We start from the raw sequence: 144,179 nt of genomic DNA, 5'->3' as shown, positions 1-144,179 counted from the left end.
GAGACATGGGGACACTGAGACACCAAGGACACTGGCTGGGAGACATGGGGACACTGAGACACTTGATTGTGTCCCTAGTGTTTTAGTGTCCACATGTCTCCCACTGTCCCCATGTCTCAGTGTCCCCAGGTCTCCCAGCGTCCCCTAGTGCCTGTGTCCCCAAGTGTCTCAGCGTCCCCAGAGGTCTCCCTGTGTCCCCATGTCTCACAGTGTCCTGTAGTGTCTCAGTGTCCTCTTGTCTCCCTGTAGCCTTTACCCCATTCCTCACTTCCCTGAACTGTAGGCTGTCTCTGCAGGCTGGGAGATGCTGTCTGGACGCTCTGTGGTGTGTAGCTGCTCGCCCGCGGATCAGTGAGTAGAGAGATGCAGGTATATGCTGTAACTTCCTATCCCTGCCTCTCTCCACACACACAGCAACCCCTACTGGCCGCTGCTGATATTGCAGAGTAATCTCTGTTTATACTGAGAAAATTATCGGCATTTGTATTGCCGGTATTACTGCAATATCGGGCACTGGCAAGGCAGCCTCAAATAAATACCAGCCAGGTGGCAACCCTAAGAGTAGTGTGTAAAAATAAATCAATGGGCCTATTCCATGGACCTGGGCCTGGAGCTGCAGCTCCATCAGCCCCTATGTTAATCCGGCCCTGGCCAAGCCATAAGACTTGCTTTTCCCACAGAAATCTCACGTTAACAGTGCTCTCACTACTGCAAGGGATTCTGGGTAGGCATTAGCAAGTGAGCTCAACAAAGAACCACATTTTTGCTTCATAATTCCACTTTATATAAAAAAGAAAATATAGGCGTACTCTTCAACACTCAGACCTTTCCACAGAAGCACTGTTACACAGTCAGTCACTTAGGTACTTATAACACTTACAAATATTCATACATACATTTAGATACTTACAAACACTCTGACACATAAGGACACTTTTATAAAGATTCTCAGGTATGCTACGACTCATATGAATCCTTCCGGGTGTTGGGCAGTGATGCGAGGTTAGACTCCTCCACGCCCATGGCCTAGGTAAGCGAATGCAGGGCAACAGGTCTGACCGTCGGGTGTGGAGATGTGAGTGTCCAGGAATGTGACTGACTGTTGGAGCTTAGTCATGGTGGTAGATATATGGACAGGGGCAATCTAACACCAGCATTAGTGAGTCAACAGACAGGCCAGCATTAACATCAGAATGCCAGGTAAGCGTTTGCCTTTCTCATTAATGAAGCCTCAGATTCCCCAGTGGGGACCAGGATATCCCCCACCAGTCCAATGGGAGGGGAGGGAAGGATCAGCTGCATCAAAGAACTGGCGTGTGGTATCTGGTGGATAAAGTGGGGGGCACTTCACCTCTCTTCAGAGTAGGGCTCAGACTCCAAAGTTTCACATCGCCCATATGGGCTCTAAAATCTCTGCTATAGTACCCACAGCCGTGTGTCAACTTCAGTCGAGTTTCTTGGCTTAGAGTGTCCCGCTGAAGTCCTAACAGCTTCTTCTAGGTCCCTGGAACTGCTGGAGGGTAGGATGGGGAAGAGCACGTTCGGTGTATTCCAGCCGCTAGTTACTGTGAGATAAAGTAACCACTGAAGTTCCAACATGCACAGCATGATGTCAGAGCGCTGGAACTTTAGTGGGAAATGAGTCCCAGATCAATCACCCACTCCTGACTCCCCTGACCTCTCTGGCTCAACTCCCTTGTCACTGGGCCACTGTGATTGAAAAATGCCTGGGCCAAAATTTTTTTCCCAGTCTGGCCCTATTTGGTAGTTATTATAACGACTGGTAATTATACTACTTTCGATTTCATTTTGATTATAGTTTCATTTTGATTATAGTCCTCTCAGACTGCCAACCATGAATGCTGACAGGACACATATTTTGGCTGGCTGTTTCTGGAATGTCTCCAGTAATGGCTGAATAATGCCAAGTCCAGTATGGGCAGTCATCTGCCAATCATAGCAAAGAACACAATGATCCCATGCTATATAGTTACCATTTTAATCTATTACTGAATGGCCTCAATAGTGAAGCTTCCAGTCATAATGAAGTACAAGATGATTGTGGTGTTAACTGTCACTGTTATTGTTAAATTGTATAGTAAAATTATTTTTTTACCTTTTTGTAGTAATACAGTAATCACCTGCACCTAAACTAGTTTGTATTCATTTAAGAATATGATCAACTGCACTACTTCAAAAAAGCCACAAGAGGTCATATGAACTAAACTTATCGTGTATAATTGTACTCAACGTAATAATCAGGCAATTGGAATTTAGGAAAAAAGAAAAGTATATGTCTTGCAATTAAATACTGCATTTGGAAATAAAGTAATCTCTGTGACTACAAAATCTATTCAAATAAAACATGTATGGTGAGAATATAAAATTTTAATTTAATTAAATAAGCCTAATAATTAACACTTCTCAACCAGACTATGGTTGACTATGGGGTCTATTTTATGTTGACCACGGTAAAATCTGAATATGGCACTACACTGTACTGTGTAACAATAGAGTGTAAAGGTTTCATGGAATAAGTAGCATAAAACAGGTTTATTCAGATCACCAAGAATAAAATGGATAACAATGTTTTGGCCAACAGGCTTAATCATGATTACCCTTGGAGAGCTAAATAAACTTCTCCTAAGCTGCTTATTCCATGAAGCCTAAATACTCTATTGATGCACTGTTGATTGAGGCTAGCAGTCTCTTTATATGGGGCGACACCAATTGTTGTGTTGTACAGCTCTGTGGACTCATCTGCCTCTTCAGAGCTTTCCTCTCGTACCTTACAGCGAAAGGTCGGTCTTGTCCATGCAGATTTGTGACACACTCCTTTCTCACCACTTTGTGGACCAGTGTCCCACCCAAGAGAAATTGATTATACCTGCCACACTGCAGCACACAACTTCTCCTCGAGAATTGATAGACTCCTTGTCCCTGCCACCATGTTATCTAAAATAGAAAACACACACATATCCTGGTCGAACCATGCTCTTATCATTTTAACTCCAACCGAGGTCAGAGCTCTTGGAAACCCAATGAGTTCCTTTTTACTGATCCCTCCATTGCCTCATACATCTCCCTTGACTTGCAACACTAATTTCTAGACAACAAGGTCCCAGACTCACCTATTGATCAAATCTGGTTGGTGCATAAAGCATTTTTACGTGGCAGTTTTATTAAACATGCAAGCTACGCCTAGAAACAAAGACAAGCTAAATACACTTCTCTTATTGAGAAGTTTATATTCTAATAAACATGACCCTAAACCCACCACACATACCAAACTACTTGAACTGCAAGCTCAACTTTGGAATATAGAGTTGTGCAAAACAACATTTTGGTTTAGAAAATCCAAACACAACTTGCCTATGGGAAGTTGCCAAACTAGCATCACAGCTCAAGCAAAAGTCTGTCGCCTCCAGTATTGCATTCCTAGAAAATGTTAAAGTTTAAAAAACCCTACATTCGCAACCCATTGTTAATGAATTCGCTACTTATCAAAGCAAACTGTATAACTTGAGAGACAATCCACAGACGACCCTCCCTACACAATCCAGCATTGAAAGCTTCCTGGCAGACCTTGACTTACCCCAACTTTCGACCAATGATTTTGATCTTTCAAACTCCCTTGATAAACTCACAGCGATAATTTCCCAACTACCGGCTCACAAAATGCCAGATCCAGATGGCCTATCCAAGAAATACTACCAGACATTTTCTATCATCCTCTCACTGTCTCTACTATCTATTTTCAATCACTGCGCACGTAAAGGGGAGATGCTTATAGCCCACACATCTACCCTCCCCAAACTTGGCAAACTATCAACCCAATCAAAGAATTTTCGACTGATTTCCTTGCTTAACAGTAATGCAAAGATATATGCCAAACTCTTTAGTAACAGACTTGCAATGTTATTACATAAAGTCATACACAACAACCAATCTGAGTGCATTTCCATTTGTCCCTATCCATCAACATGAAGACGTTATTACTCTCTATTTCTTTTTTTTTTTTTTTGGTTCTTTATAGGATTACTGTATCTCCCTGGTTCTTAGTTGTTGTTTTTTTCAATATTGTAAATATGCTTTTAACCAAAAATCAAATGCTGAACATTCAACAGGCATGTTCTATGCACTAATGTTCAACTTATTACTGACCCGCAGCTAAGAGTTTTACCAGGGAACTGCCACCACCCATTGATGGTGAATTTGGCTCCTTCCATTACTGGCCTCTAGCTCACCTGCTGCTAATTTGCTGCATGGGCAAGAGTAATATTTAGCCAAATTCCCCACAATCCAGTGGATTTCTTTATTGTATTTATGCATCTATCTTTTTATTGATAAGAAGGCTAATACAAGATAATTTGCATTAATATTTGACATATTTTAACCCCTTAAGGACACATGACATGTGTGACATGTCATGATTCCCTTTTATTCCAGAAGTTTGGTCCTTAAGGGGTTAAAAGGACACTGTAGGCACCCAGACCACTTCAGCTCATTGAATTTGTCTGGGTGCTGTGTCCCTTTTGCACTGAGTGCTGCAATGTAAAACATTGCAATTCCAGAGAACTGAAATGTTTACATTGCAGCACTAAGTCTGCTCTCAGTGTCTGTCTCCCAGACAGCCACTGGGGAGGCTTCCGGAATCGTAACGGACTTTTGGTCCATTATCTGATGCTGGTCATCCTGACGCTCTGCATGAGGACCTCCAGCGTCAGATTTTTCCCCAATAGGAAAGCATTGATTCAATGCTTTCCTATGGGGAGGTCTAATGCACGTGCATGGGGCGGATCTTCGACCCAGCATCGAGGGACATCGGCGCTGGGATAAGGTAACTAAAAAAATAAATGGTTTTTTAACCCTTTATTTACCGGGGAGGCGTGAGGAAGGGGGGGAGGCAGAGAGATCGGTAGTGCCAAGAATACAGCTTTGTATTCCTGGCACTACAGTATCCCTTTAAGGTTTCATTATATTTTGTTGTTTACAAAGTAACATTGGTTATAATAGTGTATATCTATAGGCATAGTAATAGTGGGTTTACTATGTATAATGCTTCTTTTTAAAGTGAGAATGGTATGCCATTAAATTTTCAGCGTATACAATTGAATAAATGAAAAATAAGGTAAAGTTAATATATTTATATATTTAGGAAGATCAACAGGTAAGAAGTATATTTAAAATCTAATATCTATCTGGCTAGATTGGTCTCTACCTACGTATCCTTCTTTGCAATGTATGTTATCCATGGTTGCCAAATATTTGTGTGTTTGTGTTGTGTTCTATTAAGGATTCCTGCAAAGCTTCTGCAGATTGAATACTTTCGACTCCATCTAACCGTCGCTGTAACGTCGGAATCCTTTTTTGTTTCCATAAGGTAGGCACTAGAGATTTGACTGCATTGATAAGGTATTTGATTTTTAACCCTTCACTCACTGTCTATAATTGAAGGATGCAATTTAACTTGGTTGTGGGGAGAAGGATGCGCTGCCCACCCATTAGGATTATTTACCCCACACTTGCCTCTTAATGGGTGCTGCGGCGGCCGCCAGAGATGTTCTTTCCCCCTATTCAGAGTTATGCTACAATAAACCCAATCACGATAATCCAAGTCGCAGAATAGCTGGTATAACTGTTCCCTACAAACATAAGATGAGACTCTATGTTGAGGGTAAGCAGGAACTGATTTATTCGCAGCCACAACTGGCCTTATATGCAAGTCCCCATGCAAGGGGTTTTCCATAACATATTCCAGGGGCATTCCCCACTGGACCTGAGGTGGGACTATAATTTTTAATTTAATTATATTTAATTATATTATTTAATTATATTATTTTAATTTAATTATATTATTTCTCAGGTCCAGGACACGTACAATAATTACACCTCAAAATGCATATTATAATAACAGGTACCCCCTCAAGTCCTATAGTTTAGACTGGCCACACACGAGGCGTCTGCCCAGACTAGTTCCACAGAATTGGGCTGTGTGGCCGGTCTCCTTCGGGGGTTTGGAACACACTGAAGGTATGAATGAAACTGTTCATACATGCTCTCAACTTGTGTCCCTCGTTTGGGAGCTTGTTTCTATCAAACGCCGCTTTTCTCATACGAACCCAACCGAAGATACGTATAGATGGAAGTCCCCGCGGTGTTCTCACCGTCAAGTGCACGATTTGAGTTTCATGCACTCGACGACGAAACACCACAGTATGCGTTCGCGGCTAAAGATGGCCGCTGCCACGTGTTCGCATATACAAACAAAGGCCACCCAGCCGACCATTCAGAACATTGGGTTAATTGCGGTTACTGAGGTGAGAACAAGGGTCAACAGGGTCAATGAGCAGCACACACCTCCACTGGGTGGTCTGGCTGTTTGTTCGGTATACGAACCAAATGGGTCTCAGATGTTAGGTGAATCCCATATACCGAACCACCCAGTGTAGTAAATAAACAGAAATTAAAAGGATTACAATCCAGGGATAAGGGGATCTGTCACAGGTGTGCACAGATCTTTCTTCGTGGCATTATGCATTTTTTTTCTTTTCATTCAGTTCAGGCTTTGAACTGAGCCTCAATTCTTGATTTCATAATTTAATAATCAATTGGTGAAAATTCAAGTGAATTTGTATTCGTCCAAATAAGAATGCCAAAGTCCACTCACTGACTACTTTGTTGTCCTTTTCTATGTCTGCACCGTTACCATAACTGTGACGGGTTTCTGGTAATAATATTACTATTGCATTGTATTTTAGGCATGCTCAGTAGTGACCCTCGCATTTCAAATCTTATATATGTTGGACCAGTTCATTGGAAGATGCAAACGGGTGTGACAGACATATTCATACATTTTCTCCTGTGAATACACTGTATGCAATCAGGCAACATTCAAAACCCTACAATCCTTCCATGATGCTGTTATTCATACAATTTCACATGCACCATCAATGAACACAATTTGTTTTGAATAACCATATGAGATGGAAAAGGAGGAATCCTTAGCAACAAATAAAGGTTAGTTTTGTTTTGCTTGCTTTTTCTAATTCTTTATTAAAAAAAGGATATTATACATCAGATGGCACTACGATACAATATAATGTAGCAGAATGAAGAAAATACCTAATGAAGGTAGGATCCCACCTGTAAAGGAGGAGGCCCAACCTCAATGAAGTTATCTCCAATTAAAGATCATTCTTTAAATAATTTGAATTTTTTTGTAATAATGGCAAGGAACCAAAACACATATACAGAAATCAAATACACAGAAAAATAATGTGCAACCTAGTGTAAAGTGAAATAATTAATCAAAATTTTCATCATTAATTATATAATTAAAAATAATACGGAAATATAGGTTATGTATAGAGGCATAAGACTCAATCAAGGTTGAAATTGCATTTCAATTATGCTCAATTATACTCTTAAAGATGTAATTGCTGTTATATCTAAATCGCTGTATTGTAACAATGTAGTAGTAGCCTTCTATATTACAGTTAAACAAAGAGATACAAGTAACAAGGTTAGAAAAAGAGATTAGATGTAGTATATATATATTTATAGGTGTAGAGCTAATGTAAAAGAACACAAAAAAAATCACCAACAATAAAAATAGAAGAAAATAATAAATAAAGCAAAGGTGAAAGGTGTACAGAAACTTATTTAACAAACTTATTTAACAAAATTATTACACAAATTATATATGTGAAAGGTTGGTTGTCACGCAGGACCCTCTTGTATTCCATGACCGAATACATTAAATACATGAATAGTGTATCAAAAACGGAGGAAATTAGTAGTAGAATGGGAGAGTAACCCTATCCAACTATCTAGGAATTGCTAAATGTTAGTTATGGTAGTGCTAGTATACCTAATATTACTCATTCAAGGTGTGTAACTTCTCGTCACAGTTATTATAGTTATTCGTTAGTTAAACCATATGAATATGACTGATAGCACATAACACACACAGATAAACCATGAACGTCATACTCTGCTCCCAAAGCTTATCTGCTGTCAACCTTGAACTATTGTGCTGAAGAGCTGTGACTTAAACAATCACAATATACAAAGAAGAAAAGATCACAGGCACTCCAAATTTTAAGCCGTATGCAGCTTTAATGTAACAAAATGCAACGCAACGTTTCGACCAACAAAGGTCTTTTTCCAGCTTGAAAAAGACCTTTGTTGGTCGAAACATTGCGTTGCATTTTGTTACATTAAAGCTGCATACGGCTTAAAATTTGGAGTGCCTGTGCTCTTTTCTTCTTTGTATATTGTCCTCGGATTGCTGGTCCTGATCTGGAGCACCCTTGGCCGCTTGGATTGAGTGCGGTTCCCACTATCTACTCTGCTTAACCCCTTAAGGACCAAACTTCTGGAATAAAAGGGAATCATGACGTGTCAGACATGTCATGTGTCCTTAAGGGGTTAAACAATCACAATGTGACACTTGTTTCCACTTTTACATAGTTTCCACTTTGTAATATCAACGTCTTAATCTACCGTAACATCAACCATTAGATCATCACCCTGTAGTAATGAGACATAGACATTGTAAAACAAACCTAAATTGCCTACATTTCTCAATAAGTCAGTTGCCTTGAAAGGTATGGCAGGAAAAAACAAAATGAGTAAGTCCCAAAACCAACACTCATCACACCAGGTGTTTAACTCCTTAAGGACACATGACATGTGTGACATGTCATGATTCCCTTTTATTCCAGAAGTTTGGTCCTTAAGGGGTTAAAACCTAACAATAATAAACCCAAATACATAAAACATTTCAGGATACCAAAAAAAAGTTTTTGAAAAAAACAGACCATATTTTTTTAATTCTTCATCCATTGGATTTTTTGTTTCATTGGCAGTGCTGAAGTCCACATACTCTATGAGGTAGGTGTTTTCCTTATTTTTTGCTGCTTTTGTCAACTTGAGTCCTAGAATATCTACATGAGTTTCCTTTGCACCTGTCTTAGTAACCACTTGTCTTTCCTGGTGCTACTAAGCCGCGACTGCATGGGTGTGTACTCACCACTGCAGTACCTTTTAGCAACTAAAAAGACATAATCAGTGAAGCTTGCCACTTATGGTATCGTTTTTGTTTTAGGTGTATGTAAGAAGAATTCCTAAATGTGTAAATTTGGGTCAAATTGACTATTTTCTATATATTTTAAAATTCTATCATAAATTTCAACCAAATAAAAATGCATATGTAACAGGAGTTGCAGCCCAAAACAGCTTGAGGGTGACTGTTGTCCAGTTCTTGAACTAACAGCTATTCAGTAGTCTAAAACATTCAAATCCTATTATTACAGGTCCAGTTACTGCCAGAAGTGACTCAGCATCACCTTAGAAAGCAAAGAAAATCTGGGGGAAACAATATGTTCTCCTTGGGGAGAATACATGACACCGTAATGATTTCTATAGGTAAAATCATACATTATATTATTATTATAACTGGGTAGGTGTCACTGGGCCCACCGGATGTGCTCCTGTCAGAGAGAGGTCTGTGACCCGGTGGCATTCCCACATGGCAACGGGAATGCCGCCGATTACTTACCTCCTCCTGCGGCGCCCACTGGTCTCATTCCGAGCATGGTCTCAGAGCTGACAGGCGCTCCTACCCTCACACAGAGGCTGGGCCTGAGAACATTAGAGACGTCGGCCACTGCAAGTCAGAACCTTTTAAAGTTCTTAGGCTCCTTAACCACTGGGAACGTGCGTGTGATTTTGACCTTGGCTTGTTTATTCACTATTTTGATTTCTGTATCCCTTGGACTTTGACTTCTTTATTCCTTGACCTTTGGCTTGCCTACCATTAACGTATACTCTGTATTCCTGACCTCAGCCTGTCTTGTACTTTTCTTTTTATTCATTAAATCCGGCCGTTGTAAGGCCCTGTAATACGCCTTAGGGTTTTCTTTCTTACGTGATCGGACTGGCGAAACCCAGAAGTGTGACTGAGTGGCGTTTTTACGCTGTATACACATGCTTTTATGTGGGTTGATTTGCTGGCATACCCACTATAACAGTTCACCCGTACTCCGATCAAGTACCTTCCATTGATGGACGCTTCCTAGCTTCCCCCGAGGACCACAGGCACCGCACCGGACACCACAACCACCGCAGACTCCATAACCACCGTAGCTTAACTGGAGTCTTGCTGTCTTTCTTCCACCCTGGATCAGCCTCTCTCCTCCAGGACCGTGTGGGAAATACCTCTCCTCCAGGAGAGCGTATCAGGAACAGCTCTTACAAAGCTCAGGGGAGTATGCAGAGCATAGCAATCCCCAGTGTGAATATAGCTGTCCCCTCCAATCACGAGACAAGACTACGTGTTGATGGTCCAAAAGATCTGTTTAATCAGCACCAAAGGGCTTTCTTTTATGCAGGTTTTTACACAAAGTTACCACCCACATGGTCTTGTGGAACAGCCAATCAAACACATGATAATACAGTCAAACACTCCCATTCATTCCAGTAAAATCCTCCCCTCTGCCTGTGATAGAATTACTGCACACAATGGGCTAATGTAATTATCACAGGCAAGAAAATACAGTTTTTTTTTTACAATTATTATAACTTTAAAAGTATACATGCAATATTAATACAAGTTACATATTCTAAATCAGCATATTCCAAATACAAAAATATCCAAGAATCAGACAATTCCCTGCAGTGGTTTAAAAGCTAGTGGGAAGTCCTCTTTGACCGACTGCAAGTATGGCTTTCCTGCCCAAAACAGTTCCACAGATTTAGGCTGTGCAGCCGGCCCTGGAGATAATTGGCTTACGTGGGTGTGGTAACTTCATTAACTCCAGGTAAAGGGAATAGCTCCATTTACAACAACAGTAAAAATACCTAAAAATACATAATTCCTATTACACTGAACAGCACCCCCACATTCAACCTATCCCCAGATAGCTTGAATCTGAGCACTCAATATATCCAAACAGAATAAAATCGCCATGGGGTTAAAGTTTAGCAAGAGTTGATGAGAGATTGAGGAGGGACAAAGCAGCCAGTTTAAACTGGTCTGGCAGTGTCCCTGGGACAACGCCATGCTGGAGAAACAATAGACAAAGTGTGTTTCAAAATCCAATAAGCCCAAATAATGTTTTTAAAGGGCACAATCTCCCAGGGGCCATAGTCACAAGGCAAGAGGCTGGCAAGCAGGCCTCTCCAAAACCAAGTGGCAAAGGGCACTTCGTCACACCCACCAATCGCAAAAATCATTCATCTGATGACATACCTAGCTGGGGACAAGCTATCTTGATCCTGTCAGCATAGTGTGGGAAGCTTCCCTCTCAATAGGGGCCCTTCAAACCCAGAGCCAGGGGTGATAGGGCTCTGGTTCGTTTGAATTTTTCCTATACCCCCCCCTCCCCCCATTGTGTTTTTTTTTTTTTATTACTTATTTCAGATATTTTCACCAGCTTAAGCGTTCTTTAGTTTTAACCCTGCAGTGTAATACATTGCATTTTTTTCTTATAAACTTCTATGTTTGCATACCAGGGTTAAACTGGTTATAAACAGGTTATAAACTTCTATGTTTGCATACCAGCTGTTATACTGACAGTCACTGGCGGTGCTTTTGAAAGACATGGAAGTCCCCATAAGAAAGAATTGATTCAATATTTTCTTATGACATTTGCTGCACATACACATTGGCTTGGACCATCGCTGAGGAAGCATGCCTCTTTCGTGACATCGCAAGTGGAGATGTAAGCAGCTGGAGAAAGGTAAATAAAAGTTTTATTTTTAATATAAATATTACAAATGGACGGGGGGGACTTGTATTGATTTAGGGACAGGGACACTACAGTGTTAGGAATACAGCACTATAGCACTATAGTTTTCCATTAACCAAAAATAAAAAAAATTGAATTCTTAACTCCACCGTCCCCAAAAGATAGTTTTTCTTCCCTCCAAACAAACTTTTAACAACGGTATATTGGCAAAATATTCTCTGTTGCTGTATGCAACACCAATAAACCAACAAGCAAAGTAGGAGACTAGAAGGACCCCACCTTCACATGTTAACTAAACCAATGCTTCTGTCTGTCCAATGCTCAAAGACTACAGGATCCAAAATGTCAGCGCCATCTACAGTCCTTCATTAAGACTTGTGCATGGTGCGGCTGTTCAGTTCTTCCAAACAAAATGTTCTGAACTGTAAATTTTCTTCAGGATGTCCAATGCTCAGCAATGTGACTGTTCAGTTAGACCAGAATCCAGTTGTGAAAACCAATCCCCTAATCCTCTATTATTGAAAATAGTCTCCCACTAATAGGCAGCAGGTGAGGGCTCTAATTAAATATACATAGCATTGCCCACCCCAATAAATGTCCACCCCCTTGGGAGGCTAAGGGTCCCCTAGACCCCCCTCCAATAAAATAAAGTCTGCCTATCCTCCTCATCCTAATAACACTGAGGGGGCAAATAATCTAATATGTGTACAAAATTTTTTACTTATGATCAGATTTCCTCTTTTTTCTTAAATCTTCTATTTTCAGATGCACAAAAGGTCAAATGAAAATCTATAATAACTGACACGACTATTAAAGGGACACTATAGTACCCTGAGGGTGCCCCCACCCTCAGGGCCCCCCTCCCGCGGCGCTGAAGTGGCTAAAACCCCTTCAGCTACTCACCCTTTTCCCCCTCCAGGCTCCCTATACCTCTCCTCCCACGCCGACGTCAGCATCCTTGTCTGACGTCACCGGCGCCGAATGCGCATGCGCGGCATTGCCGAGCGCGCAAAGTGTCTGTAGGAAAGCATTTTTCAATGCTTTCCTATGGACGCTCTGCATGATAGAGGCATAATATGCCTCAATCATTGCCGATGCACCTCTAGTGGCTGTCCGGAAGACAGCCACTAGAGGCTGGCTTAACCCCAGATGTAAACATAGCAGTTTCTCAGAAACTGCTATGTTTACATCAGGCAGGGTTAACCCTAGAGGGACCTGACACCCAGACCACTTCATTGAGCTGAAGTGGTCTGGGTAACTATAGTGTCCCTTTAAGAATAAAAAAATAGACTCAAAAAAAAAACATATAAGCAAATAAATAAAATAAAAATCACGACTCATAAAAAAATAATCAACTGAAACCCAGAGAGGGCTCCACGTATTTGCAAGCCAAAATGCTATGCTATTTCAGTTTGAGCTCTCTGACTGGTAAGCTTTAAGCTAACCAATCAGAACACTCTTACTGAGCTTGCATAGTATGGGAATGCCTTTAAGTCACTGGAGGGGGCTTCAATTTTAAGAATTGATTAGTTCAAAGAATGGGGAAATGGACAGACACCTGTCCACCCTCTGTTAATTAAATATATAAAATGAGCGGACACAGTGTTCTCATCATGTCCTCATCCATGGCCAATGAGAGGATCTGAAATTAAAATGAATGAGGGGACTTAGTGTCTGCCGGTGAATGCTCTAATTAATAAACTGCAAGACCTAATGTCTCCCAGCCCTCACCATTATCACATTATCAATATAATAACCCCCACCCACTGATAATGTGATAATGGGGGTGTGGCATGACCGCTGCCTGCTAGTGATTTGCTGGATGACTTTTTTCGCCTATATTTTGTGTAGTCTAGTGGTTTACCTACTCCCCGTTTGGGAATCCCCATACGAACGGGTTCTGTTCGCCTCCTGAATGGGGACCACCTCGATACTCCATTTAGAATGTTTGTTTGGAATGTTCACACTTCGTTAGAATGCTCGGACCTAGTCAACGAGGTGTGAAAACCACAAGGGAAGCCTCGACACGTGCCAGCCCTGGGTGGTGGCCCGTTTGTTAAACGAACGCCATTCAAGGGGAGCATTCATGGATTGCTTCCCACCTCATTCGGCTCCCAAACGAAGACCTCCCCAGCACCCTTGGAGTGTTCACACCAATCAATTAGAACATTGGCAACTTGCAACATAAGTGTGAAACCACAAGGGAATTAATTCACCCAGGGTCCCCGCCAACGGAGACGGTTGCCGTTCTGGGGTCCTTGAGATTGGTTGTGACACTCTTTGGGGACAATGGCAGTTTGGCTGGCTTTCTGTGCCTGGGAGCCCAGGAGGCAAAAGTCTTTCCCGCGCAGGGACTCCCAGGTACAGAGGGTCCTGGGAAGAAGATCCCCTGCTACAGGAAGGGGGAAACCCTGTACTTGGGTGGCAGGACCTGGGGACAAAGGGACTGGAGTTCCTATCACACGCACAGGCACCTGGGAGGGGGAGGACCCTGGGAGGGAACGCCGAGTGGCGGGAACAAGGGCCGTGGGGATTAGCGACCGGTTCCCTGGGAGGGGGAGAACCCTGGTAGGGGACATTATCAGTATGAGTGATCCAGTCCTTGCATGGGGAAAGTATAAAGCCAAGTGTGGCCAATAAAGTTGTTGTTGTACCCCTGGAACCTGTGTCCAGTGGTAGCTCTAATTAAATATACTGGGTGTGAACATGCCATCAGAGCCTGCTTTAAAAAAGCTCGCTACATGAGAGGAAATTGCAGGGATTTGCAGCAAACTCAATAAAATTACACGTAAGACTATTTTTTATTTTTAATAGTTTTTTTACACTTTGTATTTGCATTATCTTGATAAGTCGCCTACAATTATCCATATTTTATATCCATCCCAGATAAGCCTTTTAGACTCACTGGTACTTCATTAAGGACTGGACATTGCATAAAGTGAGTCACATCAGCAACTTCTATTTGTCATGCTTAGTTTAGATCATTTTGATTCTGAATGTTTATTTAAATGATATTTTGCATTACATATCTATTAGTCAGATTAGTTGGTGTGCCAATAAACAGAATGATTTGATCATTCTGGCAGGTAACAAGCCGAGCTTGCTCTTATAACTTGGCATGATCCACCACTTTGAGTGCCAGAGACACATGCGATACACTGTGTCACTCACCTCTCTTTTACACTGTTAAAGCTGCTTTTGCTTTGACACATCACCACTGCCCACCTCAAAAGGGTGTTCCCTAAAGCCATAATTACAAGTGCTAAAAGCAGTCATGCCATTTGGTATATGACCATAAACGAGGCCAGCCGTCGTGGTCTTGACCACAATACGGGGTAGTAATAGTCATACCTTGCAATTTGTTTACTCTGAGATAAACTTAGAAACTAGTTGGGTTAAACAAATTACTAACTCATGTATAAATATATTTATATGGAGGATAAAGTATAGTGCATATACAGAACACCAATTATTCCAAAAACAATTTATGTAAACAACTACAAACCATGCGTATATACATAATTATCAAGTGCTTCTGAAGAAAATGCAAACGTGTTATGTGTTGGTCTGTTTTCCATCTTTTAATAGACTAACAGGCTGAATGTGTTTTATATTACTTCATATTAGTATAGTTACAGATTTTGTAAGACAAAGTGTACAGTTTTGTTGTTAATTTAGTTTCTATGTTTTTTTGCATATCTTACTTAATATAGCAATTATACATTTTTAACATGTAGGTTTACTATTTTACCCAAATGTTTTTTCACCAAAAATATGCCTTAATGCTGTCATAATTACATTGGGAGGAATATTTTAGTCAATCTGTGATTCAACTGCCTAAATTTATTAGTGAACATGTTATTTTTATATATCCCACACTACGATGCAATCACTTGTCCATATTATTTCAAGGAGCAGGCAAGGCTTGAGATAAAATGCATTATTGAATAAATATATATAAACCAGTATCTGTAAATCCAGAAAGGAACTTGAGGTTTTTCAAGCTGAAGAGAGCTTTTTTTGTAATTACTGATCCCTAAAACTGTGGATTAATCCAATATATTAACTCAAGGCAGGCCAAAACAGTTGACCTAAAGGTAGCTGATTTATAAAAAGGCAAATATTTTGGGAAAAAATCTTTATCTAAAGTAAAGTGCTGCGGAATAAGCTGGCGCTATATAAATACCAATAATAATAATAATCTCCCCGAAGTTGGAGGCTTTTGTTTGTTTGTTTTTTCATTTGAGCTATTTTAACGTTTCAACGGAATGTTCAGCAAATAAACTGTTTTGACTTTATTTTTTTGGTCATATTGACAGTGCCGGGAAAAAAATGTTACGTAAATAACTGGATAATTTTTTAAAATGTATATTCCTCTAGGAGGATGGAGCAGCAACATTTTTAAAATTAAAGCAATAATAATTCCAGGAGAGGTGAACAGTAATCTTCAATTACTTAGGTTCACTTTAGATATAAGCAGATCTAATAAAATTGGTATATTAAAAGTGGAATTCAGTAGTCCAAGCCAAATAGTCTAATCTGTGAAATAACTTCTGAAAGCGACATCCTTAATCCAAGCCAATAAATCAAACCAAAAAAGTAGTCCAGAAGGAGTCATCCATAAACCAAGCCAAATAATCAAACTGGGAGATCATGCCAAAGAGGGAATTCCGTGATGATAAATTCAATATTCCTTTCAGTATGAGAGAAACAGTCCGAGACAGAAGATAATTAAAGGAATCCCCTAATTAAACCAAAGTCAATATCCATGCAATCAATCAGCAGGTTAGGATGGTTGGGAAGTGGAGGTAGTTGGTTGTAAGGATATAGCAATGGGGCCCGTAGATGAGGTACCTGGAGTAACAAAATAGCGGTTGAAAGCAATGCAGCATTTAGACATATTATTAGCGTAAAAAAGCACTAACAGTGTGCATCTAAATACACTCACACAATGATTTTCAGTGTCTCACTCACAAAAAAAAAACAGTAGGACACCCAGGGATTAAAAAAATCTCACCTCACAGTCACACTACCCACCTCACAACCCCCTACCCACCACACCACACAGACCCCCGATCCACATACAGACCCACTACCCACTCACAGCCCCCTACCCTCTGACAGCCCCTACCTTCTCACAGCCCCTCACTCTCTCACAGCCTTCCTACCCAAACCTTGTCAACGTATAAACCTTGAGCGTATAATGTTTTGGTTGAGTTCCCACACTTTTTCTCCCAGGACTTGACCCCTGCTGTCAGACACACAGTCTCAGGCACATACACAAGTAGACAGTGCATCAATGTGTATATGTGCACATGTATTGCAGCTCTATTTTTTTTTCACTTTGGTCTTAGTGGGCCCTCTTGTCTGAGTTTCGCCTAAGGCCTCATAAAGTCTAGAGCCGCCTATGCTTGTAAATTAGTGAGGATAGGTAGACGTGAGCTAGAGATTTGTAATTGTGAACCAGAAATAATTTAAATTGAGCCCTATGTTTTGTGGGGACAGTGTAAGGACTGACAGAGGGGGTAGGCATGGGAGGTGCAGGAGGACAGGAAGATGAACCTTACAGACTGTAACAAGGCAAGTTTAGGAGATGAGGATTGCAGTAGTCAAGGTGGGAGTCGATAGTGGCATGGGCAAGTTCTGTTTTGCAGACTGAATTTAAGGAAGTGAGCTGCCATCCCATTATAAATAGCAGAGAGGCAGCAGGAGACACAATTTATGACTTTACATCCCAGTTATGTCAAAACCATGTATTTGATGTAGGTCTTTCGCTTGTACAAGTTGTTCTTTTGCCAAAATATTACACAGCTCAGGTCAGTGTACTTCACACCTCCCCTGTGTCTTATTTCCTAGGAACTTTCTATTTGTCTCTGATTTCTCTTCTGGCTTTCTAGCCATGGTCACATGTAGTTACCTTGCTTCTACTGCCCCGACCTATGGACTGCAAATACAGCTCTTTGGGCTATTCACTAAAGTGAGAATTCAAATTTAATTTCATATTTAAGGTCAAAATAGTCAAACTGGAAAAATGCTCTATGTCAGCTATGCTTTCAGTTCAGCTATTTTGCAATCAAGTTTAGAAATGGACTATAGCAAGGTAGGAAAGAGATGTGTATGAAGAGATGTAGAGTACAACGATTGCCAGAAAACAAAAGTGTAAGGGTAGGTGTTGGACACTATTTACGCATAAGTAAAGAGCAGGATATGGTAGATGAAGGAGAATAAAGTAAGAAACAGCCAATAATGGAATAGTAAGAATATGCTTAAAAGATAGTAGAAATGGAAGGGAGTACATTTTACAACATTTAAATGTTTGTACTGCTTACATGTACCTGGAGAGATTCCAGATCCTAATATTAGCCTTATACGGTATGTATAAACAGAGACGTTCTTGTTCCATGACTTGGGAGTTTACCCACAGGAGTGTTGAAACATTCCATTTGTCCTTCCATTTATTTGGAGATTATCCTTATCTGAAGATCACCAGAAGATTTCTCTTCTGGCTAATAGTATAACTGGTATGAGCAGGGAATTGTAATTATTTGCAGCAATTAATCACACTGTTCTCCAATATTTTTTCAAAGTTTAGATTCCATTCTAGCAGAAAACAGTTCCTAAATAAACCTTTTCTGGTTCCATTACATAAACTAGATTTCATATTTAGTATTTACAAGGTATTGTAATCAAAACCAGCTCCACTGCTTTGCACACTTTCAGTATTCAAGAGAGTCAAATACAAAGCAATTTGTAGTGCCATGTGATGTCACATTACTTGCTCACAGCAGCTTGGTATGTCATCAACACCAAAGCAGGATAGTAGCATAGTTGCCTAGTTTGGCAAACCCTGATTTCTTCTTTGAAATTTGAGCATCATTTAAATATCACAACCTACCTTAATATAGGTGCTGACTATGTGAACCTGTTTATAACTGCAATTGGTAGAAGAGTCTGTGAACCTTTGTGCTGAATGCTTAAAGGGACACTATAGGCACCCAGACCACTTCAGCTCTTTGAAATGATCTGGGTGCAATGTCATAACACCCTTAACCCTGCAATGGTAATTATTGCAGTTTCTGAGAAACTATGCATGAGGACATCCAGCGTCAGTCAAATCCCCATAGGAGAGCATTGAAACAATGTTTACCTATAGGGAATCCTAATGCAAGCATGGTAGTTTTCGTGGATGCGCATTAGGTCTCCCCCGCCATACTGACGTTGGCAGGGAAGAAGCGTGGGCAGATCATGACCCAGTGCCGAGGGACATCAGTGCTGGATTCAGGTAAGTGACTTAAGTGGCAGCGCCGCAAGACTAGGGGCGCAAGGGAGAGGGGCAGTGTATGAATCTATACTGCCAGGAAAATGGCTTTGTTTTCCTGGTACTATAGTATCCCTTTAATCACTTGGCCCTGTTAGCCAAAATCATCTTAAATAATGTCCAGTGACCATCAAATACAATATCTCCCAATATTAGTACTGTGTATTCAAAATATCAAATATTTTGCCTTGCTATATCTAAATCGTTAATGTAACTTGTTTTCCATTGAATCACTTTTTCTGATACCCAATTTTAAGAATATTATAATTTTAGCCATCATTTTTACTAACTTTTGATTCTGTGCTGCCAGTTTTTGTTTGATTACATGCATGCCTAGCATAGCCAAAGCTATGAGTTATCTTGCAATTGTTTTAATGGTGAATATACTTCTATGATTTCCATAACAAACTCTGAATCCCACTCAGAGTCCTCTAGTTTTCATGGGAAACTGCTCCCTGGCCTTAGATATTATTTATCACCATTACACGCTTGGAGATAATGCTAAATATAGGCTGGCATGTTCAAAGCTTAAAATACAACTGATCCGTCAGCAAGCTATTTTAGTGCATTTAATGTATTTCTGCCTGTATCAGCTTCACAACTGATGGAATAGCATTAAGATGCTGTAACAATACAGAGATTAAATGTTACTTAAAAGGTTACTCCCAGCACCATGTCCACTTCATTTATTTGAAGTGGTCATGGTGCCTGGAGTCTGTAATGTGCAATGTTTAGTAATGAATACTGCACATATCGAGATTAACCCCTCTGCTGCTGCTGTAAACCCACCTACGGCAGGATCATTGGGGCATCATTAGCTAGCCGGGAATAGGAGTTCCAGGCTTGCTAATACCAATTCTGTGTAAAATTGGTATCTAACGCCAGCATGTGACAGCCAATGGCGGCACACCTCACTCCTCCTTGCTCCCCTTGATGAAGTGTGATTTCAGCAGAGAAAGATCGAGCTGCAGGGAGTCTGTGCACCGGAACACAGTATAGGAAGTATTACTTTCACCAAAAACAGTTTTCTTTAAAAACTAAATAGAGAGAGAGAGGGAGACCAGTGATGCACATTCATCTAAACACACATACTCTTGAAGCTCAAAATCAAGTCCATCACGTTTAATTCTTTAAACCCATTCATTTATGCTCTTGATCCAAGTGAAGGCAATAAACACCAAATATATTATTATTATTATTGCCATTTATATAGCGCCAACAGATTCCGTAGCGCTTTCTTTACAATGTTATGAGAGGGGGATTTAACTATAAATAGGACAATTAAAAAAAACTTACAGGAACGATAGGTTGGAGAGGACCCTGCTCAAACAAGCCTACATTCTATAGGAGGTGGGGTATAAAACACAATAGGACAGGAATTTGCAGTCAAATAAGGTGGGCTGCTCTTTAGGAGAGAGCAAGAGACAGGTATGTGAGGTAGAGGTTAATCTGGGAGGCCATAAGCTTTCCTAAAGAGATGGGTTTTAAGGCACTTCTTAAAGGATGCAAGACTAGGGGAGAGTCTGATGGCGGTAGGCAGGCTATTCCATAGGAAGGGAGCCGCCCGCGAGAAGTCCTGCAAGCGTGAGTTGGCCGTACGGGTGCGGACAACGGACAGGAGGTGGTCACGGGCAGAGCGGAGAGACCGAGAAGGGACATACCTATGGATCTGTTAAGAGATATAAGAGGGGCTAGAGTTGTTCAGTGCTTTATAGGTGTGAATTAGTAGCTTACAGGAAGCCAATGTAAGGCCTGACAGAGGGGTGAGGTGTGAGAGAACCGACTAGAGAGGAAAATCAGTCTGGCAGCAGCGTTCATTATGGAATGTAGCGGTGTAGTATGGCTTTTGGAAAGACCAATCAGGAGAGGGTTACAATAATCCATGCAGGAAATTAATAGCGCTTGGACAAGCTCCTTGGTAGCATCTAGTGCAAGAAAGGGGCAGATGCGGGCTATGTTTTTAAGATGGAATCTACAGGATTTGGCAACATGCTGGATGTGAGGCTCAAAGGTGAGGCCAGAATCAAATATAACGCCAAGACAGCACGCTTGCAAGGATGGACTGATGTGGGTACCACAAACTTGAAGGGAGAGCGAAAGAGGAGGATCAGTATTAGGAGGAGGAAAGACAAGGAGCTCAGTTTTAGAGAGATTGAGTTTCATAAAGCGGGAGGACATCCAGTCAGAGATGGAAGAAAGGCAAGCAGTGACACATTGCAGGACGGCAGGGGAGAGGTCCGGGGAGGAGAGATATATCTGGGTGTCATCAGCGTACAGGTGGTAGTGGAATCCAAAAGAGGTAATACGTTTGCCAAGAGAGGCAGTATAAAGAGAAAATAGAAGGGGACCAAGTACAAAGCCTTGGGGGACTCCAACCGAGACAGTACGAGGGGAGGAGGTATCATTAGAAAAGGAAACAATGAATGAGCGTTGGGAAAGATAAGAGGAAAACCACGAGAGGACAGAGAAGAATTAGTATGGAGTAGTGGCCTTTGGATTTAGCTGCAATTAGGTCGTTAGTAACTTTGATAAGTGCAGTCTCAGTAGAGTGGAGAGGGCGGAAGCCAGATTGAAGAGAGTCAAGGAGAGAGTTGGAATTGAGGAAGTGAGACATACGGGTAAAGACAAGTCTTTCCAGAAGCTTTGAGGAAAAAGAGAGCTGGGATATCGGATGATAGTTAGAGGGGGACGATGGGTCATGAGATTTGTTTTTCAGGATAGGTACTACAGTGGCATGTTTAAGGTCAGCAGGGACAATGCCAGAAGAGAGAGAGCAGTTGATTTTAAAATCAGATCTATCCAGTCTCACTTTTCCTACTCTGGAGTGAAATTCCATCACTGGGGTCCAGTGGTTTGGTACTGGAACCAATCTCTGTACTAATTGCTCAGCTCACTTTTGAGGTTGGGGTGATGTCACATCCTGGTTCCAATTGGGAAATCAATGCATAGAGATTCCAGCAGCTCCTTGACGCCTGTTCCACAGTCAGTGACAAGCCAGTGGCAGAAGGGCACTTGCCACATGCTCTTTGCATCCCCCTGCTGCCTGTCACAAAGGACTGACCACTCCCAACTCCCCCTAAGTACGATTCTGGTGTTTTCACTTATACAGTCATTTTTAAACAACACACCATTGATGTTATCTTCCAAAATTGTTCCACAGCATTAACCTTATCAACCACTTGGTGGCATTTGGCATTACTGAGTGCTTTGCCATATCATACCGTACTTTTTGTAGCTTCTGCTGCATGAAGAAATCTCTGCAGTAGATTAAAGTTGTCATATCAATATTTGTGATTAATCCAGCCCTCTTTCCTTGCTGGTGTTACTCTTAGTGGAGCTCTACACATATAGCATCCTGGACTCCGGGTGGTTGAGTGGTCCTTGCTCCCATTTCTGCACTGACTTCTCAGCTATATTTGCTCTGGATGGAGACGGGATAACAGAACAGGAGGCACTGCTAATGTGTAATTGATAGCAAGACAGACAGGTGTATTTACTACAGTAAGAATTCATTAAATGAACTGAACTGGAAATATTCTCTGAGTCACTTATGCATCAGTTTTGGCCACTCGGGCCTTTTATTTGAATTTCACTTTGAATTCGAACTTTAGTAATTAAACCGGAGAGACTGCTTTATGAAGACATCTGACTAGCAAGGACAAGACTAAGTAAAAGGAACTCACATTAATGTTCACTAATCACTACAGAGAAAAACTTAAAGGGAAACTCCAGTGCCAGAAAAACGATCCGTTTTTCTGGCACTGGAGGGTCCCTCTCCCTCCCACCCCCCAATCCCCGGTTACTGAAGGGGTGAAAACCCCTTCAGTGACTTACCTGGGACAGCGGCGATGTCCCTCGCCGCTGTCTCAGCCTCCGCGACGCTCCTCCTTGTGATTACGTCGGCCGGTGGGCGAGACTAATCTCGCCCACCGACCAAGGAGACCTAATGCGCATGCGCGGAAATGCCGCGCATGCGCATTACGTCTCCCCATAGGAAAGCATTGAAAAATCATTTCAATGCTTTCCTATGGGGTTTTGAGCGACGCTGGAGGTCCTCACACAGTGTGAGGACGTCCAGCGACGCTCTAGCACAGGAAACCTGTGCTAGAAACTAGGAAGTGACCTCTAGTGGCTGTCTAGTAGACAGCCACTAGAGGTGGAGTTAACCCTGCAATGTAATTATTGCAGTTTATGAAAAACTACAATAATTACACTTGCAGGGTTAAGGGTAGTGGGAGTTGGCACCCAGACCACTCCAATGAGCAGAAGTGGTCTGGGTGCCTGGAGTGTCCCAATTGTAGTGGTGGATTTCAAGATGCAAACTTTTTAATGTAATCCATGGGGGAACTACAAATCTATATCTCTCCATGGATATTTTTTCTAGAGTATAGAAATCAAATCTAGCCTTCCTCCTCTCAGATATCACTGCTAAACTCACTCTTAGGTGGCCAAAAGTGATTAAATGGAACAGTATGAGATATATAAATATGTGTATTTTGAGAAAATAATGCCATCTAAGTGCTCTTGAGACATCATAATACAACACAAGTCAATCAGAACCCTGAGATGGCACTATTTTCCCCTAATACATGATTCACATTTATATATCTGTTATTTTACATTGTATTTTTAGGTATGGGTTAGTGTACAGTGTACAGTGTGAAGGTAGTGTAGTGGTTAATAACAAGCGTTGGAGTAACGTAGGGGTTACAGTTTAGTTCTAGAGTAATGTAGGGGGTTAACGTTCAGTCATAGTGCTAGGGTATTTTAGGATTTAATGTTTACTGATAATGTTAAAGGAACACTGTAGCATTAGGAATACGTATTTGTATTTCTAACGCTACAGCCCTGATGCCCCTAATCAATTAGGTGCCCCTAACTTTGTTTTCCTGACACTATAGTTTCCTTTAAGCAAAAAGTGAATTTGTCAAAGTCTTCTTTGCTCATATTTACCAAGACTGCCAATATTAGTGGAGGGCACTGTATATATCAGATACCCAGTGATCCATCCTTCTTTGATTCTTTGTAATATTTCTGTTGTTTCTTATGTTATTCTGTTGAATGGTTACTATATATATATATATATATATATATATATATATATATATATATATATATACACATACATATAGTATCTCACAAAAGTGAGCACACTACTCACATTTTTGTAAATATTTTATTATATCTTTTCATGTGAAGACACTGAAGAAATGACACTCTGCTACAATGTAAAGTAGTAAGTGTACAGCCTGTATATCAGTGTAAATTTAAATTTCAAGTGTAACAGTGTAAATTTGGAAAAGTAAAAAATATTCTGAACAAGCATTGGAAAGTCCTGAAAGGGGATAATATACTAGGTACTATCCTGGACGAGAAACCCAGAGTCATCTACTCACGTGCACCAAACCTCAAAACCATGCTAGCACCAACACTTAAAGAAATAAGACAAAAAAGTGAAAACTTGGAAAATGCAGGCTTCCATAAATGTGGTAAATGTTTGGGCTGTAGAAACAATCCGACTCAAGCATCAATAACTACACAATTTCAAAATATGAAACAGGATGAGAACTTCAAGATCAGAACAGCTTTGAGCTGCAATTCGAGTGGTGTTATATACCTCCTGATATGTCCCTGTGGAAGACACTACGTAGGACGAACTAAGAGAAAGTTTAAAATACGATTGGGGGAACATCTACGAAACATTAAGAAAGGATTAAGTACCCACAACCTCTCAATACATTTCTCTATTTTTCATGCTAATAATCCAGTAGGTCTCAAATTTTTAGTTATTGAAAAAGTTAATACCCATTGGAGAGGAGGTGATCCAGAAAAAGCCCTAGACAGAACTGAGGCTAGATGGATTTTTAAACTCAATAGTCTTGAACCACTGGGTTTGAATATTGATTTTGAACTGAATGCGTTTCTGTAGTACAACCTTTTCCTCCCACTAGAAGAATATACGTGCATATATATATATTTTTGTATCAGTATTCTTTATGATATGATAGAATGATAATGAGAAAAAAAAATGTCTATCTTGCAGAAAACCATCTAAGAAAAACCAGCTATTTTGAGAATAAGATAACCAAGTCCATTTTCTAGATAACATCTTTTTAATTAATCTATTTTTAATGTATTCTATTCTTATAACTATTGGATAATATCTCTTTAAATAATGTCTAATTTTATAATTATTTTCTTCTAAAATATTTTTTAGATATAACTATTTGTATTTGTATTTTTTAAGTAATTAATGATTTTTATTCATAGATCCTTTTCTCATTCTTTGTTTTTATAGATTCATATTGATTTTTAATGTTTTAATTTTCAACCACTATTATCACCCATAATGGGATGTTTAACATAATGTTAATAGCTGATTAATTAACTTTTCTCTAATAAGGAAGTATGGGCTTATTTGCATTTGCCTCATCTAAATGCAAAGTGATGTATTGTATATATCCCTTTGAATATGTAAAGTGACTTATTATATACATTCCGTTTTATATGCAAAATGATTTATGTAGTAGAAATCCATTTAACAAATGATGCACCAGCAAACAAGGGGTTAATCTTTTAATAAAGTAATTAGACCAGAGTGTATTTAACAAAAGAGAGAACCGAGAATGCCATCCTCTGATGAAGTGATCCTACGATCACGAAACGCGTAAGGCGGCATTCTATTCCGATTCCCAGGAGAGTGAGCAGGAGAGTGAGCTGGAACGCAAATCTGAGCCGCAGTGGAACGCACGCGGCTGTCAGCAAGTCTGTCTGCAACACGAAGAGGTCCAGATCTGATTTCATCCGGCCGGTGAGAGAGATTTTTAACATCTTTTGGACACTCAAAACTTTAATTTGACAGAAGCTGCTCTCCAAACTTGGGAACTTTTATTGTCTTTTATATTTGATGTGTTAGTTATTGACAGTGATTTATTGCTAATAAATTTTTTTGAAGCAATCTGTCGGCTGCACATATAATTGACATAGTTTTTCTACTACAGTGGGATAATACATATTTTCCCCAATATTCATTTATTTTACAGTGTACTGGTTAAACATATGTGGTTAAACCTTTACTAGATTAATTTTATTCAGCTATTGTTTCATTTTTCTTGCCCACATATGGGAAGAAAAGATACAAAAAGCTGAGACATTTGTTACACAATATTGCTATTTTGTGAACTCTTATTGCCTTAATAACTATCTCCACAGAGCCCTGCTATTACTATTGATTATTCAATAGACACACTTACTAGTGTAAATTTGCTGTCCCCTCAAAATAACTCCACCCACAGCCATTAATGTCTAAACCGTTGGCAACAAAAGTGAGTACACCCCTAAGTGGAAATGTCCAAATTGGGCCCAACGTGTCAATATTTTGTGTGGCCACCATTATTTTCCAGCACTGCCTTAACCCTCATAGGCATGGAGTTCACCAGAGCTTCACAGGTTGCCACTGGAGTCAAATAAGTTTATCTTGGTCTCATCGGATCACAGGACATGGTTCCAGTAATCCATGTCCTTAGTCTGCTTGTCTGCAGCATACTGTTTGCGGGCTTACTTGTGCATCATCTTTAGAAGAGGCTTCTTTCTGGGACGACAGCCATGCAGACCAATTTGATGCAGTGTGCGGCGTATGGTCTGAGGACTGACAGGCTGACCCCCCCACCCCTTCAACCTCTGCAGCAATGCTCGCAGCACTCATACATCTATTTCCCAAAGACGAACCTGGATATAAGTGGAACCTGTCCTGTAAACCGCTGTATGGTATTGCCCACCATGCTGCAGCTCAGTTTTAAGGTCTTGGCAATCTTCTTATAGCCTAGGCCATCTTTATGTAGAACAACAATTATTTTTTTCAGATCCTCAGAGAGTTCTTTGCCATGAGGTACCATGTTGAACTTCCAGTGACCAGTATGAGAGAGTGTGAGAGCGATAACACCAAATTTAACACACCTGCTCCCCATTCACACCTGAGACCTTGTAACACTAAAGAGTCACATGACACCTGGGAGGGAAAATGGCTAATAAATACAAATTGGCACCGTATTGGCAGAAAATGGCCCAGTGGGCAGGTTTATTTTGCTTTTCCTCCCAGTTTAAGGTTGTCAGATGAGTAAAACATTAAAGATTCAGGTACAATCTAGAATTAGATTTATTTTTACTGTTTGTTTTAACTGAATAAAAGCCCACTGGAAATCACTCAATAAATAACTGGAAATAAAATCACTGGAAATCTGCAGTTGCAGTATCAGTTATGCCTGTAAATTACTATTGCAATGCAGCACATGCATTGGGAAGTGAAAAAAGGTATTGCTTCACTTTAAGTACATTTCCGTTTTACATACATGCTCTGGTCCCGTTGCGTACTTAAAAGTGGGGTATGCCTGTAATTACTCCTCCTCTTGTGGCTGTCTAACTCAACACTAACTCAACACTGCATAATTCATAATACTACTTTGTTCTGCAGTGCGATGACATGTGCATAGGTTAGAGGGTATTGTTTATGGGCAGAACAAAAGAGGAACTACATTAACTATTCCCCACCACCTCCATCCTTTTACTTGGTGACAAATAGGCCACAGTTTTATTATATAATATATATCTTTAACATCAACTTTCATAACATATTAACATAATATAACTTTCTCTGTCAACCATGTCACTGAGTGCCACCTTGCCATCCTAACACAATCACTTTGGTTACTATCCTCCCCCCCTTGTCCCAACCACCATAAAGGCCTTTCTTGGGCCTTCCATTATCGTAATGCTACCCACTAGCCGATCACTGGCTTAGTGGGCACGTCTGTTATCCATACCTGTAACCAAGGTTATAGGAGGGATGAGCCCCAACCATACATCTTTCCATGGACCGCTGGTCCAACCCCCGGTTGGCAAGGGCCATTACCGCCATGCTGGGACAAAACAAACAAGAAACAACCAACAAACAACCACAAGGGAGGGACGACGGGAAGCTGTTACCAATCTAGATAAATAAGATGGCTGCTTAGCCGGCAAAATGCTCTCCTTTTTATAAGTTTAACACCCCTTTACCTTAACCTCCACCCACCATTCTTAAGACCTTCTAACATGTCCCTGCTCTGTCTAGGCCTTGCCTGACTTCTCAGGGTCTGCACCCTTGTTGTGATATGTAAACCTACTTGATCTGGACAAGCTTAAAGGAACACTATAGGGTCAGGAACACAAACATGTATTCCTGATCCTATAGTGTTAACCCCTTCCTGCCCTTGGACGTACCAGATACGTCCACCAAAAAACAGCCGTTATCAACCTTGGACGTACCTGGTACATCCGATAGTAAATCCCCACTTACCTGATCGCTGGCGATCCCCGGCTGGCAAACGCGATCCTGGGGTCTGCATGGGAGCTCAGACAGACCCCCTATGCCCGGGGCCAAGTAATTGAGTGGGCCTCGCTATCACATGGCCAGAATAGTCGACTTGTGCAATGCCTGCAGGGGGCTGTCCCCCTCATGCCTGCACAAATGATTAGAGAGTAAATAAAAGTTAGTAAAAAGTTTAATAAAGTTAATAAAAGTACTTTGATCATATATATATTTATATATATATATATATATATATAATCGAAGTACTTTTATATGCACATGCACATACATAAATCATTATTAAAAGTGTATTTTAATATTAAAATATATATATATATTAAAATACACTTAGAATAATGTTAATAATTTTTATTATATATATATAATAATAATCAATAAATAAATGTTAAAAAATAAATTACAAAATAAATTGAAAAAAATTATATATCAGTTTAAATTTGTGCTAACTGTATTTCGATATTAATATACATATATATTTAAATCAAAATACATTTAGAATGATGTTATAAATGCATATTCCCTTAACAAAAAATAGTCATTAAGGACCGCGGATGTACCTAGTACATCTGCGGCAAATAGGAGCCCTGGATTTAACTGGGGACTGTTTGAGCTGCCAGGCTGTCCCTCAGGCTGCTAAAAAGTAAAAATGTAATTAAAAAAATTAAAATAATAAAATATATATATATATATATATATATTATACAAATATTATATATGTACAATATATTATAAAGTAATTAAAGCATTTTATAATATATAATACATATATAATGCATAAATATGATTTCATTATAAGTGTACTTTGAGATATATACACATATATCTCAACATACACTTATAATGAAATCATATATATTCATTATATATGTATCATATATTATAAAATTCTTTAATTATATTATAAGTGTGTGTGTGTGTATATATATATATATATGTATATATATATATACACACACATATTGTATGTGTGTGTGTATTTTTATATATATATATATATATATATATAAAAGAGCAAGTCGGTTGTGGTGTGCCGGAACCGATGATGAGGTAGGCCTGAGAAAGAAGAGGGCCTACCCAGGAAAAGAAATAGAAAGGAAATAAATGTTAAAATGTGGTGTGGTGGGAGGGTCATTCAACTCTGACCTCGAATGGTAATGAGCAAGGTTAGGGGAGTGCCTTAAGTAGGCTAGAGGTAGCAAACCAGCCCCTCCCACAAATCCAGGCAAATTGCCTTAATACTTGTGTTAGGTGCTTATGATAGTACAGTGTGAAATACCATAGATAAATGTAGGATAATAAAAGAGCAAGTCGGTTGAGGTGTGCCAGAACCGACGATAAGGTAGGCCTGAGAAAGAAGAGGGCAAAATTGAAGTAAACAAATGTATTTACAGACAACCAATACATATACATTTTATCAACCAGACATGTTTTTGAAAGCATCCCTTAATTCTTGTACTGGGTTAGGTATGTACCGTGAGTTAGCGGATGACTTCCAGCGCCTTAGTGTTTTGATAACATGAGTTGGGATGTTTACACTGGAGGTTGTGGATGCGGCTCCTATACGAAAGGAGTGCCCTGAGTAGTTGGCTGCGTTGAGGCCCAGTTGTGTGAGCAAAGACCTGACGTAGGTCATGAAGGTTCTAGTGATGAGTACTGAACCTTGCAGCTGTAGTAATGGTTGTGAGGGTAGTAAGTTATGATGCTGTATGTAGGCATCAAGAACCCTGACTGGACACCATCTGTTGTGCGTGGGATAGTACGGAATGTTTACGGGTATGTGTTGACTGGTTTTGGAGTGAGGTAAAGTCAGGATGTAATGATCCATATGTTTTGTCAAGTGGGAATAGAGGAGGAAAGGAGTAGTTTGGGTCGTGGAGGTTGTAGTGAATTCTCTCGGTCTTAGAAATCCATAGAAAGCTATGTATATTGCCGTTTTGATGATGGAGTTTGTATTGGTGTCAAACGGTTCTAAGTCAAGCAGGTTAGATAATGCTTTAAAGATATGGTTATCTATGGGTAGCCTCTGGGCTGTATGTGTGGGTTCTGATTTCTGACTACCTCTGAGTATGGTCTTAATTTGTTGAGAGGCCATGAAACTGTTGTTATTTGGGTGTGAGATTAGCATGTGGTGTTGAATGCCAGTGAGATAGAGTTTGATGTTGTTATATGACATTTTAAGTTTAAGGTGGCAAAAGGAAGCAAACCCCAAAAAAGATGTCATAACAAATGGTTGCATGATGTTATGTTCCAGAAGGAATCTTTTGAATAGTGCGAAAGCTCTGTTGTATGTTTTGTGTGTATTGTTTGAAAGTGTCAATTGGGACAATGTCCTGCTATACTGCATGATGGTTTCTAGTCCAGTATGAGTTGTTGAAATGTTGGAGTGATGGTGGCTGTGGGCGCCGCTGACGGGAGTGCTTGATGAAACGCCTGAAATTTAAAGCGAGAGAAATTGTCAGCAGCTGTGTTACATACACCTGGAACATGGAAACAACATAGGAAAAAATTATGACAAGCTGCCAACCAAATGAGTTTCCTCAGAAATCTCATGATCGTAAGGGATTTGGAACGACCTTTGTTGATGATGTGACAGGTTGCCTGGTTATCTGAGTAGCAACGAACTGGCATGTTTGCCCATAAATGACCCCATGCTACGGCAGCCGCCACGATGGGATAGATCTCAAAAAGAGCTGAGGTAGTGGAAAAACCTTCCAAATCCTGAACTGCTTAAGGCCAGCTGCCCCAAAGCCATTTGTTCCCAAAAATTGCTGCAAAACCAGTGGTAGATGCCGCATCTGACCAAATGGTGGGAGAGTCAGTCAATTGAGGGAGGAACATACTTTTACCATTCCAAGTGGATAAAAATCTCTTCCACATGTTTAGATCTGCCGTAGCTTGGGTATCTAAGGACAACCTGTGCGTGTCATGTAGGAAAAGTGGAAAAAATGCAATAGTCGTGATATAAAGGAGCGGCCTTGAGGTATGATGCGCATAGCAAAATTTAGTGATCCCAGCAGAGACTGTAGCTCTTTGCGGTTGCAAGTACCGAGCTGAAGGTAGCTGTTTATGTAAGTGAGAATATTCACTATCTTATCGTGTGGTAGGCTCGCTTGCATTGTGGCGGAGTCTAATTGGATACCCAGAAAAGTGATAACCATGTCTGGCCCCTCTGTTTTCTTAGGGGAGATAGGTACACCTAGTTGCTCAAATCGCTTAGTGTTAGCTTTGAGACTAGTAGGAGGGGAAGTGTTCTCCTCGACCAGTAGGAAATCGTCCAGGTAATGTAATACCGTAGGGCATCTGGCTATGTTCAATAGTAACCAGCATAATGCTTCGGCAAATGTGTCAAAAATGTGTCAAAAATAGCTGGGCTACTTTTGGACCCAAAGGTTAACCGGGAGAAAAAATAGTAGTTCCCGGACCACTTGATGCCATGCAGGTGCCACAGTGTGGGGTGGATTGGTAGTAATTTAAAGGCGTTGGTAATGTCGGTCTTACTGAGCCAGGCTCCAACCCCTGCTTGTATGATAGCGGTAATTCCTCAGAGGGGATGAGGGAATTAAGACTGGGGTTGGCCGATGAGTGGGGTGCCGATAAGTCAATGATGAGTCTCTGTTTTTGGGAAGATTTCCCTGTGACAATACCAATGGGGTTAGTGCGCCCTTCTGTGAATGGGGGAGTTTTGAAAGGCCCCAATACGAAGCCTTCAGCCACTTCTTGAGCTATGAGGGTGTCAACCACTGTGGGGTTGTGTTGGGGCGGTAGATTAGGGCATTCCAGAGTTCCGAGTGTAGGATACCTGTATGGAAGGCTTCTGTTAAACCAGAGATAAGAAAGTCTATTAGGTGTCTAGATGGGTGCTGAGACATAAATGCAGTGAATACTGGCATATTAATGGATGTTAGGTAAGGCTTGGAATACATTTGATTTGGACACATGGTCTTTGCATGTGCCCTAAAACATTTTGAACAGACATGCAATAGTCTACATCCACTGTAATTACAAGACCCAACATTAAAATTATAACATATCTGGGACTTGCCCAGAAACTTGATTGGGCGTCCCAGTTTGTCTTGTGACAACTTCTCTGGAACCCCAGAGGAACTAGCTCCTTGCGTGGAGGCATGTTCGTCCGCCGTGTTGGGACAAAAGTTTGTAGTATGGGCTATGGAGGAGCAGTATGCACAAGCGGGTGTTCTTAGACCTGCAAAGTGTCTGCAAGAATGACGGTATCAATCCTTCCCCAGTTGGATCGTGTTCCGTACTGGGAGAAGGCTCCAGACACTTTTGCAGAAAAAGACCTATGGTAGTCATAGAAGGCTGAACCACCATATTTGTTGCCCAGGTCTACCAGCCTGTGCATATAGAGATCAAACTCCTCTCTTCTGTTGGGCTAGACCGCACAGATGACATCCCTGTAAATACCAAAAGCTAGTACAAATTCAGGGATAGTCAGTTTCCTGACGTCTTTACCTTCCAGGATATCCCTTTTTATATGCTCAGGTATCATATGAGCCGGGCTAACTTCCTGGTCATCCAGGGTGATGGCTGGAGCAACTAATGGCAAGTCGGCTGGTGCTTGTGAAGCAGCAGCGGGTGGCCCTGCTAGAGTAAGGGCCGTGGTGACCGACTCAAGTTTCTCCAGCCTGGAGTTGACCTTGTTCATGGACGCCATGAGTGAGGATAACATGGCATGTATATCTCCTGGGTTGGACTGGCTAGGTCCTTCCCCGGCATCCATGTTATTTGTAGATGTGCGTAGCAGTTTGAAAAGTTCTGCTTTCCTTGCTGTAGCGGGGTAGGGGATTTGTCGTCTCCTCAATTCCGTGGTTATACGTGAGATCGTCCAGGATCTAATCGATGCTGTACTGGCTAGCTCTCCTCCTTGTGTGGGAGTGACAGCTCTAGTCGGGGTGCTAGGCAGGGAGAAATCCTCTACCCCTTCCTGACACATACTATAAACAAAAAAATTAATTAGTATAGGAAACCACCAAATTGTACTGGCAGGCTAGCTAGGCCGGATGGCGAAAACATTATACTTGTTTGGTGACAGATGAGGCCCTGCTAATTGCCATGCGGCTTCAGAGGCTCTATCTATGCGTTGGCGCGAGGGGTTATTGAGGCCACTCGTCGTAGTGACAGGAGTTTTAGGCCTCTCGGTGACTGTAAGACAGAAAACAGGGGAAGGGAGTGACAGGTGAGGCCCTCTCTATGCAACATGCGAGGCGGCTAGCTAACGTGTGGCCCGATGGGTGTTTGCCTCTGAAACGTTTGAGGCGGGGTGTTGGCCTAGCGGGACCACTAACTGATGGCGATTGACAAGAAGGGGTAAATACCTATTGGGATGCCTGTGACCCTATTGCCAGCACTCTAACCTAGGGGGATGAAAATGAAATGTATGGTAGAAATACCATATGAGCAGGTGTACGTACCTGGTAGTATAACAAATTCACAGGAAAAACCCGTGTGGAGCAAATATATATAAGCTTGACAGCCTGAAATGGGTAAAAGAAAGTAGTATGATGAGTGTGGATTGTTGGAAAGAAAACAGACTTATAGCCTGTAGCAGCAATGTTTTAAGGTTTGCTTGCGTATGATTGCAAATAAAATGTTGATACTATGCAATAGATATGTGTTACTCAGAAATGTTGGCATGGCTTTAATAAGATATCTGAGGGAGGCCGTGTCCTATGTACCAACAACACATGTGTTATATAATAAAGGTGTGTAAGGGGAACATAAAATGTATATTATATATTTATGTATATTACTGTGCAGGAAACGTATGATTGGTTGGATCAGTACGTGTGATTCAACCCGAGTATGCATGAAAAGGAATTAAATCCTTATGTGTCATGGTTAACAACAAAGAAATGGGGGGCGGAGCCTGGCGTCCGAGGAGAATGGCGGCAAAGTGCTAGAGCTCCGTTGAAGCAGGCAATTTACAGCACACAATAGCGGTCAGACCCACCCGAAATCGACCCCACTAGCTGGAGACAGACCCCAACACACCTGGGCACAAAATGGGAGGCGGCAGAAAGTCCAAACACAACGCGGCGGTGGCCCCGATCTTCCGCAGCCGCGGGGAGCGGGAACAGACACGTGGTGATGGCGTCCCAGACTCTGACACAGAATCTGAAACCAGCAAGCACGGGCACTTACAGGAGCAGGCACCAATTACAAAAGCAGACCTGCAAAGCCTCCTGAGAGAAATCAAGACAAATATGACAGCTGAATTCACCAAACACCTGGCCCCAATCAGAGAAGCAGGGCTCGAGTCCTGCAGGAACGCGTGGGAACGGCGTTCCTGCACTTTTTTCACAGCAGGAACGCCGTTCCCCCTGCAGGCACTCAGGGGGCGGCAAAAAATGCCGCCCCCAAATGCCCTCTGTTCCCCCTGTCATGGGGGGGCCACCTGATTGCCTGCCCCTCCCCCCCCCCCCGGCGGGCTGCTCTCTCCCTGTCACACGCGGCGAGGGAGCTGTGTCCTCTCTGCTCCCTCTCGCAGCGCGCCGTTTTCTGATGCAGGGAGCCAGAATATGACGTCATATTCCGGCTCCCTGCATCGGCAGACAACCCACGCGGCGAGAGGGAGCAGAGAGGACACAGCTCCCTCGCCGCGTGTGACAGGGAGAGAGCAGCCCGCCGGGGGGGGGGGGGGGGGGGCAGGCAGGCAATCAGGTGCCCCCCCCATGACAGGGAGAGAGCAGCCCGCCGGGGGGGGGTAGGCAGGCAATCAGGTGCCCCCCCCATGACAGGGAGAGAGCAGCCCGCCGGGGGGAGGGGGGGCAGGCAGGCAATCAGGTGCCCCCCCCCATGACAGGGAGAGAGCAGCCCGCCTCACTGCAGCCCCACTGGACCCCAGGGACCCATCCATGCGAGCTTTCCTAAAAGGTAGGGAGGCTGGGTGGGTGGGCAATGTTAATTTGTATATATGTATGTCTGTTAGTGTATGTGTATGTATGTGTGTGTGTATGTCTGTTAGTGTATGTGTATGTATGTGTGTGTGTATGTCTGCTAGTGTATGTGTGTGTATGTCTGTTAGTGTATGTGTATGTGTGTGTGTGTGTGTATGTCTGTTAGTCTATGTATGTGTGTGTATGTCTGTTAGTCTATGTATGTGTGTGTATGTCTGTTAGTCTATGTGTGTGTATGTCTGTTAGTGTATGTGTGTATGTCTGTTAGTGTATGTGTATGTGTGTATATCTGTTAGTCTATGTATGTGTGTATGTTCATGTCTGTTGGTGTGTGTATGTTAGTTCATGTCTGTTGGTGTATGTGTATGTTAGTTCATGTCTGTTGGTGTATGTGTGTGTTTGTGTCAGTGTGTGTGTGTGTATGAGTGTATTTACGTCTGTTAGCGCATGTACGTGTGTGTGTATGAGTGTATGTGCTTCTGTTAGTGTATGCATGTTTGCGTGTATGTGCTTCTGTTAGTGTATGCACATGTTTGCGTGTATGTGCTTCTGTTAGTGTATGTTTGTAAGTGTCTGTCAAATCAGTGAGAGTCTGTTTGTCATTTAGTGTGTGTGTGACTATTAGTGTGTGTCTGTCAGTGTGTTTGTGTGTGTCTCTGTCAATGAATGAGTGTGTGTCAGTGAATGTGTGTGTGTGTCAAATCAGTGACGTCTGTGTGTTTGTCACTGAGTGTGTGTGTTACTGTCAGTGTGTATCTGCCAGTGTGGGTGTCTGTCAGAGAGTGTGCTTAGAGGGACACTATAGGCACCCAGACAACGTCAGCTCATTGAAGTGGTCTGGGTGCAGTGTCCCAGTCCCCTTAAACCTGCAAGTGTAATTATTGCGGTTTCTCAGAAACTGCAATAATTACCTTGAGGGGTAACTCCACCTCTAGTGGCTGTCTATCAGACAGCCACTAGAGGGACTTTTGGGTGGTTAGGTGACCAAAAGTCGCCTAACTGATGCTGGACGTCCTCACCCTGTGCATGAGGACATCCAGCATCTGCTAAATACCCATAGGATTTTAACCCCATCAGTGTTGAGTGGGGGAGGGGAGGACATGAGGGAGGGGGGGCACTACAGGGAATTATAGTGCCAGGAAAACAGCTTTGTTTTCCTGGCACTATAGTATTTCTTTAAAAGGAGCAGGAAAAGGTGAAGTCTAAAGAGGAAGGGGTGGGTTCTTAATCAGGAAGCGGTGCGCCCTTGACAGGAAGGGGTGGTAAATTTAGATTAGGGGGTTCTCAGGTATAGTCATGCCTAGGGCAGCACAAAATTAAAATACACCACTGTGTGAGTGTCTGAGTATGTGTGTGCGTCTGTGAGTGTCTGAGTGCATGTGTGTGTCTGTGAGTGTATGTGTGTGCACACGTTTATATATGCATGCGAGTGGGGTTTTTTTTGGTGGGGGAGTTCCCACACTTTTTTCCCCAGGACTTGACCCCTGCAGAGAAGGGATTGCAGACCTGACCAAGCGGACCACTGAAATGGAGGATAAGATGGAGCAAGTGACAACTACATCCTCCTTTCAAGCACAAGCAATACAAGATCTCAGAGACCAGGTCAGAGCACTAGAGGATGCCCAGGAGGACCTCAATAACCGCTCTAGAAGGAATAATATACGCATCAGGGGGCTCCCTGAAACAGTAACTATAGAAACCCTGACTGCCACTCTCAGGGAAACATTTTGCGGATTGCTCCTGGAGGCGCCACCGGCAGAACTGTTAATGGACAGAGCACACAAGGCACTGAGGGCCCCAACTCTGAATGCCGCCATGCCCAGAGACGTCATTGTGCGGATGCACTATTTCCATGTTAAAGAAGCAGTAATGAGAGCGGCAAGAGACACCCCACTGCAAATCGACGGACACCAGATCCAGCTTTACCAGGACCTGGCCCCCAGCACCCTGCGCAAACGCAGGGAGCTGCGACCCCTCACCCAAGCGCTCACCCAGAGACGGATCCGATATGCATGGGGACACTGTTATACTCAGGTGATGTTACTGAACACACAAATATTGGGGTGTTCTTTGTCAGTAACACATAACAGGATCTGAGAATCCATGCCTAAAGTACAATGTGAGAGAAAAATAACACCAAAAAATGACTACCAGAAACATTTGACAAAGACTGGTGGTAGAATTTGTGCATGGAAAGTGTTAAAATACCAACATTTAAAGTACCCTAGGGTGTCTACTTTATAAAAATATATGGTTTGATGGGGGTAAATTACATTGGCCGGCTTCAAAAATGTCCCAAATAGGACATGGGTGCATGATGGCCAGATGTGAAAATTCCAAGTGTGAAAACTGGAATGCACACCCTCCAAATAAGGTCTTTTAACCACCAGAGAACCCGATACACATATACATGAGTGATATCACTGTACTCATGAGTTGTTGCTGAACACATATCGGGGTGTTCTTTTGCTGTAAACCTTAAAGTTCTCAGTACATGTATTCTTACATTGCTATGTGTGTGGAAAAAAATCACCAATCAGAGCATGAAAATAGTCAAAATACCCCAAGTTTAATACCTTAGGTTGTCTTCTGTTAAAAATAAATATATACATGTGAAGGGTTATTCGTGGATTCCTGAAAGATATCAGTGTTACAATGTAACTTAATTTTGAAAAAAACTAAGGTACTGTGGGGCTGTTTTTGGCTTTTGGGAGGGGGATATTGGGCCCAGTCGGGTTTCCTTGGGGACTCCTACGCTTAAGTTCACCATACCTGCTTTATGTACTACTATAATTTCCTCGAGGTCTCAGCTAAGAACAGGCTGCATATGCAAGTTTTTGGGGTTTGGGCGGGGGGGTTGAGGGGGGGGGCGGATGTCTACGCTTCAGTTGGGCTGTCCTCTGGCAACGGAACTCTCCATGTTCTGGGACATTTGATTGAGCATTGGACCCTCTGCTGGGGCTTTGGGTGGGGGGCTCGGGATTGGGGGGGGGGGGGGGGATCTTGGGGAAGTACACCTACACATTGTTATTGCTATTTACGGATGTTGATGCCCGGCATACTGTATAGTATTGTGTGTTTCATTGCCACCCTCCGAGGGCCTTGCTTGGTTACTTGCACGTGCGGCACGTTGCGCTGTGTAAACCTCCCCACTGTACTATGCAATCACTTTTTGACAAGCGATTATAAGCCGGGTTACGACCAATCTAACCCTTTTCGTTGCAACCCGCCGCCCAGTTCGCTGTGTTCACATATTTCATTCAAAGGTGGGGTCCTCGAGGATGGCAATCATCTGTGCATTTTTAGATAGAGAACATATGCTTTTATGTAGACAATCTCAACGAGCTCACTATTGGTATAGGTACTGCTCTACATGAGGTCCACCCTTCCCCCCCCCCCCCCCCCCTTCCCCCCCCCCATCGTGCCGCCTCCTCTCCTCTCCCCTTCCCCTCCCTCGCCCGTGCTTGCCCATCCCAAGAGGAGTGTGCCTCCTAACTATGTTGCAAGTATGACTGCAGAATTCGATGGTAGAAAATGTTTGTGCCGTTATTAGTGTTCACCTATCTGTTTGAATTTATGTGGAGATATAGGTATTGATAAATGTAACCCTTTAGGGGAGATGGGGTTTAGGGGTTCCACGGACCTTCCGGTACTGGGGGGCAGGATAAATACACATCACCCGCTGTTACGCCACGAGATAGGATGCTGTCCGTACGAGATTCTAAGGGAGGGGCGGGTATGGGATTCCGATAGAGTGCCCTGCTGTGGGGTAATACCCGGGGTCTGCCAGTTGTCTCTAGTAGTTACGTACTGGTACGACTCCTCTGTATTTACTTTCCCTTTTGTTTTGCTATTACCATCCATAAGCCTTGACCCCGCTGTCATTCTTCGGGGAATTTCCATAGCCCTTTTACAGTAGCCCGGGGGAACGGTTGGGAGCGGTTGCCGATTGTCTTTCGGAGAGATAGTTTCCCGGCGGAGCTCGAGCTGTGCCTCCACTTTCTTACACTCGTGCTGTAGTCGTGGCCACATAGAGAGTGTTTGGGTTTCCTGGGCTGGTACCGGAACGAAGCACCTCTAGTGTCGGTCACTGCACGGGAATACCCCCCTCCATTCGGGCGGGGGGCGTAGATTTGGGTTACCCCCAAATTCTGTGAGGGTATCGACGATAAGGATACATACCTCCTTTTAACTTCTTAACAGACACCTGGCCCTGGTCCCCGGTCTCCTGTGGCTGACCCACCTTACACCCACTACTCTTATCTCTAACTTCTCTCTCATCTTCCCCTCCCCCCCCCCCCACCACTCGCTATCCCCCCCTCCCCTTTTCTTCACCTAGCTTTGGACTGACTGTCGCGTTCCCTGAGGGTTCTACACGGCACCAAGGCAGCCCTTGTTCGTAGTGATACTACGCATCATGGCTTACCGCAAAGCACCCCTAAAGGTTATCTCGCAGAACTGCAGAGGACTCAACATTCCTGAACGTAGATCGCACCTATTAAGGGAATTGAAAAGAAAACAAGTTGCGATCGCACTGCTACAGGAAACTCATTTTAGGGGAGAGTCTCACCCCAAGTTACGCGATCGACACTTCCCTACTAACTACTTCTGCAACCACCCTTCCGCTCACAAAACTGGTGTGGCTATCCTACTGTCAGCTCACTTGGGATTCGAAGAATTAGATAGAGCACAGGACTCACTGGGGAGATACCTCTTCCTTAAAGGAGTCATTGCTGATAAGATCTACACGATAGCCTCTATATATGTTCCTAATAAGAGACAGGCACCGTTTCTCCGCAATGCACTTCAACAATTGGAGGACTTCTCGGATGGGACCCTGATTGTTGGTGGCGACTTTAATACCCCGCTGGATCCTACGCTGGACTCCTCCACAGGTCATAGTTGTATCCCACAACGTCACATCAGGTCCATCCGACAATCGCTGGACTCTCTGAGATTGGTGGACAGCTGGCGGGTGCTGAATCCTACGGTGAAAGATTACACCTATTTTTCTGCACTTCACAACCGATATTCGCGGATAGATTACCTTTTCGTCACCCAAGAAGGACTCTCTCGCCTGATGGGAGCCAACATTCTTCCGGCCACCTGGTCGGACCACGGATCAGTTGAGATGGAACTGGCCTCCCCTCTCTACAAGCCGACTGGTTGGACCTGGAGACTTAATGAAGCCTTACTACTGGATCGGGATGTCCAAGATCAGCTGCACCGGGAGTTGGAGCAATACTTCAGGGAAAATGATACCCCGGACATATCCCCGATTTCTCTGTGGGAAGCGCATAAAAGCGTGATCCGCGGCATCTTTATTCGCATCGCCTCGCAAAAACGAAAAACGTTCATGGCAGAAATGACCGAACTACATCGCACTATCTCCACACTTGAGCGCAGTCATAAACGTTCTCAGTTAAATGCTGTCTATGGAGAACTGATGGAGCATCGGAGACGGCTTAAAGCACTCCTCCTGAAACGACACCTCAGGGCGGTGCAGCGAACCAAAGGCTTCTATTATGCCCACGCCAATAAAGGTGGTAAATACCTCGCCCGGCTACTAAAAGGCCCCATGCCGCCCAGACAAATTCGCCAGCTAAAACTGACCTCAGGGGAAGTGTCTCCCTTCCCGGAGCTGATAGCAGAAGAATTCCGACTCTACTATGAGAAACTTTATAATCTACAAGCACCGATAGGGGAGAGCGAAGCCATGAGACACCGCGAGAAAATCCGCACCTATCTGTCAGACGTGGACGTGGATAAGCTGGACCGAGACTCCACGGGGCTCCTAAATACCCCAATTAGTGTGGATGAAATAGCCATGGCCTTGAAATCGTCCAAGACTGGGAAGGCCCCAGGCCCGGATGGCTTCTCTGTAGGATATTATAAAAAGTTTTCAGGATTGCTTGTACCTCGGCTCACCAACGCCATCAACGCGATAGGAGACAGGGGTCCCCTGGGCCGGGAGTCAGTTGCCGCTACCATCACTGTACTCCTGAAGCCCGGGAAGGACCCGCTACATTGCGGCAGTTACCGCCCGATATCCCTGATTAATGTGGATTCCAAGCTATTCACAAAGGTGCTGGCGAATCGCCTCAAACACCTTCTACCCGGACTGGTTCATGCTGATCAGACGGGATTCATCCCGGGTAGGGAAGCCAGGGACAGCACCCTAAGACTATTTGCCATTCAACACCATGCTCGGAGACAGGGGACCCGGCTGATGCTTCTTTCCACGGATGCGGAGAAGGCATTTGACCGGGTCAACTGGTCATATCTGCTTGAAATGCTACAATGGCAGGGGTGTGGAGAGAGGTTCCTCGCGTGGATCTCTGCCTTGTACGCTGATCCTCGAGCAACGGTACGGGTCAATGGGGCCACGACTGCCGACTTCGCTATCCGAAACGGTACCAGACAGGGATGCCCGCTCTCGCCTCTGTTATTCGCACTCCACCTAGAGCCACTTCTCCGAGCGATCAGACGGAATCCAGACATCCAGGGTTATGAATGGCATGGCACTCACCACAAAGTAGCGGCCTATGCTGATGACCTTCTCTTTTTTGTCCGCAATCCCAGGATTACACTACCTTGCCTCCTTTCGGAACTCGATAAATTCGGACAATTGTCCGGATTTAAACTTAACATCTCCAAATGTGAGGCGCTAAACATCACGCTCCCCCCGGAGGAATACCGATCTCTGGAACCACAGTTTGCGTTCAATTGGCTATCTAGTAAAATGAAATACTTAGGGGTATGGGTGACCACGAATCCGGAAGAAGTTTACGACTGCAATTTTTCACCCCTCCTTAAAAATATCCTAACGGACCTTTCCAAATGGTCCTATCCACACGTTACGTGGCACGGTAGAGTGGCAGTGCTTAAGATGAACATCCTTCCGAGGGTTCTCTACCTCCTACAGACTATACCCCTGGCCATTCCGGTGAGCTTCTTTGCGACCCTAAAATCAGGAGTGCTCAAATATATTTGGCATGGGAGCCGCCCTCGGCTTCGCCATGACCTCTTATGCCGGCCGAGGACACAAGGTGGCCTAGCGCTCCCCGATTTCAAAAGGTATTATCAAGCTGCTATCCTACAGCGCGTTCTGGACTGGCACTCAACGTCGACACCTAAACAATGGGTAGCCCTCGATAGAGGTCTCATAGGCCCGACACTGGAGGCGAGGGTATGGGGATCCCCCAGGAGACGGCCCACCCTGACGCCTAGCGAGGGGTTGGTATCGCAGACCCTGCTTGGATGGCAATCCCTGAGGGAACAAGAACAGGTGTCACCGACACCTAGCCCACTGCTACCGATTACTCACAATGAAGACGTTGGAGGGGGGCTCCCGACTGAGGCATGGCCTATCGAGAGTGAACGTACATTTGTACCCATATACACGGTTCTTAGTGGGGGACGATTGCGGGATCTCTCATCGCTCCTAGGGGATAGACCTCCTACCTTTCTTTCACACTTCCGCCACCTACAACTGAAACATTTTCTGGCCTCCATACCACACAATGCACGACTCCACAGGGAACTTACGTGGTTTGAACAGCTTTGTGATCAAGGTACCACCCTAGACCACGCAATTTCATCTCTATATTTACACCTGCTCACCGGAGGCGCCTCCACACGGATGGCATTCAAACGGCAGTGGGAAGGACAACTAGGGAAGGATCTCACCACCCAACAATGGGAATCCGCGCTACTATGGCAACATAAGAGCTCTATGAGCTCTTATTATCAGGAGCTAAATTATAAGCTGATCTCCCTATGGTATAGGACACCGGTGCTGCTCCACCGCATCTTCCCTTCTACTCCTCCGACGTGCTGGAGATGTCAGGAGGAGCTCGGTACAGTGATACATATCTGGTGGGAGTGCAGGCTTATCATTCCCTACTGGGATATGATTAGAGAGGCGGTTCGGCTCATCCTAAGAGATCTACCAACGTGGGGTGCAGAACTGGCTTTATTACACATCTCTGCTCTACCCATACCAGTGTACAAGAAATCAATACTACGACACCTGCTTAACGCCGCAAAAGCTAACATTCCGGCACACTGGAAGACGGACATAGTACCGACCAGAAGTGAGTGGATTAAAAGAGTGGAAGATATTCAGGGGGCAGAAGAAGCCCATGCTACCATCATGGGCCGGGTAGCCAGACACACTGAAATGTGGGCACCATGGTTCTTCTATATCGCCAGCTGCCGACAGCACGGGGACTATCAGGGGCGCGCAGCGCAACCTCCAATGCCCCCCCCTCTCTAACCTCTTTTCCTACTCTCTTCTCTCTGATCTCTGGGCCACGGGGGATCTGGGCTCGGGACTGGCTAGACCATACACAGGACGGATAATTGACATCTCACGGTACATGACTGACCTGACTACCGACTGACGATTCTCCGGTGTTCAGACTTGATGGCGGATGGTAAACCATGATCTCCGGGGATGCCCTCGGAGACCCTGGAGACCTAGGTCACGCTGGACACTTACTAAATTTGGGCGACCACCGCTCTAGTCCACCCCCTCAATGCCCCGGGATGGTGCCCATACGTACTTACGCATTGAGAACTCGTGACCTTTGACATGGGCGATCAACTGACCCCCTTTTTAAATGGTTTAGTGGTTTGTTGGTGTACTAGCCGGTGGATATATCTCGAGCTCCGCTGTGGCACACTGTCTGGAGGGATGATCTCCCACCACCGCAGAGTCTTAGAGCCTGAATATTGGCCTTATCAGGGGATACACTAGATAAAGGGGTTATGCATGTGAAGTGATGAGGCAGTACTCTATATCGTCTTCACAGACCCAGAATTCTAAACCTCTACGTTGCTAACGGTTGACCCAATTTTCCTAACTCTGCTCTCATGGGATAGATCATGCCAACTATCTCTGCCTAACATAAAGCAACGTCACACCTAGAATAGTCACTGGTGCACCCATGTAAATACCTTGGGAATGTTCTGAGGTACTGCTTATTTACATATCTGAACCTGACAGCTGGGGACCTGCTACTGACCCACAAGAGGAAGCTCGGATCTCCTGATCCGATATAGGTTAATCGTATTGCTCCTGTTTATATCACAATTTACTAGATATTAAAACTTTGTATACATGTCTTGCTAATGCCTTGAAAATTATGCTCGTTTATCTGGCCTGCGAGCCAACTCTGTATTATTTACTATGCCTCAATAAACAGATTTACAAAAAAAAAAAAAAAAAAAAATTTTGAAAAAAAAAATTATTTGGAAATAGCAAAGTGCTACTTGTACTTATTGCTATATAACTTGCAAAAAAAAAAACAAGAACATGCTAACAGTGGGTATTTCTAAACTCAGGACAAACTTTAGAAACTATTTAGCACAGGTGTTTTTTGGCGGTTGTAGATGCGTAACAGATTGTGGTGGTCAAAGGTCGAAAAAGTTTTTTTTTTTTTTTTTCATCATAGTTTACAATAGTTTTTATAGTAAATTATAAGATATGATGAAAATAATGGTATCTTTAGAAAGTATGTATAGTTCTTAATATGTACTACAATAGTTTTTAAACACTATAAATAAAATAGATAAATCCACGCAAAAACGTTTTCTTTAATATGTTTTGGATGCTATAAATTCCTTTTTAAAAAACAAACAAAAAACTTTGTAAATCCCTGGTCATTTTAGCTAGTAATAGAAATGTTGCTATGGTTACCTAGCACTGTCAACAATTAACATATCCAACAAGCCCAAACACTTATGAGAGATAGGGTTATTGTTCTAAGCACTGTTTTTGGCCTAAAGGGGACAAGATTATAAACCCTCTGTTAAAGGCAAAGTTGGAGCATATTTGCATTCAAGCACACAATGTTAAAACTACATCTCACTTAGTCTGAGATACAACTCACATTTTAATACATGGAGCTTGAAACAGTCAACAGAAAAGAAACAAAATTGATCACATAAACGTTTAAGTAGCACTATCGCCTAGAGATTGCTTTCCAGAAATCATTTTAAAACAATAATACACACAGATTAATATTTGTATGCTTATGTTTAGGTGGAGGTGGTCATTTTTTAATTGCATGAACATTTCCATGTTCTCAAAGACATGTAATGATGAAATATGATGTCAGCAACCAATCCAAGATCAAATAATCAGTTTACATAATAAAATAACAATAAAGGTTTTGATTTGCAGTGTAGCTCCTGGCTTTCCAATGTGCAGGAAACTAATGATGTTTGGTGACAAATATACCCAGGAATAGATGTAAATATATATATATATATATATATATATATATATATATATATATATATATATATATATTTATAATAAAACATTTAACATCATAAGAACAAGGTAAAGGCATTTAAAAAAAAAAACTTTATTTTTGCGGCACATATAAAAAAAAATGTTTGCAAATACAGACATGACATCGAATGGTATTGCGATGGTGTAAAAGTATCAGACATGTTGAGAAAATTGCACCATTTTTTTTTTTAAAACAAGCATTATGAACCAGTTATCACGCTTATGTAACAATAGTAAACTTTTAGTTGTTTGCTGGATTCCCGGTGTGGTGGGACCATGTATTCTAGTATGTGTGTCCGAGTTTAGTTGTTGCTTGACCTGGGCCCTTTTTGGGGGTCGCTTGTCTTTATGGTGAGTGCTGCGAGGACATCACTGTCGTGACTACAGTTGGTACCCTTTGACTTGTGCTTATGGGTCTGTGGTGCCTGTCTGAAGGCTAGCTAGGTGTGGTCGATTACTGCGTTGGGCGGGGTATAGGCATTTTTAACGTGCTATATGATGTTACTGCACTGTATGATGGTGCTCAGACTAGTAATGATGGCAGAATCCGAGTATATCAACACAAATAGTGCTCTTATCTAATAATTAATCAACTTACTTTCCTGTAATGCTTAAGGTTTCTAATGACATATTCCAACCATTTTATTTACATTTTATTACTCATGGTCATACAATGTCACATTTAGGCTGAATTTGTCATAAAAGGTGAGGTGGGGGTGGCCCACGGATCAGTTTCGCACCGGGGCCCCATGGATTGTGTGTATGCCACTAACTACAGGATTACTCTATGGCTATGACATAATTTAGACATGCTGGGAATGTAAAGCCTAAAACTTAAAGGATAACAAATGTACAATAATTATGTGTATTCACTAAACCGGAGAAAATTAATTAAGGAGTATTGAAAAAGTAATGTACAATTTAGGCAAAAAAAATAGATTTTCCAAGCTGGAGTCATTTTGCCTGGCTTAAAGGAACTCTATAGGGTCAGGAATACAAATGTGTATTCCTGACGCTATAGTGTTAAAAACAAATGCAAGGTGGCCAGCCCCCCTTAAAAAGGTGAAAACTCACCTTTATTTCAGCTCTGCGCTAACTCCTCCCCCTCCCTGCCCCTATGGCTGAGATAATCAGAATGAACGTTTTAGCCAACCCAATGTTTTCCACAGCATTGGGAGGCTAATACGCATGTGCGGCAAAACCACACTTTGCCAATAAGCATCTCATCATAGAGATCTATTGAATCAATGAATCTATATAAGGAGCGTTCAGTGGCTCCATGCAGAGTGTGGAGACGCTGAACGTCAGTGCTGCACACTGAGCAGCACTGACCCTGACATTAAAATGCCTTCAGGGACAGGCTATAGACACTAGAACAATTAAGCTGTAGTGGTTCTAGCAACTATAGTATCCCTTTAAGTATGCTCACCATGAGGGAATTTCTACTCGCCACAACTAAATTTTCACATGCCAATGGCTAGTGGAAATTTTGAGCACTGTGTGTGTGTGTGTTTATATATATATATATATATATATATATATATGCATTTACCCTAGTCTTATATTGAGTTCAATCTTAAAATTCTTTTGTATGTATTCTCAGTTTCCTAGGAATCACTTGTGTCATAACAAGTTTCTTGTGTTGTTTAACTTGCTGAGCAGGTTACTTTTTACCAGAATTTTTTTGATTTCTAGGCATTAGCAGGTTAGTGTGCAGTGCCTAGAGCAACTGCACATAATGTACTGAGTGCCAAAGTGAGGGATTATTTTGGGGTGATAAAGAGTTTTCAGGTATAGATACTATGGAGCCCCTGAGGTGACATGAATTTTTTTATATATATAGCGTGGGCATACTCTACCATGTCATATACACGATATATCAGACTGTGCCCAAGAGATAGTACAGTGTAGCGACAAAAGTTATCTTGTGTGCACACTTTAAATATTTTGTGGGCATAATCTACTAATTCATCCACATGAGATAATAGAGCATGCTCACAATATAACTATATAGTGGGTAGCAGAGCAGTCAATTCAGTAAGCATCATAGGCGTGCGCAGCCTACTAAAGTACAAACACATGCCGCGTGTGTATATGTATATTTATATATATATATATACACACACATATATACACACACACACACCTGTGTGTGTGTGAGGGTGCTGTTAGTGTGCTTTGTGTGTGTGAGATTGCTGTAAGTGTGCTGTGCGCGGTGTGTGTGTGTGTGTCTGAGGGTGCTGTGTGTGAGGGTGAGGGCGTTGTGTGTGTTTGTAAGGGTGCTGTTTGTGTGCTGTGTGTGTGTAAGGGTGCTGTTTGTGTGCTGTGTGGGTGAATTTGTTTGATTGTGTGTGGGGGATGGGGGAGGGGGGGGGGGCAGGTTAGGAAATATCCCCCCTCCCTTCTTAACTTTTGTAGGGAGGGGGTATCCTTGCTGCGATCCCTGGTGGGAGGTAAATGAGAAATTGTGTTAGGTGGGAAATTTAAGAATTAAAGAATTCTGGTAATATTCTCTTTGCTTGTTTAGGCATCAAGTTTTTACATTAATTTTGCTCAAGTCAGCCTCTGCTGCAAATCAACTTTTTTACATTTTGATTTTCTTTATTCTGTTTTCAAAATAAATTACAAAAATATAAGGTCCAAAACAAACAAAACATGTTCCTGATAAGCCTCAATTCAATGTCCGTATAAAGCACAACATAAAAGAGATCAGCATGACTTGTGCCGCTGACATGACTCTGCCCCACAGCCAGCACTGTCTCATACCCCCTAACTGTTGTGGATCTGGTGGGGCAGTCCTCATTTTGGGCTTGTGTCACACCATCCCAGGTTGGTTCTCTTGTGTCCTCAGATACAGGGGCAGATTAGGAAATAACCCCTCCCTTCTTACCTTTTGTAGGGAGGGGGGATCCTTGCTGCCATCCCTGGTGGTCCAGTGGTGAGTGAACTCTAGCCTGCGGGGCTAGAGTTCACTCTTGCGAGATCTGAGCGTTGCCGCGGCAACGCTCCAACCTCGCGAAAGGAACCCGGCCGAGCTGCTGGCTAGAGTTCCCCGGGTCCTCTCCTGCCTCCCTCCCTTCCTGTGATCTCCCCACCGGCCCATGAATGCACACAGCAGGGTTGGCGCTCGGATAGCCGACATTAGGGTGTGCCCAGGCCCACCCGGCACACCCCGTGTGCACGCCTATGGTAAGCATCTAATTCACTCCCCGTAATGTCATTGGAATGGCCAGCTGACTCCGCTGCCATGTTGGAACCCAGGTCAGCGCCAAGTCAGCACAGAGTGAAGTAGGTGCTTACCCCTGCTGCCCACTATGTAGTTCCAAAACCAAAAAAAGTGCTTAACCCCTTAAGAACCAAACTTCTGGAATAAAAGGGAATCATGACATGTAACACATGTCATGTATCCTTAAGGGGTTAAAAGTAACTAACAATAAACTAGGATGAAACTCAGAATTTTGGACGAGGGCACACCAAAGAAGCCAAGTACATTTAATTGGGTAATATTTGTGTAAAATTGACTTTTGATGTTTTACATGCAGTGAAATATGTACTATACTGCGGAGTACTGGGGATGAGTATAATAGTATTATATGGATTTTCTTCACATATTGCACGGTACCAGAGGTGTATATATACACACATATATACACACACACACACATATATGTATATATATATACCTATATACACACACACACACACACACATATATATATATATGTGTATGTGTTATTAGAGTACCATAAAGAATAATTGCAAAACATACAAATTAATGTATAAACATGGCAAGGTACTTCACTTCTGAGTGTCAGGATTCAAAGTAAATTTCACATTTTAGGCCAAAACAGTCAAACTGGAAACATAGCTTATTTTGAGACTGTTTATTTGAACTCCCAACAATTCACACTTTAGTGAAACCACATAAGTTTTCAATACGGGCTTTTATATGGAAAATAAGGACATAATCCTGTAGAACACAAAATCAACGGGTATACTGGTAGTGACTTTTCTAGAAAAGGGGGAATAAAATAAAGCAGGTGTTTATATCTGGATTTAACATTATGTTAGATACAGAGAAACAGAGCACATGATTTTTTGTTTATTTTTAACAAAGGGCCACTCCAGACATTTCATTATATTTGTTTGCATGGCCCTGTGCCCATGTTAGGCCATGCAGGGCAGTGACAAGCAATGTGACAGCCTGACACTGCTCCCTCTGCAGTTTCCTCCAATGAGAGGAGCTTGGAGTGGGTGCTGATATGACATCACTTCCTCTTCCCCATCAGGCCCCACTCGCTAGGCAGCTGCAGTGCTGCCCAACTCCTGCTCCTGTTTCCTGTCCCTCCCAGGTAGGACTAAAATCACACCTCACCCTCTTTCTGTCCTACCAGTGCCACCTATGCTCCCATCACTCCAATCCTGCCTCCTATCTCAACATCATTCTCTTCCATCTCCATCCAACCATCACTCCAATCCCTTTTTCCTGGACTTTGCATCACTACAATTCAGAGCCGGACAGAGAAAAAAAAGTCCAGCCCGGCATTTTTAATAAAATCGGCTCTGTGGGTGAGGGCGGGGCCCAGGGTGTGTGTTTTAGTGCTCTTCCAGGGCAGACCATGCACAGAGTCCTGCTAAAAAGCTCTACCAAGAGAAAAGGGCTCTCTCTGCATTTGTCCTGTGCAGCACAAGCAAATGTAATAACATGCGTGCACTGCATCTGCTTGTGACTTGTCTCTGGTATCTCCATATGTGGCTTACAAGAGGACAAAAGGACAAAAAAGTGCATGTGAGTGGAGGCTGCTTGTGGGATTGCATGTGTGTAGAGTGAGCTGCTTGTGGTATGGTGTTTGTGAAAATAGGTCAATTTCAGTTGTGTTGTGTTTGTGGTGTAATATTCGTGGCTAGAGGCTGTAGTGTGTGTCTAAGGGCTGTAGAGAGTGAGAGAGTGTGTGTGTGTGTGTGTGTGTGTGTGCGCATGTATAAGATGCTGTAGTGCGTGTGTATTGGAAGTGCTTCAAACTGGGGTTTTTTTGCCTTCTTTTGGATCAACAGCAAAACACATATGTGAGGAAGGCTGAACTTGATGGACGCAAGTCTCTTTTCAGCTATGTAACTATGTAACTATTGAGGGCATGGTAATTATAGGAGCTAGTGTGTATAGGGGCAGTGGACAGTGTGGTTAGGGAATGTAGTGTGTGTTAGTGTACAGGGGATCTAAAGTGTATGTAGAAGATACAGAGAGTTTATAAGGGCTGTAGCGTGTTAGTCAGGAATGCAGTGTGTTTGTGGGGGATACAGAGTGTAAAGGCTTTTACAGTCTACAGGGAATGTAGTGTGTGTAGGAGTTGTAGTGTGTGAGGGGAGCAATGTGTGAATGTGTTTGGGGTTTGAGAGCGAAGCAACTTAATGTGTGTGTATGTATATATTTTATTTTTATTTAAAAAAAATAAAATAAAAATTTATATCCCACCTCCCTTCTTATCTTTGGATAGGGAGGGGGACATTGAAAACCCTTGTGGTATTGAGTAACACTAGTCAGCAGCTCCTCCATTGAATTGGACCATCGCAGAGAAGGCCATGCCTCCTTATTTCCGTCACCTGTGTAGGTTTTGGTGAGCAGCGCCATCCTTGGTGCTGTATCAAAGCAAGTAAGTAAAAAAAAAAATATATATATATATATATGGGGTTTTAATCAGCTGATTTAATACTACTAAGAACAGGGACACTATAACATTAGGATTACAAATTTGTATTCCTAATGTTCTAGTGTTCCTTTAAAGGGCCACTAAAGGCACCCAGACAACTTTATCTCAGTGAGGTGTCTGGGTGGAGTGGTTCTTCTTGTTTTAACCCTGCAATGTAAAGCATTGCTGTTTAGTAAATACAGCATTGCTAACATTACAGGGTTGAATATGCCTCTATGGGTTGCCTACCTCACAACTAACTTCTAATATGAGCGCAGCACTGCAGTGCACTCGCTTTTAGTCCCCAATCTTCTCTATTGGGTTAGACTTTTAGAAGTGTCTGTGTGATGTCGCTGGAGGCAGGTCGATCAGCTGCATGGATTGAATCTCAATGCTGGAAAAAAGATATGTAACGCAAACTCGTCCCAGTCTTATACTAAACCTTTCAGATCCCTCAATTCAGGATCTCATGTTGCGCTCCTAACAGCCAACCCTCACTACAAACCATACGCCACCACGATACGCATAAATACATCAACATCTGTCTTAATCCTCAGGCTTCTTCTTCGAGGACAGCAGCAGACAAGACTCGCCACCTTAAAAATACTAGAAGGTTCCAGTTATCATTTACAACCTTTCAAGGTTAGTATCCACACATTACACCAGCATTCTCAGTCAGTGAGTACCTTAAGTACACAATTGAACTGGCTACAGGGTCTAGGCTACCGCCTTAGCTCACCCTATTAGGAAATCCGGTCCCGCGAGGCCATCTCCCACCTCAACACGGAGGTACGGCCCCACGCCCAAATCATAGTTATACGCCTCGCCCGCCCTACTACAGGGCTTTAGTCAGGGCCTCACCTGTCACGGCCACACGTTTTAAATTCTCTTTACAGTCACCGAGAGGCCAACACCCCGCCACCACATCTGTGGCCACAATTTCCTAAGCCAAATCATAGGTAGAGCCTCTCACGCCACTTGGCATTAGCAGGGCCTCACCTATCAAAAAATCCACAGATAAGTTTTTCGCTTCCAGTTCTTCTAAAAATACCACCCCTCATATCCCTGCCACGTTCCTTACTCCCCTTCTAATATCTCATTCACAAAATTATTTCTTTTTAGAATGTCCCAAGAACCAATCCCCATCGAAGAATTGCCAGAAGAGATACCGTTTACGCCAACCAGACCAGAGTCTCCAGGCGAATCTCTCACCCCCTCAACTCCCACGTCCTTGAGAGCATGGACTATTCCTAAAATTACGGCCGAGCTTAGGCTCAGGGGAATCCCCTTTCCAGCCACAGCGCGAAAGGCAGAACTTTACAGGCTGCTTACCTACCAAGCCCATGAGCCTAGGCCAAGCACTAGCTCTCAAGGACAGCCACCAAGCACTGGTACGGCCACCCAGGATACCCTAGCAGCAATCTTGGCCAACCTGCAGACCCTTAATAGCACGCTATCTAAGGTGGAGAGCGCCATCGCCTCCCCAGGTAATACCCCGGGCCTCCCAGTCTCCACCCCGGCTGTCCCCGCTGTACCAGCATGCCCTCCATACTCCCCTCTCCAGCACCAGTCACAGCTATAGCACCTTTCGAGTCACCAGCTCACTCTGTCCCAGACTCTATCAGGAAAGAAATCTTAGATGGGAAGGACGTGTGTCTGGTGTCTCTGCTCATAGCTTCCCAGGACATGCTGGAGAACAAGGCATACAATTACGGGGACATATCAGTAGTGCTTAAGACGAGAGATCCCAGGCTTAACCCCTTAAGGACAGACGACGGATATATTCCGTCATGATTCCCTTTTATTCCAGAAGTTGTGTCATTAAGGGGTTAATAAAAAACTATCAATCCCCCAGTTTGTGATAGCCTTCGGGATATACCGTGACGTCATCTGCACGGTGTATCCCCACAGAAGAGAGGAGTTAGACCTGTACCTTCACAAGGTGGTGGATCTAGGCATCAAGTACGGGTGCTCCTCTTTCTATGACTATCATAAGTCAGTATCAGCGAAGGCGGCGACCCATCTGAAACAGTTTAACGTCAGAATTAACTGGTGTCAGATGGATACAGAACTATTCTGTTGCCACTTCGCTGGTCTCAGGCCCCCGTCTTGTGCCATATGTAACTCCACATCCCACACGGCGGACTTATGTCCCTCTGAAGCAGATCCCACCACCTCCACTCCCACCCCTCATCCCACTTTCACCCCTCACAACAAAGCAGCAGGTGGTCTATGTGACAAGCTGGGTAGGCCCATCTCTTTTTTAGGCAAGGCGCAGATGTGCAATAATTTCAACGCAGGCTCCTGCTGTTTCAGCGCCTGTAGATTATTGCACATCTGCTCCATATGCTTCAGGGCACATACCAAGACCATGTGTCCGTCCAGGTTGTCCCCAAACAAATGACTAACCGACATTAATGTCGACAACCTGTTTTTTTACCTAAGGTCACACCCTAGCAGGCACTTGGTGGAATTTCTGACCACGGGGTTCACACAGGGGTTTCTCACGGGTATAGTAGCCATGCCCTCAGGCACATTAGAATGTCCTAATCTCCTGTCAGCATGTCTAGATCCAGTCTCCACAGACACTCTCCTTTCCTCTGAAATGACCAACGGTTTCATGATCGGGCCTTTCACCTCCTCACCATTTTCCTCCTGGCATACTAACCCCATTGGTGTTGCAGTTCACAAATATTCAAATAAAAAACGTCTAATTATCGATTTATCGGCATCGCACTCCTCTTTTGTTCCCAGCATAAACGCACTTATTCCAGCAGACGAATTCTCACTCCAGTACGTAACAATCGACGACGCCGTACAGTCCATCATCTCTTCTGGTGATTGCCCCTGGCTCAGCAAAACAGACTTCACAAACGTGTTTAAGTTACTACCCATGCACCCCTTACTCTGGCACTTGCACGGTGTTAAATGGCGAGAAAAGTACTACTTCTCCACACGACTCACTTTCGGTTCTCGAAGCAGCCCCAAACGTTTCGATATTTTTGCTGAGACACTATGCTGGCTGCTTCTGAACGTCCTCAGGTGTCACTCCGTTATTCACTACCTAGACAACTTCCTACTGATAGAGCCAGGGGCACAAACACCCACCGCTATCAGCAGTACTACAGCACTTTTTTCCACACTTGGAGTACTTTTGTCCCCATCAAAAACAATTGGCCCCACAACTAAATTAACCTTTTTGGGGATAGAGCTGGATTCTGTTACCTTCAGAGCTAGCCTTCCCCTCGACAAACTGACCCGCTTGAGAGGGGAGATATACATGTTCCTGCGGAATGATGTTTGCACCAGAAAGGAACTTCAGGCCCTTCTGGGATCCCTAAACTTCGCCATGCGCATCATCCCGCGGGGAAGGTCTTTTATATCCAGGCTTCTTTGCCTGCTCCACAGGGTACCGGACTCTTGCCCAGTTTCATTGGACCCCCACGCCAAGGCTAACTTAGCTATGTGGGGGAAGTTTTTGGCAGATTGGAACGGTATCTCCATGTTTATCCCCCCTCTCTCCACTTCTTCACCCATCATTTACACAGACGCTGCAGCCAACACTGGTTTCGCAGCCATCTTTGGGAACCACTGGTTTAGGGGTCACTTGCCCGCTGAGATGGATGCCTTGCCAGGATTCAGGGAGACCTCAGCCCTATTTGAAATCTATCCCATTGTGGCGGCCGCACACACCTGGGGTCATCCCTAGTCCGGCAAGGCAGTAAAATGCTACTCTGACAACTCGGCGGCTTGCAAAATCATTAACAAGGGGCGCTCATCGTCCCTGACCATTATGCGGCTGATTCGCAAGCTGACCTGGCTGGCAGCAACCGTTCAGTTTCACTTAGTTTGTTTTCACATCCCGGGTATTCACAACACGGCCGCTGATGCTCTTTCTCACTCTCAATTACAGGTATTCTCTCAGGCACTCCCTACGGCTCACCACCAGCCATCCAGGACACCACGATTTCACGAACTAATCCTGGATTGAGCACACTAATGCATCACGCTAGGACTCTTACTCACCAAGTACTATCACCTAACACAGCTATCTCTTATAATAGGGCACTTACCATATTTAACAAATTTACTGCAGAATTCGGTTTACAAGGCTACTTTTCTATACAAACCATGGTGGCTTTTGCCTCTTTCTGCCACTTACATCTTAAACTTTCTCACAACACCATTAAACTTTACCTCACCGGGGTTCAGCACCATAGCCTCACAAATTTTCCTAACAACACCCCCTTCTTGTCATCATATCCCATTAAAAAGGTATTGAAAGGTATATTAAAGGTTTCAGCTCCACTCACTATCACAAGACTACCTATAGGTGGACCTATCTTCAGATCACTTAGCAATCTCCTTGACGAATCCCCGTTTAATCCCAACACAAACCTGGTGATCAAATCGGCTATCTATCTTGCTTTCTACAGTTTTCTCAGACCTAGAGAGTTCACCGTTGTTTGTCAAGGAGATATCACGCACAGCCTAAAAACATCGCACCTCACAAAGGTGGAGGATCACTACCTACTTTCGATCCCATCAACTAAAACCAATCATTCACAACACCCCACTGTAATTCCTCTCTTCCCTACTGATAATGCCTAGTGTCCGGTCAAGGCGCTAGACCACCTACGGTCAACCCATCACGCGCACTTACCAGACTCTCCGCTCTTATCACTACAAGGGCACCCGCTTACCACTGCTAAATCCACGTCACACGTCAGAACACTACTATCTAAACTGGGTTTGAATCCGGATTCATTCTCCGGGCACTCCTTCCGCATAGGAGCCGCCTCATCAGCCTCTAGCACAAATACACCGGTCCACATCATCAAGAGACTGGGTCGTTGGAAATCCTCCATATACCATACATATATTCCACGACCGGAAAAAAGAGCTTTGTCAAGCTTTCAGGAACTTGGTTATGTAAAAAGGCAATAAAGTGTGTATATTCTCGAACTTCTCTTTTGCCCTTACGGATACTATCTATTACGTATTAAATTCCGAGCACAAGTAGAAAGGCCACTAGGCCTGTATTTGTGGGCGGAGTAAGTCCCCTACTTAAACTCCCAGCCCCTACTCACCTCTGCCGTTCAGTTGATTGTCCCCACCCACCTACACCCTGTTACAATTACTTTTTCTTTGGTGTGCCCTCTTTTATTTACAGGCCCACTCGTACGTTGGTTTCGGCACACCACAACCAACTTTGCCCTTACGGATACTATCTATTACGTATTAAATTCCGAACACAAATATATATATATACAAAAATAAATCTTGGCACTCACCCTCTTTAATATATTTATCAAACAATCTTGCCTTGGTGCTCCCTTAGCGTAGAAATATATACCAAATGGAAGTAAGGTGCACTCAAAAGGTCTTCAAACTTTTTTATTTGTGTATCATATTAAAATTTGTCCCATCAACGTTTCGACCCAGAAAGGGTCTTTTTCAATTTAATACGTAATGGATAGTATCTGAAAAGGTAGAGTTGGTTGTGGTGTGCCTAAACCAACGTACGAGTGGGCCTGTAAATAAAAGAGGGCCCACCAAGGAGAATGTTATTATAACAGGGTGTAGGTGGGTGGGGACAATCAACTGAACGGCAGAGGTGAGTAGGGGATGGGAGTTTAAGGGACTTACTCGTCCCACAAATTCAGGCCTAATGGCCTTTCTACTTGTGCTCGGAATTTAATACGTAATGGATAGTATCTGAAAAGGTAGAGTTGGTTGTGGTGTGCCGAAACCAATGTACGAGTGGGCCTGTAAATAAAAGAGGGCAAAAGTTGTTACTTTGGTAGCACCTATAGTTATAGTCACTCAGACAGTCTCTAGAGGTGCTTCCTGGGTCAATGATGCACAGTGTGCAGCACCTACGTTAATACTCTCCATAGGGATGCATTGATTCTATGTATCCTTATAAGGAGAAGCTGATTGGGGGCGTGGTGTTTTGCCGCGCATGCTCAATAGTCTCCCAATGCTTTTCTATGGAGAAGCATTGGATTGGCTGAGATCATAAAGATTGATTATCTCAGCCATGGAGGTGGGACCAACTGCAGCTTCATTAGCACGGCGTGGGAAAAAGGAGAGTAAAAACATCTTTCCCATGTGATTAGAAGGGGGAAGGTCACCTAAACATACACACTCACACACACATTGACACAGAGAGAAACATGGATAGACACACACACTCGCCGACACACACACCGACAGACACAAACTCACCATCAGACACACATACACGCACACTGATACTGCAACACTCACACTAACCATTTGTATTTTTTTTTTTAAATGTATTTAAATCCTCCCAGGAAAGCATGAAAACGTCAAGCGTCATTTCACGGAGTTAAACTGTGTGAAACAGCAGAAAGTTCCACAAAAGAGTGACTGAGAAATAGCCGCTAGAGGCGTTCTTATCCCTGCAGCATAAACATTGCAATTTCTCTGAAACTGCAATGTTTTACATTGCAGGGCTAAGTGGACAGGGACACTGCACCCAGATACATTTAATGAGATAAAGTGGTCTGGGTGTCAATAGTGTCTCTTTAAAGGGAAAATTTCTCTTTTCTGGAAATTACACCATTAAAGGGTAAACCGTTACTTTCCAGGATTTTTAATAATATGCTAATATGACCATATAATTCATATGTATTTCTGAGGTGTGAAAAATAAAATTGTGATGTAGAAAAAGGTTGACACGATAAGTTTTATGACAGAGTTTTATGACAGAGAAGTGAGAGCTACCCTTTAAGTAAAACATTGGAAATCACTTGTAACCTCTGTGTGCTTTTTATGTTATGCTTCATTTTCTTGTAGATGTATATTAAAAATGTAATTACTGATATCACTATCCGGTTCAATCCCAGTCAAGGCACACATAGCATTGCATCTACAATCTTTCTATACAGATTGATGGGTCCAAATGGCTGAGCTTGTAACAATAATTGACAGAGAGCCATAGTGAAAGTGTTCTTTTCCAGCATATAAGTAAATACAGAAGTGAGAATTTCTACATTTTATTTTATTTTTCCGACCTAACAATGAATATTTGCTAAACATAAAGAACATACAAACATAATATGAAAGGTCCTGCGAATTTGACAGGTCCCCTTCAATAAAAGCAAGTAAAGTGGATATTACTACTAATGAAAGGTAAGATTAGATTAGTTTGGACAACGTGAAAGGTTACTAGAAAGTATTCTGCAAGTATGTGAATCCTAATCTAGCATATGCAAAAAGTGCATGCCATAAGGAAGTAAACTGTGTACAGTAAAACAGGTCAGAGCTATTGAATAGAGGTTCTAATTGAAAGGGAGCTGGGTAACCTCTAATAAGAAATTAAGTTTTTTCCCAGAACTAGAATATTACATATAGTTTTTAACAATATAATTTAGATAAAGGGTTAAAAAAACAACTTTATTTACTTACTCAATGTAGAAGTACTTACCCGCTCCACGGGCCAGCACTCCTGCACCTACACGAGCCACACGCGGCTCAGTCACTCTACATGCTGAGCGGGCTTAACCGCTATGAACAGTAGCGCAGGCCCTCCATGTATAATTACGAGCGCTGCTTCCAGCACAAGCACAAATCTTAGTGGGGAAAGAGGAGCCCCAGATAGTTTGAGGCTCCTATTGGCCTGCATCATTCCAGCGCCCCCATGCACGCACTGTTTGAGGACACAGGTATGATGTGGACCAATCACAGATAACTTTTTAAACTTCCCTGGCCCTGTGTACTGTGCCCTATTGTGGTTTCTGTCCCAGTACCCTTTACTGCTTCCTTGTTCTCTTGTATTGTTGTTCTGTAATTGACCTTGGCTTCATTCTGCCTCTGCGTTTAGCTTTAACCCTTTCCTGTATTGTTTGCCTGTCTGACTGATTACCGTGTACCTGACTTCGGCTAGTTATAATTTTCTCTGTCTCTCTGTTACCTTACCCTCGGTTAGGATCTTGACTACGCTTTTTCTTGTACAACGTTAAGTAGGCCATATGTTATTTCCCTGTCTTGTCCATTGCTGTCCTGAACTCTGCGTGTTGGGGTATTACACCGTGACACCTGATTCCAGCACCGATGTCCTTTGGTGCTGGGTCATCGCTCTTCCTCCTCTGACATCATCCAACGGGGAGACCTAATGCACAAGCGCAGCAAGAGCTGGAAGCGCATTAGGCCCTCTACATAGGAAAGCTCCCAGAAGCGCTTCTTGTTGCTGTGTGGTAGATAGCCACTAGAGGCTCTCTTAGTACTGCAATGTAAACATTGCAGTTTCTCATAATCTCATAATCTCATAATCTGCTTTACATTGCAGGACTAAGTGGGACTGGGACACTGCACCCAGACCACTTCAATGAGATAAGGTGATCTGGGTGCCTATAGTGTCTCTTTATATTAATAATACAAGTTATGTTTTATCACTATATGCAATATTTTAGTTCTCCTAATTACATGTAACTCTTGGTGATGAACCCAGCACATTCTTATGCAAGGGGTTTGACAACCAATAGTCTTTAAGAATATATAAAGAAAAAAAAAGTTTTTACGTACTTTTTTCCATCGCCATGTCTCAACCCTTGCTGCCTTCTCCTGCAGTGTAATATTGTCTGCTGCCTCTTTTACAGCTTTTTGTCCAATCAAATGTTTCTCATAGAAAATCATTGCAGATGAGAAGTGCAGCCGCATGCACTGCAATCACCACTCTTGTCCAATCAAATGCTTCTTATAAGGCAACATTGGATACAGTTCTTTCCTATCAGCAGCTTTTGATGATATTTGACGTCCTTGCGGTTGTTGAATGTGACATGACTGTGTAAAACTTGGTTGTTGCAGTGGAATCGCCTCTAGTGGCTATCGGGAAGAAACCCACTAGAGTTGTGTTTAACCCTGCAATGTAAACAATACAGTTTCTACAAAGTGGCCGTGTTTTATACTACCAGACATATTATCCCAGAAACAATACACAGACCACTTCATGAAGAGATTAAGTAGACTTGGTGCCTTTCGTGTTCCTTTAAATAGATAACTATTACATATAAAAGGATATAATCAAACTAAAGCTCAGATTTTAGGCTTAAAAAGTTAATTTAGTACCACCGTGGCCCTGGTCAACCTGATATTAACCTATACAGGCCCAGGTGAAAGTAAAATAATCACTTAGAGTACAACAAAGAAATACAGTAAAAACACCGTATTGAAACCATCTAGAAGTTTCTCCATATGGTTTGTCAATATAGATAATGTAATCTCAATTAAGATACAGAATCTTTATTTTGAACCATTTGATAATTCAAAAAGGCTGTTACCAACGGTTGGCCCTGGCACTCACACAGGTAATTAAATATGCAAAGCCGTCTCAGTGTAAGAGTGAGGCTGCTTGCATAATCTGGAAAATCTATACAGCGCGGTAGAGTCAAAAATCCAAGATCTGACTGTTCAAATAATATGGTCAAAATATTCCTATCAAATAAAGTATATACAGGTAATCCTACAATCCCTTGCCAATCCAGAGTGCTGTAGCTAAGGAGATAATTATGCTTAATCAGTATCCTCACTCTGCCCTAATAATAAGCTTTATTGTGATCTGCTATAGGGATATGAGTGTTAAAAAAGCTAAGTCTCCATCTTCTAGACACCCTAGAAAATGTCAATGTTAGAATAAATATATGCTCAAAAATAGAGCCATGTCCATTGCAGAGAGAGAGATAGAAATTAGCAGAGAAAATTAAGCATCAGTCAAAAACAGACTGACAGTTATAATTTAGAAAGCCTCTCTCCCTGTAAAACTAACTAGACAGGCAAAGGAAAGAAAATAAGAAAATAAATTAAATAGTGATCATGGTGCTAAGTTTGGTGCTGAGTTTGAAGGGCCGGAAAGTTTTTCCCACATATAGTTTTTTACAAGAGCAGGAGAGCAGATATACAAGGCCCTTGGACTGACAGTTAAAAAAGTGTTTTACTCTGAATTCCTGTGTTCCTAGGGAGTCTGAGAATGTTTTAGAGGGTCTACGGATAAATCGGCACGCCTTACATTTCCCGCATTGATATGTCCCTACAACTGGGGACTTTAGCCATGATGTTTTCTGCGGTGTGCTTTTTAAGTGGCTAGGGACCAACATATCCTTAATATTGCGCCCCCTTCTTGCTGTCTCCTTAGCTACAGCACTCTGGATTGGCAAGGGATTGTAGGATTACCTGTATATACTTTATTTGATAGGAATATTTTGACCATATTATTTGAACAGTCAGATCTTGGATTTTTGACTCTACCGCGCTGTATAGATTTTCCAGATTATGCAAGCAGCCTCACTCTTACACTGAGACGGCTTTGCATATTTAATTGTCGTTGTTTTGTTTTTCACCAGGGGTTAAGCCCCTTTGAGACATCTGGAGTCTCATTTCGGTACACTCGTTCTGGTGTGGCACCCGCTACCACTCTCCCCCCTGCTTTTGGTGAACAGGGGGCTGTGTGCACGGATGCTACACAGGGACATAGAACTTTTGGTTCTTTTTCTCACACAGGTACACAAAAATAAAAATGCACATTTTCATATACATACAAATTTACATATACATAAATGTGAATATAGGTATAAATATACATGTTACCATACATTTAAAGTTGCACGTTCACCGTCTGGGGACTTATGTGCAAAAGAATTCGCAAAGTCCTCCAATGGTGACATCGCCGCTGGGGGATTCAGGTAAGGGTGAGTTCTACCTACCTTAACTTGTCCCTCGCTCATGTGACCATCTTCCTCCGGTGGACCTCCGGTGGGTCCGCTTCAGCGCCAGGAGCCAACGCCACTGCTGTACATGCGCAAGTGTACAGCATTGAGGTTTATGGAAGATCCTTCAGGATCCTCCATTGACAGAGCCAATTTAATCTCTGCCCAGTGTCTAGAGGTGTTAGGCAGAAGAGATATAGTAGTCCCTAATTTGTCTCAGTATATTTCTCGTCTGGGTTGGAATTCAAGCACAGTCAAAACGAGTATTTCATAACGATTCTATATTTATGAAATATTCACTTTTCAGCAGGTGGTTGGGGGGGGGGGGGGGCTGCTTTAATTCTTGGATACAGCCATATCTGATGAGCCGTTAGCAATGTAATGTTTACACATTGTAGCATTGTATGATAATAACGCCTGTTAGAATGGAATCACATGTTTAACTAGTGAGGACACTCCTGCTGCCATCCATGTGCCTCGCCCTGAGAGCTGCGGGGGATATTCCTGGGCGTTGTACTGATTTTACAGCCTGAGAGTAAGGCTAGCACTGAGTCAATGTTTGGGAATGGAGGGGGCGGTGACCGGCCTGTCAGTGATGTCAGCCACTGGGTGGGAGGAGAGGTTTAGTAGTAGGAGGAGATCGGTGAGTCTGGAGACAGAATGGGAAAAAAGGGGTCGGGCAGAGATCATGAGGACTACTGTAAACACACAGCCAATGCAATCCAGACAGAGCGAGCATCGCATCAGCTCCCGGAGCAGCCTGTCTGCAGCCACAGCCCTGCCAGGTGAGTGTGTAGGCTGTCTGGCAATGGTCGCCCAGTGACACAGCCTGCAGGATTCCATGCTGAACTCTGGGTCAGATAGGGGTATAGAGCAATCCGTGCAATGGGTAGAGCTGCTGGAAGGAAACTTTTTGGCTTGTGCCTGTTGTAACGCTTTATAGAAGGGGGTGTGTGTCTGCATGCAATATGCCGTGATGTATAGGGGATGATGTATACACAGTAATGCTGGGGCAAAGTTCTAGAAAGTAGAGCTGTCACCTTGGAAACCAATGGAATGTTAATGCTAATTACCCCACTTTTAGGACTTTGCACCATAATTTCTCTTAATACATAGCCTCCATTGTACTCTGTGTCGGTCTTCTATCTGTAAGTAGCTTGTGGGCAGTTTTGTATCAATATTGTTACCATGATGTATGTGAGGTCAGTGTTTCCTAACACTGCAGGTTGGTGTGATCTATGCAAGATGGAATATGCAGACTTTTTAAAAATAAAATCATATGGTAAATTTTTGTGATGTGATGGGCAAAAATAGTTTACAGTCACTAGCTAGGTATGCTAGGCTCTTCTTGTATGATTTACAGTAAAACGAGTGTTTGGGAAATCAATCTATTTTGGGATTAAATGAATTGTATTATTGTATTTTTCTGTTAGTATTGTTATTTTTAACTAGGGTTAAGCTTATTAGCTTTGCATATATTGGTAGTATTTTATTGTAGATGGATTCAAAACGAATTGCAATATCAATAATGAGACATTTACATTATTTGTATCTTCAGTAGAGAAAACCATTCCAAATTTTTCTTTTTTTTTGTAAGTAGAAATAATGTAAAACTTTTTTTTTAAATTGCCACCTGGGATTTTAACGGATTAATATTTGGTGTGTACTATTTGCCAACATGATAACAAAAATCTATCCAAATCAAATGATGTGCTTTTACTGTATCAATAATGATGCATTGCATTGTGTGTGTGTGTGTGTGTGTGTGTGTGTGAAAAAATTGCTTCTAATCACTGCACTGTATGCAGTACTTAGAAATAAGGTTCTGCTACTCTGTTGTAGTGACAACCATCACAAAATAAAATTTCTTTGTTAATCTTTTAGCATACTATATTCTTTGTGATAAAGTAAAATATGATATGATATGATATGTCTGGTTAATAATGTGTTTCTGATTGCTCTAATATATGTACTTTATAGGATAAGTTACATTACATGCTGCAGCTATGGGCATGTGATATAATCAAATATTGTACAGCATATGATATAGCTTAAAGTGTTACTTTATTACACTAATGGACATGTTATATCAGAATGTAAATATCAGGATATTCCCTGCAGTAGTGTATTCACTTGGCAATGCATTAGTGTTGATATATGACAGAGCTTAAAAGGGAGTGGCGATTTTTTTCTTTACAAACTGAAGATATCTCAATTTGCCGAGAATGGCTTATTAATGCTCAGGCCTAATACATGGGAAAAAAATGACTGCTCTTGAAACCACTATAATGTAAACAATGGCAGAGTCATAAATGACTTTAATGATTATTCGGAAGCAGCTAGCATCTGCTAATGGCATGTATTTTGCAAAACATTTGTTTTTTAAAGGCTGTTATTAAAGGGACAATAAAGACACATGGACCACTTCAGCTCATTGAACTGGTCTGGGTGCATATTCCCAAGTCCCTTAACCATTGAAAGGTAATTATTTCAGTTTTTAATTAACTGCAATAATTACCTTTTTATGGGTTAACTCCACCTCTAGTGGCTACCTAAAAGACAGCATCAAGATGGACTTCTGGGTCGTTAGGCGACCTTTGGGCGCCTTACTAATGCTGTATGTCCTTGCGCTGTGCATGAGGACATCCAGCCTCACCTGAAACCCTATATGAAAACATTGCATAATGCTTTCCAATGGGGCTGTTCTAAAGCATTAGGTCTCTCCCACCGGCTGACTACGGACCCCGAGCAAGGGCCAAGGGACATCGGTGCTGGACTCAAGTAAGTGACATGCTTTTTAACCCCTACTTCACCACAGGGGGAGGGAGGCACTATAAGGAGATAAAGGGCCAGGAAAACAACTTTGTTTTCCTGGCACTATAGTGTTTCTCTAAAGGGAACTTACAATGTACCATCACTACTATGCTCTTTGAATAGATTATAGGGCAAAGGTATTTTGTTTCTGTCTCATCTATGTCTGCAAAGAGGAAAGAAAAAAACAACTGTCTGCACCCTGACATCACGGGTGAATGTTTAAGTTTCCTTGACCGTTCAATAACTTTTATGGCATGAGATGCCAACCAAATACTGGTTGATACAGCTCACTTATTACCCACTCAAGCCTTGGTGCCTGCAGATGACATATACAATTATTCTTTAAAGGGTTACTCTAAGAACCATGACCACTTCAGTGATTTAAAGTGGACATAATGCCTGACGACTGTATGTGCAGTGTTTCTATATGAAATGCAGCACGTGCAGAGTTTAACCTCCATCTCTGTCAGGATCTTTGGGGAGTTATTAGCCAGCCCAGAACAAGAATCCCAGGCTTGCTAATGCCAGTTATGTGCAGATTTCTATGTACAGAGTTGGATTAGAGTGGATGTTGGAAGCATTGCAACAGAGGAGACCAGGCTCATTGCCTGGACAAAGGAAATAGGGCAAATTATTGCAACACGTTTTACCCCATTAGCAAGGAACAGCTCCAGGGTACTGCTTTCATTTTACCACTACAGGAACCCTTTAAGTGTTTCAGTAGATGCTGATTGAGCTACTTACTGATTACCCCCACTTACATTTAAAGCATTAAGTCTTGATGTGCCTAATTAGTTTAGCCCTTACCCTAACATTTTGCAAGTTTAGAAGCAGACTGGGCACATACAACATAACTCTACTAAGGTAGCATATATACTTTCTCCTTGCATGATTTGAAAACTGCTTGTGTTGCCATAGTTTTGTATTTAGCACCTGTAGAACTGTCCAAATCATATTTGGAGATATATTCACATTCATTTAAAAAAAGGAACATACCTGCATCTAACACACTTCCTTTTTTCATGCCATTTACAACCATTATTAGCACAGACTTTTATTATTGTACTCAAACTAATTGCAACAGTGTTTTAATCTGCACATTTCCAGGAGACCCAACGAAACACTATAGTCACCAGAACAATTAGAGCATATTGTATTTGTTCTGGTGAGTATAAACACTCCCTTCAGGCTTTTTGTAGTAAACACTACTTTTTCCAGAGAAAAGGTAGTGTTTACATTACAGCCTAGGGATACCTCCACTGGCCACTCCTCAGATGGACATTAGAGGTGCTTCTCAGGGCAGATCTGCACAGTGTGCATCACTGACGTTCAATGTCTCCAGCCTCTGCATGGAAACACTGAACTTTCCTCATAGAGATGCATTGATCAATGCATCTTTATGAGGAGATGCTAATTGACCAGAGCTGGGTTTGGCTTGTGCTGGTTCTGCCCCTGCCCAACTTCCTTGGCAATGTCAGTCAATCCAATGCTTTTTTATGGGAAAGCATTGTAATTGGCTGAGATCATAATTTCTGCCAATTTCGGCAGATCAGGGGCAGAGCCAGAAGCAGCAGACTAGAATAAAGGTAAGGTTTTACCATATTTAAGGTGGTAATGGGAGGCCAGATGGCGTTTTTAACACTGAAATGTCAGGAACAGGGCCGGCGCGTCCATAAGGCGGCACAGGCGGCCGCCTTAGGGCGCCACAGAAGGGGGGCGCAAAAATCCAAATCTCTAGCACCTGGCCAGAGACTTGGATTTTTAAATATTTCTGACACCCTAAGCCCACAGCAGCCGCCCCTCACAACTCACACACTGCCGGTGTTTTGAAGTTCAGAGCTGCTGCTACGGAGGCACACTGTGGAAGCCTGGATGCTGCAGGGCCTCCCTGAGGCATTGTAACAGCCCTGCAGAGTTTTCATTGGCTGCTGTCTGCAAAGCTCCGCCCCCTTGCTCTGTATCAGCCCTCCCATAACATGACGTATGTCACCAGACCTCGAGGGAGTGGGAAACAAGCTCCCATTCTGAAGGCTGGCTCCAGCTCCTACAGGTAGACACTACCACAACACACATACTGCATGTTACAGTGAGGAGCACTATGGGGCATAAAGGAATTAGTAGCTCTCAGCAACAGGAGCTCAGTGTGCATGAGGAGCTACAAGGTCTGATGGTGGACTGTGAGTGAGTATCTGGTGTGTGAAAGTGATTGGGTATCAGGGTCTGTGAATGTGAGTGTGTTGTCTGTGTGTGTCAGAGTATAAATGTCTGACTGTGAGTGTGCATGCCCTGCATGCATAATTGTAAGTCTGTGTCTGTGTGATTTTGTGCATCTATGAGTGTGACTGTAGGTGTATGCTGTGAGTGTGTATCACTGTAAATGTGTATGAGAATATTTCTGATTGTGATTTTATTTGACTGTAACTGAATGTGTTTGTATGTAATTGTTATGTATATCTCTGAGAATTTATGTTACTGTGTGACTGAGGGCAGTGTGTGTATGACTGTGTGCCCCTATCTGTGAGTGAGTGTTATGTATATCTCTGAGAATTTATGTTACTGTGTGACTGAGGGCAGTGTGTGTATGACTGTGTGCCCCTATCTGTGAGTGAGTGTTATGTATATCTCTGAGAATTTATGTTACTGTGTGACTGAGGGCAGTGTGTGTATGACTGTGTGCCCCTATCTGTGAGTGAGTGTTATGTATATCTCTGAGAATTTATGTTACTGTGTGACTGAGGGCAGTGTGTGTATGACTGTGTGCCCCTATCTGTGAGTGAGTGTTTTGTGACTGTTACACTGTAAGTGTGTAGAGCAGAAGTAGCTGTAAAAGCTTATAAAAGGGGGCGGGGGCGGGGGCGGCAAAATCAGTTTTTGCCTGTGCAGCCAAAAATCCTTGCACCGGCCCTGGTCAGGAATACATGTTTGTGTTCCTTATCCTATAGTGTTAATTTAAACAATCCTGTAAAACTACCAAATGACATCTGATATGTTGTTAAAATTACTTGGAGGAAACATTTTGTTTCCCCTAGTAAATGTAGGAGTTACCACTTCTTTATTGTGCTACAATGTGGCTAGAGCAGGTTTGGGCCTAGTGGCCTAGTGGCTTCTTTCTGGTCCTGTCTTAAGTAAGTATGCATTAATCACATAAACCGACTTGATCTACATGTTGATGCTCAGCCACCTAACCTTTTCACATGTTGCAGAATATATTGGGACATGTTGTTCCATTAGAGCCTGCAAATTATACCAGGCGATTTGATTAACTGATGCTTACCTAATGTTTATCCTTTATTGGTCTCATGAACTTTTATCCTATTTGGTCTGATGAACTACTGATCAATTTCCAGTTAGACGGTTATTCTACAGATATAAGCTGCACTCTGCACACCCTAAGCTGAGTTAGTTGCTCTGTAAAATGCAGGTTGAAATTCTACATATCTCCCAATTTATTGGATAATCTTTTATTTACAATAGTCTTCTCTTGTTTTCTCTTTTTCAAAATAGCAAAATTTACCATGATTTTAAGTGTTAACTACTGTTTACTTAATTATTGGTTAGGGAAATTGCAAATTAAGTATTATAGCTGCTTTTGTAAATTGATTATCACATAGGTGTGTATAGTTACTATTGCATTATTTTGTATCACTTACTGTAACAAGTGTCTAACTCAAAATTTGACATTTCTTTTATTGCTTAACATGACTATCATTGTCAGTGGTGATCCTTAGTCATAGGATAATGAATACTCCGTAAAATAACTTATCTGACATGCTGTGATAAAGACATTCAAGCTGTCTGTGCTTTGCCAAGGGAGGGGGGAACACAAAAAACCTTATCAAACTATCATAAATCTTAAATTATAGTTGTATAATTTGTGTATATGGTTAATGCGTTAAAAGCTTTAGTTCCAATATCCTGTTTTGTCAGTACAGCATGCAAACTGCTTGCAATGTTATAACAGCATTTTTTAAATGGTTACGTGGTTATTGCTGTGTGTCATGAGAAAATGGCAGGGTGACATTTTTTTGTAAACAATAAACTTTTTCTCTGCAGTGTGTGCTAAATAAAAGATTCCACTTTTATTTTCTATACATATTTGCTGTGCATTGGGCTGCTCGGCCACAGTACCAATTAAGCCCAGAAATGTCTGTGTGTTTTGGGTTTGATCAAAGTTTAGGGTGAGAATTGTGTGGCTATATCTGGATGCACATACCAAAAAAGTAAACATAAACTAGCAGTAATATGTTTTGCTTGCCAAAAGGGAATTTATCATCCACAACTTCCGTGTGACATTGAACCCTTTACAAACAACAATATTTGTTTCTAACATCTAGGAACCATGCTAGCAGCATAATTGCACAGGTTATGGTTCAACGAAAACATTTTTTTTTTTTTATTAAGTCTCTGCTGCTTTAACCCCTTAAGGACACATGACATGTGTGACATGTCATGATTCCCTGTTATTCCAGAAGTTTGGTCCTTAAGGGGTTAAGCTTGCCCTCAGCTGAGATACGGCAAAGGGGAAATCCAACAAGTACTTGTGCTGATACCATTCTAAAATGAGCAGACACACACAACAAATCAGGAAAAGTCCAGAGTGTTGCACTCTTTATTCACTCAGAAATTAAGAAAGAACCGGGCACTGAACTGGACTAAAGCCAAGGTAGATTTATTGAAGCATAACATGCAACATTTCGGCTGACATAGAGCCTTCCTCAAGTTCACATGGACTTGTAACCTGATTTAAGGTGTGACTGTCCCCTATCTATTTTGAGGATATGGCTGTCTAGTTAGTCCTAATAAAAAAAAAAAAATCCTTTAGTCTCCTGAGTTATATACAGTGATTTGGTTAAACTTTGCACAGCTCAGAAATCCAGCATTTACGTGACTTAGACCACAGCAATTCCAAACCGATTTCATAAAGTATAGGTAATACTTTAACTGTTTAATTGTTATCATAATGAACTGAAAAAATCTTTAAGACATGTTCTTTACTGTAGGAAAACCTAGATGCATTTATGTTTTGTTGCTGTGATATGCTAAAACGCAATCTAGCTAGCCATATATTTTTTTTTTTTCAGAATACTAGTTCCTAGTTCCAAAAGTGGAAAAAATAAAAAAAATCATATCTGTTTTCCTGTATTTATTTAATATCAGTATTCCTTTATGAATACAAAGTACTCTTAATTCTAGTGCTGGGAATAATACCTCTAAATAAATGTTAACATTTTGTATTTTGGTTTTCATTTCACTACAATGCAATGGTTTAATTATGAATATATAGCCAAATGACTGGATTTACACATTTTCTGTGGTTTTATTTGACTGAGCTACTCAAATTACTGGGCACAGATTTTTGGAAACCATGTAAGAACCATAAAAAAAACTTTTTTTTTCCTCCCTCCTCTTAAAGGTACACTATAGTGTCAGGAATACAGACATTTATTCCTGACAATATAGTACTGGAATGCCTTCCCGTCTGTGCAGATTAAAGTGGCACTGTCACCGCCTTGGGATTTTGTCAAATTTGCAAATACACCCGACCGTGACATCGCTACTGGGGTCCTGTGGTGGGGGAGGGACGTGCAGGTAAAAGTGAGATTTACTTACCTGAACCTGTCGCGGGCGCAGCCATCCTGATCTGGCGGGTCCTTTTCCAAGCCTTTTGTGAGTACGGCTTTGAGGTCTATGGAGGATCCCGCGAGAGAGTCCCTTCTTTGTCTTAATATATCTTTTGAATGTGAAATTCCAACAGTCAATCTGAGTATATCATACAGGTTAAATTTTTATTGAATATAATTTTTTTTAATATGTGGTTGAGAGAGCCGCTGTAAGATGCACCAGACACAAAAGGCTCTTTTGTAGGCAGCTCAAACTGAGGTTACTCTTATTTATGTGTCAATTTTTAAACATATACATGTGCTGTATTGTATGATTTAGCCTTTTTGGGTGGTCTTCACTGCCAAGGATTGGTAAGTTTAGCACATTCTGTGATTCTGCTGCATGATTCATGGAAAAGTGGATAAACTTATTTTTGTTTTTTTTTATCTGACAAAGAATAAACATAATAAGCAAGTTGTCCATTTCAATTAGGCTTCATAAAACTCTGATTCACCTCTTTGGTATGGCCTACAGCAAGCCCTGAATAAATATGTTCAGCTCTCCTTCAGGCAGGGGATGGTTACACACTTTTTCTATTACTTGCTAGATGACAGCAGGATTAAATGTCAGAAAAAAAAAAGATCTGTTCTCATAAAATAATATAGCCATTTATTGAAAATTGTAAAATCAGGATTTATAAATGTAGTCTGGTAATCATTTTTTGCTCAGACTGGGGGCATAAACACATTATTACACTATTTGTCAGGATCAATAAACCCCTTTGTTTCTTGGAGGGCTAATGCATTCTGCATTACTGCTATCTCTTCCATAAAAGATGGATATAGTTCTAGAAGATGTGAAGAATGTAAATGCATTGTCTTTCTTTTACAATATAATTTCAGATTTGAGAGAAATTGTCCCCTCCAGATTTATTTCTATAATCCCATGAGGTATGTTAGTTTCAAAGACTAGATCCATGGGGAAGTTTGGAAAACACTGCCACCCATACACACACTGCCTCACACACACACTGTACACCCATAGACACATTGACCCCCACACACACTGCACACCCATAGACACATTGCCCCCCACACACATACACTGCACACCCATACACACATGCCCCCCCATACACACATTGCCCCACAGACACATACAGTGCCTCCCATACACACACTGGAACACACACACATTCAGTGCTCCTCATACACACATTGCCCCCCATACACGCATTGCCCCCCACACACACACATACAGTGCCCCACACACACTGCCCCAAACACACATACAGTGCCCCACACACACACACACTGCCCCACACACATATACAGCTCCCCCTTACACACATACAGTGCCGCCCATACACACATACAGTGCCTCCATATACACACTGCACCACACACACATTCAGTGCTCCCCATACACACACTGCCCCCCCATACACACATTGCCCCCCCCCCCCACACACACACACAGTGCCCCATACATAAACTGCCCCACACACACATACAGTGCCCCCCATACACACACTGCCCCAAACGCACATAGAGTGCCCCCCCATACACACACTGCCCCACACGCACATACAGTGCCCCCCCATACACACACTGCCCCCACACACACAGTGCCCCCCTTACACATATTGCCCCCCCCACACACAGCGCCCCCTTACACACACTGCCCCAAATACACATACAGTGCCTCCATATACACACTGCCCCCACACACACACTCTGAAAGCCTCACACACACACTGCAACTCTCACACACACTGCCCCCTCACATACACACTGCACCACTCACACACACACACACACTGCAGCTCTCTCTCACACACACTGCCCCCTAACACACACACTGCAACCCTGACATACACTGCCGCACTCACACACACACTTCACCGCTCGCACACACACTTCACCCCTCACACATACCACTGCTCCTATGCCCTATATCCCAGCAGACTCCAGGTAAGTTGTCTAACTGTTCTTAAACGGTTTGACTACTTACTCTGAGATGGGATCCTGGCACCATAACTACTATATTGAGTTGTTGTGGTTATTGTGCTTGGATTATTTCTTTAAATAATCAACAATTGCCCCTCCCAAACTCAGGCTGTGGATCCACCACTGACTGAGGTTACCTAGCATGGCGTATGTCTAATGATTCGCTCGTGCTGTTCAGATGTTACTGAGACCAGCTTTCTGATGACACCATTTTAAATGGCCTTACTACACAGTATGACACCAATCGCAAAGTTCATAAGTTGTGTTTGTGGACACAAAGAGGTTAAACTGCAGCTGTTAAAAGGAACTTGATGCCCCCTTTTCTTGATACAGAGATCTTCCTACATATGGTGTTTATCTTAATACCTTTGTATTACTATTACTATTGGATTACATGCATTGTGTTGGTTAAATACACTGCAAAAGTCACATTTGTTGCATGGGGCAGCTTGGTGGACGGGGTAAACTGGTGGAAAATGGTTTATTTTCAAGAGTAATTTTGCTGTTTGCTTAGAGAACCCTCTACCATATATAATTTACGTCTGTTGTCTACAGAAATGTTTATGATAGGTTGGATATGTGGTACTCTATGAAAGAAATGTTCTTTTTCCTTTTTATTATATGTGGTGTTTCCAAAACTGTCTAAGGGCTGTGTTTATGTCTGCTATGATGTGGTTAAGATGTTTGGTGTTGAACTTTAAATAGCCTGCATACTTTATGATCATTAAGTTTTTTTTCCTTCAAACTTCAAACAAACAAGTGTTGGCCTCTAATTTCATACCATGGCATGCAGGTTTGCAAAGAAGCTCTAAATGTAGGATTCAACAGACACGTCTTATAATTGAAGCTTCTTTTTCTAGATCAAAATTGCCATTTTGATTCATCTTGAGTCTATACAAAGTGCTGCCACCTGGCTTCCTTTCTACAAGTTTAATTCCTCAACTGCTTTACCACTCAAAGCACTTCACTGCCTTCACATAAAACCAAGAATAAAATTTCAACTTTTGGCTTAAGAATCCCTCCACAACTCCCTCTGATTTCTACCATTAATAATAAGTATAACCCTCTTCAGCCCATGCATTCCTCTTTTATAATTATCTCAACATCTCCTACTTCTCTGTAATTAATTATACCTTATTGATAATCACCTTAACCTTCTTTTCATGAGACATTCTGATTTCCTTTACATTTTGATTTAAGATTTAGCAAATTACATCACATTTTCTCTATGCTGGCTGCCAGCAAGCGTAGAACAGAGTTTATAATAAGGATTGACATGGATGGAAATGCCCAACTTTAAAGAGGTGTAGATTTTTGACATTTAATTTATTTTCACATCATCTACATATTCGTTAAATATAGGGTATAAGTAAACACACTGGCAACTGCCCGTTCCCCTTTAGTTGCATCGAGTACAAGACTTTCTTAGAGCTGCCCTTTGTTTCTTACCACCTAAGTCTTAGGAGACTTTCTCTTGCTGTGAAATGTATCTGTCTTGTTGTCTACACTCCCGGTATTGCCACTTCCACAAAAAAAGCCTTAAAGGGTTACTTTAAGTATCATAACTATCACAGTCCACAGTAGTGGTTATGATGCATGGAGTCCAGGACTACCCTTAGCCAGTTCCCTGATAATGGGGCAACCCGTTTAGCAACGGTTTGCTGTCTTACCTGGGTACCCGCTGGGCTCCTAATTCCTCTGGTGATGTGCTTTCAACTTCTGCGTAGCTGAACGATATCGCCATGCACTCGACTCACTTACAGCATCACCTTGTTACCAAGAATATGGGTGATCTCATTCTGTAGAACCTGTATTCGTGTCCACTCTTCTTAATGATCTGGATAAGGGGGTTGAGGCCTATGCAGAACAGCACTGGACCCCAGGGAAATAGAGACCCCATGCCACCACTCCCAGCACTGGGTGGAGTGAAATTTTTTTTATTTTTTATAAATTGTATGTGTGTTTGCCAGTGTGTGTGTATGTGTGTTTGTCAGTGAGAGTGTATGCATACTTGTCAGTGAGTGTGTATGTGTGTGTGTGTCTGAGTGTGTCAGTGTGTGTATCTGTGTGTCGAGGTTTGTGTATATGTCACTGTGTGTATCTGAGTGTGTGTGTATGTCAGTATGTTTGTATTGGTGTGTGTGTGTGTGTGTGTATGTGCCAGTGTGTATATGTGTGTCAATGTGTGTATCGTTTTGTCTGTGTGTATATGAATGTGTGTGTGTGTGTAAGTGTCAATGTTTTATATGTGTGTTAATTTGTTTGTTTATGTATGTATGTACGTACATATGTACGTACGTGGCATACATACAGCAATCATATGTGCATACATCCCGTCAATTAAACACCATCCCAGCAATCAAACACATATACGTGCATACATCCCAGCAATCAAACACCAACACAACTTGCAAACTCCAGCAAACACAAACATTACATACAAAAACCCCTGGATTAAAATTTCAAATTTATATACAAACACTCAAACACTAATACTACACAAAAGTGTACAACCGCATTTAAAAGCTAACACTACATCCAAGCACACCCCTGCACGCAAATGCAAACATTACATGCAAACATACACCTGTATCAAAACGCTATCATGTTAGCGCATTATGTCAAAGGGTTCCACTGGAAAAATTAATTGGTAACCCCTGCTGTACACAATATCTGTGTAAAAAAATCAAGCCGATAAATTTTAACTGTGGACATTACATTGTACATTGCACATATTATATTGCATAATGTTTTAAAATAACACGATCGTGGAGTATGCACCAATACACTAAACTACTTTAAAAAATGATGGAATGCAATTTAAAGGATATCCTTACACACTTTACAAATTGGGGTTTGGTAGTAACTAGTGTTAAATTTAATTTTAAAATACACACATTACAGATATGCATTTTATATAAGAGAGATGGGTATATTTTTAAATGAAGAGCACTGTGAGAGCCGTCTGCAGAGAAAGCACTTTTAAGTACCGTTCTGCGATCACAATTTTTTTTTAAAAATATATAAAAATTCCTGATTCTTTAACCCCTTAAGGACACATGACATGTGTGACACGTCATGATTCCCTTTTATTCCATAAATTTGGTCCTTAAGGGGTTAAAGGGACTCTATAGTCTACATATAAAAGCAAGAAAGACAGGTCCCCCAGCCTTCCTTCTTGCTTTTATATGAACTTACATTTAATAAAAAAAAAATTCGAGGTGTTTTTAAATTAAAAACTTACCTCCGTTCCAGCGCCGAGCTCCCAGCCAGGCCGCGCCCCCTTTTTCGTCAAAATGACGAAATCGCGGGGCCCAATAGGACGCTTCTCTGAGAGAAGCGTCAGGGCGATGTGGTGCGCATGCGCGGCTTCGCGCTGCACCAATCGCGTTCTTCATAGAGCGGCTGTCAGGATCATCATTGGGTTTTACACAATATTGTGTATTTGGGCCTGGCTGGGATCGAACCTGAGTTGCCTGCATCCCAGTCAGGATCCTTACATTGGGCTCCACACATCTTTGACTGTTTCTACATGTCCTTGGTATCCTGTAGCCTGAGCCTGTTTGCCTGGGATTTGCACACCTGTTCCTGGTTCCATGATCATTGCTTGAGACTCCCTATTTAAACCTCGCAAGTCTGGTCCTCGTTGTCAGATCGTGTTTCCTGTTCCGTTTGGTTTCACTGCTGTTTATCTGACTCCTGGTTTTGATCTCCTGCTCGTCTACTGTTTTCGCCTGATTGCCGCCAGCCCTGACTTCTGATTCTGTTACCGACTACTCTTCTGGATTTCCCTTGTCTGTACTGCGTTCCAGGAAGCACTGGTTATTTCAGCCCCAGTGCACTGTGTCACACCCTTGGGGATTTCTGTCCTGAGTCCCCTCGGTCTGTGCCGAATTGCAAAGGGTGCCTTAACTCTGCCTGCCGGACTCCCACTCCAGGTAAGATCCCTGACAGTACGATCTGACCAAATGGAGTCTGCAGAGTTGAGGATTACCGTTGCAGCCATGACCCAGCAAGTTTCCCAGCTCACCCAGGCTTTGCAGGGCTTACAGCAGGAGCTGGCTTCCCTTAAAGGGAGAGTAACCTATGACTCTGGACTATCTGAACCGCTGGTTGCTCTACCTGAGAAATTTTCTGGGATCCGGTCTAAGTTTGACACCTTCAAGGTTGACTGCGAGGTCCTGTTTTTCTTGAGACCACTTACCTATGCCACAGATGCCATTAAAGTGAGGACAGCAATTACCTTATTGTCAGGGCACCTTAAGATTTGGGCCCACCAATTGTTACTCACCAAAAGCCCAGTCCTGGATTCCTGGGAGTCCTTTATTCGGTCCCTGGGGCTACAATGCAACAAGACACAAAAGTCCTATGTACAGAGAACACCTACTGTTGCTTCCCATATATTGCAACCCGGACTGGAAATGGTTTACACTACTCCTTTCACTCGGACTGATGTTACTACTAACCCTACCACTCCCAAGTCTCCTGAAATGCCTGAAACATCCTATACATCTGGCAGCGAGGCGGAAGAACCCATGGAGATTGGACTGGTTAGGTGCCGTCAGTCATCTCAAGAAAGGGCAAGAAGGGTGGCGCATGGACTGTGTTTTTACTGTGGGGAGAGAGGGCATTTAATCTCCTTTTGTCCCATTCGTCCTTCTAGGCCTCGGGTTCTCCGTCTGGGTACTACTCCGGCATATCCGATGAGACCTGTCTGCCAACATGCTCCCTGTCCTTGCTTGACCACTTTGAACAATCCTCCGTCTTCTACAGTTGTTGCTCCTGAGGATGTGCTGGAATCAGTTACGAAAGAACCCGAGATCGCTATTTCCACTAAAGAGTCTGCTTCTAGGAAGGCAAGCACCACAACCACTACAAGTCCTATCAAGGAAATCCCTCCTGCTGGTTGTACCTATGCCTCTAATGGGACTCTAGTCCGGAAGGAGCACTTGGAAGTTTTTGAAAAGGCCCTAAGAGCTATGACCTCCGCTCCTACAGGTACTACTAAATCCAAGAAAACTAAAAAGTAACCTCCTGGGTCGTACTTGCCTTCCTCTTCTCGCCTACCTATTGTCCCCCCCTTATTTATTATTTTAGGGCCCCCACCCGCCGCACAGGGGTGGGGGCCGGGGGGGACAATAGGTCCCCCCTTATTGATAATTTTAGGGCCCCCACCCGCCGCACAGGGGTGGGGGCCGGGGGGGGCAGTATGTCCCCCCCCCCTTACTTATTATTTTAGGGCCCCCACCCGCCGCACAGGGGTGGGGGCCGGGGGGGCAGTATGTGCCCCCCTTATTTTTAGGGCCCCCACCCACCGCTCAGGGGTGGGGGCCGGTGGGGGGGAGGAGAGTAGGTTCCCCCCCCCCCCCCTTCAACCACTATTGTGGCCAGACAGCATCCCTGTGGGTTCGGGCTTCAGCTGTCAGCTGAAGCCACGCCCACAGCAGTGCTGACAGGCTGTCAGCACACAAAGCGCGTTCACAGTGCTTTGTGTGCTGATAGCCCGTCTGATGCATTCACCCAGAATGCATCGGACGAGAGGCCTTTTTAGGGCCTCTGAACTCGGAAGTCCCTCTGGTGGCCGTCTGATTGACTGCAACAAGAGGTGTTCCAAGCTTCCAATGTAAACACTGCATTTTCTCAGAAAATACAGTGTTTACAAGAAAAAGGCTCCGGGTAGCTGTAGCACTCACCTGAACAACCTCATTAAGCTGAAGTTGTTCAGGTGACTATAGTGTCCCTTTAAGATGCCAAGATGCATTTGGATGAAGGGTGGCCTTATTTTAACTGGAAATCTTTCAATCAATTGGTCTTGTGCACTTAAACTATTTTGAATGCTATAAATATTGATTTTGATTATGACAAGTAAAACGTCGCTGTAGCTTTCGTTTTTGACCTTGCTGTTTAAATTGTTTAAATATTTAAAGCAGTTAACCAAATGTTGTAAGACTGCATCTTGTTAAACAGATTCTATCACTAAAAACACTCTCAAATACACACAGCGTTGAAAGGAGCAGAGACATGTTGTGTGCCAAAAAGTACACGCAGACCTGCATCTGCTGCTACCTTGCAACACTAAGTGAAGAGTGTGAGCAGCCTTAAAGTGAACCTGTCACTCTAGTTCACCATTATCTATAACAAGGAAGTAAATATATAATTAACTGATAATGTTTTTGGTTTTGATAGGTGTTAGTGTTACTTTGTGCTGCTCCTTCCTCAAGTACCACTATTTTCCGAGGTCCGTGGGTGTTACACTGCTGCACCCTCTCTGTAGTTATTGGCCCAGCTTGTAGACACTTTTCCACTGATGATGCATCATTGCCAGAACACTTAAGTCACACGTGTTTAAAGCAGGCCCAGGATTGGTTCAAATGTGGATTAAAAGTGTGGATCACATTGACTGATTATGACACTCGCAAATAAGGGTGCACACACAGAGTGCTAAATTATTTTGTTGTTTATTTAAGTTGTAGCAGTGTATAAAAAAGTCGTTCTTTCTGTATTTTTTTTTCACCCAATGTTTTTATATAGGCTGATAGTCTTTCATGATATTTTATGTTATTTTGAATGATGATAGAATATACAGGAGGTATAGGATGCAGTAAGAATAGGAATAGTATATTGTGTTGTAAGTTTAAAAGGAGGAACAACTCTGCCTGTTCCTAGGTATTAATTAATATTGCAGAAATGGCATCTTGTAACTGATTCTCCAGAGAAAAACTTGATTTTCACCTGCTCTGTTACTGGATTTTATTGATAGGCTTGTAAAAAACAGCCACTGTACAGGTGTCGTTATGTCTCCAACCAAGGGTGTGCCTTAAAGTTGAAAGTAAAACCATCAATGTTCAGCTTCCGGTAGCTCCTGGGTTCCAAACTGTTAAAAACAATAGAAAACTTGTATCACAGGAAAATGTCTGTGGGTAACATAACACAACACAGTTTTGTTTATTTGAAAATAATTATTCTGTTTACCTTTTCCGTTATGAAGAATCCAGTCCATCAAACGTTTCATATAATGTTGCAAAATTGGATCAATTTCATATATATATTACACAAGATCCAGCGCACTTACTTATCCACTAAACAGCAACTAAAATGCTGACAGATTTTATTTTATTTTTTATTTTTTTTTAAAACACCTAATCTAGACAAAAATAATGGGGGTTTAGTTGCATTATATGATCATAAGCATTGAAATTGCTGTGTAGTGGATAAGTGAGTGCGCTGGATTTTGTGTATTGTATAAATTGGCCCCCAGCCGCACCCCATTTATGCGTGTTGCATGTTCAGGTGAGTGCGGCCCCCTGGTTTTATATATGTATGTGTGTGTGTGTGTGTGTATATATATATATATATATATATATATATATATATATATAATGTATATAAAAAACAAAAAGGTTCCTTGCACTCACGCTTCTTTTTCCTATTATTGCCGGGTGCCAAAGTCAGCTGGCTGAATCATATAGCTTTTCCAATAGTGATGACTGCACTCCTTGGGCTTGTTTCAGCCCCACTCTGGGCTTTCCTCATTATATTATGTGTAATTTTTGATCCTGAGGAAAGCCCAGAGTGGGGCTGAAACGTCAATCTTTCTAATGTATATCTAATAAAGCAGCATTTGATTTTACAACAAGCCCGAGGAGTGCAGTCATCACTATTGAAAAAGCTATGTGTGTATGTATATATATATATATATATGTACATGTAAAAAGAAAATATATTTTTTACACCCCTCCTGGGTGGTATGTATATTCATTATCCTCAGGTCCTCTACCAGAGGCCTGGGAGTTTGAGGGTTCTGCGCAGTAGCTAGAACTGCACTCTTCTGGACAGCGATCTCAGATGTCCCACCTGGAATCTGTTGAAGCCACTCCCCCAACTTGGGACAACTTGGACTACTACTGCCTTCACTTTCCACATCCTTTGTAGTTCTTCTTTCAGTCCTTGGAATTTGTCCACCTTCTCATGTTCCTTCTTCATGATGTTATAGTCACTGGGCATTGCCACATCCACCACGACTGTAGTCTTCCGTTTCTTGTCTACCACCACGATGTCAGGTTGGTTGCCCAGCACTTGCTTGTCTGTCTGGATCTTGAAGTCCCACAGGATCTTAGCCCCGTCATTCTCAACTACCCTTTGTGGTATCTTCCATGTGGACTTAGGAAGGTCCAATCCATGTTCTGTGCAGATGTTTCGGTACACAATTCCAGCAACTTGGGTGTGTCTCTCCGTGTATGCTGTTCCTGCTAACATCTTGCATCCGGCTACTAGGTGCTGGACTGTCTCAGATGCCTCTTTGCACAGTCTGCACCTTGGGTCTTGCCTTGTGTGGTAGACTCCAGCTTCTATTGATCTGGTGCCGAGTGCCTGATCCTGTGCTGCTAGGATTAGTGCCTCAGTGCCGACTTTCAGTCCTGCCTTATCCCACCACTGGTAGGATTTTGTCATGTGAGCAACATCCACTATCTGCCGGTGGTACATCCCATGGAGAGGTTTGTCTTGCCAAAGAACCTCTTCTTTTTCTACCTCCTCGATCGGTGGAAGTCTCAGGCATTCCCTTAGCAGTTAATCTTTGGGAGCCATTTTCGCGATATACCTTGCCTCTTCCTCATCGTTGCCATGCATTTGTGGTACCTCCAGGTACTTGTAGCTGTTCTCTACATCTTCTATTTGGCCTTCTGGAACTTCAACTCCTGTCCTGATCATCTTCCCTCTGTTTGCTATCATCCACCTGCACTTCTCTAGTCCGAACGACATTCCGATGCCATTGCTGTATATTCTGGTTAGGTGGATCAGTGAGTCAATGTCTCGCTCATTCTTGGCATACAGCTTGATGTCGTCCATGTAGAGTAGGTGGCTGATGGTAGCTCCACTCTTGAACCTGTATCTGTATCCACTCTTCTTGATGATCTGGCTAAGGGGGTTGAGGCCTATGCAGAACAGCATTGGGGATAGCGCATCACCTTGGTATATGCCACATTTAATGTTCACTTGAGTTATTGTCCTGGAATTGGCTTCTACAGTTGTTTTCCACTTGCCCATCGAGTTCTTGATGAAGGCTCTTATTGTCTTACTGACCTTGTAGAGAGCCAAGTATTCCAGTATCCATGTGTGTGGCATTGTGTCATAGGCTTTCTTGTAGTCAATCCAGGTACATTCTGGTCTTAGACTGCTTGATCTACCAGTAGTTGGTGTTTTGATCCTCTGGTGTTGTTTCCAATCCCCCTGTGAGTATTGCTCATATATTGACTCATATGCCCTTGGATCTTGGAGGCTATGATGCCTGACAGGAGTTTCCATTTTGTGGGGAGGCAGGTTATTAGTCGGTAGTTGGGTGGTGCTGTTCCTTTGTGAGGTTCCTTCATGACCAGTATTGTTCTGCCTTGTGTTAGCCAGTCAGGGTGGGAGCATGTTGCTAGTAGCTGGTTCATTTGTGCTGCTAGGCGTTCATTCAGTGCTGTTAACTTCTTTATCCAGTAGTTGTGGATCATATCAGGTCCTGGGGCTGACCAGCTCTTCATGTGTGCTGCTCTCTGTTGGATACCTTCAACTGTGATTATAATATATATTTATATATTATTATACACTTTTTTTTTTTTTAAATGAATTTATTTATTGCACTGTTGGCTAGGCCAAAGTGACCAGCAGTTGTCAAAATATTTTACCGTGTAGCTTTTATCTGTGCTTATTGGTACAGTTACAACATCAGTCAGAGATAAAAGTCAATCAACTCTTGGCCTGTGAAACCTCTTTAGCTGCACTATACATTTTATGCCATTAGCTGTCTTTTGAAGCAAACATGCCTCTGGGATTTTGAATGCATTTGTGAGTAGTTGCATGTTTAGCATACTTAAAGCTCTTGCTAACAAAGGCTTAAAATAACTATTCTGGGACTTCCGTATACACAGGTCAGAATAAGTAATAAGTGGGTTCCCTGAAACCTTAGTACAAGGTACAAGAACATACTTGAAAATTAGAGAAATATAATTCTAATCTTCCTGGTAAAAATAAATGTTATATTTCGTAAAATCCAAATATATATATATATATATATATATATATATATATATATATATATATATATATATATATATATATATATATATAGCACCAATATATTTTAAGTAGAAATTTAGAAAAAAACTACTAAAACCACCAGTTGAATGGATCTCATTTATACTGTTCCTGGTCTAAACGAAAATTGCTTGCTGGTCCCACCTCTACTGCAGGGTGTGAGACCACACTACATGGAGTGGCTTGGGGCAGGGGGGAACTTCTGTGTTCTGGATTCCAAAAAGTACAGTATATAGTGTGCTCCTCCATCTTTACTTTTTTTTTTAATGTTTCATCCTTATGCTACAAGTGTTTAAATGAAATTATGTCCAGTGATTTAAAGTGGTCATGGTGTTCAGAGTATGTATAAGCAGTCTTTCGGCTTAAAACACTGCACATACTGTGTTATTGTTACATGTGTGTTGGAGACTAGTTGCATTCCCAGCACACATGACTTAGACAGCCAAGAACTAAAGTAGCCCTCTAAGTGGCCCCTTAATAAGAAAACCTGTTCCAGACCGCTTAGGACCTCAAACTGGATTAAAGATTCACCTTTCAACAGTGATCCTAAGAACACTGCCCAGACAACGCATGACATGCGCATAGTCGTCCCTTAGGCATATTCCTAATAAACTCACCATAAAACCACCCCCCAATGAAACACGGTCACGGATATTTCTTGGGAATATATCACAGCTTTTTAATAATGATAATTGTTTAAACATAAAATTGTAAATAAGGGGTCAGAGCCAAACACACTTAAAGACATTGAATCCCAATAATTTTCCTATATAAACATTTACAGACCATGACCCCTACATAAAACGGCAAACTTAAAACAGCATTTATTATAATGCACAAACTGTTACCACAGCCACCAAGGGCATCTTTTCCACAGCCACCAAGGCTATCCTTAACCACCTGTCGCGGTATACCGAGATACCGCTACACACCAAGGTTCAGAGCTACAGACGAGCTTGGACCTACCAAACCAATGCAAACATAAACCATTGTTCCTGAACTAGAACTTCCCACCACTAACCAAGCCAATCTATCCCCAATTATCCCTACCACAGTACAGAGCTTGACCTACTCAAGCTACCTGAGCGCTCCCCACACACCTATCAAGAGCCTGTCTCAATCCATCCTGAAAACCCAAGTTCAAGAAGTCCATACCAACATCAGAAATATGTACTTCATCACACAAATAACCGGGAAGCATAGCTTCCAATTCTTTGTGCCTAATTACAACCCCCTCTAAACTCTTCATGTAAACCACCATCGACTGATTGACCTTAATGTGACTTGAAGCTATCGCCACAGGGATCCAAAACGACAATGCATAGGCGGCACCATCTCCGACCAAATAATAATTACACCGGGTACCAAACTTCTCACCCTATACATGTCTCTCTTCATTGAATCAATTCCCTTTGTGGTACAAGTCCCAAATCATTACCCCCTGCATGGATTAAAATACAATCCGGGTCTATGCCCTGCCCTATTTTTCTATGCCCTGCCCTATTTTCTAAAAGGTCCTGCCATCCGTCCCAACTGTATTTCTTTAAGCAATTTGTCGCGTACGACTTCAGGAAAGTCACTAAGCGAAAGTAGATTATGTAAACGACGAACCGCCACCCTATTCAGAAGCGGAGTCACAAAGTCCCCAGTGAAACCATCCCGAAGAAGTACCGCGTCATCAGTTACTGTACTTGTTTAACCATGGGAGCATCGCGGAGACCCTCACCGGCGATAACCCCAGTGGCATAGGATGATGTTTTGGCACCTCATTGATTCCAACAGGTGTATTTTCCCCCCGCTTAAAGCATCGATTCAAACCGTGTCCACTGTCACACCCTAAACATTCATGCTTAAATCGTCATTCTGCACCCCACTTCATTGAAGAATCCAGCAATATCCCCTCCTATGCATAGCCGATGAGGTGGAAGAGGAACCGGCGACAGCTCCAGATTGAAAGGGTGCTGCTTTTTGCACCATCATTAATTTCATCCAGAGTGTCTGGTCCATTTGATCTCAACCCATACCTGGATTGACCAGCAGATGCTGATGGAACTGCTTGTCGTATCTCCACCATTCAAGCCCCCCATACGTGCGATAAGCCTCCCAGACACCATCCTGATAACAGAACAATTGGGAGCACTTATACAGTGATTTCTCACCTAACCCGCTAGCTGAATACTGAAAGCCCAAGCCAATTTCCGAAGATTTTAGAAATGTTTCCATACTTACGTCTTTTTTCTTCCTCCTCCTTCTTGGAGTCATTCTTCTCCTCTTCTTTTAAGTCTAAATATTCCTCTAGCGGAGAAGGGCAAACATTTCTACAAACTCACCTTTCCAAATGTTTTCCTTGACTTTGGGCTTTAGATGGCAGCCCAAAGGACCCGCAAAAGAGCACGTTTTGGCGAGCAGCCTCAGGAATGTCCCCTACTAACAATGCCCTCTCGGTTGCAGCTTCAGTTAACACAAATGTTCCTGAAGATTCGACCGAATTGCTACCCGCAATAACCGCTCCAGCCTCGTCTAGTGCATTAACTCGCCCCACCAGGATGCTCTGCTTACCCTTTTCATCCCCCCAGCTATCCTTGAGCTCATACCTTTCCAAAAGAGCCTTTGTCCCCAGTACCCGCCCTCCATGTGTCAATAAAAGATTGTATACACTCAATGAATTACCCCATGTGTGGTGCATGAGGTGACTCACCAGCCGAATCCTGGGTTACGTCTGATCCTGGGGCTGGTCCCTGACTTCCGTCGCGTATACGTCCTGGCGAAGCCGTATCCAAACAAGCTCCAGCGTCCCAAAACATGCGTCCCCAATATCCTGCACCCTCCTCGCCTCTCTTGAACACACGTGAATGCTACTTGACCTGACGTCCTGGTCCATACGACCGTACCAGGCTTCTTCTGTGTCCTTCCTGCCCGGGGAGGGCCATTGATGGACCTGGCAGCGCTGTGCCCTGGACTTGCTTCCCTAACTGGTGAGCCATAGTGCCTTCAGTCGTGAATAGAGTTAGGTAAGGCACTGCTATTGATGCCATGTCTGCTCCTACGGCTGCTCCTAGAGCAAGTATGAGATGTACGCCTTCCGCCCCGTTACATACTGATTTACCTGGGGAACTAAATGCCCACCCATTTTCTAGGAGACCTAAGGTCATCCCCATGCTCCCTTTCATGTGGGGGCACCCTTTCGTTGCGACTGTTAACTAGCCTATTTCCTGCGCTATGCCTCACTACCTGTTGTTGCTGCGTACTCTGGGGCGGTAGATGGAGGGCTAGGGGAAGAGGTCTTGGAGAGGACTGAACCCCTTTCGTCAGTCCTGGCCTTACATGTGTTTCCCCCTGCATTCTCCCCCTTCCTGCCCTTCTTGTCCATTCTGGCCCTGGAGGCCGACTCACCATGTGATGTGCAGCCATGTTCCTGTAGTGTATTCCTGGTGGTGCCTCTCCGAAATTGGGGGCCGGTCGGTGGCTTATTCCGGGTATCTGCTCCCCTTGGAGCGCCCCCCAATGACTGGGGACTTCCAGACGCCGTATTCAGCTTCCTCTTTGCGACCGCCGTAAACCGCAGTGTCGCGTGTTCCTGGCAGCAAACCTCATTCCGTGGTGGTCCTCCGAGGCATGCGGTCGTACTTGCTACTCCTCCGCAACCTCGGTGAGTAGGTACCCGGCCGACTCCGCTCAATCCTGGAAGCGGGGGTCAATAACAAAGGGGTCGTCTCCTGGGGTAAGTCTTTGTGGCGTCCTAGTCCGCCGGGCCGTTCGCCGCGCTTTGATTGCCGTCACTCCTTAAGCTCCAATTGCAGTCCTCCAATGCTCCTGGGTGCTTCCCACACCATGGTCCGTCACAGCCGCCCGAACACTGGCGAGGAAGGCCTCGACATCCTGGTCTTTGTCCATGGAACATGAAAGACAAAGGAGAAACTCCACACCAGCGTGTTGCAGCAACAACAGGTAAGTGGGAATTAAGTTAAAAGAGGGCTTTCCCTAAAATGGCCACTATTTATGTGGCTATAGGCCACCCCTTCCCTAATTCTATAATCCACTCCCCCTTTTCCTTATGCCTGCCTCCTAGCTAAGGCCCACTCCACTTAGCTGTGCCCTGGGCTTCAATAGTAGTGTAGGGATAACTGTGAATCTCCCAATCAAACACGTCTAGAGAGACCTGAAAATTGCTCTCCACCAGCGGACCTCATCCAACCTGACACAGCTTGAGAGGATCTGCAGAGATGAATGGCAGAAACTATCCAAATCTAGATCTGCAAAGCTTGTCACATCATACCTGTGACGAAGTGCCCTTCGCCACTTGGTCTTGGAGAGGCCTGCTTGCCAGCCTTCTGCCCTGTGATTATGGCCCCTGGGAGATGTTACCCTTTAAAACCAGCATTTGGGCTTAGGGACCTTTATTGGACTGTGTATGGCCCTTTAAGAACTGTATTTGGGCTTATGAGACTTATTGGAACAATACCCCTTTAAGATGGTGTCCCCAGAGTCCCCAGACCTTCAAAATAACTTGTACATGGCTTTTTCCCATATGGTTCGGTAATTGGGGCTTACCGAACCATTTATTACACAAGTGGACCACACAGAAGTGGAAGCGTGCTGCTAATTTACCTCCAAGGCTGGGAGGCTGCTGTAGGTAAATTGCTGACCGCTGGGTGGCCGCTGTTCGTACAAACGAACACGTGGCGGCGGCCATCTTTGTTAGTCAAACATGGTCAGCGGTGTGTGCAGCCAAATCCATGGAACTGAAATCGGCTGCACATTTGCACGAACACCGCTGACCCATACCTTCTCTTCCATTCAGTTTTCAGCCGCAGCGTCTAAGTCCCGTTCGGCGATTTGAACACACAGTGAGACTAAGCTATTTGCACGAACGGTGCCCCGTTCGTTCATGCAAATAGAAAGTAGTAATTTTTCTGAGTGAAATTGACCGACCACACAGCCCAAGTCTATGGAACTGTTTTGGGCAGGGAAATGTGCATTTGGTCGGTCACAAAGGACTCCCGACTAATTTTTTAACCCTTGGAGGGAATTGCATGAATTATGGATATGTTTATATTTGAAGTATGCTGAGTACGAATATGTGATTTATGGAGATTGGATATATAGTTTTAAAGTTATAGTAAATGTGTAAAAAGTATATTTTTCCTGCCAGTGATAATTACATTAACCCATTGTGTACAGTAATTATATCACAGGCAGAGGGGAGGATTTTGTGGGAATGAATGAGTGTTTTACGGTATATTACGTGTTTTATTGGTTGTTTTACCTGTGGATGGGACTGTGTGTAAAACCTGCATAAAATAAAGCCCTTTGGTGCTGATTAAAACAGATCTTTTTGACCCTCAACACGTTGTTTTGTCTCGTGATTGGAGGGGACAGCTATATTCACACTGGGGATTGCTATACTTGTATACTCCCCTGAGCTTTAATCACTTAGCTCTTTTAAGAGCTTGTTCCTGATACGCTCTCCTGGAGGAGAGGTCTTTCCCACACGGTCCTGGAGGACAGAGGCTGATCCAGGGTGGAAGGAAGACAGCGAGACTCCAGTTAAGCTACGGCCGTTGTGGATTCTGTGGTGGTTGTGGTGTCCGGTGCGGTACTTGTGGTCCTCGGCGCAAGCTAGGCAGCGTTCCATCAACGGAACGTACTCGGTCGGAGTACGGGTGATTCCGTTACAATACCCAAAAAGACTTGATGCTGTAATTGCTGTCAAAGGTGCTTCAGCAAAGTACTAGGTTGAATCTGAATACTTTTGTCATGTGACATTCCCTTTTTTCTGTTTAATATATTTGCAATGGTGTCAAAAATCTGGTTTCAGCCTTTGTCATTATGCGGTGTTGAGTGTGTATTGACGTGGGGAAAAAAAATATGTAAACAGTTGTAGCTAGGCTGCAACAGAAGGAGTCTGAATACTTTCTAAACACATTCATATTCCTCCATCTTCCAGAAAGCTTACAGACAGACATAGTGATTAAATTGCAAAAACTCTGTGGATACAGCATTTCTGTTTATTTTGTTGTTTTATTGTCACCCTATTTTTCTCCTCTCTTAACCCCTTAAGGACCGGACTGTTTTTGCGATGTTGTACATTTGCGACCAGGCATCTTTTTACACTTTTGTGGTGTTTGTGTTTAGCTGTAATTTTCCGCTCTCTTATTTACTGTTCCCATACAAATTATATATTGTTTTTTTCAGGACAAAAGGGGCTTTCTTTACATACCATTATTTATATAATCTCATGTAATTTAATTTTTAAAAAATGAAAAAATATGATGTAAAATTGAAAAAATACATGTTTTTTGACTTTTATGTGAAAAATATTTTACTCATCTACAAAAGCGAATGAAAAAAACTGCTAAATAGATTCAAAATGTTGTCCTGAGTTTAAAAATACCCAGTGTTTACATGCTTTTTGCTATTTTTTTGCATGTTATAGGGCTATAAGTACAAGTAGGATATTGCGGTTTCAAAACATACATTTTTAAAATGTATCAATAGTGACATTGTAACACTATTATCTGTCATAAATCGCTGAATAACACCCAACATGGACATATTTTTTTGAAAGTAGACAACCTAGGGTATTCAATATGGGGTATGTCCAGACTTTTTTAGTAGCCTTTAGTCGCAAACACTGGCCAAAGTTAGCGTTCATATTTGTTTGTGTGTGAAAAAAGTAAAAAACTTTTGTAAATGGTATGCCATCATGGGGGTAATTCTCATTCCTGGGCTACCATACGCTCTCAAAGGCAACGTAACCAACCTGGCCATTTTCAATGTAAAAATATTTTACCCATATATTTGACCCTGTAACTTTCAAAAACGCTATAAAACCTGTACATGGGGGGGTACTGTTATACTCAGGAGACTTTGCTGAACACAAATATTAGTGTTTCAAAACTGGAAAATGTATCACAACAATTATATCATCAGTAAAAGTGCTGTTTGTGTGTGAAAAATGCAAAAAAAGTCACTTTCACTGACAATATCATCGCTGTGATATGTTTTACAGTTTTGAATCACTAATATTTGTGTTCAGTGAAGTCTCCCGAGTAAAACAGTACCCCCCATGTACAGGTTTTAGGGTGTTGTAGAACGTTACAGGGTAAAATACAGTGATAGCAAATTAAATTCTCTGGACTTTCGGCCGGGGTTGGCAGGCAGGTCCCTTAAATTGCAATCAATAAAATAACTTAATTATGTAAAAATATTACATAAATACGCACGTAGAATTTAAATATATATGCATATTTATATATTTGAAGTCTACGTGTATATTTATATAATCATTTATGTAATTTTGTATATTGACATATGAATAGTTCGTATTCTTTTTATTTATTTATATATACAATTTCATTCTAAGTGTATTTTGATATAAATATATATATATTAATATCAAAATACAGTTAGAATAAAATTTCGTATAGATATATAATTTTTTTTAAAAAAATTATTATTATTTTTACATGTTTAATTTAATTTAAATTACTTATTTGTATTTTATAATTTAATTATAAGTGTATTTTTATATTAATATATGTACATATTAATATAAAAATACACTTAGCATGACATTATATATATGATATATAGACATATATTATATAGGTATAATATATGTCTATATATCATATATATATATATATATATATATATATATATATATATATATATATATACACATATATAATAATAATTTTTTTTTTATTAACTTTAACTTTGATTTTTTTTTATGATTTTACAGCAGCAGGGAGACTGCCTGTCAGCACAGACAGTCCCCCTGCAGGCAGACACATGGACACCTATTGTGACCATGTGGTCGCCCTGTTGGGCGATCACATGGCCACAGAGGTCCTAATTCGCCATGGGGAGACTGTCTGGGCTGCAGGCAGTCTCCCCACAACGGGAGCACCGCCGATCGCCTCCGGGGGAACGACGGCGATCGGGTAAGTGCATCTTAAATTTAGGACGGTTCAGGACCGTCGTCGGTCGGCAATGGAAAAATGCCGATGACGGTCCTGAACCGTCGTCCGTCCTTAAGGGGTTAAACCTGTGTAATTGTAAAGAATTTCTTTTTCTGAGAGCTGTACTATAGAAGGTGGTGTCAAATTGCTTTCTGTGCCCCTGAATCACTGTTGTACGTTACTTTATTATGCCATCCGCTTTATTATACGGAGTATCTTGTAGTTTCCCCACAGCAATGCATCTTGATTATTACTACATGACTGTAAGCTCGTTTGATCAGGGTCCTCTTCAACCTATGATTGCTGTAAGTTTTCTTGTAATTGTCCTATTTATAGTTCAATCCCCCCCTCTTATAATTTTGTAAAGTGCTATGGAATCTGTTGGCACTATATAAATGGCAATAATAATAATAATAGAGAGTAATATTTTGTAGCATTTTGAACATGCTGGATACACGTTCACAATGCTACAAAATATTACTCTGTTAATCTGATTAATCTGCTATCTTTTATACAATGTTTTTTCCTTTTTTTTCTGTAGGATTACAGCATTACTAGTTTGATTTTTTTTCAAACACAGAGGTTTGTTCTAACACAAACTCTGAGAGGTGCCTTTTGGTGAGGAAGGAATCAGTGGTCAGATGAAGGCTGTTTTAATCCTTTGAGATAGACCTGAGTCAGTAGGGACTTGGTTGTTGATCTTGGTTGTTATGGTTACTGCAATGTAGAAAGTTTATTAAGTCTATTATGGAAAAACAGATCAGATTTGTGTAATTAGGCTTGGTGTCAGTATTGGTATTAAAGTGCACTTTGCATAAAATTTACATGACCCAGCTTCACTTGTGTTTCATTTTTCTACATATATCCCCACCATACATTGTTGATGTACTGAGTGCTGCAGGTGTAGGAGGTTTCAAGTGGTCTTGAGCAGTAATATTATAAAGTGCTTTTGTGGTAACAGATATATAGGAGTTCTGCAATTTAATACTATGTTTTACAAATTGCTTGATGTACTGGGTAATATGCTGATTTTTTTTTTTTTAGCCTGTAAACTCTATACATGTCTGGAATGTGGTTTGACACCTCTGAATAAAAAATAAAATGAAAGAGAATTTGATATCATTAAATTAATGTAGAAGTTCTAAAACCGGCATCAGTTACTAGGTAAAAACGAGAGTTATATACTCAAATGATGATGCCCAGATTTCAAAGTATATTTCCTATTCTAGCCTAATGGAGTAGTTTTGGTGTTTAAATCATGTCCCTGCAGTCTCATTGCTCATTCTTTTTTGTTGTAATTAATGAGTTAAATCACTTTGATAATGCAGAGCTAACCACCCTTGCATGTGACCATTCTAAACAGTCTTACTAAACATTTCCTGTAAAGAGAGATCTACTGTCTAAACTTCCTTCCTTGCACATTGTGTTTAAGACTATCTCAACCAATCAGTGGCTCCCCATTCATAAAAATGGCTTAAGAAATGTACGTAATGTTCTCAAGGTGTTTTTCTAAATTGTGAATGACACCCTTGAACACAGCAGCCCTTTGCTTCTGTTCTTCAACATTTCAGCAAAAGGAAGTACAGAGGTGCAGAAATATCAGCACTGGAACACAGACTTTGGGGTTAAACTGATCGAGAATAGTTTAACCCGCTTAACGTGAACCAGCACCAGTGACCTCCTGGCACTATAACAACTTAATTTTGATGAAGGTGTTATGGTACCAGATCTAGTCCTTCTTTTAATTTTTTTTATTCTTTATTTTTGCTGTGCATGAAACAACTTTCGCATATCAGTAATGCGACAAACAAACTATTTGAAAACACATATTCATTGACTGTTGTACATCATTCAGATTCAATGCACAATTTTTTTTTAGGTTAATAAAACAAGATAAGTACACGCTGGGTAACTACGTCTGTCATAGTGAATTACTTCGTCGATTAGTAACAGTAGCTTAAGATCAATATTATGTTGAGTGTCATCACTTTAGTATCTAGACATTGATATAGTTATGCTTAAGTAAGGGACATGCGTTTGTACAGGAACAGCAAGTCTAATTAGTCAGAACATGTTAGATTATGCAGTGCAGCTTGGAGAGGAATATGGCTAATCAGGTAACAGTTCTGAGCTACTTCCTATTTCATGATTAAACGGTGGTATTCAGGCTTAGTAGATAGTAGACATATTGATTGGTAAGACAAAGTGGATCATGTTGGCAATAAGGCGTTGGTAAAATCAACTGTGCTTGGCTAACTAACAGTGAGTAGATCAGCATAAATAGGGCAGTCAATTGAGAAGTCTCGAGTCACTTAGCCCACGCCAGCTGCTGGTATGTTGTTGTCACCCCATGTGGCGTTGTGCAGGCCTGCGATCAGTGTCTCAGTGCCCCGGGCATGGAGGCGAGGAGAGCGGCCGCCTCCCCCTTGCCCCTACCACCGCAGGCCGCCGTGAACCGCTTCAGGTTTATGCCTGTGTGTGACTGGTATCGGGCGATTCGCCAGGGTGCCCCCAGGTTGGGTAGCGTGCCTCGGCATCCTTTCAAGCTTCCAGTCAGCAAGTATTCCAGATCTAGTCCTTTTAACAGAACAGGAAATACAAACTTCAAAAGTAAACACACTGTAGTGCTGTGTGACTGTCATGCAGGACTGTGTTGTGGCTAGGGCTGCATAAACAGAAATACAAATTATTTAACTCTTATATGGCGTAGAATTGAGCAGTAAAGCTGCAGGGGAATGATATATGCCAGGTGTAGGCAACCTTTGGCATTATTGGTGCTGTGGACTACCTCTCTCATAATGCTCTTACAGCCATGATACTGGCAAAGCATTAGGGGAGATGTAGTTCTCAGCATCTGGGGTGCTGAAGGTTTTCTATCCCAATCTGTACACTATAAGTGCTTCATTAAGCTAAAGTTGTTTTGGTGATCAGAGAATCCCTCTAAGGCGATATAGCCATAATGAAAACAAAATTTAAATTTTTTCTAATGAAGCTATTTTGGCCTAAACATTACATTACTGGCAGTCCTCACCAGGGCTCGAGTCCTGCAGGAACGCATGGGAACGGCGTTCCTGCACTTTTTCCAAAGCAGGAACGCCGTTCCCGTTACCAGTCCTGCAGGACTTGCCCTGCTACCTGCACACAGGGCCCATCACACGCTGTGTTCCTCTCCAGCACGAACTCTCGCGAGACCGGCTGTAAGAGCGTTGCCACGGGTTACCGTGGCAACGCTCCGCACAGGCGAGTCTCGCGAGAGTTAGTGCTGGAGAGGAACACAGCGTGTGATGGCCCCTGTGTGCAGCGGCTGGCTCACTCCACCGGACCACCAGGCGATCTTCCCCCTCCCTGACAAGGTAAGAAGCAGGGAGGGGGGAATAAAACAAAAAAAAACTAAACACATAAAGTTTAAAAAACAAATGCTTCCCCCCCCATCATCCAGCACACACACATACATACATAATCCAGCACACACACACACACATCATCCAGCACACACACATCATCCAGCACACACACACACACATCATCCAGCACACACACACACACACACATCATCCAGCACACACACACACACACACATCATCCAGCACACACACACACACACACATCATCCAGCACACACACACACACACACACATCATCCAGCACGCACACACACACACATCATCCAGCACACACACACACACACACACACACACACATCATCCAGCACACACACACACATCATCCAGCACACACACACACACACACACACATCATCCAGCACACACACACACATCATCCAGCACACACACACACACACACACACATCATCCAGCGCGCACACACACACATCATCCAGCACACACACACACACACACACACACATCATCCAGCGCGCACACACACACATCATCCAGCACGCACACACACACACACACATCATCCAGCACACACACACACACATCATCCAGCACACACACACACACATCATCCAGTGCGCACACACACACATCATCCAGCACGCACACACACACACACACACACATCATCCAGCACGCACACACACACACACATCATCCAGCGCGCACACACACACATCATCCAGCACGCACACACACACACACATCATCCAGCACGCACACACACACACACACATCATCCAGCACGCACACACACACACATCATCCAGCACGCACACACACACACATCATCCAGCACGCACACACACACACATCATCCAGCACGCACACACACACACATCATCCAGCACACACACACACACACATCATCCAGCACACACACACACACACATCATCCAGCACACACACACACACACATCATCCAGCGCGCGCACACACACACACATCATCCAGCGCGCACACACACACACATCATCCAGCGCGCACACACACACACACACACATCATCCAGCACACACATCATCCAGCGCACACACACACACACACATCATCCAGCACAGAAACACACACATCATCCAGCACACACACACACATCATCATCCAGCACACACACACACATCATCATCCAGCACACACACACACACATCATCACCCAGCGTACACACACACACACACACACACACACATAATCCAGCACACACACACACATAATCCAGCACACACACACATAATCCAGCACACACACACTGCATTCATTATACACAATCTGCACTTACTACAAACACACTACATTCATTATACACACTCTGCACTCATTACAAACACACTACATTCACTATACGCACTCTGCATTCATTATACACACTCTGCATTCACTACACACACACTACATACACTGCATTCATTATACACACTCTGCACTCACTACACACTGCATTCATTATACACACTCTGCACTCACTACAAACACACTAAATTCACTGTACACACTTCACTCACTACACACACTACAATCACTATACACACTCTGCATTCATTATACACACTCTGCATTCACTACACACTCACTACATACACTGCATTCATTATACACACTCTGCACTCACTACACACTACATTCACTATACACACTCTGCATTCACTACAAACACACTACATACACTGCATTCATTATACACACTCTGCACTCACTACAAACACACTATACACACTCTGCATTCATTATACACACTCTGCACTCACTACACACTTCATTCACTATACACACTCTGCATTCACTACAAACACACTACATACACTGCATTCATTATACACACTCTGCACTCACTACAAACACACTGCATTCATTATACACACTCTGCACTCACTACAAACACACTGCATTCATTATACACACCTTGCACTCACTACAAACACATTGCATTCATTATACACACTCTGCACTCACTACAAACACACTACATGTATTATACACACTGCACTCACTACAAACACACTCTGCACTCACTACAAACACACTGCATTCATTATACACACTCTGCACTCACTACAAACACACTGCATTCATTATACACATTATGCACTCACTACAAACACACTGCATTCATTATACACACTCTGCACTCACTACAAACACACTGCATTCATTATACACACTATGCACTCACTACAAACACACTGCATTCATTATACACACACTGCACTCACACAAACACACTACATTCATTATACACACTCTGCACTCACAACAAACACACTACATTCATTATACACAGTTAATAGTGAGTTTTTCTCACTTGAATCTGTCCATCATGGTTGCCTTAGTCTTCTTCTGAAGGATCCTCCTAAGCTCCTGGTGCTTCATCTGCCAGGAGCCAAAATTCGTGCTGTACTCTCACAATGCAATCACTAGTGACATCTGAGGGCATTCACAGTAGTAGCTCCTTCTCCTTTTTGTTAAGCTTTGTCAAGTGTAGGACAAATACAAAAGACAAAGTAGTCCCTATTTTGGCTTATGATTTCTTTTGACTGGGTTGGATTTTTAGCAGGGCCGGTGCCACCATTAGTCGAACTAGGCATTCGCCTAGGGCGCCGGCCTGCTGAGGGCGCCCACCGGGATACTTCCTGGTGGGCTTCCCCTGTCTTGGGCCGCAGCGCTGAGCGAGCAGCTCTAGAGCCGCCCCCCTCAGCACCAGGCTGCTCCTCCAAAGAGGAGCCCTGTCACGGTATGGCAGAGCAGGCACCTTCTTACCTTGATGACAGGTGCCTGCTATGCCATCAAATGCCGGTGACTGGAGGAGAAGGGGATGGAGCAGGCAGGCGGCGAGGGAGGCTCTTCTTGCAGCCTCGCACTCCTCCCTTGCGCGACCTTTGTGATGCCGGGAGCTGGAATATGACATCATTCCGGCCCCAGGATACTAAACAGCGGGCGGGAGGAATGAGGAGCTGCCCCACCCTGGACCCTCGGAGGTGAGTGTCTGCCTGTGTGTGTGTGTCTGTCAGTGAGTGTATGTATGTCAGTGAGTGAGTGAGTGCCTGTGTGTGTGTGTGTGTGTGTGTGTCAGTGAGTGAATGTCTGTCAGTGAGTGTCTGTGTGAGTGTGTGTGTCAGTGAGTGAGTGTATGTCTCTCAGTGAGCGTCTGTGTAAATGTGTGTGTGTGTGTGTGTGTGTGTGTGTCAGAGAGTGAATGTCTGTCAGTGAGTTTCTGTGTGTGTGGCAGTGAGTGTATGTCTGTCAGTGAGTTTGTGTATGTGTGAGAGAGTGAGTGAATGTGTGTCAGTGAGTGACTGTGTGTCAGTGTGTGTGTGCATGTCTGTCAGTGAGTGTCTGTGTGTCAGTGTGTGTGTGTGTCTGTCAGTGAGTGTATGTGTGTGTCAGTGAGTGAGTGTATCAGTGAGTGTATGTCTGTCAGTGAGTGTGTGTATGTCTGTCAGTTAGTGTCTGTGTGTGTGTGTGTATGTCTGTCAGTTAGTGTCTGTGTGTGTGTGTGTGTGTGTCAGTAAGTGAGTGTATGTGTGTCAGCGTGTGTGTGTCTGTCAGTGAGTGAGTGACATGAAGGGGCGGCAAAATGGATCTTTGCCTAGGGTTGTAGAAATCCTTGCACCGGCCCTGATTTTCAGTAAACAGTCCCAACAATCACTCCTCTCAGAACCCACCCGTCTCAATCTGATGCCTCCCAATATTGGGAGGTATGACATAGTTGGTTACAATATAAAAACCGTCTCAATAAGTGTCTGTGTCTGTGAGTGTGTATCTGTGAATCCCCTAAAGAAAGGTAATAGTGAGACAGAAAACACCTCCACCATACTACACAAGAAAACCATTGCAGTGGGTACTAATAAAAACACCGAGGGACAGAAGGAAGCATCAACATAAATGGGGAAAATGGCAATCATAAATGAAAAACAGGAAGGAAAAGTGTGAAATAAAATAAAATGTTGAAAGAGAAAAGATGATCTGAAAATGCTGGAAGGGTATTGAGATGACTGTAGCTGATAAGGGACTAGAGGAAATCCAATGAAGTACTTGTCCAAATTCAAATATTCAGTCAACCAAATATGTTGTATTTTGATGGAGTCTTCTATTTTTAGACCATTATTATTTGTATTTATTTTTTTACACAAGTGAGTTAAATTTTTCCATTTGGCCTGATAGTATGAGAGAATTAGAACATAAAACAGTAGATGATAAGAGTCAGACACCCAGTGTACGGATTAATTGCTGGGAAAATAGAAAATAAGTGGTTTCATTTCTGAACTGTACATTAGGATAATGTTCCATTAACATGGTTTGCTGTTGGGTTTAAAACCCTGGTGGGAAGTGTGGAGCCAGAAAAACAATTTGTTTTCTTGTGAAGCAGGGAATACAAAATGGTCTTCTGATGTCTTATATGCCAAATATAATTTATTGTTTTGTGTTCTATTATATGTGAAGACAGGTGTTTTGTTTTATTTGGTTTCTTAGCATTTTACTTATCACTGATCATTTATTCCTTGCTCCTCAACATCTGAGTAGCAAATATTGTGAATTAAAGGAACACTCAGCACCTCTGAGTTAAGCCCTGCAGAGCATCAGGTGATCGACGGTTTGACTACTTGCATTAGGCAAGCTCTACGGCACTCCTGGCACCAATATCATTAAAACACGCTGTAGTGATTGTTTCTTGAAGTGTTCCTTTACTGTTGGTGGAAAGTGGTCTGAATGCTTTTCTTTTTATTTTATATAAAAATAAAAAGATCGAAAGCACTACTGATCGTATTACAAGGTAACTTTTTTACTAGAACTAACATGTGCACAATCAAAATGTTTCTTGTACCGTTAATATAGCTGGGGCTATGATTTCTTGTTATACTCAAGATAATAATTGAAAAAGTTTTGTCTTTTGTGTCTTTGATGAGAGACCTCCAATATTAGACAGGGGTAATAGTTAAGTAGAGATGGGTATATGACAAAGGGTACTATAACTAATACAACTCACTGTAGTGGTTATGGTGCAAAAAATATATTAGTGCTTTACCCCAGATTTCTGTCAAGCCATTTTCAAGTGGTTTGGAAGAAAATAAAATGTCTACACACAAAATATAAGAGTCATACAGTCTCTCAAGCAATAAAGAGGTTACACTTAAACCATTGAAACCATTTCCACCTTGGAATAGTTTGATGGATTGCCACCGTTCTTAAAGCCTAACATTGCCATACAATGCTTTCTACAGATATTAATTTTTACCCACCTTGGGCGTGCCTGAAATACCCAATTCCAGACGTTAGTAAGGGTAGGTCTGGCATGTATGCAGAAAAGTAAAAAGGTGTGTGCTGAATGTTTGTGGCTTCATAGCTAAACTTTTACTGCTAAGAGTTCACATCGCAATGCAAACTTAGTCATACCGTTGCTTGGCTCAACCTCAAGTAAACTATCATACTGTACTATCTAGCCCTCTGGTATTGGTAGAAGGGTTCATGATTAAATAGCATGCAGGAAGAATAATATGAAGATATATAACTGAATAAAGATGAAGATATATATAGTTAATTGTACACCTGCATAGGGATTGCAGAGCTTGTTGAGTAATGTTCTTTTCTGTTAGCACTGGGCCTGCACCTGTAAGATTAGCAATGAACACAACAAAGCATTGTCTGTGCAGAGCATACACAGATACCTTGTGTGCTAATAGTAATAATGTATATGTCAACACCAGTGATTTTAAGGACAAGAATTAAACATCTTTTCAGCAGGCCTATGATTATAGCAGAGTAGTTGGTATAGAAGTCTTGTTCATTGCCAGCTTAGTATAAGAAAAACCGCAGCAGAAAATTAAAGGGTTAATCCATGTAGTGACCTCTGTAGTGGTTATAAGAACCCAAGCCCCGTTAATGGGGTAAACCACTGATAAACAGTTTCTCTTATCCCCTGCCAGACTTTTATCCAGCTTCTGCGGAGTTGTGGCAGCTGCGACCATCTCCATTCATTGGCTGAGAGTGCCAGCTGACTGCTCTCAGCCAATGACTGACACTCTGTGCAATGAAATTTGTGAAACTCCAGTTCTGGATTGGCTGATGACACCTCAATGATGCTGCAATTGCAATAGGTGAAGTTACACATGCAGCAGCAAGAAGTTTAACCTCCGTAAACTCATGGAAAAGCATTTGATTGGACCATTTCACTGGCTCAGAGTTCATGTACTCTTTGAGCCGGTAAGGGGGTGGATCCAAGAAGTGAGGTAAAATTTGAGAAAAACAACAAATATTTAATAATATAATAAAATATTAAGCATATAGGAAGGCAGAGATGGTTTTGCATGAAAATAGGGAGGGAGATACATTATAAGCCCATTATGTCTGTTGCCAATGCGCTCATGACAAATGTAATATTTGTACAGAATTTCAGAGGTCCAGGCTACCTAAGCCACGTGTGTCTGGGGTACGACTAGTCCCCAGCACCAAAGTGCAAATACCTCTGGATGTGCAGCATTTCAAGCAGAAACACTGCATGTATAGACTCCTACCACAGTGACCACCAAAACAGAAGTGGTCTTCGTGGTTGGAGCAACCCTTTAACCATACGCTACTCCTAACCCAGCTTTAAACCTTATACTATATTAAATGTTACGCTAATCATGACTCAGAGGGATGCCCTCTGCTGATGTCAGTACCAAGATCAGTAGAAGGATTTCACATCTCACATGTTTGATTGCAGCATGTGAGCACATGCTGCAGCTTCTCATGCTGCAGCTTCTGCTTGCTGGCTTTGCCAATCACTATGTTATTAATTCTGGGAAACAGGCACAGCATTAACGCTGATCACTGGCAGCATGGGGCATGCAGAGACCCTGGGGAGTCTCCCTCTGTGTTTGAGGGAATATTGATAATCACTACATAACTAGTTCATTTAGCCATGGTGACTTTAAATTAATTTAGAGTGCAGTTTGCAGCGTTCACTTTAAATGCTGGATACAGGTTATCTGTCAGTTTGGGACCACTAAATATGGCAGCAGCTGGCAAAGGGGAACCCCAGGTATTCACTGATACAGGGGTCTCCCTGGTGTGAGCTAATATTTACCACAGTTGTAAGTTGTAAAGCAGGGCTATCCAACCAGGCCTGCAATTCAATAGTCATTAGTATTCTCTATTATTAATTGATTTATTGAGTGGCTAATATACACTTAATCAATGATCTCTTGAATCAGTGAGTGAGATATGTACATTTGTGTTGTAAATATATATGTGTGTGACAATTGTGCTAATAATACTTTAACATATTTTGATTTATTTTTATTACAGATGGTAATGCAACAAGCAAAGAAAAAGTGACCCTGTGCTACGCTGTGGCTAGCTTCTGACCTTGGACTATTGGCTTGAAACAATTATTCTTTTGTACAGATAATTGTCTACATAAACATACTTACTTTTATATTTTGATCAAATTATAGCCAGGACTGAGGCACAAATGGATGTTATTGAGACCACAAATATTGAAGAACATACAGTATCTCAGGAAAACCAAACACCAAATGGTTTCCCAAGGTCAGTCTCATCCAATAGTGAAGATGACAAAAACGTTAAAAGCAAGTCCAAAAGTATGGCCAATGGCTTACGGAAAGGCACAAAGAAATATCCGGACTATATTCAGATTTCTATGCCAGCTGACACAAAAAACAAATATCCCTTGGAATGGTGGAAAACCGGGATTGCCTTTGTTTATGCACTCTTTAACCTGGTCCTTACCACTGTCATGATCACAGTGGTACATGAGCGAGTACCTTCAAAGGAGGTGAACCCTCCCCTTCCAGACAAGTTTTTTGACTATATTGATAGAGTGACGTGGGCATTTTCTGTATCAGAAATAAATGGAATGATTCTGGTTGGAATTTGGTTTACCCAGTGGCTCTTCCTCCGATACAAGTAAGTGCCTTGCAATGTGTTTATTATATTGTGTTTGCCCCTGTGTCTCTCTGCCCGTAAGCAGATGAAATGAAGCTTTAACAAACTGTAGATATGACCAAAAAAAAGCATTGATCAAGAGGAAGAAAATAAATTAAAACTACCTGGGTTTTCTGCAGCTGTGCAAAATACACAGTTATCGATTTTACTTCTATGGACACTTTGAGCGTGTCAGATGAAAAATTGTTACATACGCACCTACCAGTGGAGATATAGAATTTGACTTAAAGGAACATTATACTGGGGGAAATACAAACCTGTATTGCTAAGACACCAGTGCCCCTGTCACAAGTTATATCTAGGCTTCCTTCCCTCCCTCCCTTCCTTCCTTCCTTCCCTTCCTTCCTTCCTTCCCTTCCTTCCTTCCTTCCCTTCCTTCCTTCCTTCCTTCCTTCCTTCCCTTCCTTCCCTTCCTTCCTTCCCTCCTTCCCTCCTTCCTTCCTTCCTTTCCTCCTTCCTTCCTTCCCTCCTTTCTTCTCTCCTTCCCTCCTTCCTTCCCTCCTTCCCTCCCATACATGCAAATACACACCACTCGCTAAATTACCTCTATTATGCCAGTATCCGGTTCCCCTTTTGGAATTGGCAGCCATGCACCTTAGACTATGCATTATGACCCTTCTTCCTCAGCGGTGCTTGGTCCCAGTCTGCTCAAGTATATGAGCACGGTCATAAACTGCATTTCCATACTCATTAATCTTCACCTTCATTTCTGCCGTTTCTCCTTATGGGAATACTCTGGTTAAATCTCAAGCATTGGCTAATGAGCTCAGAATCAACATCTTTGACAAACATCACCCTATTTTTGTTATCTTGTTTTCTGTTTAACCATAAGTCATGATTTCTACAAACTACCAGATGACATCGGCTATGTACTCCCTTTTACCTGACTACTCTTCCAAAATGCTTTGTAAACATCACCAATAATGTCTTCATGTCTTCTTACTTTATTGTTTTGTATTTGTTATTGTTTCTGAATGTATACTTCTGCAACAATGACATTTAAATTATGAAGATATACCATAAATAAAGAATAATAAAATGTTTTACAAGACCACTGCACCCAGACCACTTCATTGAGATAAAGTGGTCTGGGTGATTTCAGTGGTCTTTTTTTTTTTCAAGTGTGCTTGATGTCTGTAAAGGGCATTTGTTTGACTGGTATGATTTCATATTGAGCGTTAAGAATATACAAGTGTGAATGCTGTAGTTTTGTTTTGGAGTACAGGTCATTCACTTTCCTATTGCTTAATACATTTGTGTCAAATATTAGTATCAAATTAAAGAACCATCCACTTATGAACATGCCTGTATCATCCATAGAACATCCATAGTGCACAATGGATTCAGATTAGCGTGCCAGCCTTATTGTGTTTTATCTTGCACTGTTGATATTAGAGTAAATTTATGCCTCAGAAATATGAACTCAATGTATTTAGCTTGGCCTAGAGGTAGTGCCTAATTTCAGGAAGAAATTCCTTATCAACCATGAGCCATGGCAACTTTTGTGATTATCACCTTAGCTTCACAAAGTCAAGGAATCCCACTTGGACAGTCCATGAAATTCGGAACGTGCTCGGTAAGCTGTACATTTGCCATATACTCCATCTCCTAAGGAGAACAGAAGGAGCACACTGTAATGAGGATCCATTTCTGAGCTTATGACAAGGGAACACAGTTACCACAAATATGGTATCATCCAAGTTCATTTGATATAAAAACTTTATGTTCTCTCATTAAAGCCCTACCAGAATAGGAACCTTCATCTAAAGTATCGTATTAGAGGTGAACATGGTCAGGAACACCATATTTCCCACTGATAGAGCGATTAGCAGCATCGTAATTTGCACAAAGACCAAAGTGTGTTTGATAAACTTATACTTAGAATATTAACACAATCTCTTGACTGATGTTGACCTTTAAATAAATACTACAAGCACCATAACCACCACAGCCTACATACAAAGACACATACATACAGACACACACACACACACACACACACAAAGACAGGCATACAGACAGACACACACGCAGACAGACATACACATAGACACACATATACACACACATACATACACAGACACATACACACATACAGACAGACAGACACACATACATGCAAGGAGTGCATTGGTGCCCTCCAAGAGTAAATAGGCAAACTGTTTAAGAACAACTTATCCCACCTGGCTCTTGTTGCAGCCTGATATGGTGCAGGAAACACCTGCAAGAACCTTTTATTAACGCCACTGAGCGAAACCCTGCCACACGAGTCCGTCTCATTGACTAAGAGCATTAGTTGAGTACTCTTAGCCAGTGAATGAGGTTCTTAACAGCTAGGCTTAGCTCAGTCGCATGACTTTCCAGAAACAGAAGGAGGTAGCAGTGGACACCCAGCGGGATCATGGTAAGTTGACATACTATTCTTAAACTTTTTGACTGCTTACTCTAGGAGGGAGCCAGGACACACATGGCCCCATTACAACTACAGTGGCCTTATCTTTCTCTAAGTAGTTTTTGTGGAGTTTTTTCTTTTTTTTTACGTTTTAAAGTTTACAAATTACATATATGTGCTGTAATTGACAGGCTTATGTCTATTTCCCTGGCATCTTACTTTCCTATGTTCATTGCACACATTATAGTGTATACATAATTCCATCAGCATAGGAACTGGGGAGGGCACCCCTCCCAAAGGAAATAATGTATAGGGACAGATAATGGATAAATCCCCAAGTTAAATGAGGCAAATAATACAGAGACAGTGGGAACTAGAGCAACTGAACTTACATAATGTAATATGTTGAAGCTTTATAAATGCCAGTAATAAGTTCAGTTGCTCCAGTTCCAGCTACTTCTGTAAAACAATTTATGCCTTATTTAACCCCTTAAGGACCAAACTTCTGGAATAAAATGGAATCATGACATGTCACACATGTCATGTGTCCTTAAGGGGTTAAATAGGGTCCCGCAAGCTGATAGGTCCCCTATCTGTGTTTCACTGCACACCGTTCTTTAAATCTGACGCAATCTTTACAAATCCATATGTCTTCCTTTGAATGTAAATATATTTCTATGGCATGTGCAAACTGTATGTGAGATCTCCCCAGCTCTGAGCAGTGGCGTACACACAATCCATGGGGCCCAGCTGCGAAACTGATCCATGGGCCCCCTTCCTCCTTCCCGTCCCCCTTTGCTTCCCCCTTCCCTCCCGACAGACACACACGCACAGACATACATAGACACACACACATAGACACAGACAGACAGATATATACAGACACATACATACACACAGACAGACAGACACACACACTAGACACACACACATACATACAAAGACACACACACAAAGACAGGCATACAGACATACACACACGCAGACAGATATACACATAGACACACATACGCACACATACATATAAACACACAGACACATACACACATACAGACACAGACAGACAGACACACATACATACAAAGATACATACATAAAAAAAGACAGACACATACACACAGACACATACATACAGATACACACATACATACAAACAAACAAACACACAAATATACACAATATTTAAGTCACCCTCCTGTTTCCTACCTTTTAGGTGCAGGAGGGTGACATTCCCTGTGGTCCAGTAGTGGCTCAGGCTGGTTGGAGTCAGAGTTCCCACTCTGACTCCCTCTCCTTCCTCCCGTGCGGGCTCTTTGTGATTGCTGGGAGGAGTGACGGGCAGTCATTTCCTCCCAGCAGTGATGTCATCACAGGGGGCCCGGTCGCGCTGTTAAAGTGCCCAGCGCTGACTGGGCCCCCTGAAAATCCATCTCCATCGTGTGGCCCTAACAGCATGGGCCACCGATGGACCCCTTGAACGGCGGCCCCGGAAAACATGGCGGCTGGTACCCGGTCGCAGGGGTCTGCAGGGTGGGATGGGCCCCCTGGAGTGACAGGCCTGGTCGCAGCTGCGACCCCTATATGTATGCCAGTGGCTCAGAGTGTATCCAAGCCAACACATTCTAATGCATTCATTTACAGGGTCCCAAAATTGCTTGTTTCTCTGATTTTACTGATTTCCATAATAATTTCAGTGATATCATGATATCCATAAATGGGGTAAATGAAAATAAAAAGATTTTGGTGGTTCAGCATAAGATATTTTAATATTTTAATGTTAAAGGGACACTATAGTCACCAGAACCACTACAGTAATGAATTTGGTGTCTGTGGCATGTCCCTGCAGTCTTAGCATAGTAAACCCTGTCTTTTCAGAAAAAAAGGCTGTGTTTACATTGTTTACAACCACTAGAGGTGTTTCTTGGGTCAGTGCTGCATTGTGTGCATCACCAACGTTCAGCGCATCCATGCCTGAACCATACAGATGTAATTACTCTATGTAGAGATGCTGATTGGAGTTTTGCCAATAATGCTCCCATACAGATGTAATTACTCAGTGCATCTCTATGTGGAGATGCTGATTGGAGTTTTGCCAATAATGCTTTCATGTGGAAAAGCATTGAGTTGTTTGAGATTGTCAAGATTGATGATCTCAGCCATGGAGGCGGGACCAGCCCCAGCAATACCAACATAGTGATGGAGAAGAGGTAGGTAAAATTGTTTTTTGCTCCATTCTGAGGGTGGCCAGGGACCTAAATAGGTAGTCCAACACTATAAAAATGCTCTAAACAGCAGCTTCCTCTTTGTACTCTTTTGCTGTGCTTAATAAACAAACTAAAATAGACAAAATTACAATATAGTGAAGATTTTGTGAAGTCTGTGCATGTAGCAAACACAGCCACACTTACAAACAGTGGTGGTTTGGACAAGCACGCATTTATTATTTATTGGCATTTGTATAACGACAACTTATTCCGCAGCACTTTATAAGTGTTAATAATAATAATAATAATAATACGTGTTTACCCAAATCACCCATGTTTGTGAGTGTGCATATATATGCCAGATCTAAAACCAATAGATAATACTACATATATTAAGGGACCCTAGTATAACTCTGTAAAACCACCTCTCACACTTTTCACGAGGATGTAATGTCTTCAAAATCCCCATAGGAAAGTGTGGGGAAGCCAGAGGGACACTTTAGTCTTAGAAATACAGCTTTGTATGCAGTGCTCCTATACAAAAAGTTCAAGAAAGAAAAACTTATTCTCTAGACATTTCTGTGTCTAAACTAATCCTGCTTCCATATGATTTGTTAATGTATGACTATAAGAAGGCTCTTTGTATCATTCCCTTTCTTTGTTTTTATTTTATTTTTACACCGCAAACGTCTCAATGCGTTTGTTATATATATATATATATATATATATATTTGTATTATAGCAGATGGACATAGGAATGAGTCATAAATGTCAATTTATCCTTATATGTTCTACTTCTCTCTTCTTTTTCAGGTCAATAGTGGGTCGCAGATTTTTTTTTATTGTTGGAACTTTGTATTTGTACAGATGTATTACAATGTATGTCACAACTTTACCCGTGCCTGGACTGCATTTCGAATGTGCACCAAAGGTAAGTGTCCTTATCCTGAAATTACTCTGTTCTATATGCAGGGCCGTCTTTAACGCGGGGCAAACTGGGCAGCTGCCCCGGGCCCAGTTGCTCCTGGGGGGCCCAGAGCACCTGCTCCGTGGGCCCCGCGATTTCCGCAGCCCCTATGGACCGGGCGGTGCGGCTGCACAGAGCCGCACCGGCCCGCACACTGAGGAGGCTCCCCAGGTGGCTCATGCACTTAAACAGCGCGACCGGGCCCCTTCCTGCTCGGCAGCCGGCTGGGAGGAAGTGACGTTATTTCCTCCCACCGGAGATAATAGCCGCGCGGGAGGAGAAAGGCAGGGAGGGGAGTTCCAGAGGAGGACTCCCATCTGCCTCAGCCTACCACTGGACCAGGGAAACCACCCTCCAGGAAAAGGAGGGTGGCTAAATGTATGTCAGTAGGTCTGTGTGTGTGTGTGTGTGTGTCAGTTTGTGTGTGTCAGTATGTCTGTGTGTGTGTATGTCAGTATGTCAGTATGTCTGTGTGTGTGTCAGTATGTCTGTGTGTGTGTATGTAAGTATGTCTGCCAGTGTATGTGTCTGTGTTTGTCAGTAGGCCTGTGTGTGTGTCAGTATGTATATGTGTGTATGTATGTCTGTGTGTGTGTCAGTATGTCTGCCAGGATATATTTGTGTGTCAGTATTTATCTGTGAATGTTTTAATGTCTGTCTGTGTGTATGTGCCAGTACATCTGTCTGTGTGTATCTCAGTATGCCAGTGTGTATGTCAGTATGCCTGTGTGTGTGTCAGCATGTCTGTGTGTGTGTGTGTCAGCATGTCTGTGTGTGTGTGTGTGTCAGCATGTCTGTGTGTGTGTGTGTGTCAGTACGTCTGTCAGTGTCTGTGTGTGTCAGTGTATCTGTCAGCGTCTGTGTAATGTATGTATGTATGTGTGTGTGTCAGTATGTCTGCCAGTATATATTTGTGTGTCAGTGACTGTGTGTGTCAGTATGTATCTGTGAATATTTTAACGTCTGTCTGTGTATGTGCCAGTACGTCTGTCAGTGTGATTGTGGGTTGGGCGTAATTGAGGGGTGAGGAGGTGGGAGTGGCAGGGCCCTGGGGGCCCAAGAAAATGCATTGCCCAGGGTCCTAATCATATTATAGACGGCCCTATCTATATGAAACATGTGTTACCAGACTTGCATGTGAGAAGCATTCATAGTATCAAAGGTGAAAAGTGTACAAAAGGATCAGTGCTTAAAAACTTAAATAAAGGCAGCACACCTAAAGGATAGGGCTCCCTCACAGGAGCCTTATCTTATAGTCTACTTATAGTATCAAAGGTGGTCCAAAGCATGTTCCTAATAGGTAATTTGCTGAAGAACAATTCTTCAGTATTCATGAATCTTGGGTACCTGTGAGCATGTTGATGTTTACTTGGATTTATCTTCGTCTTTAAGAATATTCCTTAACCCTAAGCCAACCATATTACCTATTTTTAATCTTTATTTTCCTAGGTCCTGGGCGCCGCCATCTTTGTGTGGGTAGATGAAGTCCCTGTGGGACACATCATTTGCCCACACTAGATAGCGCTGTGAAATTCCCGCAGATGCCCAGTTAAACACTTGGGCATTCCCTTACGGGAATTTCGTCCATTCATTCATCAGAAAAACAAATTAATGAATAGAAATTTCAGACGAACAAACAAACTGAATATCGGTGTTCGTTCAGTTTATTACAAGGAGGGAGCTACCAGTGCACAGCACCCTCCTTGTAAAATGTAACAATAGAAGCAGCAGGGAGAAGTGCTCCCTGCCACTTCCTAAGCCCCCCCCCCCCCGTCCTCCCTCACTCTATGGGGGTCAATATGACCCCCATATTAGCACAAGGGAGATTATTGACCCCCATATTAGCATAAATGAAATCTCCTGAATGCCCCTACTCCTATGCTGCGCGTAGGGTCATGTCTGTGGCTGCTCACTGTTGTAAAATAAGAACGTCCCCCTCCTTCCAACAAGTAGCCCCATGTTGGGGCATCTATTAACTAGCTGAGGGGACGTGTCCCCCCAACCCCCACCGTGCTCCGCGAGTGGGGCTAGGCTGAGTAATTTTATACAGCGTGGCAAAATTCCAAAAAAAAATTCCCATGCTGTGTAAAATGACTTGGAACACTCAATCAAAGTGATGTGACTGGTAAATGTAGAGACTTACCTGTCAGAGCACTCTCATTGGTTGGCTTAAACCAACCAATCAGAGCGCTCTGAGCCAAATTGCAGGGCGTGGGAGCAGATATGAAGCTGTAGAAGAGGAACATCAGACTTCTGTGTCCCCTGTCTACAGGATAAGGTAGCGCGGGCCCAGACTGTGTGTGTGTGTGTGTGTGTGTATATATATCGGTGTATGTGTATGTGTATATATATATATATATATATATATATATATATATATATATATATATATATATATATATATATATATATATATATATATATATGCATATGCATAGGTGGCCCCAGGGCCAGATTAAGAGCCCAGTGGGCCTGGTGCTGACAATTATTAGGGGCCTAAGTACCGAATCTTATCGACCAAAAACACTAAAACAGTCATACCTCTCAAGCATTGTGTATCTGGTGGAGATGTTGCCGGAGGGAAACACATAGGATTCTCTTAAAATATGCTTATCTCTCTCTAATACATGCTTTCACTTTTTAAATAAATCCATACTCCCTAACAGCAGTGTCCAGTGAAGCAGGAAGTCAATGGGCGGTGTAAAAGGGTGGACCACTGACGCGCAGCACGTAACCAGAACTTCAGAAAGGGACGAACATGCCCAAAACGGAGGCATGTCTGCCCAAAGAATTGGAAGGCTAGCCTGGCATGAATGCATGACAGGCTGCCTGCCAATCATGCATGCTGGCCAACAGATACCTGAGTTTGACATAAATGCGTCTAATGATGCGCTCGCTCCATGCTTTCTAAAGACTGTCCACTAGCACTCACATGTCCACTTGTCTCCTTACCTTCTTACTAGCAGGTAGAAGCTCCTGGTATACAGTTTGAGACAAAGAAGAGGTGGGTGTAGTGAGTGTAGAAGGAAGGGAAAATGCCACAGTGTTGGAGACCAAAGTCAGCATTACCTTAAGTAATTTAATTTCCGCTCGTCCACACAAGTTTTGTTTTCATATATCCCTCTTAAGTTTCCATACTTAAGCAAGAGTATGTGAAGAGTAGTTAGGGTTGCCTCCTTACTTGGAAAAAAAAAATACAGGCCTTATTAATTTGCATAACGAATTATGCATGCATTACATCACATGATGTAAATCACAAGGAGTGACATAAGAGAAAATTCTGTAAACTCACCAAAAAACTACTTACAGTATGATTCTGTTGAATAGATGGATTGCTCCCAGTGTCTCCCTGTCTCGCAGTTTCACCATGTCACCAAGTGTTCCCTAGTGTCTGTGTCCCCATGTCTCCCAGTGTCCCTATGTCACTAGGGGACACAGACATTTGGGGACACTGAGACTATGTATCAATGTCCCTATGTATCCCAGTGTCTGGGTCCCATGTCACTAGGGGGCACAGAGACATGGGGAGACTGATACACTAGGGACACTGGTAGACACATGGGGACACAGACACTGGGAGACATGGGGACACTGAGACACTAGGGACACTGGGAGACATGGGAACACTGAGACACGAGGGACACTGAAACACTGGGAGACATGGGGACACTGAGACACTTGTGGACATTATGTCCCTAGTGTCCACAAGTGTCTCAGTGTACCCATGTGTGTCTGTTTCCCCAAGTGTCTGTGTCCCCATGTCTCCCAGAATCCCCTAGTGTCTGTGTCCCCATGTGTGTCTGTCCCCATGTCTCAGTGTCCCCTAGTGTCTCAGTGTCCCCATGTCTCCCTGCAACCTTTCCCCCATCCTTCACTTCCCTGAGCTGTGGGCTGTCTCTGCAGGCTGGGAGCTGCTGTCTTGACTCTCTGTGCTGTGTAGCTGCTCCCCTGCAGATCAGCGAGTAGAGAGATGCAGGTATATGCTGTAACTTCCTATCCCTGCCTCTCTCCACACACACAGTGACCCCTACTGGCCGGTGCTAGTATTGCAGAGTAATCTGTTTATACTGAGAAAAATACCGGCATTTGTATTGCCGGTAATACTGCAATATCGGCACCGACAGGGCAGCCTCAAATACATACCAGCCAGGGGGCAACCCTAAGAGTAGTGTGTTAAAAAAAAAAAATTTTTTTTTTTTTTAACCCCTTAAGGACCAAACTTCTGGAATAAAAGGGAATCATGACATGTCACATATGTCATGTGTCCTTAAGGGGTTAAATCAATGGGCCCCCTATGTTAATCCGGCCCTGGGTGGCCTAAGCCACCACAGCAGGCACTTTACAGTGTACAGGGGCAGCAAAATGCCACCCCTGTAAAAGTGCCGCCTGGGGCGAATGGACGGGCCGGCCCTGGTGACAACACATGTACGCAAGAGTAACAATAACAGGCAAAAGTTAAGAACCGGATAATCACCTAACACAATGCACTCTCAGGCTATGGCAGACCATTATAGGGCTCTACCTGTTTGTAGTTTTTCTGACTCTCTGCAGCCAGGTTGTGGATTAACGCAGCTCAGTCACTGCTGTTGGGGCTGACCTGTGCGCACATTTTTATAACTAAGGCTTTCTGGTGTAAGGGGTGTAGCTAAGGCTTATGGTGCAAAATTCCGCTAAACAGTTTTTTTGTTTTTTTTTGTGCAAAAACTATAAAGGTTAGAGCATGCAAAAAAACAGCATATTAATTTGGATTGGAGGCAGGAGTGTGCTTGAAGTGTCCTTTTAAACAACTGTTTTTTCATCCGTCCTTAATTATTCTCAACAGTCCAATAATTAGGTATTTTCTGTTCTGTTCCATATTACAAACCATAGGTGTGCATTACATGGCAGAAATAAATGTACTGCCAGCTGACCAGAGCCAGCAAGGCTTCATAGTAATCAGAGATTGCAACTCTCAAAGTTGAATTACTGTTAAGTGTCTCATGGGGACTCATATAACACAATGTATGATCTATTGTGGTGAGAACAGTGTCAATATTAGTGTCAGGTTGTTACAAGAGGTCTGTGGTGGCCACACAGCCTCCAGGCTGCAAGTTGGTAGAATGATTATTATTCCATCCATGTGGGTGTAAACATTATCACATCTTATTTTCATGGATATGTAATGTATTACCATTTTTTTTAAATGTCATTCTGTTCACAGTTTGTTTAGTAATCTTCTTTTTGTTGCAGCTAAATGGCGATTCATATGCTAAAGCACAGAGGGTACTCAGGTTAATAACAGGCGGTGGCCTTACCATCACAGGATCTCACATCTTGTGCGGAGACTTCTTGTACAGTGGCCATACAGTCATGCTCACGCTCACTTACTTGTTTATCAAAGAATGTAAGTGCTACATGTATTAATGTATAAATGTTATTGTAAATGAAAGCAAAAATACTCTGGGTATTTGTTCAAATAATTATAAAAGAACATGGACCTGAAATTGTTCAAAAATAGGCCTAAATATTTAAAGAGAAAAAAAAAGAGCAGACCACTTTAAGCTACCCAACATGAGCTTAGAACCTCTTGTTAGTAATCCCATGTACTATTCTACCAGCAGGTAAATATAGAGGTAGAGGTGGTGAGACACATGGAGGGGTAGAGGGGATGAGACACATGGAGGGGCAGAGGGGATGAGACACATGGAGGGGCAGAGGGGATGAGACACATGGAGGGGCAGAGGGGATGAGACACATGGAGGGGCAGAGGGGATGAGACACATGGAGGGGCAGAGGGGATGAGACACATGGAGGGGCAGAGGGGATGAGACACATGGAGGGGCAGAGGGGATGAGACACATGGAGGGGCAGAGGGGATGAGACACATGGAGGGGCAGAGGGGATGAGACACATGGAGGGGCAGAGGGGATGAGACACATGGAGGGGCAGAGGGGATGAGACACATGGAGGGGCAGAGGGGATGAGACACATGGAGGGGCAGAGGGGATGAGACACATGGAGGGGCAGAGGGGATGAGACACATGGAGGGGCAGAGGGGATGAGACACATGGAGGGGCAGAGGGGATGAGACACATGGAGGGGCAGAGGGGATGAGACACATGGAGGGGCAGAGGGGATGAGACACATGGAGGGGCAGAGGGGATGAGACACATGGAGGGGCAGAGGGGATGAGACACATGGAGGGGCAGAGGGGATGAGACACATGGAGGGGCAGAGGGGATGAGACACATGGAGGGGCAGAGGGGATGAGACACATGGAGGGGCAGAGGGGATGAGACACATGGAGGGGCAGAGGGGATGAGACACATGGAGGGGCAGAGGGGATGAGACACATGGAGGGGCAGAGGGGATGAGACACATGGAGGGGCAGAGGGGATGAGACACATGGAGGGGCAGAGGGGATGAGACACATGGAGGGGCAGAGGGGATGAGACACATGGAGGGGCAGAGGGGATGAGACACATGGAGGGGCAGAGGGGATGAGACACATGGAGGGGCAGAGGGGATGAGACACATGGAGGGGCAGAGGGGATGAGACACATGGAGGGGCAGAGGGGATGAGACACATGGAGGGGCAGAGGGGATGAGACACATGGAGGGGCAGAGGGGATGAGACACATGGAGGGGCAGAGGGGATGAGACACATGGAGGGGCAGAGGGGATGAGACACATGGAGGGGCAGAGGGGATGAGACACATGGAGGGGCAGAGGGGATGAGACACATGGAGGGGCAGAGGGGATGAGACACATGGAGGGGCAGAGGGGATGAGACACATGGAGGGGTAGGGGGGGGATGAGACACATGGAGGGGTAGGGGGGGGATGAGACACATGGAGGGGTAGGGGGGGGATGAGACACAATGGGGGGGCTGGGGGTGCCCACGGCAGTTTTTGCCCGGTGGTTTCTAGTTACGCATCTGATTGATTATATTTTAGCAGATTTGGTGTCCATCCTGGTTTGTTTGTATATTATTGTATTTGACTCTTAGATTAGTGTCTGCCTACGTTTGCACCCTGTTGATTTAATTTGATTTATATATAGTGTTTACCTCCTTATACAAATTGTTGTTGTGAATGTGTGACTGCACATGCCATATGTGGGAATTAAGAAAGATGAAGTGGCTGAGAGAGAAAATATAGGGACCTCTCTAGATAGAGATGAATGGGAACATTGGGGGCCATAAAGTATCAATCGGTATGGTTCTTCAGGAACTATAAAACAAAATGTTATGAGGTGGTTTGTAACACCTGTCAAGTTATTTCATTTGGCGAACATCCACTCCAGTTTGTAGTAGCAAGGCGGTGATCTGTTCTATCAGATGTGGTGGGTGTGTGTGAAAGTAAGCTGATTTGGGAAAGTAACCGCGCCACTGTTTTTTGGAGGGGCCTGTTTGCCAGCCTCCTGCCCTGTGACTATGGTCCTGTGGTGAACTTTGGGCTAAAAACATGGTTCGTTCCTTTTTCCCTGCTATGGTGCAGTATATGGGTGTAGCGGAGAGGTAGTACAATCCACAGTATCTCCGCTGGGTAACAGGAACAGCATAAAATAATGCAGGCAAATAAATACAGCATACAATTATCCCGGTAGCGTTGTAAGAATCCTTCCTTCCCAAGAACTAGACGACACATAGGCTGGGAGTCAACTGAGCTTTTAATCACAGGCCACAGTATTTATGGGATTCTCCATGCAAGGGGTTTCCCTACTGACATTACAGGGGTTGTACAGTAGGGGACTACATGGGGAACTTAACAACCTGGACATTTCTCCCATCATGCACTGCTGTACGAGAGGGATACTCCCACTAGAATATACAGTTAAGTGGATTATCCCTCCGTACAGCAGAACCAATATTTTACATGAAAATGTATAACTTCAATATTATTCATCATATTTAAACAAATGGACGTTCGGTAAATAGCTGGGGTCTGAGCGCACATTTCGTGAAAGTACCGCTCAGATCCCAGCATAAATAACTGAACGCCGCACAAAATAAACATTACTTTCAAGTTACATGCAAACTACCGATTGACCTTAGGGAAACACATTACCGAAGAACCGGGGCTCCCGAACGACTTGGAAGTCCAGCGGTATTCATGCTGTCGAGTAGCCGATTTTAGTTCCAGGCGCTCAACGACCAAATACCGCTGAGCTAACAAAGGATCCAAGATGGCCGACCGCCACGTGGTCGGTAGCCGAACGGCGGCCACCCTGAATCTCTCTAATTACCGATTGCAACAATGTTGCAATCCTTAATGGGAGCCACACAACCTCCTGTGTGTGGTCTCCCTTCGGTAGTTTTTTTGTTTCACGAACAGTGTTGAAATTCACTATTCGTGAAACTAATGTATGAATGCTGGTGGCTTTCATGCCACCAGCATACGAACGCTATTGTTCGCATGTAATATACTATGCAGGAATACACTTGGTTCTTAAAGCTATAGGTACACATTTAAGAAAATACAGTTATAAGTGGCTAGTTTTGCCACAATGGGGCTTGTCGAATGGATTAGGCTTATGGTGTTCATTCATCGAACAAACTGACGAACAGCCGGACCACCCGCAAGTGGGGTGTGCAGCCTATTAACCTCCCAGAAGCTGTGGTTAACCGCAGCTTAATTGACGAACGGCTGGGTTGTCGTCGTTCATATGCACGAACACGTGGCGGAGGCCATCTTAAACTGTTGAACGGCCTTCCAGACTTCCAGCAATTTGTTTCTTTTTCATACGAACGCAGCGGCGTTCAGTACATTGAAGCACACGAACAAGAGACATGGGAGAATCAGATGCACAAACAGTCCTTTTGTTATTTTAATGTGTTTCCCTACCCCTGAAATAGACCGGCCGACCCAGCTGAACTTATGGAACTATTCTGGGCAGTAGCCTCGTGGGCGGCCGGGCAGAAATGTCACCTCCAGCCAGCTTTTGAACCCCTGAACTGATCTGTGTGTTTTTTAAGTATATTGTTCCCCCAGATCGGGGCTATCAGGAAATGTAGGTTTTATGGGGTTCTATTATGTTTTTGAGGTGTTTTCAAAAATGTATAAAAACTTGTATTTTATGTTTGGAGATAATTGAGTTGCTACAGTAATTAATTCAATTATTTCTTAAGCAGAGGGGAGGGAATGTGTACACTGTATGGGATTGTCTGAATGTAAAACACTGTTTTTATTGGCTTGTTGATCTTGTGTCCCGATGCCCACCCAGGTCCACCTGGGTGGCGCCCTGGTTGGTAAAATTGTATAAAAGGCCAGTGTGCCCCATTAAACTTAGAGTTCCTGTTTTACCCTCAACGTGGAGTCTCGTCTCATGTGTGTGTGGGGGGGGGAGGCTGCATCTACCCTGGGGATTGCTATATCACTATACTCCCCAGGGATTATAATCACTAAGCTCTTTTGAGAGCTGTTTCTGTTATTCTCTCTTGGAGGAGAGGTTCCCCCACTGGAAGCTGGATCCTGGTCTTGGGTCCAGGGTGGGTGGAGGACGGCAAGTCCCAGTCAAGCTGTAATGCTGGACGTGGGGACTGCGGTGCTGATGGTGTCTGGTGGAGTGCTTGGAGTCCTCGGGGAGCGCTAGGAGCATCCGTCGGCGGAGGTAGCCAATCGGTGTACAGGAAGCTCCGTTACACTACCCATATGGTATCCTGGGTAGTATGAGAAATCCACTAGTAATGAGTTTTGAGAAAACTGATTTGGGGTTCAATTGAAAAACGTGTCGGGAGAATTTTTTTTTTTTTTAATTCTTTATTTTTGTTGTGCATTGCAAGGTTTACAGATGTACATAGACATTGATCATGAGAGAGCATAACTTTAACATATATCTGTTTCACTGCACAGTTTGCGTTTTAATAAACAGGTTCAATAGGTGTCACAGTGGGGAGAGCTCATAAGCGTTAGCAAAGCAGGGTATGCACACTGATTACCTGGCTGGCTTTAAGAATAGATATTGGTATACTTGAGCTCTTTGAATCATGTTGCTAATATTTAAGTACTATCGTCGCTCATTCTAAGGGATTACACTAGGGGTCTGCTTGGGACCAGAGACTGAATGCGCAATTATTTAAGTATGTAGATTACTGATGTGTATACGGGCGCTTTTATAGAAGAATAGCCTAGCTAAGGTACCCGCTTAGGTAATGTACCACCAGGCAGACTGTGGCTTACTGGGTTATTGACAGCGATAAGCAGGGTATCGAAACCAACATGTACTGTAACCTCAACTGTTGGCAGCAGATAAGTCCGGTTAGTGGTTACTACAGCCAGGGTGTCTTCTGTTAAGGCTGTCGGTGATGAGTCCTGTGTTGTGCGCCTTAGTTGCCTTCCGTCATGAGGCTCTGAGGCAGCTGTCGGCTTCGGCTTCAGGAATGGCTCCAGTAGGCATCCCGCTTTCCGGCACAGGCACAATCCCCGTAGGGCACCCAAGAGTCCTTTGAGTCCGAGGCACCCGCTGCAGGGCAAAGTGTCCGTACATCGCCGTGTTCCCACCACCCGGTCGGTAAGTGAGTGCGGGTGTGGTGCTTTACAGGCTACAGTGTCCAGGTGCGGGTAGCGGTGTGATTGAGTCGTTGTGTGTGGATGATCTTTCTGGGTACTCACTCAGTGTTAGTCTGTGGAATTAGTTATAGGGAGCTCCGGTGGGGTGTGCACAGTTGGGGTAGGCACCAAGCCTGCTGCTGTGGGTTGCCGTTGCAGAGTAACTCCAGAGGTGGTCATGGCTCTGGCTGTGTGTTGTGAGGTTCAGCGCACCATGCAAGGTTCTTCTCTGATGGCCTGTTAGTTAGATGCGTCGCTGTCGGCCATTTTGTTGGGGCCGCGTGGTAGCCGTTAGTTGAGTCACCCAGGGGCACTGCAGATGTTTATGTGCCCGGTGGGGACCAGGATAACACCCGCCGGTCCAGGGGGGGGGGGTGGTTGAACGGTGCCGGGGGGGCCACAACTGTGCTGTTCATTAGCCGGGTCGGAGAGTGAGGCAGCGGTCGTCCGCCCCACTCCCCTCCCGGATAGGACTCGGACCCCAAGCCCCGGAGCATCTCACCAGGACCCAGATTCACCTGAAATTCGGTGCTCCAGCTGCACCGGGACACTCCAGGACCCCGTACCATGAACTTCCAGGGTCATCCATGCTGAGTAAAGTGGGTATGTGCCCCTCTTTAGTTGAATTCTTCAGGAGCCATGTTGTCTTGCAGCCTGGTAGCATGGCCGCCCGGCCCCGCCCCCTCATGTCGGGAGAAATTTTATGTGAATCTGAAAATCTGTCTTCATGGATGTACTTTCTTTCCAAACCGATACACAATTTCATTACTTAAGAAAATAAAGTAATATATAAACAGCGACAGTACTAGGGGTGGTGGTGTCACCCAGTGCGTTGACTCATGGTGTCATCCCCTCAATAGACCGCCTCCCATACCTGACCAAGGCCACGATTTAATATATTTTATAAGCTTTTCAAATGATCTATTAGTTTAAAAAAATATTTTGTTTTTTTTTATATATTTCTATTCTTCTCTAGGTGAAGACCTTCTATATTCTTGTTCCGAGTTCCAGCTCTCTGGGTCAGTGTTGCCATGGGATTCCATGGCAATACTCCAATACTATTAGTGATCATGCCAGAGCTTGCAAAAGGGATATGCAAGGTATCCACCTGACGAAGGTGTAGATCAAAAGGTCTCTGGGCCCACTTGCAGTGGGCGAGCCGAGGCGTGATTTTATTTTGCTCCCCGAATTGGGGAGCCCTAAGACAGCTGCCTGTGCTGCCCTAAGGTAGTGTTAGCCTTGTTGTTGTCACCCAGTGTGGTGTGTAACCCATCTAGTAAACCCTGGCTGCCAGATGGGTTCTAACTGTAAATAAAAGGATTACCAGCTTGATCATGTGGCCTACGCCACTCTTACAGGTGGGTGTGGACTGTGTAGTAGAACAGTAGGTCTCATGGAGCCCATCAAGCTAAGTTTATACATGCTAACTCAATCACAGTAATGAACCTGTGGCTAATTCTTTCCTGTATTCTACATTCTTTCCAACTGTTTTTATGTTTTACATTCAAAGTTGGTGACTCACTGTTTTGATGACATGTTCTAATCAGCCAATTACCATATATATACATCCCTATAGACTGTAAGGTCGTTTGAACCTATCGTTCCTGTAAGTTATCTTGTAATTGTCCAATTTATAGCTAAATCCCCCCTCTTATAATATTGTAAAGCGCTACGGAATCTGTTGGCGATATATAAATGGCAATAATAATAATCTTGACCGCTAGAGCAGCAGAAGCAGTTGAGTGTTTTAATTTCTATTGCTATTTTGATTTTTTTTTTTTTTCTTTTCGGGTGGGTGTGGGTGTGTGTGGGGGTTATATCAGAAAACCTAACCTATTTAAATCTCTGCTAATCATAATGAGGTTGCTAAATTTGTCAAGAAGCCATGTGCTTGATTTCCTCCAAATTACTATTTGATGCCATATCTTAAAACCAGAACACCATTTACTGTGCATCCTGTGTCATTACCAGCATTCTGCTCTGCTAGCCAAGTCACTTATCACTGTTATGAGCTTCAGGATGCAAATTGTCGTAATGATTTCCATTTATAGCTGCACATAAAAGGAGGGATACTGTATTGTTGTTCTTAACATTGTAACGTGTATTCATATTATTTACCTGGAATTTAATGTGCTCCTACTTTTCCCTTATGTGGCACAAAGCTTGGCACAGCCACATTGCCCTTTATGTTTAATATATATATAATGTATACCTTTTCATTGTGTTATTTACCCAATACACCTAATATAAAATAACACACAAATGGATACACTGCGTCACAGTGGAGAGTTATTCATTTCATATATGTAAAAGAAAATGCATGTGAACCAAATGGAACACTTGAATGTTAAAACCAGATATATTTACTTTTAATGTTTAGATTGCTCCTTGGTGTATTCAGCCCCCCATGCCCTCCTTTTAGGGGTAAAACTAAATAAACTCGCCATAAAAAATTACCTAGTTTTCATATAAATTGTTTTTGCAATCTCCTCATCTCCTCATCTCCCTTTCCATTAAGTATTAATTTAAGAATCATAACTACTTTAGCATTGCCCTGTTTCCCTGGGTCTTGTTGGAATATGCACAGAATTGACATTAGCCAGTCTGAAAGTGATTGTTAACTGTACAGAGTTCAATTTGTTACCGCTTTGTTAATGATATATTGCAACCGTTGATTTGACCAGTTACACTGGACGGCTCACCGTCATACAACGCTTTTCCATTTAAGCTAAGCCTCTGCGTAGGCATACACATTCATATTGTCATAAATGTAAAGTACTTGACTATCGCAACGTTCACAAAAATAAAAACCATTTAAAACAAATTTGCAACAAACTAGGAAAAAAAATCCTTATTGACCCCAGAATGGCAGTCAGATTTATCCTTGAAACAAGCAGCTATTACCCTACATTGAAAAATTATATCCCTGAATATTCTGTTTTTGCAAGAATGCTTTTAGTTGCTGTTTGAACATTTGTATGGTCTCTGATAAAACCACTACTTCAGGCAGAGAATTCCACATCCTTATTGTTCTTACAGTAAAAAAAACTTTCATTTGACTTAGAGGAAATCTTCTTTCTTCCAGTCTAAACGCATGACCTTGTGTCCTATGTAAAATCTGGTTAGTGAATAGATTTCCACACAATGGTTTGTATTGGCCTCGAATATATTTGTATAATGTTATCATATCCCTTCTCAGGCGATGTTTTTCTAAACTAAATAGGTTTAAATTTGTTAACCTTTCTTCATAGCTGATATATTCCATTCCTTTAATTAATTTTGTAGCCCGCCTCTGCACTTTTTCTAGTGCCATAATATTCTTTAGAAAAGGTGCACAAAATTGCACAAAATTGCACAGCATATTCAATATGTGGTCTTACCAGTGATTTATAAAGAGGCAAAATGATATTCTCATCCTGAGAATGAATGCCATTTTTCATGCATGATAATGTCTTACTGGCCACTGCTGATTGACATTCCACATTGTTGCATAGTTTGTTGTCTATAACAATCCCAAAGTCCTTTTCGTGAACCCCCAAGTCCTTTTCACATGGTGGAATAAAGATGAAAATAAACCATTTGCATTACACCAGTGGCAGAAAATCAATTTTAACATAGTGCACAACCTGTTTCAACTAAAATCTTCTTCAAAATGCATAGGTCCTTCTGCTGCTGATGGACCATTGGCTTTTAAGATGTTTAATTTAGTTTGGTATTTGTGTTTTTAGTACTGTGAAGGCTTACTTGATCATTTTCATTTCTGTAATTTAAATATTTTCTGTCTTGCAGACTCTCCTCGTCACTTTTGGTGGTACCACCTAATCTGCTGGTTTCTAAGTGCTACCGGAGTGATCTGTATTTTAGTTGCTCGTGAGCACTACACAGTAGATGTTGTAGTTGCATATTTTGTCACCACAAGACTGTTTTGGTGGTATCATGCAATGGCTAATGAAAAGGTAAGAGATTAGAAAATCCTTTCTTCACACAAAACTCTCTATTATTTTTTTAAGTATGGTAGCTAACAAATATAAGTCAAATGATCATCACATGTCAATTTAAGGATGCACACACTGTGCCTTCGATTTGACCTATCAAGGTCTTGTGAGTGCTCTTGTTGAGATATCTGGAACACAACTGGATGAAAGACAGGTAGAAAGGGAATTAAAGGGATATTATAGTGCCCTCTGGTCCCCACTTCCCTCACACCTCCCCCTCTCCCTTGCCCCCCCGGAACATAAAGGGTTTAAAAAAAAAAAAAAAAGTACCCAATTCCAATGCCGGGGTTGGCACTCCACCCCCTCCGATGTCATCCGATGGGTGGACCTAATGGCATGGTCGGCGAGCTCAGTAGGCCCTCCCCATAGGAAAGCATTGACTCAATGCTTTCCTTTGGGGATATCACTGACGCATGAGAGCGTGAGAATGTCCAGCGTCATTTAAGCGACCCAGAGTCCGGTAATACTGGTATGTTAGGTACAGCCATGAGAGGCTGTCTTAGACACTTAGTAGTGTCTCAAAACTGCAATTTTATACATTGCAGGACTAAGGGGCAGGGACATTACACCCATACCACTTCAAAGAGATGAAGTGGTCTTGGTGCCTATAGCGTCCCTTAAGAGAGTTAGTCGTTGAGTGATTTGATTGCAAAACAGATGACTTTTAGGTGGGATTGTCTGTTATAATTTTCTTGACACTGTTGAAAGTAGCAAAGAGAAAAGGAATATGAATTAAAATTCTTCCTTTTTTGCATGAGTTTTAAAGGACCACTATAGTGCCAGGAAAACATACTCGTTTTCCTGGCACTATAGTGCCCTGAGGGTGCCCCCACCCTCAGGGACCCCCTCCCGCCGGGCTGGATGCAGAGTAAAGGGTTAAAACTTACCTTTATTCCAGCGCCGGGCGGTGAGCTCTCCTCCTCCTCTCCGCCTACGATCCTCCCTTTCGGCTGAATGCGCGGCAAGAGCTGCGCGCGCATTCAGCCGGTTGCATAGGAAAGCATTTACAATTCACAGTGAGAATCACGCAAGCGCCTCTAGCGGCTGTCAGTGAGACAGCCACTAGAGGATTTGGAGGCTGGATTAACCCTATTATAAACATAACAGTTTCTCTGAAACTGCTATGTTTATAATCAAAAGGGTTAATTCTAGAGGGACCTGGCACCCAAACCACTTCATTAAGCTGAAGTGGTCTGGGTGCCTAGAGTGGTCCTTTAACCCCTTAAGGACCAAACTTCTGGAATAAAAGGGAATCATGACATGTCACACATGTCATGTGTCCTTAAGGGGTTAAGGTTGTTGTTTGAGGTCAACACATTTTTAAAAAGGCCTCTTTTGTAATGATTAAAGGGACAGTTTAGTCACCATAAAAACTAATCTAAATTAAGTTCTTATAGTTCAAGGAAGCCCATGGCACACTCTTAGCCCAAGTGGTTAAACTGTTTTCTAACAGTTCTAACACCTCCAGTGTTGATCTCCTCCCAGGCTGCATTTGGCGTGCCACCGCTGATTGGCTGAGAGCTGTCTGCTGACGCTCTCAGCCAATCAGTGACTACCCATTCACTAAACTGGCTTGGAAAAGGTACGTTTCTTTCCAAGAGATTTTTGTGAATTGGAAGTCTCTAAAATCTGTTTAGCTGCATGCTTTTTAGAAGAGATTTTTCCACTGAATAATTAAGTAGGTAGAGATGTATTTTGTTTGTTTAGTTTGTGAATGTCAGTGATTCAGTTGTTCTATGCAAACCAGTTTATGGTTTGTGCTCATTGTATGCTAGCTTTATTCAGGGCAGTAATGCAATTGATATTATATGATTGTATTATGGATAAGAGGAAATTAAAATGTAATAAACAATGTCTTAAAAGGAATTTAGCTCCATCAATAGAGAACTACTACAAGAACAGATTATTGTGCAACACATGTGATATTACACCATAGCTACAGAGCTTTGGCAAAAGATGAGACTCCTATTCCTGCTGACTGTTAAGCGTGAAAAATTAATGTTTTAATCATCATGATGATTGCCATTGCCAGTATAATGTAATACTCTGAATAAAAGTTCATATACTTGAGAATCTGTTAGTGTCATCTTTCAAAATATGTTAGGTAAGTTTTTATATAGCATAATATGCAGACTTGACTCAACAGTAGGTAGCAGGTGTATCCCTATTTCTTTTAAATATCAGTGTGCAATTCTACCACACATGTAGCATAGTGTCCTGTCTAACTGGCACCTCCAGCATTTTACATTGTCTGTGCCAGTGATACGAGTTAACAGAGCTAGAACTGTATACCACCTGTATGCTATTTGACGTATAATTTCTATGTGTGATGCACAGAATATAAGCCCCTTATGGATTTGAAACACATTTATCCATCAGTCTGAAGCAATAATGCACCCTAATTCTTTGTGCTATGCTGGGACAAATCTGTGAGGCTGCAGAGACGCACCCCCCCCCCCCCCCCCTTCACATATCCATAGAAATAGAGAGTACTTTAACAACCAGTTTGTTTCAAACATTTTCTCCAAAATGGACAGCTGCCCAATCTGCTCTTGGAGGCTGAGTATTTAGGAGCTAAAGAATTGCAAATAAGAGTGCATACTGTCAGACCATACAGGGACCGCAGTTTTGGAAAGAGAATAATCTTCCCATCTTTGAACACCTGATACATGAATCTTACCCCTCCCATCTCCCACAGTTCGTAATACAAGGATAATAAGAGAACACCCCGTATATAACTGATTTGCCATAGACCACAGTGAAGTTTTACAATAGTTGGCCTGAGTTGAAAACCAATTGCGCAGAACTATTTTCGTGGATTGTAGTAACATGTTTGGGAAGGATGGTGTTAAATGGCCCCCCGACAGAGCCCTTCTATAATAGTCTTTAATGTGTGGTAAGCCCAGGGCACCCTCAAAAGCTGGTTTGTGCAAAATATTGGCAGCTACTCTGGGTTTTTTATTCTGTCAAACAAAGGTTGTAAAGTCCCTCAAATTCGATTTGAACATGTATCTGCAGATTTCAAAAATAGATATCGGATATCTTAAGAAAGGGGGCCATTTTTAAAGCTGTGATTCGACTGGTCCAGGATTAAAACTTTCCCTCCAAAGTCTTAAAGGGACATTCCACTGACTAAATACTGTTTAGTAGGTATACCCCAAATTAAATCTTGCAGGCATTTAATAATGCATTTTTTCACTGTAGCTATATTTAAAAACAGCTTGCAAAAACTGCAGATCTTTTGTCTGCTGCCTTTGCAAGCCCTCCCCTTCTAACCTCACCCAGACTTTATGTAACTGTTCAATCACAGACTTCCCAGTGCAGCTCAATGAGAAGTTTTTGCTAGGCAGATGCTTTGGGCAATTGCTGCCTTTTGAGTTCAGTGCAAATAAGCTAACCAAACCAGGAAGTAACGGGGCCTGTTGTCTGCTTAAAAACTTGTGACCAAGTTAATTCATAAAATTGTTAATTTCTAGTGAAATCTGCACTATTTCCAAAATAAAAAAAGAGGACACACTTTTCACACATAAAGCTTTTCAGCAAGTTGTGAAAGTGTTTTAGGGGTCTGGAGTGTCCTTTTGATAGTGGAGTACACTTCCTTCTGTAATTTTAGGTAGTTTTCAATACATAGGTCTGCAAGGATTTTTTTGCAGTGTGAATGCCCAAAAAAAGAGTAAGGCATACTTCCAGTTAAATTCAAAAGCCTGTTTGAGCCTATCTATTAGTGTCATTGGGACTCCTATTCTCAGTGCTTCCGTTTTATGGGTGTTTAATTTATAGTAGGAGTTTGTGCTATTTGCTTGAAGGCATTTGTGTAGATTTGGTTAGGAAATCAAGGGATGTGTTAGAATAAGCAATGCATTGTCAGCAAATAGATTGAGCCTAAATTCCCTGTCTCCTAGTCTAATTCTTCAAACATCTGGGTTTGCTCTATGGAGGATGCCATGGGTTCGAGCACCAAATCATGTAGTTGTGGCAATAATAGGCAAAATAAAAGTGTCCCCTTCCCTATTGTGAACACTTGCAGAGGGTTGCAATAAACCAGACTTATCCAACCTGCAGCCCCCCAGATGTTGCTGAACTACAACTCCCATGATTCTTTCAATGAAACAGATAGCCAGGGAATCATGGGAGTTGTCGTTTAGCAACATCTGGGGGCCGCAGGTTGGACAGCCCTGCTATAAACTGTGAAGTGCTGACATATACCTGCCCGGAAACTTAAACTTAACCACGACCGCCTTTAAAAATCCCATTCAAATGCTTTTTCGGCAGAGTGATGTCGAACTCCATCTTCTCCTGAGCATTATAAACTGTACATTAGGTCCAAGACTTTCCTGGTGGTATCCTGTCTTCTTCTTATAAACCCCATTTGGTCATGTATGAAGTGTAAAAGGATATCATTAAGTCTATCAGCATCTATTTAAGATTTATACATCTGTGTTCAACTGAAAAATAGGCAAACATTTTGGCTTGGTCTTGTGTTCATGTCGGTAAGGCAATATTTTAAGTAGGGTTTAATACCTTTATGTGTTGATTATGTATTTGATGTGTTTAAATTGTACAATTTGGTATAATATTGTGTGACTTTGTGACTTATGTCAGCAGGTGCTATAACTTTGTGTCCTATGTGGGAAAGGAGTTAAGCATTTTTTTGATTGTACCGGTTTGTCTTTAAACTTTCTGCTAAAACCATTCTCAGCCCTGTTACCCTGTTCAAACTGCTGAGCTTTCAGTCTTTTCAAACAAAAACAGACTACCGTATATACTCGAGTATAAGTCGACCCGAATTTAAGCCGAGGCCCCTAATTTTACCCAAAAAAACTGGGAAAACGTATTGACTCGAGTATAAGACTAGGGTGAGAAATGCAGCAGCTACTGGTAAATCTCTAAATAAAATTAGATCCTAAAAAAATTATATTAATTGAATATTTATTTACAGTGTGTGTGTATGAGTGCAGTGTGTGTGTATGAGTGCAGTGTGTATGAATGCAGTGTTTGAGTGTGTGATGCAGAGCCTTGGTGGGGGGTGGGCATTTTAATTATTTTTTTTATTATTTTATTTTAATATTTTTTTTGTTATGTTCATTTTTTTTTATTATTATGTATTTTTATTTTTTATTAATATTTGTATTATTTTTTTATTCACCACTCCCGGGTGGTCCAGTGGCATTGGCAGTTCAGTGGGGGGGCAGGGGGGCTGGCAGGAAGCTCTTACCTCTCCTGCAGATCCTGTCAGCTCCCTTCTCCTCCTCGCCGGTCCGTGCAGCTCCTCTGTCAGCTCACACTGTAAGTCTCGCGAGAGCCGCACTATGACCCCGCGGCTCTCGCGAGACTTACACTGGGAGCTGACAGAGGTGCTGAAAGGACCTGCGCGGAGGAGAAGGGAGCTGACAGGAGCTGCAGGAGAGGTAAGAGCTTCCTGCCAGCCCCCTGTCTGTATTATGGCAATGTAAATTGCCATAATACAGACATTGACTCGAGTATAAGCCAAGTTGGGGTTTTTCAGCACAAAAAATGTGCTGAAAAACTCTGCTTATACTAGAGTATATACGGTATGTACCGGCTGGCCGCATTAAACCATTTCTTGAGCCCAATGATTTTCTCTTTTTGCTCAGAAGAAAAATGTATTTGATTACTTCTCGTAAGATCATACAGGTGTTTGTGCCAGTCCTGTGACTTTTATTGGTATTGTTTTTTTAAGCATACATGCTCTCTGGATTAGAAGTTCCCAGATTACGTGTGCCAACCATAAGGTCTGTGCTGACACTCCAGAGTCTTTATTAAGCTTGAAGTAAAGTGCTATTTTATTTTGCAATGTGTCAGAAAAGCCTATGTCATATCCTCCATGAACTGCGGCTCTGTCAATCGTACTGGTCCTTTAACGACAGGAGTACAGGAGCATGGTCTGACTATACCAAACCAATCGTACAGTTTAACATCTGTGATAAATGTGAGCCTCGCGTAAAGTATCCATATATTCTGGAATAGGTTTTATAGACTTGAGAGAAACAGGTGTATTCTCGTACACCTTTTAAGTGAATACCATACATCGTGTTGAAGCAATAGTTCTGAAAAAAGCCCTACATTGTGTTTTAAGAGTGCGGGCTGTTCCTTTAATTGTGTAATTATAAATGTCAGAAGCGAAGGTTCCATCTTTAAAGCTTATAATACAATGGCATGTGGAAGCAAGAATATAGAATCTAGAAGTAATTATCCTGATATTTGACTGTAAAAACTCCTTCCTCAATGGTGATATTAAAACCTCCCTATCATGTCTGTATTTCCCCTATTCTCATTATACTGATGGAACATGAACCATATATTGCAAGATGTCTTAATGTTGTTATTTTGTTTGTTTATTTTTTACTCTTAAGGCATTAAAGTCTTCATCACCTACAAACTTCCTTTCTCGAGTTTGGTGGTTTCCAGTGTTTTCCTTCTTCGAGAAGAGCGTCCAAGCCAATATCCCATGTTGCTTTTCCTGGCCGATCACCTGGCCTCCTAGCTGCTTTAAATCTTCGTGTAAAACATATTCAAGGGTTCAGAAGACAGGAGAGGACAATGAAAAATCTACCTGAACCGTTTTAAAAGGAAATAAAAGGACATTGAGATTTCAAGACTCTTATTCTTAATAACCAAAGGAAGCACTATCTTGATTAAGATATTGCAACTGTATATAACAAAGTGGACCAAAGTTTTGTATTTGATTATAAAATCCATTATAAAAGGGGTAAAAGAAATGCTATTGTCATGGTCTGTGTCATATTCTGCACCAATATGTTGTACACATGTGTTCTGACAGGAGTAACTTGATAAGCAGCAAGCGGTAGGTATTAATGGGTGTTGGGTTGAACGCAGACCTTGAGCGCCAAGTAATTTTTAAAGTTAATGCACTTTTTTACTAGTAAATTATAACATGTATATAAAACCGGATCTGTGTGTTCTCAACTAGTGTACTGTTATAACCAGTTGTTAGCAACACTGATTTTACATGTAAGGTTTGCAAATGAGGAAACCTTTTTGATAACTTTAAATGTCAACTATGGGTTTGTTCACAGAAAACATAGCATAAAAACATTTGTACAAAATGAAAACATGTTTGTCAAAATTCTTACACATTCACCTCTTATATCTTTATGGGATATAAGTATAGAAGGCCAATTTAGTTCAGGAGACAAAAAAACAAACAAACCAACAAAAAACACTATAAATGCGTTTGCACTGAATGTGTTGTGCAAGAGCTATTATGGCTCTTGTAATAGTTTTGTAGCTAATATTGCATCCACAAATAATTTAATATTTTAACAAGAAGGAAATATTGTGTATTTAGGCGCTTAAAATAGATTGTTGTGGAAAAGGTCTGTGCTGCTACCACCAATGTGCAATTCTCTCACAACTTGACACAAGTATATAAAATATGGTGATAGACTGGGTGTTAGATATACCAACACCAGTCAATAGGTGGAGCGCTCAAAGTGAGGTAACTATAGACTGGGTGTTAGATATACCAACACCAGTCAATAGGTGGAGCGCTCAAAGTGAGGTAACTAACCAACTCTCTTTGAGCGCTCCACCTATTGACTGGTGTTGGTATATCTAACACCCAGTCTATCACCATAATTTAATATTTTACTTAAAAAAAAAAAAAAAAAAGCTGTGCGTGGATTGACATTTTTAGAACTGGGACCTGGAAGATGTTTTTGGAGGGGGGTTGGAAGGTACTTCTGTACTTTTCCGTTGAGTTCTCTGTACAATATTCCAAAAGTCAGGAATAATTTTAATGCAAGGCATTATTACAGGGGAATTCTTCAACACACTATCAAAATTAAATATATCACTAAACTAGTTTAGACTGGTGTGGTGTGTTGATGTCGTATTGATTTACCTGTGAAATACAACACTAATAGATTCTGATTACCCAGCATTAACAATGAAGAAACATGGTTGTAAAGGTAACTGATGTCACAGAGTTTTCATGTCTTTGTGCTACCACTAAGACCAGCTTAATGAATGTGGAATATATGCCTTATCACTTTATCCTGTCATCCTACATATTAATAAAAAGCACAACAAAAGCCATAACCTATTCTGGGAATTGTACAGTTCTATTGATTCTAAGAAACAATGTCCCTTCTCCTAGCACAAAATTGGGAGGAATCCGTTCAGACAGAGTTAAACAAATCCTAGTGGGTGGGGCTATATACCAATGTCTAAGAAAAAGGTAGGAGTTATGACGAATTCCATCTGTAGACTGAATACATTCCCTGTTAAGAGCAAGTTAAGAGTGTGTTAGTATCTTGACAAGCCAAACATTAAAGGCTACAACATTGAAGAACAAGTGTGCAAAAACAAGGTTCAAAGTCTTTGTTACATTGTATTATTTTGCTAGTACTCTAAATGCCTTCTGGATTTGTTGTTTTAATTACGTTTTAGTGTGAAGTTTATACACTTGCTACCACCAGAATAAATGTGTTCATTTTTTGCATATTTTCTCATTAATAAGTATGGTGCCTTCTACATGATGCAGGTAGCTAGCAACCTATGTGCACATTATAATGGTGTAATTATGTGGTGAATCCATCTTATTCAATTACCATTATTTTCCAACTGAGAGAATGGAAAATGGAAATGTAGTGGGAAAGGCAGTCAGTGGATCTGGTATTATTGCTTTCTAGTCCTGTCACGTGTGAAGGTGAGTCGACAAGGCAAACAGTGGGGGATAAAATATTTATTGGGACTCATTTAATGTTCTATAGCAGGGGTAGGCACTCTAGATGTTGTGGACCACATCTCCCTTGTTGCTTTGCCAGCACTGTGGACTACATCTTGTGCTCTTATAGCCATAGCATCTGAAGTGCCAAAGGTTGCCTATCCCTGTCCTAAAGCAATACAGGCCTTGCTCAGGATTTTTGTCTAAATATAAATCCATGTGTCAAGGCATAATACAAAGCAGACTGCCTTAAAGTAAGTTATTATCAAAAAATATTGTGATGTTTGCTAACAAGAATACCCTTTCTACATGGAAGCTGTTAGTTTCAGTGCTAGCTACAGGCATGTACACCAGCCTCTTACAGATCATGCCTTACAATAAGAAATGTTTTACTTGTAAAGTCTGACGATGGAATGCTGTATAGCATATTCTGGTAACTTATTTATCAGCACTAGTAAACCTGCTGTGTACATTGTGTACATTTATTTTACCAAAGTTGTAAAATTATTATGGCTAATCCTCCTTAGACTGTCTGTCTCTCAGTGGGATTTTATTTTATTAACCTTTATTATTTTTTTTTATCAATGTCAAATAACCTACAGGGTGCTACATTTCATGTTCAGAATAACTTGGTTGGTTGGTCCATGACATTAGTTTACAGTTTAGCCCAGGTTACCCTTGGGATGCTATATTTGGACATTCAGTATATTGTTTGTTTGTTTGTTTGTTTTAATCTAAAGTGCAATACTCTATGCAAGGTGTTTTTTTTTTGTGTGTGTGTATTTTATTTTGCTAACTTTTATTTTTCCCTCAAAGCACAAATGCATTTCTCAGCACGTAAAATGTCAGTGTATTTATTATTTGTACTCCCTCTATACTTAGAGTTGCCAAATGTACACATTGTTTTCCTTGATACTAATTAATTCTTAATGCTGTTAGAAAGTCATTGTAAAGAGCTGCCCTGCAACATCTTTAGAACTCTGCAGCTGAAACAGTTAACCAATCAGAGAGATTACAAGTAAACCATCTTACTTAAATCATTTCTTTATTTCCAAGAACTTGTGAATTCTGCGTACATCTAGGCAGCACTATTCCTGCCCAACAGTATGAATAGTTTGTGTGAGTCCATATAGATACATTTAGCACAAGTAAACATCTCACTGAATCAGAGATCTTGTCTATGTATACTTTTTTATGTATGGCTTATGTTTCTAGATACCCAAACGTGGCTTAGAATGTGGAATTTTAATTAAAGAAAAAGCAGTTGGTCAAATAGCGTATTTTTATACTCCAAAATAAAATGTTTATTTTTCATGAATGTATCAAGAATGCTTGTTCAGAGTTGTGTATTGGTCAAATACTTTTTTTTAAATGGTGCTGTTCTGTGCTTATTATAAAATCATCATTACATCTGTTTTTCTCAACAGATCTATAAGGTAAAATGTATTCTTTTATATTGTGATTAAAACATTTAATAAATCTGTTGTTACCGGAATTGATGAGTTAGGATTTTATTTTCTACTCTGTTATCAGTGCTTAGTGCTATTCCCATTGCATTATTATTATGATTAAATATCTTCTTTAGAGCAGGTGCAAATCAAATTATGTAAAAAATTTACTTTTAGCAGTCAGTCAGTTTATATTTTTCAGAGTTTGTGCATGTATAAGTAAAATATTGAAGCTGGTTTGATGCAGACTGATCTTATTTCCATAATTCATCTTCTGTGCTATTGTATACATCTTATATCACATATGTAATCATCCATTTCCATATTTAGTCCACCTTCTTCATAATGTAACTCTTGGAGTATTTAATTCCTTGTTTGCACCTCTTTGCCTTATTTCATCTCACGTGCTATGTTCATGATGCATCTCTTTTGCCATATTTCACTCCATATGATGTATATAATCCTTCAGTTTGCATAGTTCATCCTACATTTACCTTATTTCCATAATGCAGACTAGTTTCCAAATTGTGAATATGTTTGTACTGCATTTGCTATGATACCGATACCGATGTTTTAAATATGCTCAGAATGACTCGTGTAGCAAAATACCAGTAAAGGAACTCTATAGGGTCAGAAACACAAACCATGTATTCCTGACTCTCTCGTGCTAAAACCACCATCTGCTCCCCTTCCTGCCCCCTAAATATAGTAAAATCTTACTTTTGTTCAAGTCTGCATCGGTTGGCTCTGCCCCTAATCTGCCTGCTTGGCTGACATCATCAGAAGTTTTGTTCTGAGCCAATCACAATGTTTTCCCTTAGGATTGTCATGGCACAGGGAGTTTGTATTGACGTGACCGCCCTGCTCATGTGCGGCCTTGCCGAAAAGGGAAAGTTTCACTTACCTGGATCACAGGAGGGCCGCCCGATCCTCCCAGAAGATGGGTCCCGGCTGGTGCAGCGTTCTAAGGGACGCCGGCAGTTGCGGTCACGTTCTTACTGTTAAACGGCGCACTGCCCACATTAAAGATGGCGCTGGCGTGTTTGTGACGTTACAATATCGATGCACATGCACATTTTGGGGTCAAAGGCCATGTACTAACCAATCACAGCAGTGAGAGGCACATTTAAACCCTGTAATGCCTTTTCTCAGTGCCCTGTCATGGTTCCACTTGTTGGTTGTCAGAGAGCATGTTCTTAGTATATTTTTTTAAAAACAGTGGGGTAGGTGCAGCGCTTCAGTAATCCTTGACAAGGTATATGTGAAGAGAACCAGAGAAGGAATAATAGTGTAGTATTTAAAACTGTAGTGGTGATAAATAAAATAAAAGATGTGCACTCACACTTTCCTGGAGCTTCAATACAGCTCCAGTGTATGCGCCTGGGCGGAATAATCCCCGCCTATGGATCAAGTGTAGAGGCAATTCTTCAAGTTATAGATGTGGTAGGGGGTATCCTCATAAAAAACAAACAAATAAAAATCGTATATGGTGAAGTATGTAGAGCTATGAAGCAAGGGTAGGTAAAAACTATAAAATGTGCACTCACGTGTAATGCAGCCGTAAAACCTGGCTCCTCTGATAGCGCTTGAGGTGATACAGGTGTAAAAGCAAATTCTTCCCTCCGTGTATATGTGGAGATTAACAAACAGAACCACAATAGTGTACACCGTAAAAAAAAGAGTGTAAGCAGAAATAAATAATTTAAGCCTACTCATATGCTAATGAGCAAGTTCCGGTTTGCTCAATCCAAAGCGCTTGGGTGGTATGATTCCCACCAGGCATATAGCTCCAAACAATCCGACAGCAGCAAAGTATGGTTCAATTAAAAAAGTACTTTAATGTTAAAAAAAATATAATAAAATAAATACAATATATAATAAAATAGTGATAAAAAAGTTATAAACAATACACTTAACGCGTTTCTCCTTGGATAGGCTTTATCAAAAGTGTTTTACAATATATAATAAAATAGTGATAAAGTTATAAACAATACACTTGGCTTAAGCCTATCCAAGGAGAAAGAAAAGCGTTAAGTGTTAGTTTTATAGTGTGTGTGTGTATATATAATGAATGCAGTGTGTGTGTGAGTGTGTGTATATATAATGAATGCAGAGTGTGTGTGTTTATAATGCGAGTGTGTGTTTGTATGAATGCAGTGTGTGTGTGTATATTTAATGAATGCAATGTGTGTATATAATGAATGCAGTGTGTGTGTGTGTGAATGCAGAGTGTGTAAATATGATGCAGAGTGTGTGTGTGTGTGTGTTTGTGTAGTGTGTGTAAACTGGGTGGGGGAGGGCATGTTTATTATTTAAATTTTATTTAAATATTGTTATTTTAATATTTTTTATTTTATTTGAATATTTTTATTATAATATTTAACTGTTTGTTATTTTTTTTTTAGTCCCCCCTCCCTGCTTGTTACCTGACCAGGGAGGGGGCTATATCATTCCCTGGTGGCCCAGTGGCATGGGCTGTGCAGGAGAGGGGCCGGCTGCGAGCTGTTACTTACCTTTGTGCCAGCTCCGGTCAGCTCCTCCGTTCAGCTCACAGTGTAAGTCTCGCGGTCTGCGAGCCGCGCGGAGCGTTGCCACGGTAACCCGTGGCAACGTTCTGACCGCCGCGGGTCTCGCGAGATTTACACTGTGAGGTGAACGGAGCTGACCGGAGCTGCTACAAAGGTAAGTAACGGCTCGCTGCCGGCCCCCCCAGGACCGCCGGGCTCGGCCTGTATTACGGCAATGTAAGTCGCCATAATACAGACCTTGACTCAAGTATAAGCCGAGTGGGGGTTTTTCAGCACAAAAAATTTGCCGAAAAACTCGACTTATACTCGAGTATATACGGTAATCTGTTTGATCGGATTATGAATAAATATTGTGTGTGTGTGTGTGTGTGTGTATATATATATATATATATATATATATATATATATATACCAGAACAACTCAGTCTTTTTTTTTTTTTCACAGTGACCGGTAATAGATAGAAAAGTGCAAATACGTGCAGGCAAGCTACTGAGAATGGGAACACTCCCTAGATCCCTCCAAAGGCAAATACACAGAGTTGTATGTAACCGAAGTTAAAATACAGATCCAGTTGCCACAATCACAAGGTATAGAGTAAATATAGTTACCAAAATCTTTGGAAACGTACAAAACTCTCATGGAAAAGAGATGCATAAAAGATAATTTTGGTTGTTGTTTTTTTTTTTTTTTTTAACACATCCAATATTTTGGATCAGTGTTTTATTAAAAAGTAGTTTCACCTCATCTATGTATTGTCTTCCACATTTGGCTTTAAAGGGACCCAGTAGGCACCCAGACCTCTTCAGCTCATTGAAATGGTCTGAGTGCGATGTCCCATGTCACTTAACCCTACAGTGGTAATTATTGCAGTTTCTGAGAAACTGCAATAATTACCTCTGAGGGTTAACTCCTTTTCTAGTGGCTGTCTACCAGCTATGCATGAGGACCACCAGCGTCAGATTTTTTTTCCCCTTAGGAAAGCATTGAATAATGCATTCCTATGGGGAAATCCTAATGCGAGTGCGGCCATCACCGCGCATGTGCATTAGGTCTCCCTCGCCGGCTGACATCAGCAGGGAAGGAGCATGGACGGAGCCTGACCCAATATCTGTCCCTCGGCGCTGGATTCAGGTAAGTGTCTAAATGGGTTTTACCAGTAAAAAATGGTTTGTTTTCCTGGCACTATAGAATCCATTTAAGTAACTGTCAGTGGAGATATTGGGTTTCTTAAATATCAGTCTGTTAAATTTGAGATTGTCCTAGGGCAATGATGGCTAACCTTGACACCATAAGTTGTTTCTGGACTACATTTCCCATGATGCTCAGCTAGCTTTTAGATTCTAAAAGCTAGCTGAGCATCATGGGAAATGTAGTCCAGAAACTATTTATGGTGTCAAGGTTAGCCATCACTGCCCTAGGGTGTTACTTTCCTGTTAATGGATTTGAAAGCATGAATCTATGGCTACATCGGGCGCAATGTAGCTTATTTGACAGAAATTCTGCAGAGGAATACCAGCTCCGCCTCCGCCAGCTCCCTAGATCACACCCTGACCAATCGACTCACACAAAAAAAAAAAACATAAGCGCTTTGCTACAAGTTACAGAATAGACTTCCCTGGCCAATCAGGCCCAAGATGGCACCCAGCCAGATACCTCTCCTCCCTCACTTTCAGGAAGAAGTGGTGACACTTTCATTTCATTCACTGCTGCTGCTCCAGAAACAGGTGGATTGGTTCAATGTATGCTGCACAATTTGAGGTCCTTCCTCAGAGCAAATTTCATGAAATTAGCCGGGGACACAAGGGCTGAAATTCAATCACATGGTGACCTCACCACTGGCATATAGGAAAAATCAGAAAACTGATTGCGATTGTTAGTGATTGTTGGACTGCATGGAAAACAAGACCGCACGACTGGAGATTCTTCCGTTTCTTTACTGAAAGTGTCACATTGTAATCAACAGCTGAGAAAGTGGAGTTTGGAGCAGGCCGACACAACATTCTGTACTCATTCTGGTTACAGAAGGAGTACAAAACCAAAATAATTAGGCAGAGACTTTAGCCAAACAAGGATATGGAAGGCCAAATCTTTTTTTGGCTAAAGTCTCTGCTTAATTATTTTTGCAAAGTATAATAAATGTTTGTATGCATCAATATTGGTAAGACGGCCAGGAGGCATCCTTATCTAAGTTTTCTCAGACCACACTTTAAGGACAAGATATACAGTTAGTAAAATGAGGTTTTCACACTGAGAAAAGACAAACTGTTAGACAACTGCAATGTGTGCTTAGAAGAAAAAAAAGGCAAGAACCTTTGAGCAAATGGAATAACATGGCAGATGCAAACAAAATGGTGAGCAGTCATTAACTCATTAACCACTCTCTATTAAGCAGATGAACCTTCAATTAAAAATTGAACGTTGACGGGGGGCGGAGCCTGACCGCCAAGCCGACTGGACGCATGGGGACAGAGCTCCCGCCGGGCGAGCCCTAAGCACGGCAAAATAAGCGGCTATATTGCCCAGAACCCATCCAGGGTGCAACACCCACGATGGGTGTGCGTCGGAGAACCGGTGGATACCCTTTCTGTGCACATCGGGGTATAAAGACCGCAACACATTCTGAGGCCTACGGGAGTTGGAGCCGGGGAGAGGCGGCCGCTCTCCTCGACACCTGAGCCCCTGAAAAGCGCTGCAGGCCTCCTGCCCCCCCCCCCCCCTCTGGACCGGGGGGGACATCCCGGTCCCTACTAGACGGGCAAGCTGAGGCAGAAAGCAAATACGACGACTGTCTAACGGCCAGATAGCAAGACAACCATACCTAAGATGGCCGCTCAACGACTACCGCACAGAAAGTATGAGGGGCAGCTAGGGCACCCCCACCCCTTGGTGGCCCTGGACTGGCTCTACTCGGCCTTCTGTGAGATACTACACTCCAGGGGACTACCCTACCCTCAGGCGGCGCGGACGGTGGCCACGTGGATCCGCCCGGTGACCCGCCGTCGCCACTATGGAGCTTCAGCTGGTGGCCCTCAGAGCAGCCGCCCAGCCACCTCCGGCTAGGCACAAGAGAAGAGGGGAAACAGACCACGCAGAAACAGGTACTCACACCTACATAAGCAGAGGCAAGAGCGAAACCACCTGGTCACAGACACAAGCAACCCCACAAGACGGCGGAGTTGCGCTTAGAGGAGCCACGAGGTGCTCAGGCACAATACTGCCTCACATCCGAGCCGAAGGTGCTTACCGGCAGGACACAAGCCTAGCACAGAGCGACCATCGTCCACATGACAGACGGGGCATCGGCTGATTAAGCAAAGACCCTGGACAGTCTCCCGGCACAAATACAGATGGCACTGCAGGACTGCAATACCCCGGGGACTCCCCATCAAGTACAGGTTTCCCCACGTGAACCTCGCATAATGATCTCTAGCCCTAGCCTATGGGACTTATTCATAGCTGTGTTTTAAAGCCTCATACCCAGTTTATTAAGCTATATGTTGAACTTTACGCGCTGAATTACTATATAATAACTACTTATTCTTAATTTGAATAGCATGTTTACTATATATAAACTCGTGACCTCTTAATTTGAATAGCATGTTTACTATGTATAAGCTCGTGACCTCTTAATTTGAATAGCATGTTTACTATATATAAACTCGTGACCTATCCTCTGGTATCTAAATATATATATAAAATTGTGCATTGTTCCTATATACCCCATTGTAACCTATGTTTCGAATTGTGCAAGTGGACTGCCTTTGGGGCACCACATGCCTGTATGTTATCTTAATATGCACTGCAAAAATAAAAAAAATTTAAAAAAATTGAACGTTGACAAAATATGGCATCCTTTTTTTTTCTTTTTTTATTCAAGGTTTTTATTGTTATCATATAATAAGCATTGAACATCGGTATAATGGTATACATAGCAGGTCACATAGCATCATTGGACAAGTCAATAAAGTATGCAGTTTTGTTGTAAACTACGGATGTACATGGTATGCATTGTAGGTTGTACAGTAGGCATTTTCAGCTATGTGGTGAATTTCCTTAGTGCAGGTAGCCTGCTGGGTGGGGTAGGTGTTAGGAGGCAGCCACTTGTCGTGGTTTCAGCGGCTTCTGTGTTGTTGACGGTGTGTTGGTCGAGTTATGTCTTGGCAAGCTGAACACGGCGTTCGGTGGTGGGTGGAGGAGGGTTTGTGGACAGCAGGGAGACACAGTCTTGGGTTACCTGTTAGGTAGGTCTGTTCGAGGTCCGTTGGGCGGGAGTGGGGGGCAGTTGTCAGGAAGTAGGTGCGTTTTGAGGTCGAGGGTTCCGTCAGGTAGTTTCGTCCTGTGTGTGTGATTATCACTGGAGTCTCGTCGGTGATAGTCTCTTCCCTTTGATGTCCTTGGGTTTTGACCGTTTGGGTGTTGCGCGTCGGTGTGTTGTCCTTTGGGGGTGTCACCTATGTGTTTGGTGTCTGTATGGCATCCTTTTAAGCAATTTCAAACCAATGAACAACGCAAAATGTTGCATGTTCGTGCATTTGAACAATGCACTTAATTGGCCCTCATCTCTAACTGCCCCACATAATACCCATCGACTGCTCCTGGGACACTAAGGGACATTGGGATACAATGGGTTTACTGACAGCTTACCTTGGTATCCTAATAATATCATGAATTAGTAATCTAGTACTATTTTTTTCCTTTTAACTTTTCAACTGTTTATGTATTACAATAGAGTTACAACTGCATACTTTATTATCTGTCTTGCTCACATTGTGTGATTGTACTGTTTTGTTTATCTTGTGCCTTGGAAACAATAGAATTCTATAGGAAAAGTAGGGATTTTTTTTTTAAAGAAGGGGGGGGGTTAATGAAGAAGCAGGGTGAAAGGGGAGACAAATATAGAGAATTAAAAATTAAGAAAAGCTTAAGAAGTAAGAAAGAAGTGAAAAAACGAGAATTAAAGAAAGAAGAATATAACCGAGGAGAAAGAGAGAGGGGAAGTGGAATCACAGAGAGATTTTTTTTTAATTCCTTTCTTCCTTATCAGGCACATAAACCTAAACATGACTTAAAATGGCAAATAGAAAGCCTCCTGAGAGACATCTAAAAAAGGATAAAAAGATAACTTAGGAGCAAGATCAGTAAAAGCATGATAGACTAGGAACATCATTGTCAGGAACATCAAGATTCATCTCTACAAGATGAAGAACAGAGTATTATTGAATCTATTAATACAGAAGAGTCGCAGATCAATTCACCAGCAATACAGAGACATAGAGCAGTTACTCCAAAACATCTTGAGATAGCACTATCAGAACTCTTGGAACAATTAAAAGCTGAGATCCAAACAAATTCTAAAGGAATTAAGGAAGATATTACAGAACTTAGCTCTAGAGTTGAAAAGATGGAGGGAAAAAATCGATTTATCTCTCCAAATAAATAAAGAGAACAAAGAACAAATCACCAAAGTCGAGAATAAAGTGGTTACACTTGAATTAAACATTTCTGAGCTAAAGATAGATCGAGACGCTTAAACGTACACTTCAGAAATATTACAGACGATATTCCACAAGATAGTCTGGAAGAATTCCTTCAAAAAAAATTAGAAAATATGGGTATAAAATTTATAAGGAAAGCCCAAGTAATAGAATGTGTACACCGTGTCTTTAAACCAAAATCAGTTTCACCCTCTGCACCAAGGGACATGATAGCCCTCTTTCACTCTTATAAACATAAAGAAGTAGTTCTAAGGGCAAACAGATTGAACTTAGAAAGAGAAAAAAAAATTGAAAATATCCAGATATTCCAAGATCTAGCCTTCTACACAAAGCAATTTATAAGATCTTTTGCACCTATTACAAAGATTATGAGAGAGAAGAACATCCCTTATAATTGGGGCTTTCCTGCAAGCTTGAGAATGCAAGATGAAGGTAAAAGAAAATCCTTCCTAAAACCAAAAGAGGTGAAATTATGGATGACAAAATATAGAGCCTGATGAATATAGGAAGAAGAACAGATGAGATTGGGAGGAGGAATAGAAGAAGAGAAGGAAGGAGAAGCGAAAAGAATAAGAGAGAGAAAAACAAAGGGACAAGAGAAAGTAGAGACTTTTTTATTATTATTATCCTACTCCTATGTAAAAATTATATTAAGGGGAAGATACAGTGTCCCTTAATTACAAAATGTTGATTTGTGAGATATGGGGTCTTTTCCTATATTAGTCTAAAACACTTATTAAAATTTAGAGTGAGCGAGGGGAAAGAGGAATAATATAAGGATTAGGGAGTTAAGAGGAATATGAAATAAACGAGAGGGGAAGAAAAAGGAGATATGAAATAGATGTTTCCACTGATAAAGTTAAACGAGTAAGATACTCCTCACATTTCACTCAGTTAATGAAACACTTTATATAAAATCCCTAATCTATATTATTAAGCCAATCAATTCATATATTTACAAAGAGAGTTGTTTTTCTCACATATTATTAGGTGTTGATATAAATATAAATGGGCACAAAGACATTAGAAAAATCAACGAGAGGTAATAAGTAAGATATAAGATTTAGAATTTGCCCTAGTAAAATAGTTTAAAAAGGAATCCACAAATGGATGGAATACTTGGTTATAAATGTAACTATACATTAGCACTTTAACCTTTATAATTTAAACTAAAAAGAGTTTTCTGATACACAAAGTAAAGAAATATTATATATACCTTTTATAATATATATTGGAATTGAGTAATAATCAGGAACAAGATTTTACTTTTTCTCAAGAACAAAGGGAGATAGAGAAAGGGAGTCTAACTCCTCTGTTTTTTTTTCAATTGAATTATAGTAGGCTGATGGTCTGTAAAATAATTGAACTAGTTTTTTTATATATATATATATATATATATTTGTGTAAGGGGCCGAACACGGCGTTCAAGGTTCAAGGATCCAGCATAAGCGTAGGATAGTATAAAGGGAGCAAGTCGGTTGTGGTGTGCCGAAACCGACGATACGGTAGGCCTGTAAATAAAGAGGGCCCACCAAGGTGTAAGAAAGTAAAGTAAATGGAAAGAAAAGAGAAAGTGTTGAAATGAGGAGTGGGTGGGAGGGTCATTCTGATGCTGATCTCAAGCGATATGAGTCAGGTAAGGGGTGTCCCTTATATAGGGGAGTGAATTAATTTAAGCCCCTCCCACAAATACAGGCCAAACGGCCTTGTAACGGACCGTTTCAGCAGACAAGGGGTTAAAATCTGTTTAGGCGATATGCCCCTTTCTGAGAGACAGGCACAGCTACTGCAGAACACCAAACTCCAGAACTGGATACAAAATAGCACTCCAAACTGGAACCTCACGAATAGCTGCTAGCAGACGAACAGGAAAAGCAGACATCAGCTTACACTCCTAGCAATCAATCTCCAACAGCATACAGTGAATCCCCCCAAGAACGAGACAAGGCTCCGTGTTGAGGGTCAAGCAGTGGTCTGAGGTGCTGGAACACCCAGTCTGGTTTTTATTACAAGTGTACACATACAGGCCACACCCAGGGGGAGGCATAAAATAACCAATAGTATCATGGGTGCAACCCACACATCCCTTCCCCTTAGTGTGACACATAATCCCATTATACATACAGTTAAAATATACTTTTTACACAACTTTCATACCTCTAAAACCATATATCACATTCACATAAAAATACATATCCACAATCATGGCATGAATCCGACCAGGGGTTCAAAAGTTACTAAAAGTATCTTTTGTCCCTTACTAGCCGCATGGCAAACCGGTTTAGACAGGTTTTACATAGGCCTCTATCCTGGAGACAAAGAGGAAAGTAATCCAATTATCCAGGGCTAGAAGCAGACTCCATTAACCACATGGTTACAGAAAGACATCAAACACTTTCAAATACAGAAAGTTACTTTTTATCCATAACACACAGACATTTCACATATCCCCAGATAGCTGGGATCTGAGCGCACAAAACTACCGAATAGCGCGCAGATCCTATTCACACAGTACAATTGCCATGGAGCTAAAGTCTTTCCCATAGTCTTTCATTATATGAATAGGCTCCATGGTATAGCTATCTGGGGTATCACATTCCCATAAAGTCTGGCCCATAGTCCAAAGGCAAGAGGCGGGCAATCAGCCCCCTCCAAGGACACGTGGCGAGGTCGGTTTCGCCACCCCCAAATGTAAGTTTTACAGGGCAATATAGTCCAGGGCCATAGTCGCAGGGGAGGAGGCAGGCAAGCAGGCCTCTCCAGGACAAAGTGGCGAAGGGCACTTCGTCACACATCTCCCCTTTGGGGGGAAGACTAACCAGGCACCTGACCTTCTGTCGGTCAGTGCCTCCGTTAGTCGATCCACCAACCCACAATAAATAGATGCCAGAGTATCCCCCCCACAACAACAAAGTACAAGAGCAGCCCACCCACAACAAACAGTTACTGCACCGGGGTATTTTGCTGTGGTGATGGGGTAACACACTGAGGGGACTTGAAGGGCAGAGGCCAGCGGCGCTCTGCCCTGATGCCAGCTCTTCTGCTGAGATAGCCTGCAGGACATTAGGCTCTGGACCAGGGAGAAAGGTAGGGCAGAGGCCGACTGCACTCTGCCCAGCTGCCAGCTCTTCTGCTGGGATGCTTGGAACATAGTCTGGCTTAGTAGCCAGCGGAACATGGGAGTCAGTGGGGGTTAACATCGCCTCTGTTAACCCTGGTGCCACGCTACGAGTTAGCTGGGGAGGGGAATTGGTACTTACCCCCTCCTCCTGTTGTCCCGATGAGGGTAGTTGGGGATCTGGATAGGCTGTCCAGCATCCCGGTAGGTCAGGCACAGAGACCACTGTCCCATCTGCGCTGTCTGGGAGATTGGTGTCTCCTCTTGTTAGGGTAAGCTGCCGCTGGGGAGAGAGGGTGCTGCGCTCCTCTCCCTGAAACACAGGCTGCCGCTGGGGAGGAAGGATGACACCTTCAGCTCCCTGGGGTACACACTGCCGCTGGGGAGGAAGGACGACACCTTCAGCTCCCTGGGGTTCACACTGCCGCTGGGGAGGAAGGACGACACCTTCTGCTCCTTGGGGTACACACTGCCGCTGGGGGGGAAGGATGACACCTTCAGCCCCCTGGGGTACACACTGCCGCTGCGGGGGAAGGACGACACCTTCGGCCCCCTGGGGTTCACACTGCCGCTGGGGACGAAGGACGACACCTTCTGCTCCCTGGGGTACACACTGCCGCTGGGGGGGAAGGACGACGCCTTCGGCCCCCTGGGGTTCACACTGCCGCTGGGGAGAGGGGGTAACCAGCTCCTCTCCCATAAATACTTCCAGCCGCGGGGAGGGAGACCGACTGTCTCTGCTCCCAATACAGAGTCCTGCTGCTGGGGAAAGGAGACTAGGCTCTCTATTCCCGGTAGGACACTCTGCCGCTGGGGAATGGAGACTGGGCTCCCAATTCCCTGTATATCACACTGCCACTGGGGATCTGAGCTGACCGCCCAGCATCCCTGTAGCTCACCTTGCCG

General features: G+C 42.5%; 1 protein-coding gene across 2 annotated transcripts; it reads left to right on the top strand.

Annotated features, from left to right (window-relative positions):
• Positions 1-62,755: 62,755 nt before the first annotated feature.
• Positions 62,756-129,248, top strand: SGMS2 (sphingomyelin synthase 2). Of its 2 annotated transcripts, none has more exons than XM_063460061.1 (6): positions 62,756-62,863; positions 101,227-101,847; positions 107,296-107,413; positions 112,679-112,832; positions 121,768-121,934; positions 128,348-129,248. In XM_063460061.1, the coding sequence occupies exons 2-6, from the start codon at positions 101,393-101,395 to the stop codon at positions 128,549-128,551; spliced, it is 1,098 nt and encodes a 365-aa protein (XP_063316131.1). In that variant the 5' UTR covers positions 62,756-62,863; positions 101,227-101,392; the 3' UTR covers positions 128,552-129,248. The 2 variants fall into 2 exon arrangements, with proteins under 2 accessions (XP_063316131.1, XP_063316132.1); XM_063460062.1 differs by lacking the exon at positions 62,756-62,863 and adding an exon at positions 70,540-70,559.
• Positions 129,249-144,179: the final 14,931 nt, after the last annotated feature.

The sequence above is a fragment of the Pelobates fuscus genome, chromosome 6, assembly GCF_036172605.1.
Source record: "Pelobates fuscus isolate aPelFus1 chromosome 6, aPelFus1.pri, whole genome shotgun sequence".
NCBI classification, from domain to species: domain Eukaryota; kingdom Metazoa; phylum Chordata; class Amphibia; order Anura; family Pelobatidae; genus Pelobates; species Pelobates fuscus.
Note: the sequence above shows the minus strand (reverse complement) of the source record. Positions and strands in the feature narration are given on the sequence as shown.

Excerpts from the sequence above, each read along its gene's own strand:
- SGMS2 (XM_063460061.1), top strand. The coding sequence starts at position 101,393 with ATGGATGTTATTGAGACCACAAATATTGAAGAACATACAGTATCTCAG. Across the intron at positions 101,848-107,295 it reads TGGCTCTTCCTCCGATACAA|GTCAATAGTGGGTCGCAGAT; the intron begins GTAAGTGCCTTG and ends CTTCTTTTTCAG. Across the intron at positions 112,833-121,767 it reads TTACTTGTTTATCAAAGAAT|ACTCTCCTCGTCACTTTTGG; the intron begins GTAAGTGCTACA and ends TCTGTCTTGCAG.